Source organism: Eschrichtius robustus, chromosome 2 (assembly GCF_028021215.1).
Source record: "Eschrichtius robustus isolate mEscRob2 chromosome 2, mEscRob2.pri, whole genome shotgun sequence".
In the NCBI taxonomy this organism is placed as follows: Eukaryota; Metazoa; Chordata; class Mammalia; order Artiodactyla; family Eschrichtiidae; genus Eschrichtius; species Eschrichtius robustus.
In genome coordinates, this window is record NC_090825.1 from 161,769,952 (window position 1) to 161,914,130 (window position 144,179).

The 144,179-nt window shown below is 43.9% G+C and overlaps 2 protein-coding genes and 1 pseudogene across 6 annotated transcripts; 1 reads left to right on the forward strand and 2 right to left on the reverse strand.

Annotated features, from left to right (window-relative positions):
• Positions 1 to 14,559: 14,559 nt before the first annotated feature.
• JMJD4 (jumonji domain containing 4) lies at positions 14,560 to 19,911 on the reverse strand. 2 transcript variants are annotated; one of them, XM_068536549.1, is made up of 6 exons: positions 19,407 to 19,911; positions 18,983 to 19,148; positions 16,780 to 16,905; positions 16,153 to 16,420; positions 15,427 to 15,573; positions 14,560 to 14,978 (listed from the first exon to the last, which is right to left on the reverse strand). In XM_068536549.1, the coding sequence occupies exons 1-6, from the start codon at positions 19,669 to 19,671 to the stop codon at positions 14,676 to 14,678; spliced, it is 1,275 nt and encodes a 424-aa protein (XP_068392650.1). In that variant the 5' UTR covers positions 19,672 to 19,911; the 3' UTR covers positions 14,560 to 14,675. The 2 variants fall into 2 exon arrangements, with proteins under 2 accessions (XP_068392650.1, XP_068392649.1); XM_068536548.1 differs by having other exon boundaries at positions 16,153 to 16,384; positions 19,407 to 19,758.
• Positions 19,912 to 20,202: 291 nt separating this feature from the next.
• On the forward strand, positions 20,203 to 87,554 carry SNAP47 (synaptosome associated protein 47). 4 transcript variants are annotated; one of them, XM_068536544.1, is made up of 5 exons: positions 20,203 to 20,290; positions 30,576 to 31,119; positions 56,163 to 56,653; positions 63,874 to 63,998; positions 81,181 to 87,554. In XM_068536544.1, the coding sequence occupies exons 2-5, from the start codon at positions 30,620 to 30,622 to the stop codon at positions 81,325 to 81,327; spliced, it is 1,263 nt and encodes a 420-aa protein (XP_068392645.1). In that variant the 5' UTR covers positions 20,203 to 20,290; positions 30,576 to 30,619; the 3' UTR covers positions 81,328 to 87,554. The 4 variants fall into 4 exon arrangements, with proteins under 4 accessions (XP_068392645.1, XP_068392646.1, XP_068392647.1 ...); XM_068536545.1 differs by lacking the exon at positions 81,181 to 87,554 and adding an exon at positions 77,507 to 77,817; XM_068536547.1 differs by having other exon boundaries at positions 20,253 to 20,290; positions 30,817 to 31,119.
• Positions 87,555 to 136,503: 48,949 nt separating this feature from the next.
• LOC137758675 (RNA-binding motif, single-stranded-interacting protein 2 pseudogene) lies at positions 136,504 to 137,651 on the reverse strand (annotated as a pseudogene).
• Positions 137,652 to 144,179: the final 6,528 nt, after the last annotated feature.

A 144,179-nucleotide genomic window follows, 5' to 3' on the forward strand; every position in this document is an offset into this window, starting at 1 on the left:
CTAAATAGAAGCAGAAAACTTTTTGATAAAATTCAATATCCATTTATGGTAAAACCTATCAATGAAATGGGTATAGAGGGAACATAATAAGGGCCATTTGTGACAAACCCAGAGCCAACATTATACTCAGTAGTGAAAATCTGAAAAATATCCTGTAATGTCAGGAACAAGACAAGGATGTCCACTCTTGCCACTCCTATTTAATATAGTATTGGAAGACCTAACCACAGCAATTAGACAAGAAAAAGAAATAAAAGGCATCCACATAGGAAGGGAAGAAGTAAAACTGTCACTGTTTGCAGATGCATAGGAAAAGAATAAAATGCATAGGAATAAATTTAACCAAGGAGGTGAAAGTACTGTTCTCTGAAAAATATAAGACACTGAAGCAAATTGAAGATGATACAAATGAATGGAAAGATATCTGTGTTCATGGATTGTAAGAATTAACATAGTTAAAATGTCCATACTATCCAAAGCAATCTATAGATTTAATGCATTTTCTATCAAAATACCCATGACATTTTTCTCAGAACTAGAATGAACAATCCAAAAATTTGTACATAAATACAAAAGACCCCAGATAGCCAAAGCAATCTTGAAAAAAGAATGCTCACTGGCTTCAAACTATACTACAAAGCTAAGTAATCAAAACAGTATGGTACTGGCACACACACACACACACACACACACACACACACACAAAACACACACAGATCAGTGAAACAAAGTAGACAACCTAGAAATAAACCCATGCATATATGGTCAGTTAATCTATGACAAAGGAGGCAAAAATATACAGTGGGGAAAAGACAGCCTCTTCAATAAATGGTGTTGGGAAAACCAGACAGCTACATGCAAAAGAATCAAACTGGACTACTTTCTCACATCATACACAAAAATAAACTCAAAATGAATGGAAGACTTAAATGTATGACCTGAAACTCCAAGAAAAAACATGGGCAATAATCTCTTTGACACTGGTCTTAGCAACATTTTTTGGATATGTCTCCTCAGGCTAGGACAACAAAAGCAAAAAAACAGGTGGGACCAAATCTAACTAAAAAGGTTTTGCACAGTGAAGAAAACCATCAACCATTTGAAAAGTCAGCCTACTGAATGGGAGAAGATATTTGCAATGATATGTCAGATGAGGAATTAATATCCCCAAATATATAAAGAACTCATACAACTCAATATAAAAAAATCTGATTAAAAAATTGGGAAGATGACCTGAATAGGCATATTTTCAAAGAAGACATACAGATGGCCAACAGGCACATGAAAAGATGATCAACATTTTACTGAACTTAGATTGGGTCTGCTCACCAAATGCACAGCAAAGCCAGTCTACTGACACTGAGTTGTATTGAAGGAAGGTACAGCTTTTATTGTAAGGTGCCAAACAAGGAGTTCAGGTCTTTTGAGCATGAGCTGCCCATTCTCCTTGCTTGGTTCCCTGCAATAAATGCTTTACTTTCCTTAACCACAACCCAGTGTCGTAAGACTGAACTTTGCTGAGTGTCAGGTGAGTGGACCCAAGTCCAGGTTCAGTAGCAAATATCACTACTCATTAGGGAAATGCAAATCAAAACCATGGGATAGCACCTCATACCTGGTAGAATGTCTATTGTCAAAAAAACTACAAATAACAAGTGTTGAAGTGGATGTGGAGAAAAGGCACCCTAGTACACTGCGATGGGAATGTAAATTGGTACAGCCAATATGGAAAACTTTATGGCAGTTTCTCAAAAAATTAAAAATAAAACTACCATACAATCCAGCAATTACACTCCTGGGTATTTATTTGAAGAAAATGAAAACACTATTTCAAAAAGATATATGCACCTGAATGTTTACAGCAGTACAATACTCAAGATGTGGAAGCATCCTAAGTGTTCATCAACAGATAAATGGATAAAGAAAATGTGGTATGTATACACAATGAAATATTACTCAGCCTTAAAAAGAATGAAATCTTGCCATTTGTGACAACATGGATGAACCTGGAGGGTATAAGGCTTAGCGAAATAAAGACAAATACTGTATATTTTCACGTATATGTGGAATTTTAAAAAACCAAAGCAAATGAACAAATATAACAAGAGAGAAAATTACTCAGATACAGATAATAAACTACTGGTTGCCAGAGAGGAGGGTCGGGGGAAGAGGTAAAATAGGTGAAGGGAATTAAGAGGTACAAACTACAAATTATAAAATAAGTCAGTGGGATGTAATGTACAGCACAGGGACTATAGTCAATATTTTATAATAATTTTGTATGGTTCATAATCTATAAAAATATTGAATCACCGTGTTGTACACCTGAAACTAATATAATATTTTATGTGAACTACACTTCAATTTTAAAAAATTAAGTGAAATGGTAAGATACTTGTAATAAAAGGTGTTTCTAACAACCTGCTTGTCAGATGCATTCAGTAGAGTATTCTTTCAGTGAATGGAAATGATTCCTGTTCACTAAGGCATGTAGTGACATGGTTAGAATCTTGTAATAAAGGTATTTCTAACAAGCTACTTCGCATTATGCATTAAGTACAGAGTTCTTTCAGTGAAAGAAAGTGAAACCCACTATATAATGACTGTAAAGAATTGTTTCAAAAATTGAACTAAAGATTTTTCTATAGAGGTGTTCGCAGGTGTGTTAACCATGGTACTCTTTCAGTATATGCAAGTGAAATCCATTCTTTAATTCATGTAGTATAGTGTTACCAAGACTTGTCATAGTTTCTAACAAGTTAATTGCAAGATGTGTTTGATACAGTGTTCTTTCCGTGATTGGAAGTGATAGTCATTCTGTAACGCATATACTGAATTGTTTACAATACTTGAAGTAAAGATGGTTATAACAAGCCACTTGCAAGTTGCACCACAAGCACAATTTGTTTTTCAGTTCATGGAAGTGATACTCATTCTGTAATGCATGCCATGATTGTTTAAGAGACATAATAAAAATGTTCCTAAAAAGGTATTTGAAAGCGATATTCAGCACAGTATTCTTTCATTGAATAAATTGATATTCTTCCATAAGAGTGAAGAGTGAAGTGTTTAAGAAACTTGTAGTCAAGGAGTTTCTAACAAGCTGCTTGCAAAATGCATTTGCTACAGTGTTATTTCAGTGAATGAAACTGATTCCTGTTGTGTATTGCATTTGAGAACTGTTTAGAGGACTTACAATAAAACTGTTTCTGAAAACACTTGCAAGCTGTGTTCAGTGCAGTTTCTTTCATTGAATGGAAGTGATACTTATTCTGTAACGCATGTAGTGATGTGTTTATTTTTAAAAGTAATAAAGATGTTCCTTTCAGCCTACTAGCAAGCTTTGTTCAGCAGTTTCTTGCAGTGAATGGAAGTCATACCCATTCACTAAGGCATGCTGTGTGTGTTTTAAGTTCTTGTAAGAAAGGTGTTTCTAACAAGACACTTGCAAACCATGTTTATCACAAAGTTTATTCATTGGATGGGAGTGATATTTATTCTGTGATGCATTTAGTGAGGTGTTTAAGAGACTAGTAATGAAAGTTTTTCTAACAAACTATTTGCAAGCTGCTTTCAGCATGGTATTCTTTCAGGGATGGAAATAGATTCTGTAGTGCATATAGTGAAATATTTATGTGACTTGTAATAAAATTGTTTCTAACAAGGACTTGTAACAACAGTGTTTCTTAAAAGCCACTTGCAATTTGTGTTCTGCATAATGTTCTCTCAATGAATGGAAATGATGTCCTTTCTGTAATGCATGTACTAAAGTGTTTAAGAAACTGTAATAAATGTGTTTCTAGCAAGCTACTTGCAAGATGTGTTCAGTTTAGTTTTCTTTCAGTGAATGGAAATGAATCCCATTCTTTACTGCATATTGTAAAGTGTTTAAGAGACTAATAACAGTGTTTCTAATAAGCCACTTGTAAACTGCATTCAGCAAGTGTTCTCTCAGAGAAAGGAAGTGATGCTATTCTGTAATGCATGTAGCAAAGTGTTTAAGAAATTTGTGGTTTCTAACAAGCTTCATGCAAGCTATATTTAGCACATTATTCAGTGAATTGGTGTGATACCCATTCTGTAATGTATGTAATGAAATGTTTAAAGTTTTGTATAAAGGTATTTTTCTAACAGCAAGATGTTTTCAGTAGTGTTCTTCAGTGAATGAAAGTGATACCCCATGTGTAATGCATGTTGTAATATGTATAAGAGACTTGTAAGAAATTATTTTCTAAAACACCACTTACAAGCTGCATACTGCACATTGTTCTTTCAGTGAATGAGACTGATAACCATTCTGTAATAAATGTAGTAAAGTTTTAAAGAGATTTGCCTCAGGCATGGGCTGTTTGGTTAACCAGCTCTTTGCCCTAGGCATTTGGACTTGCCCTCAGCACTGGATTGGTAAGCCAGCTGTCCATCTGAAGCTTCCTGATCACCAAATTATTTGCCTTGAGTGCCAGGCTGCCTGGTTGACCAGCTGTTCTTCCAGGGCATCCCAAAGTTGACCATGGGCTCCAGGGTGCCAGATGACCAGCAGTTCTTCCCAAGCATCCCAGACTTAGAGTTGACCAGCTGTCTGTCCCTGGTGTCATGTACTTGGCCTCAGATGCTATGCTTTTGAGTTGACCAATTGTCCATCCCGGCCTTGGCCTTCAATGTAGGATCACCAATTCAACCAGATGTCAATCTTGGGCATCCCTGAGTTGGCCTCAGTTGCCAGGCTGCTGTGTTGACCAGCCTACCATTTGGGGTGTCCTGGATTTGGCCTCAGAGAGTGCTGCTGGATTGACCAAGTGTCCATCCCTAGCATCCTGGACTTGAGCTGTGGTACCACGCTGCCGAGTAGACCACTTGTCCATCTTGGACTTGACCTCCAGTGTTGGGCTGCCAGGTCAACAGGGTGTCCTAGACTTGGCCTCCAGATTCAGGCTAATGAGTTGACCAACTGTCTATCTGAGTCATCCTAAACCTGGCCTCAGAAGCCAGGAAGTCAGGCCAACCAGCTATCCATCTTAGGTGTCCTGGAATTGGCCTCCAGTGTCAGGCTGCAATGTCAAATAGCTATCTTTCCCAGGCTTCCCAGGCATCCAGCACTTGGCCTTGAGCTCTGGACTTTTGGATCAACCAGCTGTCCATCCTGGAATCCTGGACTTGGTCTTAGGTGCCTGTTTCCAGGTTGACCAGCTGTTATTCTGGTGCATCCTAGACTTGGCCTAATGCGCTAGGCTGCTGGATTGTCCATCTTGGATGTCCCAAACTTGGTTTCAGGTGTTGGGCTGCTAAGTCAACCAACTGTCTATCCCAAGTGTCCTGGTTTTGGCCATGTGAGCCAGGCTTCCAGGTCAACCAACCCTTTGTCTGATGCATTCTAATTTGGCCTTGTGCACTGGCTCTCTGGGTTAATGAGCTGTCCTTCCTCTCTGCCCCAGAATTGGCCTTCCTTAAGTGCCAAGCTACTGGGTTGACCAGCTATCCATCTTGTTTCCTGGTCTTGGCCTCAGGAACCATGCTTCTGGGTTAACGAGTTGTTTGTCCCAGCTGTCAAAATCCTGGCCTCAGGCATCATGCTTCCAAGTCAACCAGCTTTTTGTTCATCTCACATCTGGTCTCAATGTTGGGATGCTGGGTTGATCTGCTGTCAATCTCCGGTGTCCTGGGCATCCCAGACTTGGCCTCGGGTGCCAGGATACTGGGACAACTTTGGACACCAAGCTGCTGGGTAGTTCAGCTTTTTTTCAGGCATCCTGGACTTGGCCTCAGGCGCCAGGTCTGAGGTTGCCCAGCTTGGACATTCCATAGTTGACCTCACCACCAGGTTACCAGGTAAACCAACTGTCTGTCCCAGGCTTCCTGGCAGTCTTGGACTTGGTCTATAGTGCCAGGCAGCTAAGCTTTCCAGCTCTGTGTCTCAAACATCCCTGGCTTGGCCTTTGGTGACAAGCTTGGGTTCACCAGCAATTTGTCTCATGCATTTTGGAAATCCCAAACTTTGCCTCAAGCACCAGGCTGCCAGGCCAATGAGCTGTCCATTCTGGTGATCCTAGGCTTGGCCTCTGCCTTCAGGCTGCTGGGTTGGACAGCTGTCCATCCTGGGCATCCTGGACAACCCTGAGTGGGCCTTAGGTGCCAGAGTGCCAGCATGACCAGATATCTTTCCTGGGTCTCCCAGACTTGGCCTCTGGCACTGAGCTACTGGGTCAGCAAGCACACAATACGGGGTATCCTGAATGTCTGAGACTTGGCATCAGGTCAGGCTACTGGATTGACCAGCTGTCCTTTCAGGATGTCCTGGACTGTTTGAGAGTCCCAGACTTGGCCTTGAATGCTGAGCTGCCAGGTTGATCATCTGTGCATCCCATGGCATTCCAGACTTGGCTTCAGACCCTGGGCTGCCAAGTTGACCAGCTGTCCCTTAGAAGCATCACAGTCTTGGACTCCTGTATCGAGCTGCATTGACCAGTAGTCTGAGGTGCCCCGGACTGGGCCTCTGGTGCTGTTCTGTGGGGTTGACCAACTGTGAATTCTGTGGCATAGGGAACTTGGTCTCAGACACCCAGCTACCAGGTGAAACCAGTTGTTTGTCCCAAGCATCACACACGTGGTGCAGTGTTGGGCTGCTGGGTCAACCCGGTAGCTATCTGGGGTGTCTCAGATGTGGCCTCAGATGTTGTGAAGAGTTGACCAGCTGTCCATTTGAAGTATCCCAGACTTGGCCTCCAGTGTTAGGCTGCCAGGTCGACAAGCTGTCCTTCCTGAGCACCTTAGTGTCCTGGATTTGGTTGGCAGGTTCACCAGCTCTTTGACCTGGGCATCCCAAACTTGGCCTCAGGTGCTGGTCTGCCAGGTAACTAGCTGTCCTGTTTGGGCATACTGGATTTGGCTTTAAGTGTCAAGTTTCTGGATCAACCACATATCAATCCTGGGCATCCCATGTATCCCTGACTTGGCCTTGGGTGCTAGACTGTCAGGTAAACCAGCTGACAATCTTAGGAGTCCTAGACTTGGCATCAGGCACTGGGCTGCTGGGTTGACTTGGGTGTCCCATGTGTCTTGGAGGGTCCCAGACTTGGCCTTGGGCACTGAGCTGCCAGGTCGAGTTATCACTGGCATCTCAGGCTTCCTGAACTTGGCCTTGGATACTGTACTACTGGGTCAACCAGCCATCCATCCCAAGTGTCCTGGACTTGGCCTCTAGTGCCAGACTTTAGTTGACTACCTGTATGTCTTGGGCCTCCCAGACTTTATCTTGGGTGCTGGGATACTGAATCATCCAGCTCTGTCCCAGATGTCCTAGACTTGGCCTTGGGCACTGAGCTGCTCTGTCTACCAGCTGTTTTCCCTAGGCCTCCCAGACATGGACTTGGGTGTTGGTCTTCTGGGTTGAAGAGCAGTTCGTCCTGGGCATCCCAGACTTGGCCTTGGTCACCAGGTTGCTGGGTTGGCCAGCTGTCTTTCCAGGGTGTCCCAGACTTGGCCTTTTGTGCCAGGCTGCCATGTCAACCAGCTGTCTGTCCCAGGCATCCTGGACTTGACCTCTAGTGCCAATGTGCGAGGAGACCACTGTCCTTTCCGGGAATCCTGGAGTTGGCCTCAGGCATTAAGCTGTCGTGTTGACCTGTCTGACCCAATCATCCTAGATTTGGCCTCTAGCACCTGGCTGCCAGGTCAATCACCCGTCTTTCCAAGGTGTCCCAGCCTTGGCCTTGGCCCTGGGCTGCCTGCTCAACCAACTTTTTGTCCCAGACTTGCCCTCTGGAATTGGGCTGCTGTTTTGACCAGTAGTTTGTCCCGGCATCCCATATTTGGCATCAGGTGATGAGCATCCAGGTCAACCAGCTGCCAGGCACCCTGAACTTGCCTTAGGTAACAGGCTGCTGAATCAAACAGCTGTCTGTCCCAGGCATTCCGGATGTCTTGGACTTGGCCTCAGGCATGCGGCTGCCCAGTCAAACAGATACGTATCCTGGTCATCCAAAACGTTCCTTGGGTGCCTGTCTGCTGGGTAGACCACCTTTCTGGTCCCAGGAGTCACGAATTGGCCTCAGGCACTGAGATACCAGATGGACCAGCTATTCATTCTGATCTTGGACTTGGCCTCAGGCAGTGGGTTGGCCAGTTGCCTGTTCTGAGTGTCCCTGTCTTGGCACTGGCACCAGACTGGGGGGCCAACAGTCATCCTAGTCATCCTGGAATTGGCCTCACAAGACAGGTTGCTGGTTTAACCAGCTGCTCATCCTGGGCATCCTAAAATTGACCTCAGGTGCTGGACTGCCAGGTTGAATACCTGTCCATTTGGGCATCCTGGACTTGGCCTTGGGCACCAGGATACCGGCCTGTCTAACCATCAATCTTGGGCATCCCAAACTTAGCCTCTGGATTCAGGTTGCCATGTCAACTAGTAGTTTGCTTTAGATATTCCGTACTTGGCCTGGGGCTCTGGGTAACCAAGTCAACCAGCTGTCCATCCTGGGCCTTCTGAACTTTATGTCAGGTGCCAGGCTGCCAGGTCTACCAGCTGTTTGTTCTGGGTATCCTGGACTTGGCCAGAGTTTCCAGGCTGCTGAATAGACTGGGCTGTTCATTCTGAGCCTCCTGGGTGTCCCAGACTTGGCTTTAGACTTCAGAGTGCTGGGTCAGCCAGCTGTCCACCTAGAGGATCCCACCTAGGGTGCTGGGCTGCTGGGTCAATCAGTTGTTTGTACCAGTTTTCCCAGACTTGGTCTTGGGCACTAGGCTGCTGGGTTGGCGAGATATCCATCCTGAGCTCGGCCCTGGGTGCCAGGTTTCCAAGTGACCAGCAGTCTGACGTGGGCTCCTGAGCATCCAAGACTTGGCCTCAGGCACTGGGCTGCCAGCCCAATCAGCTGTTTGTCTTGGGTGTCTTGGGCATCCTGGACTTGGCCTTGGGCACTGGTCTGCTGGGTTGACTAGCTGTTTATCAGTCCAGTTGCAGTCCAGTTCTGATGAAGTCCATTTGTTTTATATTTTGTTGCTTGTGCCTTTGGTGCCATATTTAAGAAACCATTGCTATATCCAAGGACATAAAGATTGGCCTCTATGTTTGTTTGTTTGTTTTCTTTCCCCTAAGGGTTTTGGAATTTTAGCTGTTGGATCCATTTTGAGTTAATTTTTGCATATGGTGTGAGATAAGGTTCCAACTCCACTCGTTTGCATGTTGAAAACTGGATATCAAGTTTTCCCAACGCTATTTGTAGAAAGACTGTTTTTCCTTCATTGGATGGTCTTAATGCCTCTGTTGAAAAATCCACTGGCATGGGTTTAATTCTTAAGTCTCAATTTCTATTCCATTGATCCTGCAGATTGACTGAATTCGTTTGCTAGCTCTAACAGTTGTGTGTATGTGTGCGAATTTTTTAGGATTTTCTACATATAAACTTTTGTCATCTGTCAATAATTTTACCTCCTACTTTCCAATTTGGATGCTTTTTGCTTTGCTTGCCTAATTGCTCTGGCCAGAGCCTCCAATAAAATGAATGTTGAATAGAAGTGGTAAAGGTGGATGTCTTTGTCTTGTTTCTGATCTTAGGAAGAAAGCTTTCAGTCTTTCAAAACTGAACATGATGCTAGTTGTGGGGTTTTATAAATGCCCTCTATCATGTTGAGGATGTTCCCTTTTATTTCTACTTATTGAGTTCTCTTATTCTGAAAGGGTGTTGGCTTTTGTCAAATGCCTTTTCTTCATCAGTTGAGATGATCATGTGGATTTTTCCCCCCTTCATTCTACTAATGTGGTATAGATTGCATTTCATATATCGAGCAGTACTTTAACCCCTGGGATAAATCCCACTTGACCATGATGCATAATCCTTTAATATGCTGCTGGATTCTGTTTGCTAGTATTTATCAAGGATTTTTGCATCTATACTCATGGGGGATATTGGTCTCTAGTTTTTTCTTGTGAGATCTTTGTCTAGCTTTTGTATTAGTGTAATGTTGCTCTCACGGAAATCATAAGTGTTCCCTCCTCTTCTACTTATTGGAAGAGTTTAAGAATTGGTGTTAGTTTTTCTTTAAATGTTTGGTAGGATTTACCTGTTTTGTAATTTGTGTGCTTGTAAGAATTTTCCCATTTCATCTAGAGTATGCAATTTGTAGGTATATAATTGTTCACAGTCTCTTATAAACTCTTTTATTTCTGTGGGGTTGGTAGTGTTGTCCCAACTTTGTTTCTGACTTTATTACTTGAGTCTTCTCTGCTTTTTTCTTAATCAATCTAGCTAAAGGTTCATCAATTTTTTCATTCTTTCAGAGAAACAACTTTTAGTTTGTTGATTTTCTCTATTGCTGTGTTGTTCCCTATTCTATTCATCTTGGTTCTAATATTTATTTTTTAGATTTACTTTGCTCTTTTTCTGGTTCACAAAGGGCATCTTCTAACTGACTCTTGGCAATAGCCAGCCTCAGGATCACCCTCTCCAGGGTGAGCTAAAAACTTACAGACTAGAATGGCCCAGGCCAGACAGGCACCGTGCTCCCAACGTGACAGCCCAGGCCACCTCCAGGCTTGTTTCACCACTGAACCTCTTCTGGCTGGGTATGACACCTAACAGTTGACAGGCTGACCTGGACTCCCGTGGACCTTCTTACTGCCTTAGGTGCCTTCTGCTCTCTGGGAACCAGAAGGCTAGTTAACTTTAGCTGAGGAGCACTGCCAATGGGCACAGTGCCCTGCCTGCTGCCAGATATTGCCCTCTGTACACTTCTCTCATTCCTTCACAGTTGTCATCTGTGCCCACAGGCATCCCAGAGCACTCACCCACCCAATGGGTCTGACAACTTCAGTTCTATCTTCACGACTTACAGCACCTGCCTATTACCCTCCCAGGGGTCCTGGCCCTGCCTCCCACCGCGTTCTCAGGCTAGATTCCATCATCAAGGCCAACTGAGAGTGATGGACTTACCTACCCCCCTCCCCCAGTAGAGGAGAGACCCCACTTCACATAACTTGCTCTTCACCAGGTGAGGGACAGCTGGGTCCCATTGATGTTGTCTGGTGCCACTGCAAGTGCCAGGCACTAAGGACTTTATGAGACCACAGGAGATGGGGTCAGTGGGAAGGGAATAGTTCAGAGGAGGTGAGAGGGTGATTGATTTTTTGTATAAAAGGTAAAAAAAAGAAAACGTTTACTATTGTGGTAAATAGCAAAAGCTGCACTGGAATATTATATTAAAATCCCATTTCTACTATAGCCTGGGAGTTGTGGTTTTGTTCTTTCATTTCTTGTGTTTAAAAAGAAATAGACACTCTCACTCTTCATTCAATAAGTCTTGAGGGCCATCAGTTTATTGTATGTGGGAGAAGTAGGAAGGGCCAGCTACCCTTCTCTGAAGGACATGCCCAAGTCCATCTTTCACAGAGACGTTTGTTTCAGTATCATTAAACTGGGCAAGGAGATGAGAAAGCCCCTCAGAAGTTGGGGGACTTGGAGGTTGAAGGTACTTTCACAGGCATAGCAACAAGCACTGAAAACTGGGCATCTGTAAAAGTAACTCTTGCCAGGACCATTTCCTGCCCCAGGACAATGGCTGCTTTTCTACACTGGAGAGAGCTTTCTGCTTCTCTTGCTGAGGTATCTTTTGACTACCAACTGGGAAACTGTAGGTCAAACTCTGGAATTCTATAACCCCTAAGTGGGGAGAATGGTTAAAAAAAAAAAACAAAAAAACATGGAAAGGAAAAAGCCAGAGGAAGATTATTTGCAAACAGACTGAGGGCAGGCAGGATTTTTCATCACCCCTCCCCACCAAGGTCAGCACTTTACCTAAATTTGAATACTCCTCTGACTTCAGAATTCCTTTTCCTGCTTATTTCTTATCCAGGGGAAAGATTTGTGATGCAGAGTTTAGGCCTATAGCTGGGTGTCATGCTATAACCATCCCTGCAATGCCCTGTATAATTGTTTTAACCCAGAAATGCCCTAGATGGCCCCCAGTCCCCCATCAGGTACACTGATCAGGTACATCAGGTCACTCCTCTCTGGCTGGGGCGTGATGAATGTACTTTGGTTATGTCAAGGGGATGTCAACCTTTCATGTTGGAAGGGCTGAAAGATGCAGCCTGATTAGCAGGGGAGGAGGTGTACCACCAGGACCAACAATCCATGGGCAGCACAGACACAGCTCTACCAATTAAACACTAGAGTGCTTCCAATCTGGGTGGGAAACACACACTGCCCTACACTCACCTGAGTGCCCTCCTGGGGCTTCTCCCAGGACTGGAAGCTAAAGGGCTAATGCCAGGCACAGGGAGGGAGCCCCTGGGACCCTATACAGCCTTCAGCCTGCACCCTGTCACCTATTTTCAGTAACATCCCCTAAATATACAGCCTATAAAGGCAAGAGACAGATGAAATGCAGGGCAATTCTGAGTTACCCTTTCCTCCGTGACGGCTCTGTCACTCAGACACAGAGCAGGGCTTACCTCTCCCAGGCCCTAAGTGATTTGTGCAAGTGACTGTTGAATGCAAGTGGGAGTGCAAGAAGCGGACACAGAATAGAACAAAATGGAGCAAATGATTGTTGAACTACAGATAGTGATTGCAAAGGAGTTGATTATTGATGGCTTAGTGGAATTTGGATGGTGCAGAATGTGCAAGGAAAGATTGATAAGTTGACAGAAACGTGCAAAACAGTAGTTGTTTTGCAGTGAGTGTGCAAGCACTGACTGTTAAATGGCACACAGTGGCTGTATAGGAGGGGAAGCTGGAAGAATAGTGAAGAGTAGTTGATAACATGGCCCCAGGGAGTATTCAGTGACTCTTGCAGTGGGTGCAACAAGACTTTGTTGAATAGCACACAGTGGGTGTGTGAGAATAGAAAATTTGATGGTGAGCATGGGAGGAGCAATTGTTAAATGCTGCAAGAGTGTGCTGGAGTGAAAGTGGGATGCACACGCATAGATTGGCTGTTGAACTGCACATGACGAGTGTGTAAACAGTGAGTGAATGGCAAAAAGGTGTGCAAAGTGTGAAGTCAAGTGGAAATGACAGTCATTGGCTTTTGAATTGCACAGTGAGTGAGCAAGGAGACACTGGTCAATGTCATAAGAAGTGGGCACTGGATGAAGCAGAGTGACCAGTGAATATGCGGGGAGTGATTACAGTGGTCCATTTTATGTGCCAGTGTGGTCAGGTCATGGTGCACAGTTGTTTGGCTAAATGCCAGTGTCTGGATGTTGCTGTGAACTCAACAGACTTTACGCAGATTACCTTCCATAATGTGGGTGGGCCTCATTGAATCAGTTGAAGATCTTAAGAGCAAAGGACCTAGGTTTCCCAAAGAAGCACTTCTGCCTCTAGACTGCAACATAGAAACCCTGCCTGAGTTTCCAGCCTTCAGACTCAAGACCGCAAGGTCAACTCTTCCCTGGGTCTCCAGCCTATCCTGCAGATTTAACAATTAACAGCCCTTAACACCTCTCTTTCTACACATATTCTATTGGTTCCATTTCTCTGGAGAATCCTGAAACTCTGACTATTGAGTGTAATATAGGTGTGCAAGAAGTGGAAACTGGATGGTACATACAAGTGTAAAGAGTCTGCAATGACAAAAAATTCTGGACAGGGCAGAATGAGTGCACAAAGAGTGGTTGCTGAATCAAACACTGTTTGCAAAGTGACTTTAGATGGCGGATAGTGGGTGTTCAATGAGTTGAAGTAGTATGGTGCAGAACAGGTGTATGAAGTGTGGAAGAGGCCCAGGTTCCAGCTGGCCTTTTGGGCCCTACCTGGCCTGCAGGGAGACCTTGGGCAAGGCCCTCTCCCTCACTGGGTATGCAGCTGCTAGGGTGGGCTTAGAGTCTCTGAAGGGGAAAGGTGGTGCTGTAGCAAGCAGGAGGGGGATAAACTCACTGGTGCTTTGCCTTGCCCTACTGCCAGCAGGGCCCAGGTGGCACGTCAATGATGTACCTATGACACTTGGGGGCTTGCATGAAGGACAGCACATGAGGCCTAGAGCCCTGACCAACAGACATCTTTGGCTCAGTGCTGGGGAGGAGGGGGGCACAGGTGGTTCTAGTGTGGGATAGAGACACAGGCCTTTGGTCTTGGGGCTGCCTTGGGCCCCAGTGTCTCCACCCTACACTGAGGGTCTTGCTCCAGTGGGAGATGTGTGGACTCATGCAGGGATGTGGTGCTACTGCACAGGGGGCCCTGCCAGACGAGCCAGCTGCCCTGCACTGCTGAGGATGGGAGGCCCGTCAGCTTGGATGCTGGCCTTTGCTGAGGGAAGGCTCGGGGGGTGGGGGAGAAGAAAACCTAGCCACATGCCACCCCCACTCCTGAGTCCCCAGCACATTCCCAGCCTCCTTGCCGTGGGTCCAAATGGCCAACACCTCCCCATGCACCCCACCTCACCGGATCCAGTTCCCAGTCCTGGCTGGGACTCACGAGGACAAGGAGCCTGGACCCTCTGGACAGGCATCGGGGCCCCAGGGATGCCAACAGACAGCCAGGGCATGTCAGACCCCAAAGAGCAGGAATTGTGCCTGGGACGCCGAGGTGACAGTTCAACAGGGAAGTGACACATCCCAGGCCACACAGGAGGACAGAGCTTTATTTCCAGAAGGGACCCTAGCACAGGGTGACTGCCTTCCACACTGGTGCCTCCAGGGTCCCCCAAGGATGTGCTGCACCCGATCCTTGCAGCATGCACTAAAGGGATGTGGTGGCGGCCACAGCCTCCTCCAGCTGCTGTAGGAGCTCCTCTGGCCGTGGTGAGAATGCACTGGTGTCCACTCTCTGGAAGTCAGGGTGGGCCACCACGGACTCCAGCACCTCAGCTATGCGGCCAATGTCAAAAGCGGCCTGCTCGGGGCCCAGCCTGGTGCCCTTGCCGCCCTCCACCTTGCCAGGACCCATCCCCTTCGCCAGGAGGAGAAGCCTCCTTTCAGCAACGACCTTGAGGAAGTGATAAAATTCCTCGAAATTAATCCCGGAGCAGGACTTCATGATGACCTGGGCCAGAAAGGAACAACCAGTGAGCTGCTGCTCACTCACAGCTCTCGGCAAGTTCTGCTGACCCTGCATCGAGTCTAGGCTACAAAGGGCCCTGAGACACGGTCCAGTCCTCGAGGATGGAGACACCTGGGTGCCAGCCGGTGATCACATGGGTCTGAGTCCTGCAGCCTGGAAGCCCCAGAACCCTCACTCACATAGGTAGGCCTGGTTGCCACCAGGCCCCCAAGACTACAGATCTGACCTTAGAGACCACACCCTCCCTTAAGACTGCAGGCTGTCCTGGGGGCTTTTCCATACCCTCCCCCCACTGACGCCCTGGGCCAGGTGAGCACACTCTTGCCCTTGACTGTGGTCCTGGTTCAGGTGAGCCCCCTACCAATCCCCCCACTATAGCCCTGGTGAGCCTCATCCTGTGCCCCCCTCCTGCTCAGACCAGTTGTCCCACCTGGCAGTGGTGGTGCCAGTCGGGCATGCTGTCCCTCCAATCAATGATCTCCTGCTGCACGGCACAGAGCTCCTGCTGCAGGAAGTGCCACATGTTGGCCAGGTTACAGCCGTTGACCCAGTTGTGGTTGATGGAGATGGTGTCCTCCTGGAAGGGGTAGGGCACAGGCTGTCCCCGTGAGCCCACAGGGGGCACCGTCCCCTCCCCATCCTGAGGTCCTCTCAGCCTTCCTCAGCTGGGAGGAGCTGCTTCCATCTCCCAATGGGAGCCAGCAGAGAAGAGGGAGCTGGGATCATTTGAATCCACAATTAGCCCAGAATGGGGCTCCCTAAGGGCTGGGACAACCCCACAGTGTATGGACCCCTTGCCCATTGTTGCCCAGGAAAGCAACATGGGAGGGAGGGAAAGAGGCTGGGGGCCCTCAGCAGTGCTGCATGCACGGAACCAACACAGCCACATGCAGTACCATCCTTGCGCATGGCCTGCCCCATCCCATACCCAGGCTCTCCCAGAGGGACAGCCTACCCACTCTATGGGATCAGGGCGGGTGGGCTCGGCCCTCTCTCTGCAGGAACGCATTTAGGAAGGTGCCGAGGGCAAGGAGAGCTGCCGAGCAGGCCAAGGGGCACAGGTGAACAGGGGTAAGAGTCAGCCCAGTGAGCCCTGTGGCCTGTCTCCCTGACCCGTCTGGGCCACGGCACATGGGGTAGGGAGTGCCCAGCATACCAGGTTGTGGACTTGATGGTGCCACCCACTGGGCACAAACACCATCTCGCCTGCCTCCTGTGTGACCTCCAGTGGTGGGCTACAGTGATCTCGCATGGGGTGTAGGCGGCTATCCAGGAGTGTGGGGGAGGTCACATCGTAGGGCAGGCTACCGTGGCAATCCCGCAGGGCTTCTTCTTGCCCCGGTGGGAAGAAGAACCACTTTTTCCTCCCGCAGATGTTGACGGACCAGCTGAAGGAGCGGAAAATGTCAGCATGGAACGGCGACCTGTGCAAGAGCTTCTGTTGGTGCTGTGTGGCTTGGATGTGGGCTTTGCTTCTTCTGAATAGACTGGCCAGGCTCAGAGGCCTCAGTGGTCGCCAGCTCTCACACCTGGCCTGTGAGCCAGGTGGGAGGGCCAAACCTCCCCCACCCCAGAACATCACACAGGAGGTGCATGAGCTCTTTCCACAGAGGAAAGACGGTAAGTGGGCTTAGAAATGCCAGACCTGGCAGCCAACTCCATGACCTGGCTAACAGGAATCTCTGAGAGGCTCTGGGCAAGAGCTGACACACCAGTAGGAAGGTTCAGAAGAGTGACCAGGGACGGGGTGTAGGATGGTGGGTGGGAGCAGACAGGCGGTTACCAGGTGCCGGTGGGCCCCATGTAGATGAAGCGGTAGTCATCCACGTCCAGGGCATCCCAGTACTCGTTGAGCCAGTCAGATGAGAAGTATATGGGCAGGGTGAACACGCCCTCCGCCGAGGAGTCCCTTTAGAAAGTGGCATGAAGCTACAGCAGAAGTGGCTACAAGCCAACCTCCCGGCACCCACGTCCTGAGTGCATGAAATATCATGAGAGCTTTGAAATTATGTGAATGACCCTGACCTGCCTTCTGGAGTCAGCACCAACTGCCAGAAGTGGGGCCACCTCAGACCACTCAGCCATAGTCCAGCCACCAGATGACCACAGCCCCAAGTGGCCCTAGCTGATCCCTGCCCAAACGACTGAACCAGAGTTGTAAGCAGATGAAATGGCTTTTGGGGGTGCTGTGACACAGCCTAGACAACTTGTACAGGCAGTGACCTAGATGTTCCGGGCTGCTCCCACACCCATTCCAGGATTTCAGCTTCTGGCTGAGCTGGGGTTTAAATGCATCATCTGCATCATGCTGGTTTCCCGAATTTGGGGGCCTCCTCCACTTTTTTAACCACACCAGTGACCTTGATTCTGCCGAGCAGATTCAAAGCCACAGGCCCAGGCATGAGGACAGCCCAGGTACACGGAGGTCCTTTTCAACCCCTCACTCCCCTGGATCCATCCCTACAACCCAACCAATGGGCTCCCAAACAGAGGAGCATTCTAAACCAGCCCAAGGGAGAGTGCAGTTCTACCAACAACATGGTCACACAACACTCTCGGTCAGAGGCCTGACAGGGGAGAGCCTTAGTAGTACCAAACTACCAGTAGTTCCCCAAAACACCATGCAGGTCCCTCCGCTGCCATGCCTTTGTACAGTGACAGACTCCTGCTTATCGTTCAAAACCCTGCTCAGATATCACCTCCCCTGTGGCTACCCCTGCATGCCTGATCCAGGCCTTCCTTTGTTCTTTTTATTTTTGGGTTGCCAAGGAAAACGCAAGACACTTCCTCAAGACTGAATTTCAAATAAACAGTGAACAAGTTTCTAGGATAAGTATGCCCCTTGTAATACCTGGGACATACTTATACCCAAAAAACTACTCGTTGCTTATCTGAAGCACAAATTCACAGTGCACGAGTGTCTGAATCTAGGAGTCCCCATCTGTGCTGTTGGAATATGAGTCCGTGAAGTCTAGGACCAGAGTCTGGTTGCATCCTAGTGACTGTCTGCTGGGCCAGGTCTCTCTGACAAGTAAGAAGCTGTGTGGCAGATAGTACCAAGGGCAAGCTTTGAGCAGGATGCTGGTGCCCTTCATGTACTCTTGGATTTCTCTTGGGAATCACAAGGGCCTGAATTTTTTTTTTTTTTTTTTTGAGTCTTAGTTCCTGCATCAGCAAAACAAGAATTCGACTGTTCACTCATTCATTAAATGAGCACCTGATCTGTGCCAGGGCCCTGTGCTAGATGGCGGGGGTCTGACTAGGACCTACTCTCTGCTTGTGAAAAGCACACCCCTGGCAGGGGAAATGGCTACAAAACCTGAGGACCATCTCAGAGAGTGGGAAGGCCAGCAGAAGGGGTGGGGCTGACCACAAGAGCGAGGCGTTTCTCAGAGCACATCCTTTGAGCTCCCCAGGTGGAAGAAGCATGTGGTGAGTGGCAACAGATCTCGGAAGGCCTTGTTAAGGAGTTGGCATTGCTTGTTAGTGATAGAGATTTTTAAATGGGTGGGGCACAGTCCTGCTGGAAAGCTCACTTGGACTTTAGCAGCGGGGTGCAGGACTTGAGGCAGGGCAGCTAGTCTGGAGACTGGCAACAGCCAAGGTGGATGATAACAGGCCTGACTTGGAGAAGTAGGTCTGGACAGGGGAGGCTGGTCCCAGGGGCATCTGAGAGGACAGGCAAAGGCTGGATGCTGCCAGTTAGATGGAGGTGAAGCTGACAAGCATGGTTCTGGGCAAATGTGACAAAGAAGAGGTGGGTACCACAGCCCATCTGTGCCTCTGCCAGGCCCACATTCCTCAAAGCAACCAAGCCTGTGCAGGCATGGTGAGATGGCCATGATTGGAGAGAATGACACTTCCAACCACGCCGAGGAAAGTGGGTTAAATTCCGAACTGGGGAAAAGATGAGTTCCTCCGTGTGCAGCCAGGGCTCACTCAGAACTGAAAAGCAGTGCTGTGGCCAGTGCTCCAGGCTCCTTTACCTGCACAGATGCCAGTCTTTGAGATAGAGACAGCCCCGTGAAGAGGAGTAGTTTCCCTGAATGTACTCTTTCCAGTAGCTGATGTAGTCTCTGAGGGGCATGTGTTCTTTGGGGTTGGAGTTGTATTCCCGGACCCCACAATTTGCAACAGGTACAACCACGTCTCCTGAAAGGAAAGGGTCAGGGACAAGACTTTTCTGAGAGTCCTCCAGCCTGTCAATCCTCCCTGACCCTGTCCGCCCTCCAACTCATTGCTACACCGTCTCCAGGTGAATTCTTCTGGGGAGTGACTCATGCCTTGCCTCCCTCAAGCCCTCTGTGGCTGTCCTCATTTGCGCCCTCCCTCACAGTCCGACCTAAGAGTCTAGTCCTGTGTTTGCACTCCATGCTGTTCTTGCCCGGGGCACTCACGCTCAGTCCTTACCATAGTTCTGAAGCAGATAATCGAAGTTGGGCTTTCCGCTGGGTGTCACCCAGAGCCTCCTGCTGCCCCAGCCCTCGGTGAAGGCGCTGGAGAAAACACACGGTAAGTTAGGGAGCAGGTAACCCTTGAAGAAGTCGGCGTAGGAAAAGGAGTCCGGCTTCTCGATGAAGTCCACACGGTCAAGTTTCGGGCAGACCCTGCGGGGGAGACACCCCTCGAGGCCTCGGAAGTGGCTCTCGGCGAACACGCGCGCCTCCCTGTCCATCCCCGGCCAGGTTCGGCGTCCTGGCGTGCGGGGTGCGTGGGGTGGGAGTCTGCCGGGGGGACCCGGAGGGCTGCCGGGAACAGGGCGGGGCTCGGAGCGGGGGTCGGAGGAGCTGCCGGGCACAAGGAGGGCTGCGGGGCGGTCACAGGGGCTGCGCGGAGTCGGGAGGGGCTGCTGGGGACGGAGCGAGTGCTCGTGGAGGTCCAGAATGCGGCTTCCGGATTCCCACTTCTCTGCTCTTTAAACAGGGAGGTGAAAAAGGAAGTATTTGCTAAACCTACTTCCGGAGTACACGCTCTGAGCACCCGCGGCTCACAGCCCCCCGCCGGCCAGAGCGAAACCGGCGAGGTACAGAGACACTCATAGGCCGCAGTCGTACCGGAGCAGTCGAGCGGAACCAAGAGCCCGCGGTCTAAGTTCCTGCCGGAGCCTGAAACACAGCGAGCCAGTTCTTGGGCGCATGCTCGCTGCATGCTACCGCCCTCACCCGGCGCAGGTACGGGAGCGGCCCACAGCGCCGTCCTCCCAGCTCCGGGTCCCCCGCCCTCCGCGGCTTCAGAGATTGTTGAACGGTGTCGGCCTCGAGTCCTGTCGACTTCGCGCCTCCCCCGCGACTCAGGTAAGGTGTGTCTCCAGTCTGCAGCTGGGCCTGTGCCCTTCCGTCAGGGTCCCTCCTAACGCGACCGCCGAAGTGAGGACTCCTCCTCTTTCCAACGTTCCAAGGACTACGGAAGGTGGTGGGATGTGGGCTGGGCTAACAGAGAGGCACAAGGGCCAAAGGTGGGGTCTTGAGGGATGCTGGGGACCTGGAGGGGATGCTGGGGGACTAGGGCGATGGTGGAGGCCTAGGGGGATGATGGGGACTTGGAAGGAATGCTGTAACTTGCCGGTGATGGTGGGACCTGGTGGGGTTGCTGGGGGACTAGGGAGGTGCTGCGGGCCTAGGGCGATGCTGGGGACCCGGAGGAAATGCTGTGGACTAAGAGGATGGTGGGGTCTGAAGGGCATGGTGGGGACCTGGAGGCATGCTGGGGGACTAGGGCGACGGTGGGGACCCGGAGGGGATGCTGGGGGAATAGGGTGGGTCTGAAGTGAGGGTGTGGGGGATCAAGGGTGGGGATATGAGGCTGTGCACACCAGCAGACCTGAAATGGGGGACATCAAAGAGGGACTTGGGTGGGGGTGACACGTCAGGGTCTCAGCATATTGGAGAAATAGATGTCCTTCCTACCCATATCAATATGGAAAGGAAGAAAACAGTTTCATTACTGTATGAGCAGATTACGTGCATGTAAGGCATCTTCAAGAGAGTACAGAGCTGGGCAGAACGTCACACATTTTACACACAAGAAAGCAGAAGAATGAACTGTTAAGACCTCTCTCATTTCCTTGAGGGAAAAATAGATGCACCTGTGTAGTCTGCGGCTGATGAGAGACTCCTGCCTCAGTTCTGGAGGTCCGTGTTTACCGCTCTGAGTCAGCAGGTGGTGACTGCCCTGTAAAATCTGAACACTGAATTTGTTTCATTCCTGACGAAAGGAAACACTCAAAGGGCAGGGAAGGGGCAACTTCTTCCCCTTTATTAAACAATGAAGATGTAATCTTGTTTATTTACCCTTATAGATGGCATAAGTGAGATTCTGGGGATATGAGGGCTCTGAGCTTTGGAGCGGGGCTTGAGGGGGGACTCTTTCCAAGGGGTATGAAGCTTATGCAGAAAGTGAACAGCGAGGACCGGAAGTGGGGAAAGGCAGAGAAGGGGAGGACTAGGAAGAAAGTGAGTTAGGGAGAGTCTGAAGTCCAGGTAGAGGAGGGGTCTAAAGTGGGAGCTGAGAACATGGGCAAGATGGGACAGTGGAGAGTTCGTTGCAAGCAGAGCAGTGTGAGGGGTTGTGTGATTCTGCGTGCACTGTACTCCCTTCGCAGTCTGTCTCATTGTACCTCACATGGTCAAGCTGTGGAATTCTTCATTGGGCCAGTGTTGGGCAGAAAGTTAGAATGCACTGGGAAGTTAAAATGGAGAAAAAGAGTCACCCTTAATTCCATCCAGAGATGAGCATTTTTTTGTTTCTTGATATAGAGTTATCCTTCCAGGCATGCACTCATTCATTTTTTTTCTCTTTGTCCCTCCCTGCACACACACACACACACACACGTCTCTCTTTCTATTTTATATGTATGTAAGTTTATATATGTAAGCTTTTGCTGCTTTTAACTTTTTAAAAAAATTAACAGATGTCAATTTCTTGCCACATATTGACCAGATGTTCCTTAATTATTTGATTTTAGTTGTGGTGAGTGCAGATCATGGAAGGCAAATAGAAAAAGTGTGGGAAGCAGAATGTTCATAATTGTCTAGAGAACTGGGAAATATGGCTCAAAGTTTGCCTCACAGGGGAAATATGAAACTCAGATGGACATTGCCTGGGAAGAATCCCAGGATTCCAGCTTCTGAAGCTCTGTGGTTGAGACTAAGTTTCATAAGAAAGGGGACACTTTAGGCCAGCAGGTCCACATGCTCCCCAGGATTGTTGGGGCAACTGAACCAGTAACTCAGGGTAGGAGAGAAGGTCTCCTTTCTTGAGCATTTGCCCTGGGCCAGGCATTTTGTCCTGTATTTCCCCTAGTTCACATGATGGCTCGCTGGTGTTGACAGTATTATCACAGCTGTACGCATGAGGCTCTGACATAACTAGGGAGAACAGGGGACTGGAACACAGGTCTGTGTCCCTCCAAGGCCACTAGACGGCAGCCCTGGCATCACCTGGGAACTGGTGGGAAATGCAGATTCCTGGGCCCCACCCAGAACCTGACTCAGAATCTGGGAGCAGGGTACTGCTCTAAGCCTTGTCACATCTCAGTGACACACCCCACAGAGGGCCAGAAAGAAAAATGGCAGGAGGGGAGTTTAAAAGTTAGCATTTTGTGGGAAATGCAGTGGGAATAACATAAAATCCTAGTTCTCTGCTCTGAGAGGTTAGAAAGATAGCACGTACCATGTGAATAGGCTATGTTATTGCAATGAAACACCCCGAAACCTCCCTGGTTGAAAGTGGGAGCCTCTGAGGAGCAGGAGGTGAAGGTAATGGAAAAGACTGGCCACTGCTCCCACTGTTCTGACTCTAAGCCTTCTTGTGGTCAGGAGTTATTGGAAGGTGTATAAAATGTTGCTTGGTCTGTTACTTTGGAAATTAACTAAAAATAAGATGTTTACTTGATACTGAGTCTACTCCAGGGCACAGGTCTGATGGAAGTGCTAAAAGAGATCCGTTATACTAATTGCAGTGTGTTAATAAGTTCAGTCCCTGTGACCCTTCATTTCTTCTCCAGGAGCATCACTGTGTGAATGAGTCTCAGACACTCTTGAGGTTCCTTGCCATGACCTCCCCTCCCCAATTCAGCAGGCATGTTGTGTTTTCACTGGGAGATGTGGGTTCCCGTTTACAGCAGGTGAGGACCGAATAAGAACTCCGTGAACTTAGCATAGAGTGAAGACCTAGTTCAGCAGATAGAGGGAAGAAAACTGTCCACAGAGGACACAGTTAATGTTTTCACATCATATGATTTGTGGTTCACTCAACACATATTTAATGGGTTCCTATGATGCACCAGCATTATGCACAAGGCACCCTCCTTGTAATGTTTGCCTTCTCCATTGTTTTGACTGAGTTGGTCAACATGTAAGCACATTCCCAGGCTTTTTGGAATTATGGTGAGTACTGTGGTTGGTGAGTGCTGTGGTTTGTGAAGGGGCAAGGATGCCACTGGAGCAGAGACCTGGAGAGTGAGGTAAAGTTGGCTGTTCAGAGCCCTGGGAGCAGCAGGTGGGGAGCCTGAGACAGGAACAGAGCAGAGTAGAGAGAGGGTACGGGCTGGGCGGTGAGGCTGTAGTTAGTAAAGCCTACGTGACTTGGGTGGCGACTTTGGAGTTTACTCGAGGTACATAGGGAAAGGTTTCAGCAGAAGAATGATATTTTCTAATTTTGTTTTATGACTGTCACATTGGCTGCTGGCTAGAGAACGGGTAGTGGGGGGCAGAGTGAAACAAGGAGGTCAGGTGGGAAGTTGTCCAGGAGAGTAATGACAGTGTTGCATAGTCGTGTGGCTGTGGGGATGGGGGGCGGTCCAGAGGGCAGATGTGAGATACAGCTGCCAAAACTTGCTGACGGATTGAGAGGGATGAGGAAGAGGGGATCCAGGAGAACTCACCTGGCAGTGCCTTCACTGAAATGCAGGAGCAGATGGAGGGGCTTGCTAAATTGCAGATGCCTGTTAGATGGTCAGGTGGAGATGCCCAGGCAATACTCAAGTCTCAGAGAGTCTGGGCTGGAGAGGGAAGTTTGGCAGGGCAGGCAACAGCTGGAAGGTGATATTTAATGCCGTGAAACTGTGTTGACTGACTTAGAGAGTATTGATTAAGAGGACCAAGTTTGTGACCTGGTCATTCCAGCATTTAGCAGTGAGGTGGAAGAGGAAGAATCAGCCGAGGAGACTGAAAACAGGCCCCAGGGGGTGGGAGACCAGGGGAGCATGGTGTCCAGGAAACCAAGACATGATGTGTCTCAGGAGATGGGCAGGTGTGTTGAACAGAGGTTAGAACAGATGTGGGCATTGGATTTGGCCACCTGGAGGCCTGGACAGAGAAGTGTCAGTGAGTGGCGGGGACAGGAGCCTGGCTGGTGGCTGGGGGGCAAGCACCGGGAAGCATTTGGAGTCTCTTGGAGGAGCAGTAAGTGGAGAGGACTGAGGGGATGTGGGGAGGGTGTCTGTTTTAAGATGGTCTTAGAGCGTGAGTGTAAACTGATGAGATGATCTAGGACAGGTTGGTAAACTATGGCCCATGGGCCAAGTCTGGCTGCCACCTGTTTTATAAGTGAAGTTTTATTGGAACAGCCACACCCCTTTGTTTCTGTATTGTCGCTGGCTGCTTCTACTCTACAATGGCAGAATAGTTTAAGGGAGACCATGTGCTCACAAAGCCTAAAATATTTACTACCTGGCCCTTAGGAAGAAAACAGCATGCCCTTTCCTAGTGTTGAAGGGATGGAGACCAGACTAGAATCTGGTCTTTGAGGGAGGGAGCGGGGACACTGCTTCCCGCAAACTGTGCACGGAGACCAGAGGAAAGGCAGGACACCCAGGGACAGGTGTGGTATCAGAGTCCTCAGCTGAGGGAGAAGGGAGGGTGTGGGTGGGGTCATTCTAATGCACACGGGAATGTTGTTCTCACTTTGGCCCTTCCACTTAATCCTCATTTATTTTGGTCTGTTGGGAAAGCTGCCATGGAAATCTGTGGTAGGAAAAGTTGTGGCCACAGGTTTTTCCTTTTGCTTTTTCCTTGGTATTTGTCAAACCTGAGTACTATTCTCATATTTCTTGTATTAGTACAATCATGAGAAGTGTTTTCGTTCTTCTCTTAAATTTTCTTTCCTCTAACTTTTATCTCTTTTTGAATTTTAGAATAGTTTAGAGCTGATATTGTCCTTGGGTCTTTTAGTTATTTTCATGGTTAAACAGAGGCCCAGAAGATGAAATAGCTTTTCCGCAGTCATAAAGTTTGTGGCAGAGCTGGAGTTGGAACTACAGCATGGTTCCTTGGATGCTGCAATGCCAGACTCAATAATTCTTTGGGGAATTTGTGCATAATCTCACTCAGTGCTCAAGGAATACCTCTCAGAGTACACATTCAGGAATGACAGCTCGGGTCAGGCAATTGTTAATATAAATTCAATTTTCATGCTAAATCAAAGTCTCAAAGTATGGGGAATAGCGGTAAACAAGATATGGCCCCTCCTCGACTCTCTTGGGGGTGGTTTATGGCAGACAGGGGGTGGCCAAGTGGCAGGAGGCTCTTTTCAGCCAGGAGGACCAGAGTCTAGCTGGTTTCAGGGGCTGACCCGAGCTGTGAGCACGTTGCACTGACTGAGGCCAGAGGTACCTTGCCTCTGACATTTGTCTTGGACGTGGAAACACTGAAAACCATGGTTGATGGGGTTAGTAGTCCCTAATTCTGAGAGTAAAAACTTTTCTATTATTCACATCTGAATAACTGCCGAGTGGCCTCATGGCAGGACAGTGCTAGCAGGTTGTGCAGGTGGCTCGCTGGGGATCTCACAGCTCATGGGGGACTGTAGGTGTGTCAGTCATAAAAGCTGAAGGTCTACACGTCCTTGCTTCCCTGTCCTGTGAGAAGCCCTAGTCCAGCGACACTCTGTAGTCTGTTTTATGTCTGTTTCAGAGTGCTCAGGTGAGTGTCCTTTTCACTAGGGAGAAAGGTCTGATGAAGACACTTTGGCTTTACAGTTCCGTTTGTCCAGAGTGAACCATTGTTAAAGAGGAAAGGCACCCTCCCAGCTGATCTGCCCCACGCAGGGAGCTTCCACACAATCCCACTGTGTGCAGGGAGCTCACAGATAAAGTCCCTAAAGAAGACGACACCAGTCTTCTGTACAGGAGGTCAGGAGTTTTAAACACCTGAGATCTTCATTAGCTTTCCAGTGACATAAGAGCATGGGTTTCCTGGATCCTTTACAGAGCCCTGCTGAGTTGGGAGTATGAGATTGTTTGTTTGTAGTGTTGAGATTCCCCTTGGTCTGGCATTCATCATCATGTTGCCTTAAGAAAATGGATTCTTGGGTTTGTGTCTCCTTGGGGAAGTTTCTGACCCCATAAGCCTCAGGCTGCTCTGTGACTCAGAATGGTCATTCCTACTGACGCACAAGAAGGTGGCACCAGACCTGAGAGTGGAAAGTCTCTGCTTCTTCCTGCTGCAGCCCTGCTAACATTCTTCAAGTAGGAGGTTTGCCTTCCTTATAGTCTTAATCTGCAGTAGTCTCTTCTAGAATGTTCTTTACCACTTACTGTTTTTGCAATTCAGTGCAAGTATCTGCAGTCTTATTGTTGCTTATCTTTAACTGTATATGTTCTGTCTCCTTACCCCTGTACCCTCTGGTCCCTGCACTGTATTGTATGTCCTTAAATATGTAGGTCCTAAGGCTATTACTTTTTCAGAATTGACACTCAGAGAAAACACTTGAAGATGCTAATGCTCCTGAAAGAGTATTAGCCAAGCTATCAGTGGACTTTTAGAGCTTCTGCCATGATAGAATTGTGCTCATTCATTTGTTGAATGAAGTGAGTTGGAGATGATCTCTGTGGTCCCTCCAGCCCTGACATCATTTTGTTGTGATGACAAAATTCTCATGCTTAATATGGCAGCTTTCTTTTAGGTTTTTCCTAATTTCAGGTATTAGTAATTAGCAGAGCTGGTAAACTGGACTGATTTGTAGTACTGAGTAACGGGTTGATTGGCACATATGCATATCTGGGAAGTTTGGGTCAGTCCTTGCTACTGTGATTAAGAGAGTTCTAGAGTGTACTTGGGAAGTACTTCAATCTGATTAACATAGGAGTTAAATTTATTTCTCTTATAATGGAATCAAGTTGTTTGGCACTTTAGTTTTGTGTACACTAGGCATATTCTTCCTTCTTTTTTTCTCCTCTTTTTCACTGTCATGTTTGTTTTTGTGACCAGGTGCTGTCTATAGCCAACTCTGATCAGGTGGTGAAAACTAATGAGACCAAATGACAGATTCTGGGTATGGTGATGTTTTAGCAGTCGTTAAAGAAATGGAATCAAGAGTAGACTCTTCACATTCCTAATAGATGAGCTGAGTTAGTTCTGTAGATACTTTGTAGTATTCACAATGATTATAATAACACCTGTAGCATATATTAGGTGCCAAGTACTCTTCTAAGCACCTTTCACGTTATCAGTTCAGCTAAGCCTTACAGCTGCAGTGTGGGATAGGTACAATTATTATCCCATTGACAGATCAGGAAGTGGAGGTAGCGGGGCTGAGTAGCCAGGGGTCACACACAGATGAGTGGGAATACCTGCCATTGTCCGTATGAAAGGTTTGTGCTGTAGTCTTCCAGCTGTGCTGCTACCTAAGGCAGTGATTTCAGATGTTTTTGAAATTGTAATGCCCAGCTGAAATTTAGTTTTGGTATATCTTTCATATGTACATTTATTATTAATTTTTAATAAAATTTTATATTATTACTAAATATTTAGTAAATCCTTCATTGAAGTATTAATGAAGAAAAGTGAACAAATCATGAGAACAGAAAATGCACAAATCTTGAATTATCACAAAATTAATACACCCAGGGCAAGAAATAGAACATTACCAGCACCACAGAGTCAAGGCCTCCTTTCTCCCCAGTTATAACCACCATTCTGACTCCTGTTTCTGAACTTTTCATACTTATTTTTAAAATGAATTAAAGTTTGGGGAAAGTTTTAATTCCCATAAGTCAAATAGAAACATCCTAGGGTGTTATGAATTGATAGAGTTGATTTGTAGAGTTTGCTTCCTAAATATTTAGCTTAATAGAGATTCTCATATGAAGAACCCATACCCAAAGTAGAATGATCTTTGTGTTGCACATCACTGTTGGGGATTGTGAAGGGTCTGAGACTTTATTGTGGGTTGAAGAGTGAGCCTGTCATAGTTTTGTAGATGTGGCAGAAGAGAGGAGGCCCTCTGTCGGAGAGAAAGGGCCTGTTATGCGTGGCACAGCAGGATTCATGTGTGCATCTGTTCCCCTTGCCCCCTACATTCTGAGGGCCCAGGTGGATGCTGCATATACCATGGGTTTGTGTCACAGCTTATGAGGGGACTGCTAGCAAGTCTGCCCAACACTTGCCTCCAAGGGGACACTGACCTATTATCCTGGTCAGGAAACAGATCTTCTTTCAACCAGGAGGGAGACATTGTCCACAGTTATAAGGAAGATAGTCTGGGACAGTTTTTGGTACATAAAATTTTATGTTAGTTTTTGACATAAAATGTGGAGAAGCACCATGAAGAATTGCCTCCATAATGTCCATACCTTGTATGTACAGTATTTAATTAAGCAGTAGGATGAGACCAGCCTGAGCATTGACCTCAGCTATGCTGAGGGTCACAGACGGACAGATACCATAAACCACGAGTGTCTGTTCCATTCATTCAGTCACAAAGTATTTCCTGAGTTAGGATTATGAATAAAATATGGTCATTGCCCTTTGAGAGCTTGCAGTCAAATAACAAGTGGTCATCCTACCATTTAACAGGTACAGTAAGTGTGTGTAAGTTCCATACAGCCCCACAAGGGAGAGAGGGTGGGAGAGGCTGAGGGCTGGATGGGGCCTCTCTTACTCTGGAAAGAAGATTGCAGTGGCAGTGGGGGGGTATTTTGGAGTACCAAGGGCAGGAGACCAATTAGACTGCCACTATAGTCCACTTAAGACTTCCTTACATTCCTTATCATGCCTACAACCCTATGAGCTTTGGGGTTTTGTTAGCATTAACATACTTCATATTTAATGATACATTGCCTAATCTCAAACCACTTTGTTTCTTTATAATTAGGAATCTCAATTCAATGCAGGTTCTTCAGGTGCAGGTACTACCTTTTTGTTTTTTGCTCTCCAGGCTTGTGCTGCTTGATGTGGCATCTAGTACAGTAATTACATTGAAGAGTCTGAGTCTTTAGAATATAACTCAATGAGGAAGTTTATAGAATTCCAGTGGACTCTAAGCTCCATGAGCCAAGGACTGTGTCGTTGTTTCTTTTGTACTTGCAGCCCAGCATGGCATGGTGGGGGCTTAAAACTTGTTAACCAAATGCAGAGAATCCCTGTACCCATTCTGTGAAAGTCCACACATTTCAATATTTTTACAGATAATATGTCTTCTCCTATTTTTATAAGTGAAATCATGTCATAATTAAACTCATGTGTGTGTGTGTGTGTGTGTGTGTGTGTGTGTGCACGTGCGTGCGTGCATGCAAGAGAGAGAGAACGAAGAGGGAAAGAAGGAGGGAAGGAAGGAAAGAAAGAAGGAGAGAAGGAAGAGAAAGGAAAGAACAAATACCACATTACAGGTGGACCTCTAATTGGAAGAGCATTGGACTAGGCGTTACCCTGCCTAGTTCTAGCCATGTTAATATCATGAACTTGTGGTTTGACCTTGTACAAAGTCCTCATCTTTTCTTGGCCTTATATTGTTTATCTGTACAATGAGAAGATTGGACTAAGTGTTCTACAAGGGTTGTTTCAAATCTGTCATTCATGACTTTTTTAAATGCATCGATAGGGAATTCCCTGGCAGTCCAGTGGTTAGGACTCTGCGCTCTCACTGCCGAGGGCCTGGGTTCAGTCCCTGGTCGGGGAACTAAGATCACACAAGCCGTACAGCACGTCCAAAAAAAAAAAAAAAAAATGCATTGATAAGTGCAAATGGTAGATAAGAATAGTACACCTTTGTTATGTATAACTATATAAAACTATATATAAAATATATACATATAATTATATAATCATGTAGAACCCTGTAAAATTAGTTGGGATTACAAGAATGGAAAAGGTTGTCTGTAGGATTATTTTCTATATGAAACTAAGTAAATTTATAAAAATTTCAAAAGGAGAATGTTAGTTTGGAAACTTGTAGAGTGTGTAGTTGATAGGGGTCATCACAGCTGATGGTGTTCCTATGAAGAATCCTTGGGTGGTCGTTTCCAGTGATTTTCTTCTTTCGGTCACATCAGCTGTGGACCCTGGTCCCAGTGGGGGTGCTCTGGTGGGTGAAGAGCCCCTGGGGACCTTGATGCTTTGGATCAAGCACAAGTCTGGCCCCAGCCCTTACCTCTCTGCTGATTAGGGCAAGGTCTTTATCCTGCCTATCACAGGTGGTGTGAGAGTCCTTGCTAGGTGAGGACCTGGCCATGTGCTGGAGTCTCCAGTGTGCTTGGAATCCAGACCATACCGTTGCTGTCGGTGTCCTAGTGTCTCTAGTCCACGTGTGATGTCCTATTTTAGGCTCATCTATCCACTAATTTGTCCCCCTCTCCTTCAGAGGCAGAGTGACCTTGGCCGTGGTACAACTGACCTAGGAACCAGATGAGCAGAGACATCTGCGTCCACACCTGGCCATGTTCCTATTATTTAGAACTTGAGAAGCAATGGGTCCCTGGAAAACTTTCATTAACTTCTCTCTCACTAAAATTTATGACTGATAAAACTAGAGAAATTCTTGTCAACTTTCCCCTTTCTAGTATAATTGAGATCAAGAAAGAAGCTTCTCATTTTATCTTCAGTTCTATTACCATCCTGGAAAAGGACCACAACAAGCACTGGTTCGGTTCCTTGCAGCCTAGTCGAAATGTCGTTTTCAGCATCATCGAGCATTTCTGGAGAGAGTTGCTGTTGTCCCAGTCAGGAGCTGCTGTTGAGGAATCATCCTCCCCCATGACCAAGGGGAAGGAGTTGACTGGTCTGATGGCCTGTACCCAGAAGCGTCTGGAAGACACAGCCAGAGTCCTCCACCATCAGGGCGAGCAGCTTGACAGTATCTCGAGAGGCCTGGACAAGATGGAATCTGACCTGGATGTGGCTGACAGGTAAATAAACACTGTAATCCTAACCTGATCTTTGGATGGCTGTGGTATGGTATCTTTTCCATCATCCTGTATTTATTACACATTCAGCCTTCTGAAAACACAAGCTGTGCTCCTGTTGTGGACAGTTACACTGGGCTGACTGCTGTGGGTGTGCAAGTAATGAGGGCCAGCATTCGCTAAGTGTGCAGTATGTGCCAAGGACAGTTTTAAGTGTTGAAGGGGGATTACCTCACTGAATCAGCAGACAAGCCAAGAAGAGTGTGTTGTTCTTCATTTTACCCATGGGGAAACTGAGGCTGAGAGGCCGGGTAATTTGTTCAAGATCACACACACTAAGTTTGTTAGCGTAGTTTATCTTAATTTCTTTTCCATAGCTGTAGAGCAGCAAGGTTTGAGCCAAAGCATTTTGGCTTCAGAAGCTGCCATTTTAGCCACTGCATTAGCCACTCTCAAACCTTCAGTCTTGGGGACCACCCCACCCACCTTAAAAACTGAGGACCCAAAGAGCTTTTGTTGATGTGGGTTATATATACTGGTATGCATCATATTTTTTTAAAACTAAGAAATTAAATAATTATTTATTTAAAAAGTACAATGATAAATCCATGACCTAGTAACGTAAATAACATTTTTTTTAATGAAAAATAACTTTTATAAAGCAAAATGTGTAGTGAGAAGAGTGGCACTGTTTGAGATTTTTGTACCTCTCTTTAAAGTAAAGCTTAGCAGAAAACAGCTGGATTCTCATGCCTGCTTCTGCAGTCAGTCTGCTGTGATATCACAAGTCACATGGTATCTGGGAACTCCACTCTACACTCATGAGAGAATGAGAGTAAAAAGCCAAATAGCCAAATAGTGTTGTAGTATTGTATGAGGTGACTTTGACCTCCCAGACTCCTTTGGAGGGTCTCAAAGACCACACTTTGAGAAGCACTGCACTGACTATAAGACATATAAAGTAAGTCAGGGATCTTAGAGTCTAGTAGGAATAACCTCTCCCCCATGTCTGGAATGGTTGCTTGAGAGCTCAGGATGAGGTGGCAGCCTCTCAGTGATGGGCCCTGAGTGTGGGCCCCCCGTCTCTCAGACCAGGGCTGCATGGCTGCTGTTTGTGAGACCCCTTGCCTCTGAGTGACCCCACTCTGCAGTTGCCACCTGTTGCAATTTCTAAGCACTGTGTGGTAAAGGGCATCGTGCTAGAGCTACAGGGAACAGGGCCCTGCATCTTATTCTTAGAGGGGGTGCTTATGGTGGTTGAGACGTAAGATCACCGGACCTTTGTGAGTTTTCCTCATGGGAACGTGGCTAGACATTTTTCCACCCTCCCTTGCAGTTTGGGGTTTATATGACTGAGTTGTGGCAGAAGTGATGTAGGTCACTTGCAGGCCTAGTCTCTAAAAGCCCTCCTACCCAATCTCTAGTACTGTTTTCCCCTTTACCTGCTGGAATCCTCCAGGACTTGAAGGCCTTAGGACAGAAGCATTAGTTAGACAGAGTTTAGGACCTCAAATGGCTTCCCAGAGCAGAACCCTGACCCCAGCCCTCAATTGGACTACAGTGTGAACAAGAAATAATCCTCTGTTGGGGCTAGGCCCTTAAGATTTCAGGAGTTGTTTGTTATAGCAGTCAGCCCTTGCAGACTAACACAACATTCCTGTAGGAAATTGAGACACCTATTAAATATCTTCAATACATAACAGGACATAGAGACCAGAGATTTAGAAGAATGTTCATTTGCACTGGAAATCAAAGAAATGCACACTAAAATAATGGAAATCTTGGTTTCAATGATCAAATTAGTAACAATTAGAAATAAGAATACACAATACCAACTGAGGATAGTGAATAAGCATTTTCATACACTGCTTATTAGGAATGACAATTGGTATAATCCTTTTGGAGAACAATTGGGTGGTTTGTAAATCTTCTTTTGACAAACAACAAAGTGAAAGGATGAACCTGAGGCTGGGAGAAAGTATTTGTGATACCTACACATATCCCAACAAAGGATTAATACCCAGCTAGTTAAAGGCAAAATGAGAAAAAGGCAATTCAGCAGAAAAGTTAGTAAAGGCCGTTGACTGGAGTTTAGGCTAAGAAGCTACTATAACAGAGATCCAAAAATATTGTGATTGAAATAAGCTAGACCTCCATATAATGGTCCAAAGGAAGGTAGTTATCCCAGGCAGATAGAAAGCTCTGCTTTAGGCCTTCACCTCTAGCTGCATGTTGTCTAGAAGGTCTCCTGTCTTATCACATGGCACCATCACTACATCAAAAGTTGCTGGTATCACTCATTTGCAGCCAATGGGAAGGGGGAACAAAGAGGGAGGCCAGGGAACCTTGTCTTTAAGAAGGTGACCCCAAAGTTGCACATATTACTTCTGCTCATATCTTACTGGTAGGACTTAATCTCATAGTTACACCTAGGAACAAAGAAGCGGGGTAGTTGTGAGAGATTACTCAGGTATTCCATTATGGAAGGAAGAACAGGAAAATGGATACTAGGGATCATTAGTTGTCTCTGCGACAGTGTCTCACAAATGAGAAATCCCAAAAGACCAATGAAAAGGGAGTTCAGCATCCCTTGTAATTAGGGAAAGGTACATTAAACCAACACGTGTATTAGTTGGGTAACACCAGCTGTTGGTTAAGATGTGGGGTGATAAGCACTCTAATGTTTTTGTCAATAATATGAAATGGTTCAGCCACTTAGGAGAGCAGTTGTCAATACCTAGTGAAGCCAGAGGTGCACAGACCCCATGACTGTGACCTTGCTCTTTCAGATGTGTATCTTAGGGAAACATTGGCACTTGTGCACAGTGTGTGTGGACATGAACTTTCATTAAAGGATTGTGGACGGTAGCAAGCAATTGCAATCAGTTGCTTCTCAAGGGGGATAGGGTATCTAAGCTATATTTTAGTCACAAAATAGACTAATTCTTTCATGGTACCTGTTATATGTTAGATCTATACATATCAGCTTGAATAAATCCCAAAGCAGTATTAAAAAAACAGAGCAAATTGCAAAGAGATGTGTACAGCAGGATACCATTTATAAGGTGTTTTTTTAATATGCCAAATAATACTATAGGAAAAACATAGAGTTAAAATACGAAAACCTGAACAGGAAGGGTGCATGCAGGGCACCATACTGTGTAGTTCTGTGGTGAGTTATCCAGAGAGCAGCTGACTGGTGTTCCTGGAGTGGTCTTGTGGTTCATGATGCTCTTTGGTGTGGGTCCTTTGAAGTCGATTGTGGTAGGCCCTCAGTGAGCTCTCTAATTTGTCCATCAGAGCTGGGAAAATTTCCTGTATTATTTCTTTGATAATTTTTCCCCCTCAGTTTTTAAAATGTGTTCCTTTTGGAACTCCCCCTTTTTTTGTTATCTGACTTCCTGAACTGATCTTCTAATATTGTTCTCATTTTTCTTTCTCCTCAACCTTTTGTTCTGCTTTTATTTCTTGAATTTTATCTTCCTACCTTCTATTTCTGTTATCATGTTTTTAATTTCCAAGACTTATTTTTTGTTTTCCAATGTTCCTTTTGAATAGCAGCCTATTATTGTTTCATGGATGCCCTATTCTCTTATCTCTTGGGTTGTTATGGATAGCCTTGTCTTAGTATGTTATGTCTTGTATGGGAAGGCCTGGGTGGACTGTGAAATTTTTGGTTCTGCTGAAAAGGGCTGTGGTCACAGTGTTTGAGAGCAGTGCTCTGTGGTCTGAGAATATCTGGTCTCTTCCCATGACAGTCCTAGATTTATGCAGTTATAGTGTTTTCAGTAGTCTTCACAAAATGTGGTCTCTTCTCTCTCTCTCTGTCCCTCTGTCCCTCTGTCCCTCCTTCCCTCTCTGTCTCCCTTTCTATCTCCCTGTCCCCCTCCCTCTTTCTTTCTCTTTCTGTACTGAGAGTGAAGGGTGAGTTTTCTGAATTCTACGGTTTTTGGAATCTCTAATCTGATTAGATTTAAAGCGACTAATAACTCTTATTTCAAGTGGTATAGAAGGCACTGATGATGTGGCAATGGTGATATGTAAAATAATCGTCATGGGATGCTCGTAATCAAATATTTTAAAAAGGCTCTGAGTGACCATGTATTTGAAACCTAATAACATTTTTGTCAGACTAATGAGTAATGAGATTGGCTGGCTGCTCTAACTCTACTGGACAAAGTGTGGAAAGGAAAGGATGGGTTCGGAGTGCCCCATAATGACCTGAACATTTCTATATCTGCCTTGAAAGAAAACCTTAGCTCCCGTAGCTGCAGCACTGAGATCTCTGAAAATCAGATCTGGAGTGTGTCATCCTGTGAGTGACTAAATTACAATGTAAATTGAAATCCCAACTTTGCATGGTGTCTGCTGTTAAACTGAGGGTATTGATAGGGGAGAAATGGGATCCTGAAAATTGGAATGTAGACATATGGGAAGATCCTGATGAAACTGAGAAAACAGAACCCCTAAATTCTGATGAGTCTTCTTTGCCAGTAGAAGCAGCCCTTCCTCCCCTATCTGAGGCGATTAACCACAGTTTGCCTGAGGAAGCTGTAGTGGCCTCCCCCGAGATAATTGCTTTGCAAGACGGTGCAGATTTCCTTCAAGACCCAGCCCCCCCCCCCCTTTTCTTCCAGGTATATTGTTAGAGTTAAGTCTCAGCACATCCCAGAAGATGAGGCATAAAGTGTGGCCCATGAAGAGATGCACTGCACTCTGAAAGAACTGCATGATTTTTCCAATTTATACAGACAGAAATCCAGAGGGTATGTGTGAGAATGGATATCTTGTGTGTGGGGTGATGGTGAGAGGAATATGAAGTTGGATGGGGCTGACTTTACTGAAATGGACCCACTAAGCAGAGATCCTGGATTTGGTACCATGGCTCGAGGAGTTAGAAAGGCTCTAACAGTTTGGTTGGTTGGCTGAGATGTGGACTAAAAAGTGGCCTACACTAAATGGAGTTTGAAATGTCAGAACTGCCTTGGTATACTCCAGAGGAAGGATCCAAGACTGAGGAAGACTGGAATGGTAGAATAGATTTATTATGTGAGATCTCTTCACCCATCCTGGCAGGGTCCAAGAAGACACACTTTTTACCGTGACTGTGAGAAATAAATTTTTAAGGGGAGCCCCGGCATCCTTGAGCTGTGTGGTTGCTCTTCTCTGTAGGCCAGAAATTACAGTGAGAAGTGGCTGCCACTGAGCTGGGATCCTTAAATGCAGCAGGGATAATTGGATCCTGGGGTGGCAGGGCTAAGTGGTAGCACTTAATCACCAAAGACAATTGGGGTTGGTTACCATAATGGACAGCAGAGTCAAAGCAGCAATCAGAATAGTCTGACTTCCAGAGACCTATGGCATTGGCTAGTTGGTCATGTGCCCCTAGAAGAGAAATAGTTGGGCAGTCTGCTCAATTCTTACTTGATCTGTTAAGCAGAAGAGTTTTAGGTCATGTGAACAAGCATCTAACCTGAATTAAAAAAAAAAAAAGTCACGGTTCCTTAATTGATTTCTAGATTTGAACCGGTTTACACACCCAGAACCCCTTGAGTGACGGGGAAGGTGGGTCCCCTTGTGGAAGGACCCCAGTATGCTACCAAATTTTGTACTGTTAATCTTTCTCCCAGCCCCTCCCAGAGAGACATATGGCATTTTACCAGGGTGACCGTGCATTGGGGAAAAGGAAATCAGATTTTTCAGGGACTACTGGACACTGGCTCCAAACTGACACTGATTCTAGGAGACCCAAAACATCACTGTGGCTCACCTAGGGGCTTATGGAGGTCAAGTGATCAGTAGAGTTTTAGCTCAGGTTCATCTCACAGTGAGATGGCCCCTGAACCCATCCTATGGTAATTTTTTCTAGTTCTGGAGTATATAATTGGAATAGACATACTCAGTAACTGGCAGAATCCCCACACTGGTTCCCTGACCTCTGGAATGAGAGAGATTCTGGTGGGAAAGACCAAGTAAAAGTCACTAGAACTGCTTCTACTTAGAAAAATAGTATACCAAAAGCAATTTTGCATTCCTGGAGGGATTATAGAGATTAGTACCACCTTCAAGGACTTGAAGGATGCGTGGATAGTGAGTCCTGCCCCATCTCCATTCAGCTCACCTATTTGTGCAGAAAAAAGATGGATCTTTCAGGACAGTGGATTATCTTAAACTTAACCAGGTAGTGACTATAATTCCAGTTGCTACTCCATGTATAGTTTTACTGCTTGAGCAAATTAACACATCCTCTGGTACCTGGTATGCAGCACCTGATCTGGTAAATGCTTTTTTTCCATCCCTGTTAGTAAAGACCACCAGAAGCAGTTTCTGTCAGCTGACAAGGTCAGCAATATACCTTCACTGTCCTACTTCAAGGGTATACCAACTTTTCAGCCCTATGTCATAATTTAGTTCACAAAGATCTTGATGCCTTTCTCTTCCACAAGATAGCATGCTATTAATGCTGATTGGACTGAGTAAGAAGTAGCAACTACTCTAGACTCATAAGACATTTGCATATCAGAGGATGGGAAATCTGACAGAAATTCAAGGGCCTTCTACTTCAGTGAAATTTTTAGAAGTCCAGTGGTGTATGGCTCATTGAAGTATCTCTCTATGGTGAAGGTTAAGTTGTTGCATCTGGCTCTTCCTACAACCAGAAAGGAGGCACAATGCTTCTTCGTCTTTCGGAAGCAACATAGTCCTCATTTGGGTGCCTTATTCTGGCACATTTACCAAGTGACTCGAAAGCTGCCGGTTTTGAGTAGGGCCTAGAGCAAGAGAAGGCTCTGAAACAGGGGCAGATTGCCACAGAGCTGCTCTGCCACTTGGGCCATATGATCCAGTGGTGTATGATGGGTCAGTGGCAGATAGGGGTGCTCTTTGGAGCCTTTTGCAGACCTCTATAGGGAATCTCAGTGCTCACCCTTAGGATTTTGGAGCAAAACCCTGCTATCCTCTGCAGATAACTACTTTCCTTTTGAGAAACAGTTCTTGGCCTGCTACTAGGCCTTAGTAGAGACTGAACACTTAACCACAGGCCACCAAGCTGCTATATGAGCTCGGCCGCCCATCATGAAGTGGATGTTATCTGATCCACCAAGCCACAAAGTTGGGCATACTTAGCAACACCCCATCATCAAATGGAAGTGCGATACAAAAGATTGGGCTCAAGTAGGCCCTGAAGGCACAGGTTAAGGTGCCTGAGGAATTGGCCCGAATGCCATGGCCGCCCCCACTCCTGCTACACTGCCTTCTCTCTCCCACCCTGCATCTACGATGCATTCCTTACTTGGGGAGTGCCCTACAATCAGTTGACTGAGGAGGAAACACTGGGGCCTGGTTCACAGAGGAGTTTGAGAAATATGTAGGCACTACCCAGAAGTGGACAGTAGTGGCATGACAGCTCCTCTCTGGGACATCCTGAAGGACAGTGGTGAAGGGAGATCCTCCCAGTGGGCAGAACTGCAAGCAGTGCACCTGGTTGTTCATTTGTGTTGGGAAACGCAGTCGTGTGCATGCAGTCTTTTTTATCCCTACTTGGCCTCTTAAGAATGGGCCTTGGGGCTGGAATACTTTATTACCAAGAGATAAAGAGCCCACACAGCCTATGCCAGGCTTATTACCTTGTGGGGGAATAGCTTTCCCTTTTACAGTCTCCACCAGTGCTTCTTTTGTTCTGCTTAAGCCTGTACATCAGTGGCCCTCAAGCACACCCCCAGCTTTCAGTTTTTCAGACTCCATGGGGGTAGGGGAGGGGTCCTTCCGCTGTGGTCCTGAGGGGTGTGCATGGGCCAGTTGCCCTCCATTAACTGCTGGAGGGACCTGCTGGCCATGAGGGACCTATGCCCACTATTGGAGCTGACCTTGCTCTGTTTCTTCTCTATATGAGTAAAGCTCAGTAAGGCGTTACTCCATCCAGTGCTTAACTGTGCTGTGTTTTGTGGTGACTCCAATGCCAGGGCGCTGTGGGGAGACGTGTTTGGAGTCCTCCTCTGGGATTAGTGGCTGATGAGCAGTACTCTGGTCAACAATTGCTTGGAAGGAGGAATGGCCAGGGGCTGAATTGTGTACTGATTGGCTGTGGCCAAGTGGTTTGGCTGGAGGTTCAGGGACTGGAAGAAACATGATTGGAAACTTTATGACGAAGAGGTCTGGGGTAGAATTATATGGAGAGATCTCTCTGAGTGGGCAAAAAGGTGAAGATATGTCCCATGTGAATGCTCACCAGAGCACCTCCTCAGCAGAAGAGAATTATAAAAACCAAATGGATAGGAAGACCCATTCTCTAGATACCGGTCAGCCTGTTCCCCTAGTCCATCCTGTTATCGCCAATGGGCCCATGAACAAAGTGGACATGATGACAGGGATGGAGGTTATGCTTGGGCTCAGCAACATGAATTTCTACTCATTGAGGCCACCTTGGCTATTGCCACTGCTGTGTGTCCAGTCTGATAGCAGCAGAGATCCAACACTGAGTCTCCAATATGGCACCATTCTCTAGGGTGTTCAGCCAGCTACTTGGTGGCTGGTTGATTACAGTGGACTGCTTTTCTTGTGAATTCTTTGTATATGGCAAGTCACTCTTGCTGCTTTCAAAATTTTGTTTTTGTGTTTCAGCAGTTTGATTTTAATATGTCTCTTTTTTATCCTCCTTGGAGTTTGTTGAGCTTCTTGGATGTGTCCGTTCATGTCACTCATCAGATTTGGGAAGTTTTCAATCAGTGTTTCTTCAAATATATTTTCTGCCTCTTTTTCTTTTGTCCATCTGGAATACCTGTAATACATGTGTTGATCTGCTTGATGGTGTCCCATAAGTCCTTCAGGTTCTGTTCATTTTTCTTCCTTCTTTTTTTCTTTCTTCCCCTCAGACTGGATAATTTCAAATGTATAACCTTCAAATTTGCTGATCCTTCATTCTCCCTGCTCAGATCTGCTGTTGACTCCTTCTAGTGAGTTTTTCATTTCAGTATTGTACTTTTCAGCTCTAGAATTTGTTTGGTTTCTTTTCATAATTTCTATCTTTTTATTGAGATTCTTATTTTGTTCAGACATTATTCTTCTGATTTATTTCAGTTCTTTCTCCATAGTTTCCTTTAGCTCATTGAACATATTTAAGACGGTTGGTATAATATCTTTGACTAATAATTCAAATGTCAGGGCTTCCTCAAAGATGATTTCTGTCAAATTTTCTTTATTTTCTGTGAATAGCCATATTTTCCTCTTTCTTTGTATGTCTTGTAATTTTCTTTTTAGAACTACACATTCTGAAGATTATGTTTTGCTAACTCTGTTATGGACCGAATGTATGTGTCCCTGAAATTCGTGTAGTAAGTCCAGACTCCCAATGTGATGATGTTAGGAGGTGGGGCCTTTGGAAGGTAATTAAGTTTAGATGAGGTCATGAGGGTGGAGCCCCCATGATGGGATTAGTGTCCTTGTAGAAGAGGAAGAGACTGGAGAGAAAGTGACTGTCTGCAAGCCAGGGAGAGAGCGCTCACTAAAAACCAAATCTGTTGACACCGTGATCTTGGACTTTTCAGCTTCCAGAACTGGAAGAAATAAATATTTGTTGCTTAAGCTACCCAGTCTGTGGCAGCCCAAGCTGACTGATAATACTCTGGAAATCGAATTCTCCTATGCCTCAGGGGTTGCTGGGTTTTGCTTGCTGAGGGTTGGAACTGACTTTTTGTGACTTTTCCAAATTATTTTTGCAAAACGTGTATTCCTTGTTAAGTGTGGTCACTGAAGTTCCGAAGAAGGAAAAAGTAAATAGGTTTTGTTTCTCTCAATTCCCTCCTGGCTGGGAAGCCACTTCAGCTCATGGTGGTAGAAAACTCTCTGCCAGCCTCTCAGCAATCAAAAGCCCCAATCAGACTCACAATCCCAGTTTTTGGAGGAAAGGTCTTTATTGCCCACCCTGGCTCCAACAGGCCATACTAAGAATACTTGCGGCTGTCCCACAGCTGCCAGCTATGGATTTGTGGGATGGGGGTTGGTAGCTGCTACTGCTTGAAAGCAGAAGTTGATTGAAATTATAGTGGTCTCTCCATCAAACTCACTGCTGGATGCTGCAGATGTTCTCCTTGACCCAGAGTTCCAAAATAGTTGCTTCAGACAGTTCTGCCAGTTCCTTCATTTTGCTGGAGGGACAGATTCCTGCAGCTTCCTATTCCACCATCTTCCCTGCTGCCACTAACTATATGGCTTTTATGAATAGATGCTGCCCTTCATGTACCATTTCATTCTGGAGCAAATTTCATGGAGGTTTGCTGTTTTTCTGTATTTAGCAGTTTTCAAGGTAATGACTTTGTTCTTTATCATCCTCAAAAGATGTTCAATTATTATTTTTAATATCCTTTTGAATCCCTGGATTTACAAATATTTGAGTTTCAATCCGTTGCAGTTAGTATCTTATTGAACTTTAAACTGTTCCATCTTTGAGCATGTTGTGACATTTTTAATCCAATAATTTAGCAAGGAGTAATGTCTAGGATTGTAAACCTTAAATTATATAATATCATGGGTTCCTGGACAGCTCCTGTGACCATTTTTTACACTTTAAATATAACTCTGTTGGGTGAATGGTCTGCAGACAAATTCCAGGTAAAGTCCACATTACAGAGCAGAAGCAAGTGGTGGCGCAGAACGTCAGAGTGACTGGAGCAAGTCTTGTCAGTGAGGTTGGCGTCCAGAGGCTTTATTTGCAGCTGCCTTTTGGGAGGGAGTTAAGAGCCCTGGTTCCCTAATGCTCATTCAACAGCCATGCAATTCTTTAATCAGATCTTTACCACTTCCTCACATTCTGTGGTAAAATAAGGACTACATAGTGAATTTTTAGAAAACAAAGTTTATTTACATATATTAAAATTCTGGATTAGACACTTCCTACTTTTTGGTATTATGTATGTCAACCGAGAAAAGAGACACAGCTAAAATAAACAAAAGAATTTATTTGGTGTCTTAGAACCATTACCTCAGTTGTTTGTCAAGAATTGTGATTGGAAGATATAATTACAATTTACATTTCATTGGGTTTCTAAGCACTTTGCATAGGATACTAGGAAATCTGTTGTTGGAGTGTCCAGATTTTATCTTGGAAATGTGGCCACAGCAGTCATGTGGTCAGTCATCTGCCTTTGCCCAGTACAAGAGTAAAATTTGGTTCCTGCTATATGAGCATAAGGTGGAGTTCAAATCCAAAAGGCAGTCTGTTCTGTTCAGTTAAGCACACAGGTTCACACATGTCTCTTTAAATGAAACAAGGACATGTTAGTAACGCAGATTTGATCGCAGTTTGCTGGAATCTACTTGGTGAAATAATTGGTCTGATTCTGTTTTCACTGGGGTCTGTGAGTAAGTAGTATTGTCTCAGTCTTTATATGTTGGAAAATGCCTTTATTTTACTGACACTCTGAATGATAATTTGGCTCTTCACAATTGAGCCAAATTTAGCTCAACATTTTGAAAATGTTTTTCCATTGTCCTTTTTGCATATATTATTGCTAAAGAGAATTTACTGTTTCTTTCTGGCTAATGTTTTTTTTCCCCTATTTTAGATGTTCTGATGTTTTTTTACTCCAATGTGTCTGTGTAGATATTTTAGAACAGCTTTCTAATTTACATACCACAAAATTCACTCATTTTATATGAACAATGATTTTTAGTAAATTTACAGAGTTGGACAAACATCACTATAGTTCAATTTTAGGACATTTCCATCACCCCCAAAAGTTGCCTCAAGCCCATTTACTGTCACTCTCTGTTCTCAGTCTAGCCCAGGTCACCACTAATCTATCTATTCTCTTTCTGTATCGTATAGGGTATTATCTTATGGGACTCTGGACATTATCTTCTGTTTTAGCAGATCTTCCTTTGACACATTGCCCCGGGGAGTAAGAAGCTGATTCTTCTTACTGCCATGTGGGGATGAATGTCCAGATTCTCCTCTTGGCCCTAGTTTATGCCTTGGGATGGAAAAGGACACCTGTTGCTACTGACTGGGAGTGGAATTTCAGGTTTCCCCACAGGCCTCTGCTAATACCACCCTGATTGGGAGAATGACGGCTGTCTTGTTACCCCCTCCTGGCCTATGTTGACCTGTAAGGTTTCCCTCATTACTGCTGGCTCCTCACATGGCCTTCTCTGACACTACCCCAGTTAAGAAGAAGTACCCCTCAGTGCAGGTAGGAGAGGGTCCATGTCTAGGCTCCTCATGTGTTTGCTGATGAGGGTGGGAGTGGGCTGTACTTCTTTCTGGGGAGTTTGGCTGGAGTAGAGATGTTATTGACTAAAAGTTCTCTGTCTTGACAGCTTCCCCTTTTCTATAGGGTAGGGAGAGCAGGCTTTCTTTTATTTATTTATTTATTTATTGTCTGTTTATCCAGGTTTCTGGCTTCTTCAGGACTCAGTTCAGAATATAGTTAATAAAAAGAGAACTCGCTTCCTCAAAGTTTCTGAAGTCCTGAGACCTAGCCAGCCTGACTTTTTCTCTCCACTCTCCATAATCTTATGTGTGTTTCATATATAATATCCAGGGTTTTAAGCTGTATTTAGTGGGGAGAACAGGGAGAAGCGTATCTACTCTATCTAGTCCTCGAATTGGAAGGCCTTCAATTGATCTTGTCTTGTATCCAGCCAACTTTCTGAATTTGTTTATTAGTCCTAGTGGCTTCTGTGTGGATCTGTAGGATTTTCCACCTGCAGAATCATGTCTTCTGTGAATAAAGATTGTTTTACTTTTTTGCTTCTAATCTTGATGCCTTTTATTTCTATTTCTTACCTAATTGTACTATCTAGAAGTTGTAATACAGTGTTGGCTGGAAGTGGTGAGTGCAGACATCCTTTACTTGCTCCCAGTGTTAGGGGAGAAAGCATTCAGTCTTTCACTGTTAAGTTTGATGTTGCCTGTAGGTTTCTGATATCAGATTGAGGAAGTTCCCTTCTATATCTGGTTCATTTAGTGTTTTTATTAAGAATGAATATTGGGTTTTATCAAATGCATTTGCACCATCTATTGAGATGGTCATGTGGTTTTTGTCCTTGATTCTGTTAATACAGTGTAGTACATTAATTGATTTTCAGATACTAAACATTTCAGATATTTTTGTTCTTGTGATAAGTCCCACTTGGTCATGGTACATAGTCCTTTTGGGTTTGGTTTGGTAACTTTGTTGGGGATTTTGTGTCTGTAGTCATGAGGTTTATTGGTCTGTAGTTCTCTTTCTTGTGATGTGTTTATCTAACTTTGGTTTGGGTAATACTGTCCCTCATCTGTAGTTTCTGGAGAAATTTGTGAAGGATTGGTATTATTTCTTCTTTAAATCTTAATAGAATTTACCACTGATGCCAACTGGGCCTGAGTTTTTTTTGTGTGTGGAATATGATTACCAGTTCATTTCTTTACTTGAATAGGTATATTCAGATTTTCCTTTTCTTCTTGAGTCAGTTTAGTAGTTTGTGTTGTTCTAGGAATTTTTAAATGTTATCTAAATTGTCTAATGTAGCGTAAAGTTGCTTGTGGCTTCCTTTATAATCCTTTTCATTTATGTAAGGTCTGTATTAATGTTCTGCTTTCATTCCCAATTTTAGTAATTTTTTAAAAGATTATTATTTATTTATTTTGGCTGTGCTGGGTCTTAGTTGTGGCACGCAGGATCTTCATTGTGGCGTGCGGGATCTTTTAGTTGCCGCATGAGGGCTTCTTAGTTGCGGCATGTGAACTCTTAGTTGTGGCATGCATGTGGGATCTAGTTCCCCAGGGGTCGAACCTGGGGCCCCTGCACTGGGAGTGTGGAGTCTTACCTACTGGACCACCAGGGAAGTCCCGATTTTAGTAATTTTTGTGTTCTTTCTTCTTGGTTGGTCCAACTGAAAAGTTTGTCAATTTTGTTGATATTTTCTAATAATTAACTTTTGGTTTCAGTGATTTTTCTTTTATATTTCTCTTTTCCATTTCATTGATTTCCTCCCCTCTTTAACTTTCTCTTCTGTTTTCTTGTTTCTTAATGTGAAAGCTTATGTTTTTGATTTGAGATCTTCTTTTGTAATACAGGTTTTATGGTTATAAATTTCCCTCTACTGCTTTAGCTGCATCCCATAAATTTTGGTATGCAGTATTTTTATTTTTATGTAGCTCAGACCATTTTCTAATTGTCCTCAGGATTCTTTCTTTAACCTATTGGTTATTTGGAAGTGGGTTAATTTCCAAATATTTGTGGTCTTCTGAAATTCCGTTCTGTTGATTTCTATTTCATTCCATCATGGTCAGGGAACAAAGATACTTTGCATTATTTAAATATTTTTAAATTTATTGAGACCTGTTTTGTGACTTAGTAAGGAGCTGGCAAATGACAGCCTATGGACTAAATTCATCCCACCTCCTATTTTTACAAATGAAGTTTTATTGGGACACAGCCATGCCCATTCATTTGTGGTTGTTTTCCTGGTCTAATGGAAGAGTTGAATATTTGTAACAGAGGCAGTTGGTCCTCAAAGCCTAAAATATTTATTGTTTGGCCCTTTGTATAAAAAGTTTTCTGACCCATGGTCTAGCATAGCATCTATGTGGGAGAATGTTCCATTTATACTTGAGAAGAGTGTACATCCCTGTGTTGTTGGATGAAGCGTTATTTAGATACCAGTTAGATGGAATTGGTTGATAATGTTCAAGTGTTCTGTATCTTTGATGGTTTTTTCAGTCCATTTTGAGAGTAGAGCATTGACGTCTACAACTATTATTGTTGAATTGTCTATTTCTCCTTCAATTCTGTCAATTTTTTCATCATGTATTTTGTGATTCTATTGTTAGGTGTGTATATATTCATAATTGTTGTTTCTTCATAATGAATTGACCCCTTTATCATTATAAAATGACTCTCTTCATCTGTATTAATTTTAAAAAAATTTTTATTTTGTCTAATATCAATAGTATAACTCTACACCTCCTTTATGATCACTGTTTGTGTGGTGTATCTTTTCTCTTTTTACTTTCAATCTATATCTTTGAATTTAAAATGTGTCACTTATAAACAACATATAGTCTGATCTTTTTTTTTTAATCCAGAGTGACAAATTCTGCCTTTTGATTACAGTGTTATTCATTTACATTTATTCTAATTATTGGTATGGTTGGATTTACTTCTGTGACTTTGCTATGTGTTTTCTATATGTCTGTAGCTTGTTTTCTTCCTGTTTCTCCTTTACCACCTCTGTGTGTGCATTAGATTTTTTTCTAGTGTACTATTTAAATTCTTTCGTTAGTATTTTAAAAATTATTTTCTTAATTGTTATGTTAGATATTACAATATACATCTTATGATCTATTTCAGATTAATACCAATTTAATGTACTCCATTATAGCTTCATTCCCTCCCCCTACCTTTGTGCCATTGTCATATATAGTACATCTATATATATTTTAAACCCAATAAAACAGTACTATAATTATTACTTTGTACAGTCTTGTATATTTTAAAGAAATTAAGAGAAGAAAGAAAAATATAGAATATTTTATTCTAATCCAAATACTGCTTTCAGTACACATCATTTCTACCTGTGGACTTGAGTTACCATCTGTTGTCACACTCCTAACCCCCTTTTATGCCATTATTTGTCATATGTATTATATCTTTATATGTTATAAGCCTCAGTATAATTTAAAATTATTATTTTATGCAATTATCTTTTAAATCAGTTAGCAAAAGTAAATAAAATACTTACATTCTCTAATTACCTGCATGATCTCATTACCAGTGCTTTTTGTTTCTTTGTGTGGATTTGAGTTTCCTTCTGGGGGTGTCATTTCTCTTCAGCCCAAGGAACATCCTTTAGTCTTTTTTTCAGGAAACAGGCTTGCTAGCAGTGAAGTTTCTCAGCATTTATGTGTTTGGTAATGTATTTTCCCTGATAGTTTTGCTGGTGTAGAATTCTCTACTGACAGTTTTATTTCTCTCAGAACTTGGCTTTTGTCATCCCACTACCTTCTGGTGCTCATTGTTTATGATAGAGGTCAACCATTAATATTATTATGATTCCCTTATTCATGATAAATCATTTTTCTGTTGCTGCTTTCACAGTTTTCTCTCTGTCTTTGGCTTTCAGTGGTTTAACTAAGATGTATCTTACTATCGTTTTAATTTGAAAAATTCCATTTGGTTCTTTTTTATATAATTTCACTCTGATTTAATAGTCTCTGATGAACCATTGTCACCATACGTTTCTTTACTCTTTTTAACATGGTTTTCTTTAACTCTTGAACATTTATAATTACTTCTTTGACATCTTTACCTCTTAAGTCCAGTATATGAGTGCTCTCAGAAATGGATTCTGTTGACTTTTTTTCTACTCCTGTGTATGAGTCACATTTTTCTGTTTCCTTGCATATCTCATACTTCTTTGTAGAAAACTTGGCATTTTAAATAATACATTGTTGCAACTCTGGATTCTGATCTCCCTCCTTGCCACAGGATGGTGGTGTTGGTGGTTGTTTTTATTTGTTTACTCATTTTAGTAACTTGCCTGAACTAATTCTGTGGAGTGTGTTTCCACTGTCATGTGCAGCTTTTTTATTTTTGTTTTTTTTATGTTTTAATTTTTAAACATGGCTTGGTTCCTGGTGGTTGTCCCTGCATCAGCATAGCTTAGTGGTCAGCCATTGATTAGTCAGAGGTTATGTTTAAGTGCCTTGTGCTGACAAGGCTCTACCCTTTGCCATTGGATCTCTGTGTAGATTTGGGGAATACTTTCAAAATTCAGATACTTTAGAAGTCTGCCCATTTTTTTAACTTTGTTTCTGATCTTAGACAGAAGACATTGACTTTTTCAACATGAGGCATACTGTTACATGTACGTTTTTTATACATACATACATGTATGCTTTTATAGATGTCCTTTATCAGATTGAAGAAATTTCCTTCTAGCTTGCTGGGTTTTAACATGAATGAGTACTGAATTTCGTCAGAATCTTTTTTTGCATCTTTTGTGATGATCATACAGTTTTCCTTTTGTTTTTCTACCAATGAAATAAGTTGCATTGATTAATTTTCAAATGTTAAACCAACTTCAGTTTCCTAGGATTAATATCACTTAATCATGATGATATATTCTTTTTTATATATTATTAGATTTGACTTAATATTTTCACGGAACTCTATATCTACATTACTGAAGGATATTGTTATGTACGTATTTCCTTGTAATGTCCTCATCAGGTTTAGGTATAGGAGTTACATTGGTCTTGTGAACTAAATGGGCAAAACATTAACTCTTGTTCTATTCTTTGAAAGAGTTGGTATACAGTTATGATGATTTCCTCTCTTTATATTAGGCAGAATTCATCAGTGAAGCCACTTGGACCACAGTTTCCTCTATGGCAAGATTTTAAATTACAGATTCAGTTTCCTTGTGAGGCTATTCTTATTATTAAATTATTTCTTGCCTCAGTTTTGAAATTTTGGGTTTTTCAAGTGTTTTGTCTATTTCATGTAAGTTGTCCAATTTATTGGTATAGAGTTGAGTATAAAATTCCCCATAAACCTTTCAAAGGCTAAATGATCTGTGGTGATGCCCCTTTTTTTATTCCTGATATTGGTAATTTCCATTTTCTTTATTTTTTTCTTTATTATTTCTTGCTAGGGGTTTAATTTTAAAAATTACTTCAAAGAACCAACTTCTGGCTTTGTTAATATTTTGCATTTTTTCTGTTTTCCATTTCATTGATTTTTTAAAACATAAATTTATTTATTTATTTATTTATTTTTGGCTGCATTGGGTCTTTGTTGCTGCACGCAGGCTTTCTCTAGTTGCAGCAAACGGGAGATACTCTTCATTGCGGTGTGTGGGCTTCTCATTGTGGTGGCTTGTCTTGTTGTGGAGCACGGGCTCTAGGTGCATGGGCTTCAGTAATTGTGGCACATGGGCTCAATAGTTGTGGCTCATGGGCTCCAGAGCGCAGGCTCAGTAGTTGTGACGCACGTGGGCTTAGTTGCTCCGCAGCATGTGGGATCTTCCCAGGCCAGGGTTCAAACCCGTGTCCCCTGCCTTGGCAGGCAGATTCTTAACCACTGTGCCACCAGGGAAGCCCCCATTTCTTGATTCCTACTTTTCCTTTCTTCTACTTACTCTGGGTATAATCTGTAACTTTCTCAGGTAGAGACTTAGATCACTGATTTTAAACCTTCCTAAGAAGTTTTCAAATATATGCATTGAGAGATATGAATTTCCCTCTTATGAGTGCTCTATTTGCATCCCCGTTTTTTTGTGTATCACGTTTTTAGTTTCATTCACTTCAAATATTTTCTAATTTCCTTTATTTTAGAATTGTGTTTAGTTTCCAAATATTTGAGGATTTTCTAGTTAACTTTTTGTTATTGATTTCTAGTTTCATTTCTTTGAGGACAAAGGATATGTTCTATATAATTTCAATACTTGGAATTTATTGAGACTTGTTATACCCTTTTTTTTTCTTCCCGTTTTATTGAGATATAACTGCCCTACCATACTGTGTAAGATTGAGGTCCAGTATAATGATTTGACTTACATACATTATGAAATGATTACCACAGTAAGTTTAGTGAACATCCATTGTCTCCGATAGATACAAAATAGAACAGAAAAAATTTTTTTTCCTTGGGATAAGAACTTTCAGGATTTACTCTCTTATCAACTTTCATATATAACATACATCAGTGTTAATTAAATTAATCATGTTGTATACATTACATCCCTAGTACTTAATCTTATTATTGGAAGTCTGTACCTTTTGACTAGCTTCATCCAATTTCCCCGTCCCCCAGTCTCCACCTTCAGTAACCACAAAACTGAGCTCCTTTTTTATTAGTTTGTTTCTTTGTTTTTTGAAGTGTAATTTACCTACAGCACTATATTAGTTTTAGGTGCACAACATAAGTGTTGTGAAATTTCTGTACATTACAAAACAATCACCACAATAAGTCTAGTTACTATTTGTCACCATTCAAAGATATTACATTATTATTGACTATATTCCCCATGCTGAATTTCATCCCTTTGACTAATTTATTTTGTGCCTGGAACTTTGTACCTTTTAATCTTCCTCACCTGTTTTACTCATCCTCCTCTCCCTTCTGGCAACCACCTGATTGTTCTCTGTATCTTTGACTCTGTTTCTGATTTGTTATGTTTGTTCATTTGTTTTGTTTTAGATTCCACATATAAGAGAAATCATACAGTATTTGTCTTTCTCTGACTTATTTCACATTGCATAGTACCCTTCAAGTCCATCCATGTTGTTGCAAATGGCAAGATTTCAATCTTTTTTTATGGTTTCCATCATGTATATATACTACATATTCTTTATGCATTCATCTGTCAATGGGCACTTAGGTTGCTTCTGTAGTTTGGCTGTTGTGATTAATGCTTCATTGAAAATAGAGGTGCATATATCTTTTTGAATTAGTGTTTTTGTTTTCCTCAGAAAAATACCCAGGAGTGGAATTGCTGGAACGCATGGTAGTTCTAGTTTTAATTTTTTGAGGAATGTCCATAATGTTTTCCATAGTTTTCTGTAGCTGTACCAATTTACATTCCCACCAACAGTGCTCCAGAGTTCCCCTTTATCCATTTCTTTGCCAGCATTTCTTATTTGTTGTCTTTTTGATAACAGCCAACTGACAGATGTGAAGTGATATCTCATTGTAATTTTGATTTGCATTTCCCTGATAATTAGTGATATTGAGCACCTTTTCATGTGTATGTTGGCCATCTGTATGTCTTCTTTGGAAAAAATGCCTGTTCAGGTCCTCTGCCCATTTTTTTAATTGGTTTGTTTAGTTTTTTTTGATGTTGAGTTGTATGAGGTCTTTGTATATTTTAGATAGTAACCCTGTACATGTATATTGTTTGCAAGTGTCTTATTTTTGCTTATGTTTCTCTTGCCTGTGGAGACCTATCCAAAAAATATTGCTAAGACTGATGTCAAAGGGCATACTGCCTATGTTTTCTTATAGGAGTTTTATGGTTTCAGGTCTTAAATTTAACTCTTTAATCCATTTTGAGTCTATTTTTGTGTATGGTGTGAGAAAGTAGTCCAGTTTGATTCTTTTGCATGTAGCTGTCCAGTTTTCCCAACACTATTTATTGAAGAGGCTGTCTTTTCCGGATTGTATATTCTTGCCTTCTTTATTGTAGATTGATGGACCATATAAGTGTGACTTCATTTCTGGGCTGTCTGTTCTGTTCCATTGATCTTTGTGTCTGTTTTTGTGCCAGTACCTTACTTTTTTGATTACTGTAGCTTTGTAGTATAGTTTGAAATCAGAGCATGATACCTCACACTTTGTTCTTCTTTCTCAGGATTGCTTTGGCTATTCTGTGTCTTTTGTGTTTCCATACAAATTTTAGGATTTTTTTTCTAGTTTTGTGATAAATGCCATTGGTATTTTGATAAGAATTGCATTGAATCTGTAGATTGCCTTGGATAGTATGGTCATTTTAATAATATTAATTCTTCCAATCCATGAGCATGGTATCTTTCCATTTGTTTGTGTCACCTTTGATTTCTTTCATCAGTGTCTTATAGTTTTCCAAATATAGGTCTTTTACTTCCTTAGTTAGATTTATTCCTAGGTATTTCATTCTTTTGATGTAATTGTTATTAGGATTATTTTTTAATTTCTCTGATAGATTGTTATTAGTGTATAGAAATGCAACAGATTTCTGCATATTAATCTTGTATCCTGAAATCTTACTGAATTCATTGATGAGTTCTAGTAGTTTTTTGGTGGATCTTTTGGATTTTCTACATGTAGTATCGTGACATTTACAAACAGTGACAGTTTTAATTTTTCCTTTCCAATCTGGATTCCTTTTATTTCTTTTTCTTGTCTAATTGCTATGACTAGGACTTCCAATACTATCTTGCATAAAAGTGGCAAGAGTGGGCATTTTTGTCTTATTCCTGATCTTAAAGAAAATGCTTTCAGCTTTTCACTGTTGAGTATGATGTTGGCTGTAGGTTTGTCATATGTGGTGTTTATTATGTTGAGGTATGTTCCCTCTAGACCCAATGTTGAACATTTTTATCATAAATCAATGATGAATTTTATCAGAAGCTTTTTCTGCATCTTTTGAGATCATATAATTCTTATTCTTCAGTTTGTTAATGTGGTGTATCACATTGATTGCTATGCAGATACTGAACCATTCTTGCATCCCTGGGATAGATCCCACCTGATCATGGTGTGTGGTCCTTTTAATGTATTGTTGAATTTGCTTTGCAGATGTTTTGTGGAGGATTTTTGCTTCTATGTTCATCAGTGATACTTGCCTGTAATTTTCTTTTTTTGTAGTGTCTGTCTGGTTTGGTATCAAGGTGATGCTGGCCTTGTAGAATGAGTTGGGAAGCATTCTTTCCTGTTTAATTTTTTGGAATACTTTGAGAAAGATAGGCATTAGTTCCTCTTTAAATGTTCTGTGGAATTCACCTGTGAAGCCCACTGGTCCTGGACTTTTGTTTGTTGGGAGTTTTTAAATTAATAATTATAATTAGTCTGTTTGTATTTTGTATTTCTTCCTGACTCAATCTTGGAAGTTGTACATTTCTAGGAATTTATCCAATTCTTCTAGATTGTCCGCCTTATTGGCATGTAATTGTTTGTAGTAATCTCTTACAGTCCTCTGTATTTCCGAGGTCTCATTTGTAACTTCTTTTTCATTTCTGATTTTGTTTATTTGGGTCCTCTCTCTTTTTTTCCTTGATGAGTCTGGCTAAAGATTTATCTTTTCAAAGAACCAGCTCTAAGTTTCATTGATCTTTTCTATTGTTTTTTTAGTCTCTATTTCATTAATTTCCTCGCTGATCTTTATGACTTCTTTCCTTCTAACTTTGGGTTTTGTTTGTTTTTCATTTTCTACTTCCTTCAGGTGTAAGGTTAGGTTGTTTATTTGAGATTTTTCTTGTTTCCTGAGGTAGGCATATATCACTATAAATTTCTTTCTTAGCACTGCTTTTGCTGTGTCTTACAGATTTTGGATTGTATCTTTCCATTTTCTTTTGTCTCCAAGTATATTTTTATTTCCTCTTTGATTTCTTCCATGACCCCATTGGGTTTTCCTAGCATATTGTTTAGCCTCCATGTGTTTGTGTTTTTTGCGGTTTTTTTCTTATAGTTGATTTCTTGTCTCATAGCACTGTGGTATGAGACCAGAGTTATCTTAAACTGTCCTCATTTTTTAAAATTTCTCTTTCTTTTTTCTGTTCAACTTGGGTGATTTCAACTACTCTGTCTTCCAGATCACCTGTCTGTTCGTCTGTATCATCTAATCTGTTGATTCCGTCTAGTGTATTTTTTAGTTTCAGTTACTATTTGGTTCTTCTTTATATTTTCTGTCTCTTCTTAAGCTTCTCACTGTGGCCATTCATTCTTTCCCTGAGTTTGTTGAGCTTCTTTATGATCATTACCTTGAACTCTTTACTGGGTAGGTTGCTTATCTCCACTTCACTTAGTTCTTCTCCTGGGAGTTTATCTTTTCCTTCGTTTGGAACATGCTCCTTTGTCACCTCCTTTTGTTTGCCTAATTTTCTGTGTTTATTTCTATGAATTAGGTAGATTGGTTATGTTTTTGATCTTGGAGAAGTAGGCTTGTGTAGGAGACATCCTATGGTGCCCAGCAGCACCAGAGTTATATGATCTAGGGATGCCCCTGTGGGCATGTTGGTAGGCAGGGCTGTCCCTGTCCCAGTTGGCTGCCAGGCCTTGCCTCATACAGAGGCTGTTGGCCACTGGTGGGCAAGGCTAGGTCCAAGAGCGGCGAACTGAGTGGCCCTGGGGTTTCCTGAGGCTTATCTCAGCCTGCTGGTGGGTGGTGCCTGGTCCCGGTGCAGTTGACTTTGGGGCCTGGGGGGCCTTGGACTGCTGGCTGCAGGTGCTGGCAAGTCCCGATACTGGTACCAGCTTGCTAGTATGTGGAGCAAGGGCCTTGAAACTCCTGGGGCAGAGCTGGGTCCCAGTATGGTCAGCTTAGGGCCTGAGGTCCCGGGTCTGGTTCCAGTCCATTGGTGGGTGGTGCCAGGTGCTTGTGTGGCTGACTACAGGGCCGTGGGTCCAGGACTGGTCTCAGCCTGCTGGTAGTCAGGGTCATTTCCTCATGTAACTGGCTGCTCAGTGTGGGAGGTCCCAGGACTGTGGCCGACCTGCTGGTGGGTGGGACCGTATCCCGGTGCAGATAGTCTAGACACCAAAATGGCCCTTGCCAGCACCAGTGTCCTCATGGTAGAACCTAAATGGCTCCCATAAATGGCTGCCACCAGCATCTATGTCCCAAGGGGGAGTTCTGGTGGCCTCCTGCCTCTCTGGCAGGCTTCTCCAAGTTCAACAAGTGGGACTGACCTAGGCTCCTTTCAAATTACTCCCTCTGTGCTGGGTCTAAGAACATGTGAGATTTTGCTTCTGTTGTTTGAGAGCAGAGTTTCTGTTTCCTACAGCCCTCTAGCTCTCTCTTATGCAAGTCCCACTGGCCTTCAAAGTCAGATGTTATGGGGGCTTATCTTCTGGTGTAATACTGGGCTGGGGAGCCCAGTGTGGGGCTTGGACTCATCACTCCTTGGGGAGAACCTCTGCAATTGTGATTGTCCTCCCTTTTGTATGTCACCTACTTGGGGATGTGGGTCTTAACTATACTGTGTCTCCACCCCTCCTACCCATCTCATTGTAGTTCCTTCTTGATAACTTTAGTTGTGGAAAATTTTTTCTTCTAGTCTTCAGGTCCTTCTCATCGTTAGTTCCTCTGTAAGTAGTTGTAATTTTGGTGTACCTGTGGGAGGAGGTGAGCTCCAGGTGTTCCTTCTCTGCCATGTTGACCACTCTGTTATATATAATCTTTTTGTTGTTATTGTTTATATTCTGAATATACTTAACAGAGTGCATTCAGCATTTGGATGATGTTTCTGTAAATATCAGTCAGGCTTGAGATGGTTGAATAGTGTTGTTCAAAATTTCTATATTCTTATTAATTACTTTTGTCTTCTTGCCATATCAATTGTGGAGAGCAGTTTGTTAAAATCTACAACTACAGGTATGATTGTCTATTTCTTCTTTTAGTTTTTGCTTAATGAATTTTGAAGTTCTGTTATTAGATGCATGCATATTTACTATCATTAAGTTTCTCTTTTGGATTGATCCTCTTATTATTATGCATTGTCCCTCTTTTTCCCCAGTAACACTTCTTGTCTTAAAGTTTACTTTTGGCATGATATCATTTTACTTTACTTTTCCAATCCCTTTACTTTCAGTGTATCTGTATCTTTATATTTCACATTGCTTCTTGTCAACAAGATATAACTGTGTCTTGTTATAGACTGACCATCTGCCTTTAAAGGCTGACAATCTGCCTTTTAATTAGAGAATTTAGTCCACTTACATTTAGTATGATTACTAATATAGTTGTGATAATTCCACCATCTTGTTATTTGTTTTCTGTTTATTCCATTTGATCTTTGTTCCTTTGCTTTTCCTTTCCTGCTTCCACTGTTTTCCTCTCTTATTGGCTTTTTAGATATATCTCTTGATATTATTAGTGGTTAATTTAGAGTTGTCCAATGTAGTAGCCACTAGCCACATTAAAATTAAGTTTAAAATTCAATTCATCATTGCATTAGCTACATTTCAGGTGCCCAGTAGCCACATGTCCCCATTACTGGATTAGGCAATACAGATTACTGAAGAAAGTTCTATTAGACAGCTCTCTAGAGATTATGATCAGGATTTATTTTGGTCAAAATTACCCCAGGTCAAGTGTGAAAAGAGCAATATTCTAGTCAGAAGATGTGTGTTTTTGTTGTGTGTCTACTTCTGGTTAGTTTTGTTATCTGTAGGCAAATGTCCCACTGCTCTTAGCCTCAGTTTTCTTTTCTAAAATGTGGGGATAATAATTCCTGCTTTTTCTGCTTCATGGAGTACTTGTGGAAAAGAAAACTATAAAATGGTAACATTCTTTATAAAAGTCAAAGCAGTTTTCAAAAAAAAAAATTAACTGATTGACTACTTTCTGTGTTTTGTTTGCTTTTTTAGGTTGCTGACAGAACTGGAGTCTCCTTCTTGGTGGCCCTTTAGCTTCAAGCTTTGGAAGATGCCATCAGAAACAAAGCCCAAGTGGGACGCCTCAGTGGCTAGTTCCAAAGCTTTTGGAAAAGAAGGGATAGTGATCAAAATTCCTGCTGTTATTTCCCAAAAAACAGAATCTCATGTTAAACCAGGAAGGCTCACCGTCCTTGTTTCTGGGTTGGAAATCCACAACTCAGATTCTTTGCTCATGCACAGATTTGAAAGAGAAGAAGTAGATGACATCAAGGTTCATACACCTTATGAAATTAGCATCCGCCAACGGTTCATTGGGAAGCCAGATATAGCTTATCGTTTGATATCTGCCAAGATGCCAGAGGTTATCCCCATTTTGGAAATGCAATTCAGCAAGAAGATCGAGTTTTTAGAAGATGCCTTGATGCTCAGAAGCACTAGAACCTCTCCCCTAGCAGAGAAGGGCTACTCAGTCTGGCATGCAGGTGAGTGATCATCAAAACAGTCTGTGCGCAAGACCTCTAAAGTCACAGTCAGACTCAACACACCCATGGTGCGTTACCATGATGCATCACGTAGAGCAACTGCCGGTTTCAGCTCACTAGTGACTACCTATTTGTTTGTAAATAAAAATAATTTCAGGCCATTTTCCTTAGTACTTGCCATCTGAATCTCAAATCACTCAGGTTTATCATATACTTGAGAGCTGTGCCTTTTCAAATAGGTCAGAAATGGTTTTGGTGATGCTTTCAGAACAAAGGAAAGCTCTAAGTTAGATGTTTTCACCTCTTTTCTCTGTTTGATTTGAGAACCAACACTTTAGGGTCTTAACTAGCATCATCCCCACCTGCTCTGGTGTGTCTCCAGTCCCTTCCCCCGACCCAGCATCACACTCGGTTTTCTTGGCACTTAATTGAGGTATTCCCAACCCACCTTCCAGATGTGCATTTGGATATCAGAATTTTTGAAAACTACGCAGCATAGTTTTTGTGTGTTTTTTTTTTTAGCATCCCAAAAGTGTTGTGAAACCCTTGCTTTTCTTGGCATTGTGGCTGCAGTATCCTCTTTTAGGTCTCTGTGGGGCATGGAGGGTATAGCTGAGTTTGGACTGAGGTTCGAGTGTGGGTGGCAGGACATGTGGATATGTCCCCAGGTCCCAGCCTCCTCCCTAGCATAGAATAACTTAGTGGTATCTGACTTCTCAGTTTTGCCATTCTGACGGATGTCAAGTGGTATCTTAAAGGTATTTTTATTTTTTTGATTGATTGTGAGGTGGAGCATCTGAAGCCTTTTAGTTGTTTTTTGGTCCCACAGATTTTGCTCTGTGGGTTGCTTGTTCTGGTTTGTTTTTTGTTTTTTTTTTCCTACTGGGCTTTTTTTTTTTTTCCTCTCTGATTTGCAGGAGTTCATTATTCATTCTAGATATTCATCCCTTGTTGACTTTAGAAGCTACCAATACTTCTCCTAGACTGTCAGCTTCCATTACAGAAATCTTTAATTTTGCTGTGGTCAGATTTACCATTTTTCCCCTTAAGTTTATTTTTGAGCCCTGCTTAAGAAATCCCAAAGTCATAAAATATTCTAATACTAGCATTATAGGTGACATTACTTCTATGTTATAGTGATTTTTCTAACAAGTAATAGTCTTTTCTTATTAACTTCGATTGCTAGAGTTTGTTTAAAGTAAGAGATATGTTTGTTACTATTCCAGTTCCTTTTCTTTTTTCCTCTTAAGTGACTGATTTCAATTCCAATATGTAATCTGTTTCCCTAACATATGAATATTTTGATGTTATTCTAGATGACTTCAAGTTTCAAAAAGAAATTACTTGATAATAGATCTGGTCCCATAAGTATCAAAATGTTGGAAATGTTAATGTAAAAACTTAATTTAGAAACTTACTTTCTTAATTTAGAAACTTACATTTCCAGATTTTTCTTTGGCCCCTCATTCAAGGCAGGACTCAGAAGCTGGCCCATAAAAGAGCCAAGAAGGGTACACTGTACCAGCCAACATAAGATCCTGGCCAGAAGGGCCCTTCAGGAAAGGCCATTTGCAAGCTCAGCCAGGTAGCCTCTCTGATACCCCAAGCCTCTGAGTCCCTCTCACTGCTGTTTTCCTCTGGGAGGAGCCTCAGCAGTGAGAGGAGGGAGGAGGCCCTGGCTCTCCAGATGCAGAGCACCGTGGGCTGTTGGTTCTGACAGTGCTGTTGGAGAATCCCCCTGTGCCAGGCGTGGTGCCAGGTACCCACAGTCCTGAAAACAATCCTTCTTATGGAGCTCTACCACATTCGTGGGTTTTATGTTAGGCGTGGTGGTTTCAGAGAGAGAACATGGCATAGAATGTTACACATGAGATGGCAGATGCGAGCATGTCACGTGTGTCACAGAAAGTCACACTGTACAAGCGAGAAGAGTGCAAGCTTGCTGCGCCTTGCTGTCATGGAGGGTGCGTCCTGAGGAAGATGGGATGGTAAGCTCTGACTCCAAGCATACAGGTGGCAGATGGGGCTAGAGAGGAGGGAGTGAGTGCCAGGGCCTCTGCAGCCATAATCAGACTGCAGGAAGCTGAGTGAGTGCAAATTCTGCAGGGCCACCCATCAGGAAGGGGAAAATGGACCTCTTGTGCACAAGCTGAGGCTGCTGACCTGAGGCTGAACGTCTTTCTCCTCAGGGAAGCTACAGATCTACTTTTAACGTTTTTCAGCTGATTGAACCAGGCCCACCCGATTGTCTAGGACAGGCTCTCTTCACTAAAGTCAACTGACTGAGAGCCTTCACCACGTCTACAAATACTTTCCCAGTAACACCTAGATTAGGGTTGGATTGAATAACTGGGGACTATGGCCTCACCCATCACAGTAACGGATTGTATATGTATGGAATGAGCTGAGCCACATCCACAGTGACAGATGGGTTTTCATCTCAGTGCTAACTTTAGCCTGTGGGTAGGATCTCTACAATGTGTCTGAGTCTGGACTGAGCATGAAGTGCCATTCTCCCCTGGTGAAGCCTCCCTGCGTAGGGGAGGCAGGTGTACCTTACAGCTGTGGATTTGGAGAGGTACAGGTGACAAGGAGTTATGTTTGGAAGAAGCCGGCATGCTGAGTTCAATAAGCAAGATGGTATCTCATTTGCTTGGAACTTCACAGTAATCCTGCACAAGCCCAGCAATGAGAACTTACTTCTCATTGTTACCTCTCTTGTTGTTGTATCTGTCAGCACCTCTGTTTTTACTGTTCTACACTGGAAACTACAGAAACAGTGGAGGTAGAAACCATGACTTTGACATCTCAGAAACATATTTCTCTCCTCGATGAGCTATTTTGGTAAATTGTGTGGCCAGAAGGTGGCAGTCTAGTAACAGGGGACCAGTGTTAGGAACCAGTGTCCTAGAAGAACTTTCCAGAGACCTCTGTAGTAATGTATAGAGTAGACAGGTTGAGGGCCTGGGGTGGCCAGGCCAGGCCTGGGAGAGGAAGAGAGTCTCCTGGGCTTCAAGGCCTGGAAATGATACAGGTGGGCAGATCCCACCTTAAGGAAGAGCAGTTGCAAATTGCTGTTTTTCTGCATAGTATCTTTAAAATTATCTTTTAAATTTTAGAATAGTTTCAGACTTGAGAAAAAGTTGTGAGGATAGTACAGAGAGTTCCCATGTCTCCCACACCCAGTTTTCCCTATTCTTGTCATCTTACGTTAGTATCGTTCATTGTCACAACTAATGAACCTGTATTGATACACCTTTATTCACTAAAGTCCATATTTTATTCAGATTTCCTTATGTTTTACTGTTCCAGAATCCCATCCAGGATCCCACATGATATTTCGGCATTTCATCTCCTTGGACTCTTCTTGACTGTTACAGTTTCTCAGACTCTCTTTGCTTTGATGATCTTGATGGTCTTCAGGAGTAGTGGTCAGGTTTTTGTAGACTCTCCCCTAGTTGGACTTTGTGTCATGTTGTCTCATGATCCACTGCGGTGATGGGTTTTGGGAGGAAGCCCACAAAACTCTTATCATATAAGAGCAAGGTCCGTGCATAGCATTTTTAAAGAGTTTTTTGGTACTGATTTTTGTTTTCACTGTTTGCGAACTGTTGCCTTCTGAGAGGGGCCTTCTCTGACCACCTAATTTAAGAGGACTAGTTTCCTATTCACTGATCCTATAGAAATCTTGCCTAACACTTGCCCTCTGGTTTGCTGTTCAACTTCCCACACTGGGATGTGTCCTCCAGAATCAGACACAAGTCTGTCTTTTCTCACCCCATCTCCAGCACCCAGGACAGGCCCAGGTAACCAGAAGGCACACGCATCTCTGTGTAATGATAAATAAACTTCTGAGGCATTGAAGTCTCTGCATAGGGTCATTAATTTAAGATCATCTTTTGAAATAGTAAAGTTCTGACCCTGGGACACAGCACCACGCTGACCACCAACAGCCTCCATGTGGTCACTAGGACACAAGCACTGCACTGACCTCAGACAAGCCCCATGTTATTAGTTTATTAGGACACGGTGACCCCCTGACTATCGACAGACCCCCGGAGAGCTGCTTGGCCCTCAACCACTTGATCCCTTCCAAGGACTCATGGGTCAGTTGAGACTGCTGTCTCTCTCCATTTCAGCTTTCTCTCTGTTACACCTCCTGTTGTATTGAGGACATGGGGCGTTTTGTGTTTTTTTTCTGAAAGGGCTTCCCACCCCAGTTATATAAGCTGCTGGATCCATCCCTGGGTAGCGTAGGCATTTTCCTGTGTCATCAATGGGGCATTTGGGGCCCAGAGACAGGGAGAAAGATTTGCTCAAGGCTGGACAGGCTTGGAGCGGTTTTTCTGCTCCCAGGTCAGGCCCTGGTGGTCTTTGGTCTGAACTTGCAGTGAGGTCAGGAGTCTATGTCTGATGCACAAAGGAGACTGGCGTCCCAGTGCTGCCCCTGCCAGCGCAGTCCTTACTCAGGGTTTTCCTCGATGCCTCCTTGTTCTTGGAAAGTGGAATCATCTGTAAGGTAGCATGTAGCTTGAACAATTTGTGATTATTTTGTTTAACTGAGATAACTAATGACTTTTGAGACAAAAACCATATTATACTGAACTAAATTAATTTTTTCAGAAGATATTTCAAAGCATTGAAGTAACTGAGTCAGCAACCCAAGTCTCAACACAGAGTTTGCGGGGGTAGCCGAGTTTTGTATTAGGCAGGATCCTGCTGATCCCACAGCTCGTTGTGAAAAACATCTCTGATTAGTATATTCCAGGAAGAAAAATCCTCCGTTTTGGTTTTCTGGTTGTTTAAGTAATCCCATTTGTTAAACATTCAAAAATAGTATGTCTCTAACTGTAATATAGCTGTAGGTGTTGAAATGGAAACCAGAGTGACAGTGCAGGAGCACAGTGCTGGGCACAAGTGTGAATTAGACATGGGCCGTGCTCTCAGAGAAGCTAGTTGGGGAGATCCCAGTTTGAAAAGATGCTGAAAAAAGATAAATAGCAGTGCAGTACCAAGCAAGTTACTGTCAAAGGTGTGTAAACTGAATGGTACCAGGACAGATGAGGGAAGATTGCTGCTAATGGAAGGGCTGAGTGGAGAACATGTCTCCAGACTTGGGCTAGGGTACATCTGTCTGCATGACATGTGCAGAGCAGGGGCATGGTGGGCAGGAATAGCATGCTGGGGTCAGGGTGCCGGGGTGGCTGGAGCAGGAGTCTGCAGGATAAGGAGCAGACTGGGAAGGAGGAGGGTATAGGCTGGATGAGGAGTTTGCTTTCACCCATTAGGCCATAGAATCACTGTTAACATAGACAAGTGAAGTGCACTTTGCCATCATGTTATCACTGATAACGTTTTAATGTCAGGTATGTTAGTTGGCCTTTCCTTTAGGCTAATAATATCTAGTAGAACATGTCCTCTGTTGTCTAATTTAGCTCTGATGGTGTCCTATTGCTGTTTTAGAAAAGTGCTTTTCATTATGTAACATCTTAGTGACGTTTAGATCATGTAAGACCAGCCGACAGTGAGTTTTATGCTATGGAAAGTTCTGTGCTAATTAATAAGCCCTTAGGATGTTGGAGTAGTGGCACTTTGGAGATTCCAGGACACAGGTTGTAAAATCAATTTGGTTGGTTGCAACCAGCTTTTATATAAAGAATAGAATAGAAAAGCACATCTGAGTACATGGTGTGTACTAAGGTTTTTGTCTTGTGAAACTTTTTCAGACCTCCAAGGTGCTTGTACAGGTGTAGCAGTTCTGTGTAGGAAGCACTTCGCACAGTGGTGCACAGTTAAAGGGCACGAAGACTCTCACAAAGGGCCTCCTTCCCAGTGGAGATGGGCCTGGGGAGGGCTCAGGCCCACGGTGTGGAACCCTCGGGTCTTGCCTCCATGCAGGTTTTGCTTCGCATCAACTGGTTCCTGAACTCACTCCATCTGGCCAAGACCCTTTTCCTCTCTAGGATCCCAAGAAACATGCTTTCTTGTCATCATGTCTTCTTTGCTCAGCTAGGTAATCTCAGGGAGTGTTAATTTGTAAGAAATTTTTTGAGAAATAAGAATAAGGGGATGTTTGTGTACCTGTTGGAGGTGGCTGGTCTCTCCCCGGGGAGGAGGGGCTTGTGCAGTTGGTGTGTCCTGGATTCACCACCTGGGTTCCTGCTGTTCAGGTCCAGCAAGAGCTTTACCCCAAGATGGATTTCCTTTCCTAACAATGCATTTATCAGTTGCTCCAGGCTGCTCGGATGAAAGGCAGCTCTGCTGACTGCCACTAGGGTCCTAGGAAGGAAGTGGGGTGTCCTGCTTTTGCCCTCCCATTTTGCTGAAGCAGAGAAATCTGCTCAAAGGAGTTGGTGCTGGAATCCACACTGCTGGTTCTCATCCCAGTATGCTTTCAGCTTTCCAGCATCCTAATAAATAAACATGGCTATATTGACACATCTGAGGTGGTCTGTATTATGGAGAAAAGCAGGTGAGAGACTCTAATCTGTGCTCTTATCTGGGCCTTACAGTGCCAGGGTTGCAGATGGAGGCAGCGCTTTAAATAAAGGATTATCACTGTTCCTTGCCAAGCTGCTCTTCTGCTTCTTAGCGAGACTACCCAGGCATGGATGTGTGAGTGGAAACACCCCTGAGCAATGCCTTGCCACGTGCAGCAGTCTGGCTCACCCCTACCTCAGCACAGCTCCACATTCAACTTTGCTTGACCTGACTAGTTGACCATTTCATGTGCTCTCTAGAACCACAGTGTTTTGTGGGGTAATCAGATGGTAATGCAGTTCCTAGTAGTGTATTTCATGTACATTTCACCAGGGCTCAACAAGTATTATGTTTCATACTCCAATCTATTGTCCTCTCAAAAAAAAAAAATCACTCCTGTATAAAGCATCTTTCTTCTAAAAGCCAGGTATAGAACTAGATCCTGAGTATTTACAGTATTGCACACTCTGATCAGTGTGGGGTAAGGAAGCAGCCCTGGATTGGGGTAGAAGGCAAGGCTCAGGCAGGTCCCACATTCAGTCAGCTCAGCAGAGGTTCAGAGAGGTGGACTCACCGCTCCCGCAAACACAGAAGCTCTAAACCAGTAGATGCCTGGGAAAACACTTCGTCAACCCAAAGAGCTCTGACGGTCTTAAACACCACTTTTTGTGAAGTTCTGAATGCCCTTGCGTTGTTCACACCTTCTAGAAGATGCCACCCTGTTTGACTTTCCATTTCAGCATCTGGGCTGATGGACCATGCCATGCACTGTGAGCCCTCCTCAGGGAGCCAGGAAGGGAGGCCACTTCAGCTACAGACGAGCGAACCGTTAATTTCCGAGGGGGACAGCCAGGAACTGAGACAGGTAACATGCATTCGTAGTGTCGTGTCCTCCCCTGCAGGCAACTCACTTCTCTTTCTTGCCTAAAAACAACTCTCCACTGATTTATGCTTGCCTGTCACCTACACGGAAATGCTGGGACATCCACCTGATTTGCTCAGCTCCCTATAGCTTGAGAAAGGGCGTTGCCCATTCTGAGTCCTTGCGTTTTGTGGCATGCAGACACACATAGCATTCCTGTGCACACACAGTGGTCTTGGCAGCTGCCTGTGCCTGTTGTATGTGTGTATATATCTGTACATGTGGGCTCAGATGCACATGTAGGCTGTGTATGTGCACGATGTGTGTGTCCACGTGGGCTCTGTACACGTACATGTATGCATGTGTGGTGTGTGTACTGTGTGCACATGTGTGCAGCACCTGTATGTGTGTGCCATCTGTGTGTGCACTGCCTGGGCATGTACAGTTGAGGGCGCTTGCTCTCAAGTGCTCAACATAGGTTCTTGCGGAGGCTTGCCACTTTTTGTCCAGGAAGTTGAAAGTTAAACAATATTTGATAGAAATACTTGCAACTTATCTTCCTATGTTAATGCTGGACAACACAGTGGCCTTTCCTTTTTCCTTTTTTAATAATTATGTAACAAATACCTAGATGTTATATCATTTCATTCATAAATATTTCAGTATGTAGCTTTAAAAGATAAGAACCGTTTTAAAAAATCGGCACAATACCATACTCACCTTAAAAAAGTAAAAAGTAAATTCCTTGGTATCATCAGACATCAAGCCAGTGCTCAAATTTCCATAGTTACCTCATTTAGGAAAATGTGTTGTATGTTTATTCAGATCAGGATCCTCATGAGGCCGGCCTGTGTGTTGCATTTAGTGAAGTGCCTTTAATGCATAGCTTTCTTTCCTCTGTCATCTTGTCTTTTTCCTTTGCAGTTTATTTGATGAAAAAACTAAATTGTTCCTCTGTCAAGATTTTGCAGCTTGCATCTTCCTGACTTGGTTTCCCCAGCTCCCAGCAGGTGGTGAACTGCCTGCTCTCTGCCCTGGTACTCCTGTAGGTCGGTTTGTAGCTCTAGAGGCTCCATCAGATTCAGGCTCCATTTTGGAGAGACTGTTTCATTGGTGGCAACCCACACTTACATCAAGGCATACAAGAGACTGTATGTCTTTTAAACCTGTTTTTAAATAATTTTATTCTATGTGTCTACATAGGCATAGACTCCTTTAAGCTCAGCGTTTTCCATTTTGGGAAAAAGGTGTTCATCTTTTGCTATGGGATATTTTAAATATACATGATTTGTCACTTTTTCCTTCTGATCTAACTTTTAATCACTTTTGGTAATGACACGGAGACATGCCGCTTTCTAGCTGCAACTAGCAGATTCTGCAGGTTACTAATCACTTCTTTTGATAGGCTTAGTGACTCCAGAACACTGCAGATCTCGTGTGCCTTGGGGCTTGAGAAACCCTCATACTATAAAGGCAAACTTAACCTGTTCTCATGAAAGTGGGTAAGAGTGCATATAGGCCTCAGGCTGGTAGGATCTGAGACCCTCCTCTCCCACCCTCCAATGAAGGTGTCTGTGGCTGAGATGAGCTCTTCTATGTCCCACAGTTGTGTTGAGGCTGAAGCAAGAACATGGGTTTTTCATGGGAAATGTAGGAATTTTATCTGTTAATTCTAGTGGTGGCCATGTAGTTTGAGAGGGCCCTTGCAATTTCAAATAACCAATCTCTACTACCATGTATATACAGTGTGCCCTTCCCCTAAAAGCTGTGATAGAATGGGAGAGGTCAGGATGAGTGCACCAACAGCTGTGAGTAGAATAAGATTCCTCAGTGACCACTGAGGTCACCATTCTTTCCCATGAAAGTGTGTTTCTTATGTGGTTGGTCCTGACTGTCATCCACAAGTCTTAGTGAGCCCTGTGGCGTCCATGCTGGGAACAGCAGATGCCATGGTCATGAATCAGGATGCTGGCTTTGGGGCAGAGGACACGGTGATCCCTGAGCAGTTAGGCTGGGAAGACCCACCCACAGGAGGGGCAGGGCTTTGTGCTAGTTAGCTGCCTCATTCTCCTTCCCTGCAGGGAGAACCTAATTTCATAAGAGGTTGTCCTTTTGAGGTAAAACACATGTTTCATATTTAGAGAAGAATTCTGAACTGTGTAGTTGAAGCTCAAGCATAGGTAGGAATGAGTTAAATTTCTGGGGAAAATGAAAATGCAAGAAAATCTCCCTCCATTCATCTGTGGTTTCTGTTGCAGATGCTATTAAAGTCATTACGTGGAAATGGGTTTTGGTGACTTAAACTGCAGTTGGGGTGCTAGAGAGAAGATTTGCCGTGATTTCCTCAGGGAGCAGCCGTGCTTAGTGCAGTGTGCCAGCTCCCTCTGTGCTGGGCCCCTGGAGCGGGCATGTGGGCTGCGGTTAGGCCCCATCTGCTGCGTAGCTGTGGCCGTCCACCATCCGCTGTGGGAGGGCACGTGGTGGAGGAGGCTGGGAGAGGAATCAGAGTCCCTCAGATGGGTTTGGCAGAGTCCCTCAAATCATTTCCAATGTCTGATGTGCTAACCTTTCCTGCCTCAGAACTCCTGCTCTTTCGTTACTAAGTCTGTGGCTACCATATATTTGATACAACATTTGGAAGTGATAAAACAAAAAGTGGTGTGGCTCTGTCCTGAGGACATTGCAGTTTTACATAAAGTTTCTTCATAACTTCTTAATCTCCACTTCTCTGTCTTGTCCCGTGTTTGGTGTTTTTTCATCCTGCCTCCCTCTTTCACCAAGAAGGAATCAGAATGAAAAGCTGACCCAGGTCTGGTCTCATGGTTTATCAGGCTCTGCAACAGCCCTGGCACTGGGAACAGCAGTGAAGGAAGACTTGCACTGGATGTTCTCATCATTTCCAATAAAGAGGGATGCACAGAGTGTGGATTCATGGCAAGTTTTTAGGTCATAGTTTTGAACTTTCTGTTTGATTATATTCGGCATTTAGTCTGCCTACTGTATGTGGTATCTTTATAAACAATAAATGCAAAACACAAAAATTAAAAACTGAGGTGATTAATTCAGTTCAGTCAGAAAGTTCGTTTACTGGAAAACCTAGCTAGTCAGCTGGCGTGAGGAGAAGAGTTTATTGAAAGGGCAGCCCTGCGGATGCCTGTGCTGGGGAGATGAGTGAGGCCCAGGGCTTTTGTCTCTGTGTTGCTTAGCAGAGCCAAGTTCCACATGTATCTGCACAGGCAATTCACTGGATCTTTCCTGAAATAATTCTAGGCCGGAAAGGATGCTGTGGTTCTCTACTTGCTGTGAAACTATCTTAAGAAATTAATGTCCTCCTTTTCTTTTTTTTTTTTTTTTAACAAATATATATATTCATTTTCACGTTCTTTTCCATTATGGTTTATTATAAAATAATTTTATTTTCTTTTTTTAGAAATTATAGAATACATTTCATCTTCTGTAACTCCACCATTCTGGTCTTTTCCCCTGTACTTTGTTCCCAGTTATTTAAATTTGTCCCAATTCATCTGTCTCCTCTCCTACTAGTCAGGGAAAAAAAAAAAAAAAATCTGTCATTTCTTGCATAACCTAATCTATGTAAAAGAATTGTGTTTAACAAGTGTTCTTCAGCCTAAACTAAATGTCTGAATCAGTGAATTATTTAGCCGTGGCTTCAGTGAGTTATTTGGAGAAGACAGCAGATCTGGGTTTCCTTGGATAATTGTCAGGACAAAGTCATGAGACAATGAGCAAGGGGTGATATCCATGATGCTTCTCATCAGTTGTGGCAATGGACTAGACCACGCTTCAGGGATGCAGATTCCAGAACTGATACTTCTTAGGAAGGAGGGGATGGCTAAACTGGTGGGCCCTCAGAAGTAGAAAGGCAAGGGCAATGCACTCCAGCTATAGGACCACCGAACAGTGCTGGGACGGTGTGCAGACACCTTTGTTGGAGTGGGCTCTGTAGAGGGGTCTGGGAACAGAGAGCTGGACATGTCCACTCTCTTATCAGTACCTTCATTTAGTCTGGGTTTTGTCCTGTAAGCAGTTTGGAATCATTGAAGATTTTTAAGCAAGGAGTCATGAGATAATTTCAGATTTTTACCCGTTCTCCTCAGGTTCTCCTATTGTCCTCTGCTGCCTTCTGAATCTTTTTCAGACTGTATCATTTCATTCGTTAATTATGTGGCACAGTTAGATGGTTAGTGTTTTTATTTGTGGCTTTGATACCAGCCTGGATATTAGCAATGAACTAGGCCGTTTATTTAAATATGTGTTACTCTAATTGTGAATTATTAGTAAATGTTTCTGATATCATATTCTATGTCATTTCTAAACGTTAAACCATAAGAAGAGCCTTGGTAACCAGGAAAACATACCTAGTAACTTTTGAGGTCCACACACAGTGGACATTTCAATAAGAGGTCATATGTCCTAGGATGAGCCCTGGTCTAGGAACCTGGCATCCTGGCACTTGTCCCAGCCCTCGCTGTCAGCTCTGTAGTCCTGGGAAGGCTGGTTTGCTTCCCTGGCCTCAGTCTCCACCTTTGAAAAGGGCACTGACTCGTAGAGTATTCCAGTATCTACCGTCTAATGTAGAATCCACTGCAATGAAATGAAAGCTGAGTTACAGAAAAATGTCACGCCTTACTTTTAAATATTCGTTCATGGTTTTCCTGTCTGCTCTGTTGGTTAACTAGGTCACTGGTAACGATGAGCATTAGTTTGACAGACAGGAGACAGACACGCGGTGCCCCCACCGCTAGCCCAGCCCTGCCTGCTGTGGTTTCATGTGCCTCCCACTGCTGCCTTCTGTAATTGCCTGGGACAACCAGCTCTTCTCCACAGCAGCCTTCAGAGCTCCCATTATGTTGGATGTGGTCACCACTCTAGCAGAGGCCCATGTTGTCTGTGGTAGTGGTTGTTTGGAGTGGGAGGACCTGTCAAAGCGTGTGGCTGTGTGTCCTCTGCAGTTGACAGAGAAGGCTATGTGGGCACACCGGACCTCCCTCACATAGAGGCCATGGTGTAAACCTGAGCTGCGTGGAGGTGGCATCTGCCCTTTGGGTCCAAATACCCATGCAGATGAATCTTGGGGATGTATTCTGTCCCTTCCACTGCCCCTGGGAACTGTGGACGGGGAGGAAGCTGCCAGATAAGGAACTCTAAGATACTGTGCCAAGGACAGGATTCCAGAATGTACCAGCATCTCAGTGAACAAATTCTAGAGCAGCTGCTTGGCTGTGCAGAAGGTAGAATGCCAAGGAGCAAGAAACGGATGCTCAGGCATTTAGACTGGGAGGATGACTTGTTCCCCCTTTGGAACATTTTCCTGTGCTCTTGGTCAGCTTTTAAATGAACCTCAAGTCTTAAATCAAGTGTTTGATTATATTGTTATTGAGTGCCTGGCTATGGAAGGTTACATATATTATAACCATGTTTTTTATTGTGGTAAAATATATAGAATAAAATCTTGCCATTTTAACTATTTTAAGTGTATAATTTAATATCATTAATTACATTCAAAATATTGTGCAACCATCACCGCTATCTATTTTATTTCCAAAGCTCTTTTATCACCCCAACAGAAACTCTGTTACCATGAAGCAGTAACTCCACATTTCGCCTCCCCCCAGTCCCTGGTAACCTCTAATCTTCTCTCTGTCTCTATGAATTTGCCTATTCTGGGAACCTCCTATTAGTGTAATCCTTTTGCATCTGGCTTTTTTCACTTAGCATAATGTTTTCAAGGCTGATCCATCTTGTAGCATGAATTGGTACTTCTTTCCTTTTTATAGGTGAATAATATTCTGTTTTATGGTTAAAACATACTTGGTTTATCCATTCATCACTTATGGACACTTGGATTATTTCCACCTTTCAGTTCTTTTGGACATACACCTAACAGTAGAATTGCTTGGTTATAGGATAATTCTATGTTTAACTTTTTGATGAGCTGCCAAATTATCTCCTTAGCAGCTACACCATTTTACACTCTCACCAGCAATGTATGAGGATTCCAGTTTTTCCACATCCCTGCCAACACTTATTTTCTTTTTTGAAAATTTTAAAATTGTTCTAACTATCAAATAGAATAGATAAGGAGGTAAGGGTTGGAGGTAAGGGTCCAACTTCATTCTTTTGCAGGTGGCTGTCTAGTTGTCCCAGCACCACTTGTTGAACAGACTATCCTTTCTCCGTTGAGTAGACTTGGCACCCTTGTCAAAAATCTGTTGATCTGAGGAATCTTTATTCTATTCCATTAGTCTAATCTTATGCCAGTACCAAGCTGTTTTTATTACTATAACTTTGGGTAAGGTTGAAAATTGGGAAGTGTGAGTTTAATTTCATTCTTCTTTTTCAACTTGTTTTGACTATTCAGGGCCCCTTGCAATTCTGTATGAATTTGAGGATTAGCTTTTCCATTTCCGAGTAGGGGGGCTGTTGGAAATTTGATAGGGATTACAGTGAATCTGTATATCACTTTGAGGAGTATTGCCCTCTTGCCAATATTGTCTTCCAGTCCAGGAACACAAGATGTCTTTTATTTATTTAGATAGTCTTTATTTCAGCATGATTTTATAAGTTTTAGTCTTTCACCTGCATGTTTTTTTTTCCTAGGTATTTTATTCTTTTGGGTGCTATTATAAATGGGATTATTTTCTTAATTTCTTTTTCTGATTCTTCATTGCTGCTGTATAGAAGCACAACTGATTTTTGTGTGTCGCTCTTGTATCCCGTAACTTTGCTAAATTTGTTAATTAGTTCTTCTAGTTTTCTTGTGGATTCTTTGGGATATTCTATATATATAGGGTCATGTCATATGAAAATAGAGATAGTTTTACTTCTTCTTTTCCAGTTTGGATACCTTTTATTTCTTTTTCTTGCCTATTTGCTCTGTCTAGGACTTCCAGCGCATAGCAGTACTGTGTAGCAGTGGTGAAAGTAGGCATTCTTGTCTTTTCCTGATCTTAGGTGGGGAGGGCTTTCAGTCTTTCCGCACTGAGTATCCTATTAGCTGAATTTTTCATAAGTCCCTTTTTTTGTGTGTGTGTTTTAAGTTTTTATTTTATTACAGGCTTTTCTATTTCTAATCATTACAAATGTTTTCAACATTTCATTTATCTGCTCCGTTGTATTCCATTTACATTTCATTATGATTCCCATCTGTCTATCATATATTCAAGTCATGTCTACTATTTTCTTTTTTTTTTAATTTTTATTTTATATTTTAGCATAGTTGATTAACAATGTTGTGTTAGTCTCAGGTGTACAGCAAAGTGATTCAGTTATACATATACATGGATCTATTCTTTTTCAAATTCTTTTCCCATTTAGATTATTACAGAATATTGAGCAGAGTTCCCTGTGCTATATAGTAGGGGTTTGTTGGTTATCTATTTTAAATATAGTAGTGTGTACATGTCAATCCCAAACTCCCAATCTTTCCCTCCCTCCCACCCTTCCCCTCTGGTAACTATAAGTTCATTCTCTAAGTCTGTGAGTCTGTTTCTGTTTTGTAAATAAGTTCATTTTATCATTTTGGGGTGGGGGGGTTCTGCATATAAGCAATATCATATGATATTTGTCCTTCTCTGTCTGACTTACTTCACTTAGTATGATAATCTCCAGGTTCATCCATGTTGCTGCAAATGGCATTATTTCATTCTTTTCAATGGCTGAGTAATATTTCATTGTATTATTCCATAGTAATATTTCATTTCATTGTACCACATCTTCTTTATCCATTCCTCTGTCGATGGACATTTAGGTTGCTTCCACGTCCTGGCTGTTGTAAATAGTTCTGCAATGAATGGGGTGCGTGTGTCTTTTCAAATTATGGTTTTCTCCGGATATATATGCCCAGGAGTGAGATTGCTGGATCATATGGTAGCTCTATTTTTAGTTTTTTAAGGAACCTCCATACTGTTCTCCATAGTGGTTGTAGCAGTTTACGTTCCCATTAACAGTGTAGGAGGGTTCCCTTTTCTCCACACACTCTCCAGCATTTATTGTTTGTAGATTTTTTGATGATGGCCATTCTGACTGGTGTGAGGTGATACCTCACTGTAGTTTTGATTTACATTTCTATAATAATTAGCGATGTTGAGCATCTTTTCATGTGCCTCTTGGCCATCTGTATGTCTTCTTTGGGAAATGTCTATTTAGGTCTTCCGTCCATTTTTTGGATTGGGTTGTTTGTTTTTTTTTGATATTGAGCCACATGAACTGTTTGTAAATTTTGGAGACCAATTCCTTGTCAGTCACATTGTTTGCAAATATTTTCTCCCATTCTGTGGGTTTTTTCGTTTTGTCTATGGTTTCCTTTGTTGTGCAAAAACTTTTGAGTTTCATTAGGTCCCATTTGTTTATTTTTGTTTTTTTTCCCATTCTAGGAGATGGCTCAAAAAAGATATTGCTGCGATTTATGTCAAAGAGTGTTCTGCCTATGTTTTCTGAGTTTATTTTTGTGTATGGTGTTAAATAATCTTCTAATTTCACATGTAGCTGACCAGTTTTCCCAGCACCATTTACTGAAGAGACTCTCTTCTCTCCATTGTAGAGTCTTGCTTCCTTTGTCATAGATTAATTGACCATAGCTGCGTGGGTTTATTTCTGGGTTTTCTATCCTGTTCACACATTGGTCTATATTTCTCTTTTTGTGCCAGTACCATACTGTTTTGATGACTGTAGCTTTGTAGTATAGCCTGAAGTCAGGGAGCCTGATTCCTCCAGCTCCATTTTTCTTTCTCAGGATTGCTTTGGCTATTCGAGGTCTTTTGTGTTTCCATACAAATTGTAAAATATTTTGTTCTAGTTCTGTGAAAAATGCCGTTGGTAATTTGATAGGGATTGCATTGAATCTGCAGGTTGCCTGGGGTAGTATAGTCATTTTGACAATATTGATTCTTCCAATCCAAGAACATGGTATATATTTCTGTTTGTATCATCTTTGATTTCTTTCATCAGTGTCGTGTAGTTTTCAGAGTACAGGTCTTTTGTCTCCTTAGGTAGGTTTATTCCTAGGTATTTTATTCTTTTTGATGTGATGATAAATGGGATTGTTTCCTTAATTTCTCTTTCTGATCTTTCGTTGTTAGTGTATAGGAATGCAAGAGATTTCCGTGTATTAATTTTGTAACCTGAAACTTTACCAAATTCATTGATGAGCACTAGTAGTTTTCTGGTAGCTGTTTAGGATTTGTTATGTATAGTATTATCTCATATGCAAACAGTGACAGTTTTACTTCTTCTTTTCTAATTTGGATTCCTTCTATTTCTTTTTCTTCTTTGATTGCCGTGGCTAGGACTTCCAAAACGATGTTCAATAAGAGTGGCGAGAGTGGACATCTTTGTCTTTTTCCTGATCTTAGAGAAAATGCTTTCAGCTTTTCACTGTTGTGTATGATGTTAGCTGTAGGTTTGTCATATATAGCCTTTATTATGTTGAGGTTTGTTCCCTCTATGCCCACTTTCTGGAGAGTTTTATCATGAATGCGTGTTGAATTTTGTCAAAAACTTTTTCTGCATCTATTGAGATGATCATATGGTTTTTATTCTTCAATTTGTTGATGTGGTGTATCACACTGATTGATTTGAGGCAGTGAAAAATCCTTGCATCTCTGGGATAAATTCCACTTGATCATGGTGCATGATCCTTTTAATGTATTGTTGGGTTCAGTTTGCTAGTATTTTGTTGAGGATTTTTGCATCTATGTTCATTAGTGATATTGGTCTGTAATTTTCTTTTGTGGTATCTTTGTCTGGTTTTGGTATCAGGGTGATGGTGGCCTCATAGAATTAGTTTCGGAGTATTCCTTCCTCTGCAGTTTTTTGGAATAGTTTCAGAAAGATAGGTTCGGTGCCTTTTATCATGTTGAAGAAGTTCTCTTCTAGTCCTAGTTTCCTGAGTTTTTATCGTGAAAGGATGTTGGGTTTGTCTTTGCCATTTCTCCATCAATTGAGTTGATTATGTTTTTTTCTCTTTGTTCTAATAATGTGGTATATTGCATTAATTGATTTTCTAAGGGTGAACCACCCTTGTATTCTGAGATAAATCCTACTTGGATTCAGTTTGCTAGTATTTTAGTATGTTGTGGTTTTGTTTTCATTTGTCTCAAAGAATTTACTAATTTCCCTCTTTGACCCACTGGTTGTTTAAGAGTGTGTTGTTTGATTTCTACATACTTGTGACTTTTTTAGTTGTCCAGATTTCCAGTTTCATTTCACTGTGAAGGTACTTTCTATTACTTGAATCTTAAGTTTGAGGTTTATTTTGAGGCCTACCATGTGGTCTGTCCTGGAGGATGTTCTGTGTGCACTTGAGAAGAATGTGGGTTCTGCTGATTCGGATGGAGTATTTTCGTGTATGTCTGTTGGGTGCAGATGGTCTATAGTGTTGTTCAAGTCTTCTGTTTCCTTATTGATCTTCTATCTGGGTGTCTTATCCATTACCAACATCTTTTTATTAACTTTTAAAAATAGTTAACAAGTATTAGATGGTTTTTGGTTCAGGCTGGGAAGTTGGTTTTGTGCAGTTTTTAAATGTGAAATTGTACTGAATGCATGAACACAGTGTTGAGGAGGCTGCGTGGCCTTGGGCAGCATATGTCTGTCCATCCCATCTCTGGCATAGGGCTGGGGACTGATTGTTGGAAACATGGTTTCTGGTAGCCAATAAGTACCTTTGCCATGTTAGCCATGTGGCCTTCAGCAGGCTTCACATTTCCCTGAAAAAGTACTACTATCACTTTTTACACAACAGGGTCCTGCCTTGAGGCTTGCATGGGTTTGAAGTGAGGATGAGGCCTGTACCATATGGAGCAGAATTCTGGCACATATTGAGTTCTAAATAAATGTATCAGTGGGGCCCCAACTGTCTTTGACCCAGTCAACTCTGAAGAGCCCCAAACTTAATGCATTTTCTGTTTGTTTCATATTCTGAGAATGTCCCTGCTGAGGCATTTACTTCTGCATGTAAGATGAACCTTCAGTTTATTGAGCATTTCACTTGGTAGGGATTCCATTGCTCTCTTAAAAACGTGGTTCTCATCATGGGAAGCTCAATTTATGGTCTGATAGCAGCTTGGCTCCCAGGACCCCTCTCTAGTCCTGGGAGGTGCTTTCCCTGCCCAGACCTTGAGTTAGAGGGGCCATCTTTGCTGTGGGCTATTGGGGCCATTTGTAACTGGGGACCAGTCAGCAGACTTCAACTGAGGGCTAATAGATCCCTGAAGACTCAGCTCTCAGAGTCTTGCTGTACAGACGCAGCCATGGTGCCTAAGGCAGGTTTGTGCTCAACTCCTCCACCCTCTGCACTGAGAGGGGGTCGTGAGGAAGGGAGCACCGTGGTGGGGGAGCTCCTTAAGAGAGAACCCTGTGCTGCCCCTGTTCATCCACAGAGCATCCTCAGGTCCTCAAGGAATGCAGCAGAGAGGACAGAGTGGGATGCGGGGGTGGTCTGTGAGTGCTGAATGTGACAGATTGTAGCCTAGAATGTTCTTTACAGCCTCCAGAGATTTGGCTGAGAGGGAGCCAATTTCCCCTCTTTACCTTCTCTACAGCATGTTAATAGCCCCAACTGGTAGAATTGCAGACAGCTTGATTTATCCCAGCTCTATTCTTAAATGGTTGCTAGTTTCTCACTGCAAGAAAATTCAGTTTTTCAGTGGGTCAGTTTAATAACAAGATCAAGGCAAACAGTCTAGCTAATACTAACTCACGTTAGGTGCTTAATATTAATATACTAATACTCTAAATCCTGGAGTTCTATCATGAGGTAGAGCAAAACGTTTTTTTTCCAGACTATACGTTGAGGCAACAACTAGCATATTGTAGACATTTTAGAAATATTAAGGCCCGTACTTGTATGTACCATGTCCTTACACAGTGAAGGCACAAGCCTGGTTGTTTCAGGACCCCCTTGGAGGCACAGCTTACAGCAGAGCTTGGGGCCTCTGATTCCCAGACTTTCACACCTTGATAGCTGGCATGAGGCATACAGTTAAATACATCTGTTTTGGTAAGTGAACCTCCTCTACTGGATGAGCTATTTTTCCATCATTTATTTTCTGTTTTTATAAACAAAATGGGAATGGTTGGAAGGCTAAAATGTCTCCATATCAGCTTTTATATCAACCCAGACGGTGTCTGTGCCGCCTTTCTGAGGTCTGTGGTATTGCAGAGATGGAGGTCACTGTAGCATGTGACCAAAGCAGAAGGTCTTCCTCTTCCAGAGAGGACAGTAACTTCTGCTCTGTCCTGGGGACCATGTGCTGCCTCCCACTTCCTGCCTGAGTCATCTCGGCTATCCCCCTTGCCGGTTACTGACGCTAGTGAGTGAGCCCAGCATCCTGCCTGTGGGGAACCAAGCCTCCTGCTCTGGCTTTGTTGAGCGCCTGTGACCCCTGAGCTGAAGAGCACTGAGTGTTTCTGTGGGTTTTTTCCCAAGATGCTGCTCCCAGAGGTATTGGCATGTATGTTTTTATGTCTTAACTTGTGGTTATGTGCATTATATATTTCTTTGGAGTTAGTTTCTCCTAACACTCAATGTACTATTAATCAGGTAATTTCTGTGTAGGTACAAATGTGGCTGGAAAGATGGCTGGCTGCTGGGTTTATTTATTAGTGGAGCAGAAACTTGGGGAAAAGTCCATTTTGACCCTGGTCTTTGACTCAGAGCCCAGCGAAGGCTCATCTGAGAAGCCAGTTGATAGTCCAGAGGCTGGCAACATCATACATTGATGACTAGACAGCTTGTCATCCTGGGCCGCAGAAGTAACAACTGTGTTTAAGGTTTGGCCAGACTTCATATTCTCCATTCTTTCCATCCCATGTTATATGGAATGCACACGATGCCATTTAATTACTTCAGTCCCTTTCTTAAAGGAAAAAGACACTGGACCAATGTTCCAGAGGTACTAGTAGTTTGAAAGTTTACTCAGTAATTTTCTTTGCAGACTTAGTAGCTGTAAAGATCTTGCTTATATTTTTGCGGTATTAATTAATTTCAAGTGCAGTTTTGGCAGACCAACCAAGGGTCTCAACAGGCTGCATAGAATGGGTGCTATTTTTAAGGCCATCATCTCAGTGAAGCTTTTTCCAAATGAAATTCAACAGGAACCAGCCTTTATTTGGACTGTACACTCAGTAAAATGCTCAACTTTTGTAGGCATGTCAGCAGTTCTTACAAAATAAGTTGTATGTGCCTTTTACTACTGTGCTTATTAAGTGTAGACTCAGGAATGTAGGTGTTCTTGCTTTTGCCACTGTTTCATTTTGGAAAGAGGCAGTTGATTCATCCTCTAGAGAAAGATGGCCATGGAAACGTAGGACACATAAGGTCAGTCACACAAAGTGGCCCTTGGTGGAAGTGCTATCATGTGGTGATGTGGTCCTGTGCTACCTGGCACAGTAGCCACTGGCTACATGTGGCTACTGAGCACTTAAAAAGCAGTTGGTCTGTGACTTCCCTGGTGGCATAGTGGTTAAGAATCTGCCTGCTAATGCAGGGGACACAGGTTCGAGCCCTGGTCCGGGAGGATCCCACATGCCGCGGAGCAACTAAGCCCATGCACTACAACTACTGAGCCTGCACTCTAGAGCCTGCGAGCCACAACTACTGAGCCTGCCTGCCACAACCACTGAAGCCTGCACGCCTAGAACCTGTGCTCTGCAATGAGAGAAGCAACCACAGTGAGAAGCCCGCGCACCACAATGAAGAGTAGCCCCCACTTGCCATAACTAGAGAAAGCCCGTGCGCAGCAACAAAGACCCAACACAGCCAAAAATAAATAAATAAATAAATTTATTAAAAAAAGCAGTTGGTCCAAGTTCATACTAGCTTGCTAGGACTTCATATAAAAAAAGAATATAAAATATCTCATTAATAATTGTTTATATTGACTTCATGTTGAAATGATAATGTTTTGGGTTGATTGGTTTAAATAAAATATATTATTAAAATTAGTTATACTATTTACTCTTTATTAGAAAATTTGAAATTGCAGTTATGGCTCTCCCCCCTAACTGGACATCTTGCCACAGTTGCTCAGGGCTCTAAGAGCTGGCACAGGTTCTGGGGTGTGTGAATGGACTGCCTATCCCTGGTGGGAGCCCTTCTGCCATTTTTTAAGGGTCGTATGCGATTTCTTTCAGTGTCTCAGTGATGTGACCTCTGAGTCATGGCCATGACATCTATTGTCCATGCATCGGTCATGTCAGGGCCGCACTGGGAGCTGGACCCCAAGAGCTTGAGCAAGTCGCCCACCCTTCTCAACCTCATCTGTGAAACAGAGTTAGATCGAGGATTAACAGGGAATAGTTAGGGCACATTGCAGGGGTCTCATAACTCCTATCCTTATTTAGGATAACTGGGGGATGAGGAAACAGAAAACAAAACCGTGTATATATATATATATATATACTTTAATCCCCAGTTTTCCTTTTCTCTGAGAGTGTACGGATGTTGGGATGAGAAAGCAAGGTGAAAAGGCCACACAATATTATCAGCAGTGCTTATGTGATAGGCAGTAATTTGCATTTGGATTTTGGAGGAATTTTATTTTCTCCTCTAAGTTCTGTTTCCTGGTTTTCTATGTGCACTGTTACTATCGGAACAGAACAGGACAGTTGACTATCTGCATGCACTAAAGGGAATACGTGGCTGCCTTGCTGAAAGCCCATCTCCTGCCACCAGCGCACGTGCAAACAGTGATTGTTTACAGTTCAGAATCTGGTGGTCCTGAAAGACAGTTCAATTGAAAATAAACTTGACCACATTTTGATGTGATTGACAAGGATGTAGAGGTAGCAAAGAGAGCCGCAAGGTCTGTGCGGGCTGATCACTCAACGTAGGAGAGAGACCTCCTCAAGGGTGTCAAATCGGATGCAGGTGTGTGACAAAGGGGACATTTTGTGCAAGTTCCTGGTAGAACAGCCTTATTATCACACTAAAATGGAGGTAATGAGGAAGGAATAGTTGACCAGAGAGAACAGCATGGAAGACCTGCCTAACATAGTGATGAGTGGTGACTTTTTTATTATGCTCTCTGGGCCTCAGCCATATGAGATCATAGAAATGAGAGATGGAAAAGACCTCCTGTATTAGGTCATCCAGCCCATCCCCTCCAGAGCTGACTGACCCCACAGTGTACTTTCCAGAGCTCCGTCCAGTTTTTCAAGTGACTCAACTGATGGAGTTTCCACCAGCTCCCAGAAGGTGCAGAAAGGTGGTGTCTGAGACGGCTAACTTGGATCTGGATTTATTCCTCTTTCTCATGACGAAGATCCCAGCGATGATGCTTTGTTTGAAGAGAGATGTGGGGGTGAATCCCACCTCTGTCACTAACTTGCGGATGACTGCGGATGACCCCAGCTCGCCTCATCTCCACATCCCCCTCCAAAAGTTGGGGTGCTTTGCTGGGCTCCTTCAGTCTGAGCATTCTAAGACTTGGCGGCGGCACCTTCCATAGCACTTTATGGTTTTCACAGCTTGTTCACATTTGTGATCTCATTTGAGCCTCACCATTCTTAGGGCAGGAGTTGATCTTATTATCCTCCTGGCCATCTCCCTGCCTTTATTCTGTTTCTTGTTAATCAGATGAAGCAGTTCTCCCAGGCAGCGGGTGCTGGGCCAGGTGGTCAGGCATTCCTTTTGATTCTAAGCACAGAGCTGCTTCCATTTGACCTCATGGGTACTATTATGCCTTCTGAGACACCACACGGGTACAGTTTACTCTCCTTGAGGTGTGACCTCCTTTCCCGGCAGTAGCACTGCTCAGGATTGTCCCAGGCCACCTGTGGAACCTAGAGCTTTCTTGCCTGTGTCACCTGGTGGGACCTCTGGGGGTAGGGGGTGGGATTTCAGTGTGGAGTATGATATATTATCAATAGATTGCACTTGGGGTCCTCTGAGGTGGTCACCCAGGCTGTTCACTAGTGACATCCATCCCTGTGTGATAAAGGACTTTGAATGGATCTGTAGGCAGGTTAATCCACTGGGAGTTAGTAAGCAGGGCACCACAGGCTCATCTTAATAATTCAGATTCTGCAGTTCTTTTTCTTGGCCTAACCAATGATCTGAAACTTTCCCTAAAAGAGGAGAGGTATTAACATTTATTGCAAGTAGTTGGTCATTAAGATTTCTCTTAAAAATCATTTCTTTTTGTGTCGGCTTGGGGATATTAAATTTTTAAACCCAGGTTCGGTAAGTGTGTAATTAAAGTACATTTCACAATGCAACTAGTCCCAATAGAATTGTAATACAATGCTGCTCTTAACTAGTTTACGAAACTATATGAAGTATGACATGAGTCACAGAAATGGGGACGAGGGGCTGCCATCGAGCCTGGTCGGCTCCCTTGGTCTAGCCATGCTGGAGCAGGCCTCCACGCTGTGGGCGCCATCCTCCCCTGTGGCATCACTGTGTGTTTATGGTATTTCTGAGTGTCCTCCACGTGTCTGCGCCCACAGATATCTTTTTCGCCTCTCCACAGAACCCCGCCGTCTCCCAGTTTTTCTCAGTAGGCCCACGGGGTTATGTCGTGTAACCGCTTCATCACCTTGGGTTATTTGTGCTGTGTTTTGTTCTGCCTTTTGTATTTATATGTGAAATATTTCAAATATATAGACAAAAAAGTGTTTTGCCTTCTTAAATTTTGTTTTTCCAGCTTCAGTCTGCAGTTAGGCACTTGGATGCAGAAAGGTAATGAAAACGATGATTGGGTGAGAGCTGGAACTCAGATCTGAGTTGTAGGATCCAGATCCCTGGTTCTGCCCTGTGCCGCTACTGTTTGCAGGAATTCCACGTGGATGTGGTAACATTCCCAGCAAGGCTGTCAGGGTTGGTGAAACAGCAAACCGTGGGTTGGAAACAGCAGTGCCGCAGGGGTGCATCTCCTGGGGCTGTGTGGTCAGTCTCCTTGCTATGGCCTGGAGCAGGGCCAGAGAGCAAATACGTCATCTTCCAGCAGCTCTACCTCGCTGAAGGTCAGTGCCAGAAAGTGGCAGAGCTGAGACCCAAACCCAGGGTCAGAGCTGCAAGCTCTGGCTCTGTGCTCAGAGTGTTCATTCCCATTGACTTACAAATTTTCTTAAGTACTGTAAAAATAAGGGAAAGAAATATTGTCTGTTTTTGAGAGTATAAGAAAAGGCACCCCTCCTATCATTTGTGCTTCTCTTGCAGATCCTGAGGAAACTAAAAGATCTCGCGTTGGATGCCGAAACAGAGCTGGAGAGACAGGATGAGGCCTTGGATGGCATCACTGCAGCTGTGGACCGGACAACCTTAACCACTGACAAGCATAATCGACGAGTGAAAAAACTGACCTAGAAGGACAAGAAAGCATAGAGGTGACTGCTTTTGTTGAGAATCACTTCTCTGAGTACGTTGTTCTCAACTCCTGCATGCTTCCTTTGAGATGAAGACCCCAGGAAGTCATTCCAAGCGCCCTGCCCCAGGAGGTGCACAGCTGCCCCAGGTTGAAGGGCTGCTGTTGACGGCTGTGAGCAGCTTAGCTTGGGGTGATTGTGGCTGCCACCAAGGGATTCCCTTGCAGGGAGCTGAAAGTGCAGCTGGAGGAGGGGAGTTCTGCCTGCAAATACAGCGAGCCACTTCCTCCCAAGGCCCTCTCAGGCTGCCTGTGGAGTCAGGAGCACACACGCATTCAAACATGGGCTGAGCCCTATTGAGGTGGCCACGACAGCGAGGCGGCTCTTCATTCTGAGGGTGGGCTGCACCCAGCACTCAGGGACCACTTTGCTTGGCCACAATCCCAGGTCTCCAGTGGCACAACTAGCTGCATTTTCATCCTTTTTCCATTCTTGATAAGCATAGAAAGGATGGTTTAAGTCTCTGTGAAAGAAATCTACTTATTTCTAACCCTCTGCCTATCTGAACACTGCAGGCATATCCTATGTCAGCAAAATCTCTTCTCCAGGATCACATTCAGGTCTGAGCCTGCCTCTCCTACATGGGCTGCTCAGCACAGACCCCACTGCCTTCACTTTGTTCCAATTTTCTTTGGTGGACAGGTCAGTTTCTTTCTGGTTGTATTGTAATTTCTAACCAAAGCTGAGTCTAGTATACCTCGAGGTCATCCTATAAGCATCTGAAATATTCTTTCACTGCTCAGTTTTTAGTCAAACGTGAAAATAGTACATACTGCACCTATTTTAAGAAGTGTTAATTTTTGCTTTTTTGCCCCATTTCTACCCGGGAACAAAAGAGAAATGCTAGCTTTAGAATATTTTTTGAAGCTATGCGTTGATGCTGCTTTTTGCTTGGTTTTGGGTATCTTAGTGTGTCCCTGGGAGAGCCCCTCATGGGGAGACAAGAGGAAAGTAGAGAAGTGGGTGACCTCCTCCGATTCTCACAACAAGCCACCTCCAGACTGCTTTGAAATAACATCCCAAAGAACCTTGCACGGAGAGGCGGAGAGGCTCATTTAGACCTTGTAGAGATGTTACTTTGAAGCGCCTTTCCTACACCCCTCCTGGGATGGCGCCCGCAAGCCCTGTGCTGCCCTGCTGCACCACTCCACTTGCATACTAAGTCCTGGATCGTTTTAAGAATTAATTCACAGATGCAGTGTTAGTTTTCTGGGGCTGCCCCAACAAAGTACCACAAACAGGAGGCTTACAACAATAGGAATGCACTTCCGGAGGCCAGAAGTCCAGGATCGAGGTGTAGGCAGGCTGTGCTCCTTCTGGAGACTCTAGGAGAGGATCATTCCTGCCACTTCTAGTTGCTGGTACCTCCATGTATCCCTGAGCTTGTGGCCACATCACCCCAATCTCTGCCTCCATTGTCATGTGGCCATCTTCCTGTGTTTCTGTGTCTCAAATCTCCCTCTCCTCTCCTCTTATAAGGATCCATCCTAATCCAAGGTCATCTTATCTTGAGATCCTTACCTTGATGACATCTACAGAGACCCCATTTCCAGATAAGGTCACATTCTGAGATTCCCAGTGAGTATGAATTTTGGGTCACCTGGGGATGCCCAGCCTTGTCGTAGCTGACCCATTCCAAAAAGACATGGAAAGTAGCACTTTCAGAAGGTGATGTTCATAAGGGTCTTTCAATTCTCATCTGTTTTGCAATTTGGTAAATTATATTCCTAGTCTCTGTTTGTCTTACTTGGTTTGTACTTACTAACCTCCAAAATGAGAAGTGGACCTGTTCTTTCAAGGTTTCTCACACTAAGGCAGGCATGTGAGCAGTTGCTCTTGACCTTTCCTGGCACATCAAGTGGTGGAGCTCTTGGAGCTCATGCTCATTCCAGGGGCTCTGAGCCCCATGCAGCCCCTTCTAGTGCTTGATGACAGGGAGGTCGGGGAGGACACGGCAGATGTGAAGATGTGTCAACAAGGACAGTTATTGAGAGCTCATGCCTAGAGGCAGCGGCAGCTGGATCACGTCCCTAGGGAACTTGGAGGAATGCTGGAGGAAAGGCAGCTCGTGCCCTGGGCACAGGGCAAGTGCAGGTGTGCAGGCTGTGCCCAAATACTGTAGCTTCTCACAGCAGCCCATGAAGACTGAGTCCCCCTGAGGTAGAGTATGTGGTTCTCACCATGGCCACACCCTGGGCTCACGCCAGGGACTCAGAAGATACAAACACACACGCACACATGCGTGCACTGGCCCCAGGCCCCTCAGTCAGAATCTCTGAGGGTATATACATTACCCAAATGCTTCTAATGAGCAGAAGGGGAAGATCCACAGGCCAGGTGACTTACTGCCACCAGACCTGCTCTCTCTCTACAACTAGCTCTAGAGAGCCCTGAACAGCTGAAATGAAAACGAATCTGTCCCACTCATGATGCTGTTCTGAATCCAGGTGGGCACTGCTCAAGAGTTCCCAGCGCAGCCTCCAGCGGCCAGCCAGCCTCTGCTTGTCCTGAAAACATACCACCCAGCACTCATGTGGCATCAGGGCCGTACACACCTCGGCTGCTAACAGGCCTCTGGAAAGCAGGGGGCCAGGACTCTGTTGGTGATCCCTCGCCAGGAGCAAGCCCTGAGCTCTCTGGGCCTCACGCTGTCCTAATCCATCACCTGGGGATGCATAAAGCCCAGACACTCTGGGCATGAAGGTGTGTGGTACAAAAGACATTGTACTGTTAGAGGATTATTCTCCGGGCCTTTTCTCTCCCATGAATAGTTAAATTGATAGAGACTGTGGTCTGTTTATGTGGAGACTTAGAGTGTAAAAAAAAAAAAAAAAAAAAAAAAAGGCCATCAAGAGCCATTTTATGCTATTTTTTTTTTTAACCTTGGCCCCAGAGTTAACTATTTTAACCTTAACCCCTTCCAGTAGCAGAAAATCCATGTGCCAAACTGTTAGTCACCAAGGCTGAAACAAAATTGCCAGGAACCGTATAAAAACCAGGCACTGATTCCCACAGCACACTGATTCCCCACCCCAGGTGCACTAATTCCACCTCCCATTGCTCCCTCAACTTATGGTGCACTGACTCTGCCTCCACACTTTAGACATGGGAAGGACACGAGGGGGAACAGATGTTGTGATGCGCCTAGAAGCAGTACCAGGGGAAGGAGATGAGCAGGTAGGCTGGTGATCTCTCCTGCCATCCTCAGGCAGCCCAGGTGGTAAGTGCCGTGATGGCTAGAACCAAGTGGATCCCATCAGCTGAGTAGACCCTCTGGAGAGTGGCAGGAAGGGCACACTGAGCCTGTTGGCATCACCATTGCTGGTGTTTGGATCAGGGCCTATTGTGTCTCCTGTTTTGTTTTTTACTTTCCTGATGTGGAGTGTGTCCTCTGACACTGACATTGGGTTTGTGTGTGGGGTCAGGCTCACCCACATGAGTACCAAAATCTATTTGCCGCTGTTTAGCCTGTGACTGAGGGAATTATGAGGGGATTATGTTAGTTTGTTGTCACCCCGTAAGGTGTTTGTACTTCCTAAAACATATAACACTTTGAGCTCAGTTTTACCCTCTGTAAAGGTGGGCAGGATACAAGACCGACATCTAATGCAGCTGTGAGACCAATATTGAGCTGAAATGAAACTGCTTTGACATTCATCAAAAATGGCTGATCCTTTTGTTTGTTTAGGGCAGAAGTCAGCAGACTTTTTCTATAAAGGGCCAGGTAGAAAATACTTCATCTTTCAAGCCATATGGTGTCTGTTGTGAACAAATGGCCGTGCTATGTTCCAGTAAGACTACCTGTGAGATTAGAATTTCATATATGTCATGTGTCCTGAAATGTTATTCTTGTTTTGATTTTCTTCGTTCAACCATTTGAAAGTTCAGACATGTCCTTAGCTTGCAGGCCATAGGAGAACAGACGGCAGGGCTTTGTAGTCACCTGCCCAGGTAGGTGTGTTCCTTTTGAGGTTTCACATAAAGTTGTCCAGCATTGTCTGTCCTGGAGGGCAGCTTACTTCCCTCCTCAGCCCCAAACTCAAGCATGGCCTTAGCTCTTCACATGGCACTGCTGCTGGTGGCCAAAGCTGAGTCTAGGGTTGCGGCTGGGAGGGTTCTGGGTATCTTTGCCATAAAAGATAAAAAGGGCATAATGAAAAAGACAAAAATGACATAATGAAACATGAAAAATTAATGACAAAATCTTTAAAAGATTTTATTGTGGAAAAATGAAAATACTAAAAATATTTTAATACAATTAAAATGTGTGTAGATTCATGGTTATAGTTGTATTTGGGTATAACTTAGAGGAAGTGATGATACTTCCTTTCTCAAAGTCAGTCATTAAGGATTCAGGATCTAATGTCAGTTGTAAGTTCTTTACGATATAAAAAAAATCTTTTGTCTCTTCAGGTTTTTCTGGAAGTAAAATGAACAGATGAAGGATGCTATTTCTTATCAATGTATTTCTTTTGTGTAACTAACTGGTAGTACATATCTGGACTACATTTAAATGTTCCATCACATGTCCAGTTCTTACATTTAACCAAACCATCTAAGCAAGATCTGTGCCAAATGCCAAAATTCTGGTTACATCATGTACTCCGCTATCGAATAGCAAAAAAGTTTCACCATTTTCAAGAAACTTATGCTCATCAGGAATCACATAACCATTTATTTTTGTGGGGGATAGGAGGTCCTAGATTCTTCTTTTCCCTCCGACTTCTAATATTGCATAAGTTTGGTAAAGAAAGCGTTAGAGAACAAGCTGCCATATCTAAATTAGCTAAAGAATTGATCATTAATGCTCTCAAAGACTGTTGTGAATTAGTTACTTTATCTTTTATGGCAAAATTGCCATACAGCCAATTAGTTGTGTGACCAAACTGCTTGCAGCAAAGATGCTCACAGCAAACATACCGTTCATAGGCTGGGAGACCCCTACCACCTTGTTTCCTGACTGTGCTCAGCTGTTCAGAGCCTCAGAGCCTCAAAGCCTGCGCTGATGGCACAAAGTCAGTCCTGTTCCTTTTAAAGGCAGAAAACGGGGAACAGTAGAGAGAGGGGAGTGAGATGGGAAATGGCAGGTACTGGTTTCCACAAGTGATCTTCTCTGGAGGCCCAAAATCAGCACACACACAAATTTTAGGAGAGAGGAAAAAACAAAAGTCAATCCTTGAGACATTTTCAAATAACACAGGAAACTCAACTATATGCAGTCAGTTGGGGTGGGGGCTTTGGTTTTGGGTTTGATGAAATGGCCTCTCGGAGACAGTTGTATTGATTGGGGCATCAACCGTGGCATGAGACCACACGACAAGCAGGTGCCTCCAAGGACCCACTGGCCTCACCTGTGAGGAGCCCCCTCCCCTCTCACTGCTCCCAGTTTAATTATTAGCTATGGGTTTGAATAAAACTTGAAACACTTGAAAATTGTAATCAGTTTTCACATTTGCAACTGATTTCTACAGCCACGTAATATCTCAAGCTTTTGGCACCCATCTGGAAACTTAGAACAGCAGTGTGTTTGCCCAGGAGGTAATTTTCCCTGATTCATTTTGAAAGTGAAAAGTCACAGGGTTGGTCCTTCAGCTAGGGTGGTCCTGCTTCCCAGAAGGACTGCTCAGTCTCATCCCTCAGTTTCCTCAGTGAGAAGCAGACTGGCGTGGGCAGAGTGGGGAAGGCATAGATGCAGAGACAGCAGGAGCTGCTCGCCAGCCCAGGAGAGCCATTCAGGGGCCACATGCAGTGTCCAGGTGAGGAGACCCAGGCTGCAGGGGTGGGGAGCTATGAGCAGGACCATGGTCAAGGCTGTGTTCTGTGGGCCTGACTCATGTCCTGGGCTCTCGATGGTTAGGCAACCATGTCCAGGCCATCCCATCATGAGTGGCTACTGTCCTGGGGGACACTGGTGCCGCACTAACTGTCCAACATGTTCTCCCACCAGGTCTGAAGCAGCACTTGTTCCTCAGAGCCCTCTGGATTTTACTCTTATCACCTATCACAACCTCTGCCCCTTTGTCTCACCCTGGGGAGGCAAGTGTGAGCTAGGGAATGGGCAACTCACTTCCCCCATCTATCCCTTCTGGAGGTCGGAGGGTTAGGGAGGTCTAGGGCATGTTTCCTAGAATGAGTAAAGGGCAGGGTGCAGAAACCCAGCTGTACATGAAGGAGGGTCAGGGCCTCACAGGTGTCCCAGGATGCCTCTTCCTCCACACTCTTAGGCTGTTTCCACCCATCAGCAGTGGCTGTTCTGTTCCCACGCCTGGCCCATGGAGCTGGTGCTGAGAGATTAATGAGGCTGGCCCTTTTTTAGAGGCTCAGGGCAGATGCCTTGGAAAGGGGTGGGAGGTGGGGTGCAGCCATTGGGCTCCCACACCGTGGAAGGTGAGGACAAGCAGAGAATGCACAGCCTTGTGAAGTCCCTTGGGTGTAGTTGTTTTGACCTTGCGCTGCATTTTCCAATGGAAATGACGCTCTAGAGGGCAGTTTGTTTCCTAATGTGATGGCAGCATTGAGATGCACAGCATGGGAATGAAGATGATAGGGATGGGTCAGAGGGCAAGGCCAGGGATCCCATTCCCAAGTGCCCAGTGCGTGGGTCATCTGTGAATCAAACACTCAAGTCTGCTTATGTGTGCTGGCCTTGCTCTGAGTGCTTACAGAAGCTCCCCAGAGGGGAGCTCTGTTTACCTTTCTTATGGGCAAGGAAACAAACACCTAACTCCCACCCAGGGTCGGCACTCAATCCTCTGGGGGCTGCTGAGATCCTGACTGCCCAACAGGAACAAACCCACAGGAAGGACTGTGGGGAGAAGGGAAAGTGTCCCAGGTCGTGGGTGTGGTCTGGATGAGCCAGGGTTACTTACAGATCCAAACCCACCCATTTATGGCCCATCTCATAGAAAACTGGTTTCTTTTCGGAAGCAGTAGCTGCCTGCTAAACTTTCAGACCACCTTTCTTACCAATTGGCTTGTTCATGTAGGACATTGCCTTGGTGCAGGAGGGTCACAGAGGGGGGGTTGAAGCAATAGCTGGGGAGGCGGTGAGATGTCCTCTGGGACACTCACTGTCCTGATCCCTCCAGCTTAACCCCAGATCAGGAGGTGCCTGAACCTGGAGCCTCACTCGCTCTGTGTGCCTGCTGGAGTGTGCGGTCATGAGGAAAGACACCATTGCATCTTGTTCAAGCCCACTCTGATCTCTGGGTCCTATGAAGTAAGCACTCTGCCCTCTTGGCATCATAAGCGAGCCTGAGGCTGCTCACAGCTCCACCCACTCCTGCTTGCTCAGCTCTCCCTTGTCACACTGCCCAGCACAGGAACATCATCATGGGTGGGGTCTCCCTTACTCTGCCCTCAGGGTCCACAGACCTCAGCATGGGTGGGGTCTCCCCATCACCTGGCCTGGCTGCAAACTGTACAGAAGAGCAGATGGAGGTGTATGATCTTCCTGGGGCTGCTGTAACAAAATACCACAAACTGGGTGTCTTGAAACACCAGAATTTAAGCTCTCACAATTCTGGAGGTCAGAATTCTGAAATCAAGGTGTCGGCAGGGCCCTGCTCTCCTCAGAGGCTCTAGGGGAGAGTTCTTTCGCCTCTCCACCTTCTGAGGCTACGTCTCTCCATTTCCACTGCATCTTCGCATTGCCTCTTCCTCTTCTGTGTGTCTGTCTCAAAATTCCCACTGCCTCTTTCCTATAAGGACACTTGTCAGTGGATTTAGCATCCACCAGGTAATCCCACATGATCTGCTCATCTCAAGATTCTTAACTGCATATGTAGAGACACTTTTTCCAAGTAGGTCATGTTTACAGGTTCCTGGAATTAGGATTGGACATATCTTTTGAGGGCAACAATTCAGCCTATTATAGTCTGCCTGCTGTTCCTCCTAAATTCACATTCATCCCGCATACAAAATACATTCACTCCATCCCAACATCTCCAAAAGTCTCAACCCATTACATAACAGCTCTTCATCCAAAATCTCATCTAGACGTCATCAGCTCTGATCTCATCATCTGAATCATCTAAATCCAGTATTGGTGAGACTCTTGGTATGGTCCATCTGGGGCAAAATTCCTCTCCATCTCTGATCTGTGAAACCAGAAAACAAATTATCTGCTTCCAAAATACAGTGGTGGGACAAGCATGTGATACATGGTAGACTGTTCCTACTCCAAAAGGTTGGGGGAGGGGAGGGGGAATGGAAGTTAGGAAGGGTCACCAGAGTTCCTGTTTACTGTCTGGCATGTGAGGATCTGGGAAGTCGCTACTCCATCCTAACAACAATTTAAAAGCTGAACAAACTGAAAATCAACAACCCTTCTTGGATCCATTAAAGAAGTGAGTTCACAGGGCAAACTTCCTAACTCATTCTATGAGACCAGCATCTCCTTAATACAAAACCAGACAAAGGCATTACAAGAAAACTACAGACCAATATTTCTCATGACCATAGATGCAAAAATCCTCAACAAAATATTAGCAAACCAAATCAACAATGCATAAAATGATTACACACAATGACCAAGTGGGATTTATCCCATGTTTGTAAGGCTAGTTCAACATTCAAAAATCAATCAATATAATCCATCACATCAACAGAATAAAGAAGGAAAATCACATGATCATATCAATAGATGTAGAAAAAGCATATGATAAAATCCAATACTCATTCATGATAAAAACAGCAAACTAGGAACAGAGGGGAGCTTTCTCAACTTCATAAGGAACATCTACAAAAAAATCTACAGCAAATATAATGGTGAAAAACTAGAAGTTTTCCTGCTAGGATAAGGAACAAGACAAGGGTGTTCCTTCTCACCATTCCTTTTCAACATTGTACTGAAAGCTAACGCAATAAGATAAGAAAAAGAAAAGTATACTGATTGGGAAGGAAAAAATAGAACTGTTTATGCTTGCAGAGAATATGATTGTCTATGTAGAAAATCTGATAGAATTGACCAAAAAAACCCAAACAACCTGCTGGAACTGATAAACAATTATAGCAAATTTGCAGGCTACAATGTTAATATACAAAAGTCACTTTCCTATTTCCTATATAGTCACTTTCCGTTGATGAACATGTGTAATTTGAAATTAAGAACAATGTCATTTACATTAGCACCCCTCCAAATGAAATACTTAGGTAGAAATCTAACAAAATATGTACAAGATCTCTATGAGAAAAACTACAAAATACTAATGAAAGAAATCAAAGAAGAGCTAAATAGATATTCTATGTTCATGGATAGGAAGACTCAATATTGTCAAGATGTCAGTATTTCCCAACTAGATCTATAAATTCAATGCAATTCCAATCAAAATCCCAGTAAATCATTGTATGGATATCAACAAACTGATTCTAAAGTTTATCTGGAGAGGCAAAAGACTCAGAATAGGTGACTTGATATTGAATGAGAAAAACAGAGTCAGAGCATAACCTGACTTCAAGACTACTGTAATGCTATAGTAATCAAGACAGTGTGGTATGGGTGAAAAAATAGACAAATAAATAAGTGAAACAGAATAGAGAGCCCAGAAGTAGACTCACATGAATATAGTCAATGGATCTTTGACAAAAGCTCAAAGGCAATACAGTGGAGCAAATATAGTCTTTTCAACAAATGGTGCTGGAACAACTGGACATCCACATGCAAAAAATAAAAAATATGAATCTAGACACAGACCTTACATCCTTCACAAAAATTAACTCAAAATGGATCATAGGCCTAAATGTAAAACATGAAACTATACCTAGAAGATAACATAGGAGAAAACCTAGATGACCTTGGGTATAGTGTTGCCTTTTAGATACAACACAAAAGTCATGATCCATGGAAGAAATAACTGATAAGTTGAACTTCATTAAAATTTAAATTGTCTGCTCTGTGAAAGATACTGTCAAGAGAATGACAAGTCAAGCCACAGAATGGGAGAAAATATTTGCAAAAGACATACCTGATAAGGACTGTTATCCAAAGGACTGAATGAATAAACTGCGGAGCATCTAGACAATGGAATGTTACTCAGCACTAAAAAGAAATGAGCTATCAAGTCATGAAAAGACATGGAAGAACCTTAAATGTGTATTACTAAGTGAAAGAAAACAATATGAGAAGGCTACATACTATACGATTCCAACTATATGATGTTCTGGAAAAGGCAAGACCATGGAGACAGTAAGAAGACCAATGGTTTCCAGGGATTGCAGGGAGAAAGGGATGGATAGGCAGAGCACAGAGGGTTTTTAGGGCAGTGAAACTACTCTGTTGGATACAAATATAATAATGGTTATATTTGTCAAAACCCATAGAATATAACACCAAGAGTGAACCCTAATGTAAACTATGGACTTCGGGTGATAATGATGTGTCAGTGTAAGCTTATCGATAAGAACATGTACCCCTCTGTTGTGGGATTTTGGTAGTGGGAGACACTCTGTGTATGTAGGGACAGGGAGTACCTTCTCTATACCTTGCACTCAATTTTGCTGTGTAAAACTGCTCTAAGAAAGAAAGACTACTTTAAAAAAAAAAAAAAAGGAAAGGAGGGAAGGAGAGAGGGAGGTAAAGGAAGGAATGAAAACAGTCTCCAGTCCCAAGCAATACTAAAATCCAGCAAAGTCCCTTCAGTTTCAAGACCTGAGAATAATCCTCTGTGATTCAAGGCTTTGCCCTCTGGGCCCAGCTCCACTCTTGGAGTCATTCTTCCTTTTTCTTGAAGGATAGAACATGTCAACAGCTCAGTAGCTCTATCAGCCTGTTGCCTGCCTGTAGAATTTCAGAAGTCCAACAGCCCTTTTTCCGCTCCATCCCTTTCAGTTTAAGCTGTCAGTGTTTCTGCTGATTAACATTCTCAAAAAACTTGTGGGTCTCCTGTGTTTGTCATGGGGATCCACACCATAGACAAGAAGATCCTCCTTAGATCCTTCCTGGGTAACCCCATCTCTATTCCTGGCTTCTGCTGAGATGGTTGAGTGCATCCATGAGGTCACACCCTTAATCTCTTCAGCCACACTGTTGGCTTTCTCACCAGTGCACACTTTCCCAACCATGAATCTCCTAATTTTAGCCTCTTTTGCTATCTGAACAGGCTGAGAATTTCCCAGATCATCAGGTGCTCATCATTTCTGTTTAACAGTTCCTTCCTCAATTTGTCTCTTCCCTCTCAAACGTTACTGTAAACAGCCAGGAGGTACCAGGCTACACCTTCAAAACTTTGCTTAGAAATCTATCTCTTCGTGTTCATTTACAAGTTATGCTTTCCACCCAACAGTAGAATACAGTTCAGCTGAGTTCTCTGCCACTTTATAATAAATTTCCTCCAGTTTCCAATAACATGTTACTCATTTCCTTCTGAGCACTCACTGGCAGAGTTTTTAACATCCATATTTCTACTAATAGTCTATTCAAGGCAGTTTAGGCTTTTTCTATCACGTGTCTCAAAACTTTTCAAGGCATTACCTAATTCTAAAGCCACTTCCTTATTTTTAGGTATTTGTTGCAGTGGCACCCCACTCCTGGGTAATAGAATCTGTATTTGTTTCCCGGGACCATAACAAAGTACTACGAACTGGGTGGCTTGAAACAACAGAAAGTTATTCTCATAGTTTCGGAGGCCAGAATTCTGAAATCGGGGTGTTGGCCGGGCTGCGTCCTCATATGGGCTCATCTGGGGCTCCAAGCTCATCCAGGTTGTTGGCAGAATTCAGCTCCTTGCAGCAGTGAGACTGAGGTCCTCATTTCCTTTCTGGCTGTCAGCTGGGCTGCTCTGAGCCCCTGGAGGTCACCCATGTTCCTTGCCACATGGCCCCTCCATCTTCACACTAGCAGCAGAGGCCAAATCCTTCTCATGCTGTGAACCTAGGACTCTCCCTTTGCAACCAGTTGGAGAAAACTACTTTTAAAGGAAGTCATGTGATTAGGTCAGGCCCACCTGGATATCTTCCTATCTTAAGGTCCACTGATCTGGGACTTTGATTCTATATATCTGCAAAATCCCTTTGCAACAGCACCTTATTAGTGTTTGATCAAATAACTGGGAGAGGCTGTGTGTACACCAGGGCAGGAATTTTGAGGGTATCTTAGGATCTGCCCCTCTCTTTCCAGCATCCAGGAAAGCTGTGGCCCGGCCCTCACTCCTCACCCACAAGGAGTAGACGCGTCGACCCACAGTTCTGGCTCTCCTTGCTGTCTGTAGGACTTCAGTAAGTTACTTCCCACCTTTGAAGATTCATTTCTGCACCTATAACATGTGGATTCTGAAGATCCACTGTCACAACCAGGCAGAGCCCCTGGCCCAGGCTTACTTCCTCTCTGTTTATCTGTGAGACACCCCCACCCCTGATGGCTGTGAGATGTCCTCACACTGGCTTCAGGAGCTAGGAGAGGGTGAAGAAAGGGCTTTATGAAGCCACTCCTGTTCCAGGAGGCTGTTAGTGCTGAGGGCCTGGGAGAAGTCCCCTTCCTCTCCTTCACACGTTTGAGGAGATGGAAGGAGCACAATGAAGCCAATCATGAGGGCTGCAGCTGTGGGGAAGAAACCCCCTCACCCTCTTGGCCTGGCGAGCGAGGTGACCAGGTGCCTTTGTCATGTCAAAAGGAACCTCTTGCTATGGTTCCAGCAGGCTATTTTCAGGGTGACAGCCAGACCAGAACCTGCAGCGGGCCAGGGAGGTACAGCTGGGGACTTCCAATGAAAATGGCCAGCTGGACACCAGCCCCATCCACAGAAATGTTCCTATTTGTTCCACATGTTCGGCGTGTTTTTAGTTTAATGGTTTCTATTGTGGTGCAGTGTTTCCAGCAGTAAAGTCAGGGCAGACAGGAGGTAATTGTGGGCCCAGGATCCCCATATAGCGAGTAGGGCATTGCCCAGTTGCCAGTGATCAGGGGTGTGAGTAAGGGTCTGAGAGGGGACATCATGGTTTGCTGCTGTTTGTGGGTGCAGCTCACGCCAACAGAAGGGCAGTGCAAAGGGAGAGGACAGCAGGAAGAGATGCAGACCTGAGGGGTGAGGCCTCTTTGGAGCTCACTCTGCTCCATGTGGGGTCCCTCAGCGCTGTGCATGCTGTGGATGGATTGGCGAGACAGTGTTTCTGATGGGGAGCTGGCTCTGCCTGATTGGAGAGCAAGTCCAGAGCACCCTGCCCTCTGGGGCTTGAATCTTGTCTGTTTGAAAGCAGGATCCCCTTGAGTTTAGTTCCTTCCCACAGCATTTCAGTGCAGTAGACATCAAGCATTTCTGACAGTCATCGAGCACAGGTGGTGAGCTCCTATCACTGGAGGTGTTCCAGGAACCAGGGCACTCTCAAACAGTGACTGTGCTTTTTTTGGAGAAACTGCCATAGGGACCTGTCCATCATGTAACATCATGTAATGCTGTGGTTCAAAAACCCGCCTTCCTACCTGCTTGTTACAAGAGGGTCCCTAACTCAAACTGCTCGTGTTTGGGCCTGAGACAAGTCTGGCCCTCCCGGCCAGCACTGAGCTCATCACTTTGTTCAACAAACACCCCTCAGCTTCTGGGAGGGAAGAGAGGCAGTCCCTGCCTTGGAAGGGCTCAGCATCCATGGAGAGAGGGGCCGAGGCCCAAAGCGGGGCAGAGATCTTCTGATAGCACCCAGAGCACTAGGAGGCGCCCTCTGATTGAAACAGAACGGGGAGAACAAGCCAGGGCGTCTGAAGTTGTGGGTGAAGTTCTCAGTGCCGTTGACACATCTTGTGATGAATCAACTGACTGCATGGAGCAAAGCTCACCTGTCCAGTGCCTGGGAACCTTTCTGGAAATTGCCATGGAGTGAGTCTCTGGGAGACAGAGATGCAGATTCGCAAGGTGGCAGGCCCTCGGGACTACCGTCTTCTCTCTCCTCTTTGCACCAGGGCTGCAGGAACCCCGTGGGGAGGGGCCCACCTGTAGGAGGGTGCTTGGCAGAGGAAGCAGAGACAAGGCCCCAGTCTGTGTTCTCTGGTTTTGTCCCCCACTCCCCCTGGGGAGATAGGGCAGGTGGCTGCAGCATGCTGGTATTCAGGGTGAGCCCTAAGCAGGCCCAGAGGTGATACTGGAGCCCCCATTAGGGTCTAGGTGCATCAGCTATACCCACTTGCAGCTGGGTTCCTCCACCCTTCCAGTGGGGCCTGCCAGGGGTGAAGTGGGCACACTTATACCCATAAGGGCATGCCTGGCACACAGTTGGCACCAAACCCCATTTAGGGTCATGGCTACATGAAGTCCAGTTGGATGGCATAGGGGAGGGCTCCTGAGGGGGTATGCCACTGGGAAAAGCTATTTTTATTGCCCTAAACCTCAAGCCTCCAGCTTGGGTGTGTCTCTGAGCAGGGGAGTGGTGAGCATGGCGTGGTGGGAGTGAGGAAGCAGAAAGCAGAAGGCCTGGGCAGTGTCCTGGGGAGAGGGAGGGGTGGGCGTTCCTAAGGCCCCTTCCTGTAAAGAAGAAGGCCCCATTGCTTGGGACAAGCACAGTCCTGCAGGAGGGTGTCGGCAGTCCCTGTGGAAGGACTCCACACTTGGCACCCGCCTCTGACCAGTCTCTTATTTTAGAAAGAGGGCCGGACATTTTGTGCATTTGTACGACTGAAGTTGCTGTGTGCTTGGCATGACTAAATCGCAGACTCTCACCAAAAGCAGATGTTTATCTCCAGATGCCATCCCAGCAAGCACATGGCCTGAATAAATAAATAAATTACTCTGCAATTTCAGAAGTAAAGCATGCCTGTCAGTATTGGCTTTCAGTAATTTTCAAGGGAGAAAGTTCCAAAACAAAAGTCTGCTTGGATTTGGAAATGATACCTCCTTCAAAGCTTAATTCTTTCCTTATGTTCAGAGTCTGATAAAAATGAGATACAGATTGAGGTCTATTTTAATACAGTCCTGCTATCTGTATAGTGCTAAAGGATCAAGATAAAATTTTGTGCGGGAAGTATTTTGCTCATTCATTTGTTGAGCACACTCACCTCTGAGTGTGGGCTTGCCTGGACCCCCGCCTCCGGACCCCTGGGAAGATGTGAGAGTGAGCTTATAGCCACAGCGAGGCAGAAGTGGGCTGGGCAGTGGTCAGATGGCAGGGAATTTGGACATGGGCAGGGGGAGGGCATCCAAGTGGAGGGGACAGGCGACGGAGGGGGCAGGGTGCAGCTGGTGCAGAGCTCAGGTGGCATCTCCCAGCAGCTGGAATCTGGAGTGTGTGGAAGGTGGGAAGGGGTGGGCTGTGAGCTGCTTTTCTTTATGAGGGAGGTCTTTGGTAAGCATCAGGGTGGGGGAAGCAAAGGACCCACACCCTCCAGGCACCACGCCTAGACAGGCAGACAGGGTGAAACCCTGACAGGTGTTCTGAAAACAATAACTGAGGTGATACAGTGTTACCTGCACGGTGGTACACCGTGGAGCCTTCCGGACAAGTGTGTCTGCATGTAGGCCACCCTCAGCTTGGGCAGACATCAGCAGACCACGGGAGGCTCCCTGCTCCTTGATGAGGGTCCCACCTTCTTTTTTGTTTTTAAACTTTTTATTTTATATTGGAGTATAGCCGATTAACAGCGTTGTGATAGTTTCAGGTGCACAGCCAGGCAGGTCAGCCACACGTATACGTGTATCCATTCTCCCCCAAACTCCCCTCCCATCCAGGCTGCCACATAACATTGAGCAGAGTTCCCTGTGCTATACAATAGATCCTTAGGGTCCCACTTTCTGAGCAGACCCATGGCCTCCTCAAACCCTAACCTTCAGCTCCTCAGGCCTTGGTCACCAGGATTTGCACAGGATACTAACCAGGAGCCCTGCCCAGGGCCGGCCTCTCTCCCTCCCGATTCCAGAGCTGGGTTTGGTCAGGGGAGGCATGCCTGGGGTGTCCAAGGGTGCAGCAGGAACAGCCTTGTGGGGTGGAAGAGAGAGGGCTAGCCTGGCTCTAGGGCAGAGGAGCCAGTGGGAGAGAGTGTTCTGACCTGTAGCCCACCAGGCTCCCTTGGTGCCTGTTGCTGTGTGTTCCTGAGCCTGGGTGAAGACACATCACAGGACAATGGTGTGTGTACGTGAGTGTGTGTGTATGCATGTATGTATTGGGTGTGGGGTCAGGTGTGTGCGATGGAGGGTATGTGGGTGGATTTAGAGCTGTGTGTGCATGGGTATGTGTGTGGGTTTCAGTGTGCATTAGTGTGTATGTGCATGGGTGTGTGTATATGTGTGTGCATGGTGTGTGCAAGGGTTTGGGTGTGTGTGTCAGTGTGTGCACATGTGGTTTTAGGATTTGTGTGAGTGTGTGGATGAATGAATGTGTGCATGAGTATGTACATGGATTTGGGTGTGGGACCTATGTGCATATGAAAGGTTTGGGGTGTGAGTGTGTGTGCATGGGTGTGTGAGAGGGTCTGGGTGGGTTGGGAGCCTGGACCAGGGTGCCCTGTGGCAGGACAAGGAGTTCTGCCTCCTAATAACCGAGGTCAGCCATGCTCTGTTCTGTCGTCGGGCAGTGACTCCCAAAGAAGCTGTGCAGCCCTGGGCAATGGTGGATCTGAGGCTGTCTGCTCCAGACTTTCCCCTCTACCACCCACAGTACATTAGTTGCAACATCTGAATTAGGAAATGTGAGTATTCTCAGCCACGGCGGTTGAGGGAATGGTGCTCGTTTGGGTGGCGTGCCCAAGATACTCAGCAGCCACTACTGTCAGCTGCACATTGATGTCCCTTAGGGAGATGGAAACCTGTGTCTGGGGCAGAAGTGTTGTCGTCTCAGAGGGACTTGAGTTTGGTCTCCATGTGTGTGGTCAACTCTTGCTCCTTGCCCACTCCAGATCCAGCGTGTGATACACGTGCTCTGTGTGGGCTCTGGCTTCCCATCCAGGTGTGTGGTCCTTCCGTCTGATGTTGAAGCCTTCCTATTGGTGACAGCCGGGTTGTACTGGCGCTAGTAACCATCATTCTCTTTTTCATACTCTGTGCACTCCCCATGCAACAGTTGACTAGTACCACCTCAGCACAGAGCACAGCAGTCCTTGGACTACATCACTCCATCTGAGTGGCCCGCCAGTGTGAGTCACAGGTCACAGTGCCCAGTAACTACAGAAGACCAGCAATCTGTGCCCTATCCAGTGGACACCAAACAGTACTGCTTTCATCAAGTTTTGGGGCCACCATACGAACTTTTTACTCTTCTCCCAGTCTTCTGCTTCAGTCACAGACCCTGGACCTTTCACACCCCAGGGAGGAGTTTCCCAGGATGTGGGACTTTGGCATGAACACTAGGATGTCACTTCCCTGTCCTGGGACCTGAGGAACCCTAGTGAATGCAGGGTCCACATGGTCCCTCTGAAAAGGCACAGCGGTAAAGAAATTCATTAGCCAAAGTGGCTTCACAGCGCTAAAACCTCCCACGTGTGTTTCTCAAATAAGCAAGGCACACACATCCTTTGTGGGGGCATACTACGCTAGTTTCCTGTGCTCTCCCAGCTCCACCTCCACTGCTTCCTCCCTCCATGGGAGAGGGACCGCAGGCTCATCAGAGCACTCCAATGACTAGCTGGGAAGGGCACAGGATGTGCACAGCCACGGGGCTCCCTTCGGCCCATCTGCTGCTGGCTTTGAGCGGCCCAATGCCCCACCGGACACCAGGGGCCCTGTTCTTAATGCACCACCCAGGGGAACTTGGGTCGAGCTCTGGACTCTGGGAAGGCTGAGGAAGCTGTCTCAGACATAGAATTTCTCTTAGAAGGACAGGAGTTGTGGCACCCCAAGTTCTCTGCAGACCAGCAGAGAACGGTATCACCATCTTCCCCGCTATCAGCCCCCACTCCTGCCCCCCAGGGCGGGGTGCCACTCCTAGCTGGCCAGGCTTTGGCTCCTGGCCGGCTGAGAGCCAAGGATGGGAGAAGGAAATGTGCAGTGAGACAGCTACGCCAGCTCACCTAGGCCCAGGCTCCAGACAGGGATGGTGACTCCCGCGGGTGGGCCCACACCCAGCTCCTCACTCCAAGGGGCAGTAGGACCCTCACGGCCTCATCTCTTGGACCCCGTCCTCCCTGAGTGCTGTCAGTTCCTCCCCAATTGCTGTTGGTCCCACTCCCCACTGCAGTATACGCAGTGCCTTGTTACAGCCAAAGGAAGCCTTTGGGCCAAACTTTCCACCGAGGAAAGGGAGGCTGCTGTCCGTCCTCCCTTCCTAAGCCTGGCTCATCTTCTCCTTGAGTGATGGACGATACTGCACAGAGCTCAAGGAGAGGCAGCTGAGGAGGGTTTAGGAGGAAGAGAGGCTCCCGGTTTAATCCCCACCCCCTGACAAAGGGAAGGGAAGCTGAGGCTCTGCAGAAGGAGAGTGAACCATCCCCTAGGCCGCCCAGGGCCCCGCTGTGATGAGAGCCAAAAACAGTCTTACCCTGAGAAGGAGCATAGGGCAGACAACCTCTGAGTCCACCCTCTGGGCAGAACCATCCTGCCCAGGAGGTCAGGCGTTTCTCCCCAACTGTAGTCCTGTATTTTCAGGTCTTCACTGAAAGAGGCCAAATGAGTTTCAAAAGGTTTAAGGAAATCAAAATTAAAAAGTAGAAAAATTCACAAATACAGAATCTGCAAATAATGAGGGTCAACTAATTAATGATTTGTGTTTACTTTCTCTCAGGAAGGATCATGCTGGCTTAAAATAAAAACATGTATATGGAATGCTTAAAACTGGAAAAAAGCTTAGGAAACCCTGGCTTGTGGAGGAGGAAACAAACCAGGATACTGGGTGGAGTCACCTCGGGAGGCTAGGCCAAGGCCAAACGGGCATGTGAATACCTACTTTTGTCATATCTCTGGATGAATGTGGGCAAGCTGAAGAGTTCACGGCAGAAATAGGTTTTTCCCACACACCACCTTCCATGCAGAGCTGTCTGGGGTCCTTCTTTAAGGTACTAACTGCATGCTGCAGTTCTGGAACCCTCCTGGTTCTTCCGTGACCCACAAACATTGGAACTAAATGTCTGCATAGATTAGGGATGGCTCCAGGGTCCTTGCAAGTGTTGGGTGCTTCTTTACTGACTTTTCTAATTTATAATTAAAAATGCAAGCAGCTGTGTGGAGCTTTGCAACACAAGTTTTCCTTCCCTGGAGCTTCTGGATCAGTGTCTTGATATTGCAAGGCAAACTTAAAAACAAGACATTAAATTTCCTGTAAAACCAACAAAATAAATTGTAGCTGAGACTGACCATAAAACAGCCTCTTCCTTGACTACCATGGTAAAAGTCACAGTTTAAACACATAGTAGTAAGTATATCATTAGACTGATTTGAAATCAAGCTTTAAATCCCTGATCTCCTCTCTGGGATTGTTCTTCAATTGCAATTCTCATCGTATTTATGGATTGACCATTAAACATTAATTCCTATGATAATAACTGGTCCTGAAGAACTGTTTGCAGTAGTAACTGTGCAGACACATTCTCACCAGGTGCCCTGCAGGGTGGGAGCCTGTGCACGTCCCCTCCAGAACTGATGTTTGCCTTTTAGTACACCTTGTGGTGATATACTCAAAACTATTTTAGCAGATATTCTTTGTGAGAGGAAAGAAGAGGGGAAATTTATGCTGGAAAAATAGTTTTCTTCCCTAGTTACTTTTTAATCTACATAAGGAAAAGGAGGTTATTTTCAGGTAAAACTCTGACTTGCAGACACAGCTAGAGTGTTTGACTCTGGAAGCCCACGCTCCAAGGGCCATCAGAAGAACTTTCTGGCCACGCATGCCCTGAGGAGCAATGCCAACCATGAGCTGCTGTCAAGTTTCATGTCTTCCTATGATGTCAGGTACATTTGTAATGTTATGCAATGTTTCTATACATTCAGGATTTTGTCACACAAACTTCCTTCCCATGGAACTGGGCCCAGAAGGAGGAGGTTGTGTCTCCATCACCTTTGGTGGCCACTCCATGGAAGCAAGCCTTCCATCACATGGGCTCCTGGAGCATGTGATAATCCACTAAAACCAATGTGGGAGAGCTGTTCTGGGACTTCATCCCCCACCAACTCAGAGGTAATTATGCAGTTATTTATTCATATGTGCATGTGTGTGTGCACACAGAGGCATACACACACACAGACACATATGTGCAGACAGACTCAGGCACATGATGCTCATGGAGACACACAGATATGAGGAGACCTGCAGTCCCACACAGAAACATGCAGACACACAGACACATGGAAACGTGCAGGCACATGCAGACGGGCACACACACAGCATATACTCAATGTACCTTGTCCCAAAAGTTTTTAGAGCAGCTTCTAAAGGATGCATAAAATATCTCAGAAAATAGATTAGTTACAAAAAAGAAAATTTGGGAAAAGGATAGTGACTTCAGATGGAGGTAGGAATAAAAGCTAACAGAAAGCATAACGATGCTAATGCAGTGACAGCTAGCTCTCCTACATTACTCACCATGTGCCTGGGCTGAGGCATGTGTGATTATCCTGCATTTCCCAGGTGAGAAGCTGCATGTCCAGCCACCTCTTCGGGCATCTTTTGATGGTGTCATCATGTGAAGCACAGAACCCTCCATCAGGAACCCCTCTGAGCCACGTTTGTGACCAGCACCAAGCAATGCCTCGCACAGGTCGGTGCCTCTTGGTGACAGAACGGGATTCCCTCCTGAGGTCTCTGTGTGTGTGCTCTGCTCCCGCAGCCTGTGTCTGGCATCTCTCATGCCCCAGATGAATGCTGTGGCTTTGGCATTTACAAAGGCCATTGCTGGAGCATTGTGGGCTGTTCTCTTGGGCCCAAATACGGTTTGGAGTCAGAGAAGATATTTTAAGGAGGGGTGGGGGGTGGCTCATGTTTGGACACCCCCTGTGTCACCATCTCTGTCCTTTTTGTTCAGAGGAATGATTGGCAGCCAAGAGACCTGTCCCAGCTGTGCGGCCATGTGGTCCCAGGCATTTCCTTCCCTCTCCAGGCCTTTCCAGCTTGGCCACCTGGTCAGTAGGGGCCTGCTGCTTCTTGGGCCCTTTATTTATTTATTTTTTGAGGCAAGGAATACGACTTTATTCAAAAAGCTGGTAGATGGAGAAATGGCAGACTAATGTCTCTGAAAAACCATCTTCGGGCCCTTTAAATGAGCTTGTTTTTCTGGTCAGACTAGACTCCGCACTCACATGATGGGAATAGAAACCACAGGCGGGACCTCAGAACAGAACAGGTGCAAATCCTCAACTGATAGATGCCACCTGGCAGCCTGGAAAAGCTAGAGTGGAAGAGAAGCAAAAACTCAGGTAAAACCCCACCAAGTGAACAGGATCCTCATGGGGCAGGTGCATGATCAGGATCCTGCCAGAGTCTTTGCAGCACTCATGCAGCTGTCTGAAGCTCTCCTGTTTGCTTAAATCCTTATCCGTCCCCACCCAACAACTGCGGTGTAAGACCCGTAAGACCTGGGACTTTATCCAAAGTTATTGATGAGTGAGTTGGAGGTTCCATCTCAGGTGCCCATCGGGCCTCATTGGCAGCATGAGTGAGAGGGAGCAGCCTGGGTGAGGTGGAGCAGCCCAAATGAGAGGGAGCAGCCCAAATGAGAGGGAGCAGCATGAGTGAGAGGGAGCAGCCTGGGTGAGGTGGAGCAGCCCAAATGAGAGGGAGCAGCATGAGTGAGAGGGAGCAGCCTGGGTGAGGTGGAGCAGCCCAAATGAGAGGGAGCAGCCCAAATGAGAGGGAGCAGCATGAGTGAGAGGGAGCAGCCTGGGTGAGGTGGAGCAGCCCAAATGAGAGGGAGCAGCCTGGGTGAGGTGGAGCAGCCCAGGCGAAGTGGAGCAGGTAGTGAGACAGAGGCCTCAAGAGAGGAGAAGGTCCAAGGCCTGCACATGTGTACTTCACTCTCTGAGCAACAGCATGCTGAAGTTGAGTCACAGCTATAGCCCCCCAAGGGACAGTTTGAAGGGTGCTCAGATGTCATACTTGGTTGTTTCTGTCCAAGCCTCATCAACCATGCGGTTTCCTTTAATGAGGACAGGAGCACATCGTGTAAATCTTTCCCATCCTCCCCAGTGGCCCCCGGTGGCTTTAATCTAGCTGATTATGGTCTTTGTTACAGCTAGGTACTTAACTCTGCCATTGTAGAGTAGAAGCAGCCAGCGACAATACAGAATCAAAGGGGTGTGGCTGTTCCAATAAAACTTCACTTATAAAACAGGTGGCAGCCAGACTTGGCCCACGGGCCATAGTTTACCAACCCGTCCTAGATCATCTCATCAGTTTACACTCACGCTCTAAGACCATCTTAAAACAGACACCCTCCCCACATCCCCGCAGTCCTCTCCACTTACTGCTCCTCCAAGAGACTCCAAATGCTTCCCTGTGCTTGCCCCCCAGCCACCCGCCAGGAATCTCCCCCTCTAGACAGGCTCCTGTCCCCGCCACTCACTGACACTTAACATCTACCTGTGCGGTGCTTGGAGGGTACCACCTATGAATTCTATCTGTGATGTCCTGGGAGGCGACTGAACAACGGGATACAGGATGGGCCCACCACTGTAGAGAGGCCCACAGTGAGTGGGAGCTCCGTGTACACTCACAGTCAGGTTTTTTGCAGTGGGGAAGGGGACACCTGGGGTCTCCTGACCAGAGTGGGACTCTGGGTGCTGACCAAGGGGTGCTCTGATTCACAAATCGTGCAGCCCTGGGTGCCCATGGAGTGTTGACAAACTGCTGGGATGTAACGGGGTTTGCAGGGGGTGGCAGAGGGGCCTTGGCTCAGGAGGACATGCTGGAACTTCCCTAGTCAGAGACAGCAGGGGAGGCCAGGCCCAGGGTCCAGGAAGCCGCTCTGAATCCCAGTTCCTCTTGGCAGAATCTAGACTCAGGTCCCCAGACGCTGGAGAGGCACTCGGTGGGCTCTGTGGGGGCAGAACAGTAGGGGTGGGATGTCTGGGCTGCAGTCTGGAGGAGAGAGGGAAGGGACCAGCTCCTGGCCTGTCCCTCAAGGCTGCCTCTGACCCATGTGATGGACCGGAAACGTAATTTAGAAAATCCTCATGGCATCCCCGGAACTAGACTGGCCTGCTGCTTCCAGGAAGGGTGGAACCGCCCTCTTGTCCCCTGGGGTAGGCCAGGACCAGTGGGGCCACCAAGATGACTCACAGGAGGGCCAAAGTCCCACAGCCAATCCCAGCCTTGAGTTTCTGGTGTCTTAGGCCCACAGGTATATGCTCTCTCCTGGGCAATCAGGTCTGGGCTCTGCAGTCAGGGTTTTCCTTGTGCTTAGGCAACCCCTGGGTTGGCTGGGACTGACATACACGTCACCTCCTTTAACCTGCCCCCTATTGCCCTTGGAGGGGTCCCTATACCCCAGGCTGGCTGCACTCTCTGAGTAGGGATGGACCTCCTGAATGAATGAGAGGGTGATGCATGAAAGAGAGCTGTACAGGCAGGAGAGAGGCCTGAACTTGCCCTGGGCGGCTAGGAGCTGGGATCTCCCAGGTACCCCCAGCAGCTGGTCCTCAGGCCAAGTGGGTCTTGCAGCCCCAGCTTGGCCACCATGTCCCATCTAGACCCTGCCCCCCCACTCTTGCCTGAACTCCCCACACCAAGGATGCTAAGCTCATCAGTCCCCTCCTGGCCCTGCCCCAACTCCCCAGAGACCCCTCCCTCCCAGGCAGGGGCCTTACCTCTCTCTGCCAGCGGTTCCCGGCACCCTGCTCCTGCCCTCTCCTGCTGCACAAGCTTGGCCAAGACCCCCAAGGAACCGGGATAGTTCCTTCTCTCAGAGCTCAGCACAGGCTGTTCCTCCACATAGCCTCCTGGCCCACTGGACCCCAGGGCTTCATCCCTCAGAAGGGCTAAAAGAGGTGGGCTGCTGCCCAGGGTCTCACCCAGTGCTGCTGCCTCTGGCCCCGCATTGTCTCTTGAAAGTTTTTGGAAAGTCCTGAATGGTGAGGTACTCAGAGTATCTGATTTCACACATCCTCGACAGACTTCAAAAACAGGAGTGGCTGGGATCTCTGCTTCCTTCTCTGGAGTTAGCCTGTCTTAGCATCCAGAGTGTGGGCTTCTTGAGGGCCGTGTTGGTTTTCTGGGTGTCCTCCCCTCAAAGAGCCAGTTGAAGGAGGAGCCTCAGCTGTAGCACCCAGCACATCAGTGGAGTTGCTGGGTCACCGAGGGGAGGGGCTTCAGGGATGCAGGTGAGGCAGGGGAAGGGATGACACCCTCCAGCACCTGAGGCTCACTCCTTCAGGGTCTGTACGGCTCTGACCCCTCCCTGCCTCACCTGGGTTTCAAGGTACAAATACAGATTCCTGGGCCCCACAACAGACCAGGACCAGAACCCTAGGGAGCCCAGAGATCTGCATTTGCAGCCTAATGACTCTGAAGCCTGTGGCGTGCGAACCCCTTTCTCCAGAAGCGATAGTACCCAGTTACTAAGACCCCTCCCCCTGAAAAATGTCCGACGGAAGTACTCCTTGTTCCACATGACCCACACAACCAGGGAGTGGTCACCCATCATGGCAGTGTGCCCTGGCCGTGGGCTCCATGACTGGGGTTAGGGTAGAGTAGGCTAGAGGACTCACCTGTGGTAGGGTCTGGAGGGTGTGGCCCAGGGCCTGTGGGTGCAGTAGAGGGGCCAAGGGAGACTGCTGAGAAGGCCGCAGGGTGGCCAGGGCCCTGGTAGTGGAGGGAGCCTCAGTGTGGACACCTCTGAGCTTTCCCTGAGGAGTGGTCCAGAGGCACTAAGACAGGTATCACTGAACTTGTATGGACCAGCTGGCCTGCCTGGGGTGGGAGATGGCTCCCTGCAAGCCCAGGGTGGGCTATGATGCTGGGTACATGGGCCAGGGGCTTCCAAGTCCTGGGTGCCACCCTCAGGCAGCAATCTGGTGTCCACTGGGGGAAGCCAACACTACAGGCAGGTTTGCTGACCCCCCATGGCCATCTACCCTAGGCAGGTGTGGCTTGGCCCTGTCTGACTCTCCTCCTGCTCCTCGCCTGTCTTGAGTCAGCACGGGGGCCTGGGGTGCAGAGGTGTTGTTGAGGCTCAGGTGCTATGGGGGAGGTCCCACCCTTCCTGGGACTCCCCAGTCCACACTGAGCGGGCTGTCAACCGTCTCTGAGAAGACACCACTGGTGGTCCCCTCATCCCTACAGGACAGAGTCTCTGCTCCTATCCTACTGCACTCTCTCTCTGTGCACCCTGTCCTGGTCACCCAACTACCCCACCTGCCCTTATACTTTTTATTGAGGTGAAATTTGCATAACATGCAAGTAACCATTTTTAAGTAACCATTTTAAGTTCAGTGGTGTTTGGTGCGTTCACAATGTTGTGAAGCCACCATCTTTATCTAGTTCCAGAACATTTTGTTACCCCCAAATAAAATGCCAATAAACAGTTTCTCCCCATTCCTTTCCCCCTGGCCCCTATCAACCGCCAACTTGCTTTCTGTCTCTGTGAATTTGCCTACTCTGGACATTTCATATAAATGGAATCAAATAAAATGTGGCCTTTTGTGCCTGGCTTCTTTAACTTAGCACAATATTCTTGAGATTCATCCATGTTGTGGCATGTGTCAGTACTTCATTCCTTTTATGGCTGAATGATCCATTGGTGGATATTGGGCTGTTTTCATTTTTTGGTTATTGTGAATAATGCTGCTGTGAACATGGGTGTACATGTATTTGCTTGAGTCCCTGTTTTCAGTCCTAGGGACTCCATCACCTAGGAGTGAAGTTGCTGGGTCATATGGTAATTCTATATTTAACTTTTTGAGAAACCATCATTCTGTTTTCCACAGTGGATGTACCACTTTACATTCTCACCAGCAGTGTACACAGATTCCAATTTCTACATGTCCTTGCTGACAGTTGTTATTCCCCCCACACACACCCTTTTTCTTGTATCTCAGCATGTGTAAAGTAGTATTTTGTTGTGGTTTTAATTTGCACGACCCTAATGACTGATAATAATGAACATCTTATCATGTGCTTGCTGACCATTTGTATATCGTCTTTAAAATGTCTATTAGTCCTTTGCCCGTTTTAACTGGGTTGTTTGTCCTTTTGTTGGTGAGTTGAAAGAATTCCTTATATATTCTGTACACTAAACTCTTTTCAGATATATGATTTGCAAAATTTTTCTTCTGTACATTGTCTTTCACTTTATTAATAATGTCCTCTGATACACAAAAGTTTTTAATTTTGATGAAGTCTATTTTTCTTTTATTGCTTGTAGTGTCATATCTAAGAATTCATTGCCAAATCCCAGATCATGATTTGTCCCTGTGTTTTCTTCTATGAGTTTTATAGTTTTACATCTAGAACCCATTTTGATTAATTGAGGTGGGGGGTTAATTTGAGGTAGGGGTCCAACTCCATCTTTTGTGTGTGGCTATCCAGTTGTCCCAGCATCGTTTGTTGATGAGATTCTTCTTTCCCCAAATGGTCTTTGTACTCCTGGTGAAATCCACTGGCCATAGATGCTTGATGTGTCCCTGTACTCCCAGCTCCATCCCATTGGTCCTATGTCTACCCCTATGCAACAACCTGCCTTGCATTTGAACCACCACTGTTCCCTCAGCTTCACCAGGACTCACATTCTTCCTGGGTACCTGGGTCCTGAGCCTCTTCCCAGCTTTACCTCTGATTTACTGTCCCTGCCTGAAGGGGGGTTAGACATGCTTCACACTAAGTCTACTCCAGCTGTGGCCTGTGGGTATCTGTGCTGGCCCTGCTCCACCACTGTTACCTGTGTCCATCCTGGGTAGTGCCCCACTAATGAGGAGGGCAGTGGGTCCTTCTCACCCACTTCTCACCCTCCTCCCCTCCTTCCACCTCCATGCAGTTGGCCCTTTCCTGAGCGGGGCTGGGCCTGGGTCCCTGCTCCATGTTCAAGTCTCAGAGCAGAGGTCCAGCACCCCTCATCCATGAGCCATCCTGGTCGGGAGTGTAGCCCCATCAAAACCCTAAGGCTATGGGGAAGCCCCAGATCTGGGAACTCAGGACTTGTTGGTGAGCCTGTGTATGTACATGTAAAGGCCCAGTTCTGACACCCACGCCCATGGGCTTAGCTCCCAGCTTGACCATGTCCATGGTCTGACCCTGGACTGGCTGCCCACCCTGTAGTAGACAGTGACCTAGTGCCGTGAGGGGCTGAGCCCATCTTTTCTACCCCTGCTTGGGCCTGAGCCTTCAGAGCCCCTGGGAAGACTGCAGCCAGGGTGAGTCACTGCTGATTAAACTAGGCAGGAATTTCCTGGGTGGGGTTATGTTCCTGGAAGAGTCCTGCCCTCAAGAGGCATGTGGGGACAGATAACCACTGCTCAGGTATAGGGTTATAGATAACCACCTGAGAGGCTTGGCATTGCAGAGTGGAAGCCTGTAGGAACTGGACCCTGAGGGCAGACCACAAGCTGACCCGATAGAGGGGACAGGGAGGGTGTGGGGGGCAACTGAAACTCAAAGTCCAGAGAAAAGGATGGCTTGTATGTGTGAAGGTGGGCACAGCTGGTGTGACCAGAGCACATGTGAACCTGAATTCTTATGAGTTCTTATGAGTGTCATCACATGTGTGCAAGTGTACCTGTGCATGTGCAAATGTGTGCATATACATACAAGTGTGCATACATGCAAGTGTTTGTGTGTGTGACTTCATGGGTGTGGGTGTAATGTATACATGTAATTGCATGTGTGCAAGCATGCCAGAGTGTGTGCAATGTGTTCAAGTACGTGAATGCATGTCTGAAAATGCTCGTGTGTACGTGTATATTGTGTGAACATGACTGCATGTATGCCAGTGTGCTCGTGCATGCAAGTGTACTAGTGTGAGTGCATGCATGTGTGAATACAAGTGTGTGAGTGTGTTGTGCAAGTGCACCTACAAGTGCATGTGTATGCATATGCAAGTGTTCATTTGTATGTTTGCCTGTGTGTGAGTACAAGTGTGTGTGTGTGTGTGTGTGCACAGTGCATATGTACGAGTATGTGTGTGCATGTGTGCATTCCAGAGTACCTGCTTGTGTGTCCAGTATGGACCAATGCCCTAGATGGTTGATAAAGGGCAGGGGCTCCAGCAACACCCTCCAGGTGGACATCCTGCAGCATCAGTGAGGCCTCCTAGGGTGTGGAGCAGAATTGCTATAGATTGGTGCAGACAGGCTCCTAGAACCCAGGTGGTGAGGACCAGGGTCAGATGGAGGCTGAGAGCTATGGTCCAAACAGTAAGAGGGATAAGCCCAGAGCACAAGTGAAGTGGACAGATAGGTGGGTACCCAAGGGAAGTGGTGACCCTCAGTTGAGAGTCAAGAGGTCTCAGGACTTGGGAGCAAGAGACCCTGTCCTGCCAGATTCCAGGTAATCTGGAATCACAGAACCCCATGGCCGGGTTGGACATGGGCCTGAAGTGTCCCTCTCAAGGACGGGTCCTGGCTGGCTCCCAGACTGTGCAGCAGGGTCAGCCCCACCTCCTGAGTCCCTGTTGGTCTCAGCTAAGGTTTGGACCATCCTCCAGCACAGCCTGGCTGGCACTTGTCCCCAGGGTCCTGAGCCCCATGACCAGGATCTCCCAGGGCCACCAGCCACCCAACCTGTGCTGCCTCAGGGCCTCCCCTACAGCTGTAAGAGCCCTGGTACCTGAAGGCAAAGGGTCCCAGGACCTAGAACAGTCTCTAGCTTTCTCCTCAGTGAGACCCAGTGCAACCCCAGGAGGCCCCTGGGGTCAAGAAGCCCTAGGGGAACGTGCCCCAGGGCAGGTGGGGAATAAGGAGAAGTGGACGCTGGGCATGAGGCCCAGCCTAGAACAGGAGCTCAGTGCCCCCTGCCCCACCTGCCCTTCTCCCAGCAGGCCCCACCAAGAGGCCACAGGGTCAGGAATAAGACCAGGTCTGAGAAGAGGGGCAGCATGTTTGGCCAGGGGCAAGCTTCATTTCCTGTTCTAGAGAATGAAGACTCATGGCAGCTTCCCTCGTGGGCCTCAGGGACAGTGGCTGAGGCCTCTGCTCTCTGGAGGGACATGCCAGTGTGAATCTCCCCTGTCACCAGGGCCAGGCTGGGAGCTAAGAAACAGGGGCACCAATGGCCCCTTCATGGTGCCCCCAAGAAAAGTGCACAGGACACAACCCCTGTACCCACACATGGCACCCACACACAGCTCCACACATGTGCACAGCAAGGCCACAATCCCTGCTGTGCATGCACGGCATGTCCTGAGGACCAGCTCCCCTGGGGTCAGTCTTTCCCCATCCCTTTAACCTTCGTCTGTACAATGCCAAGGAGCCCCCGCAGTGGTGTGGGGAGGACGTAGCAACCTCCAGGCAGGTGGTGCAGGGAGCTCTGCAGCAAGCAAGGACACTGGACCCTGGTCACTCCAGCTTGGGTCTCCTGGACAAGGGACAATGCCCCATGGCTTGGCCTGGCTGGGGGCAGACACAGGCCAGGCAGACAGAATGGGGAAAGAAGACAGGCTGGGGCAGGTGGAGATGCGGGGCCACAGCACAACGTGTGCAGTGCTCAGAGTTATGACTCCACAGGCACAAGCAGGGTGGGCTTCTGGGGGTCCTGGGGCAGCTTCTTTCCTTCCTTCTCACTGGGTAGGCCCTCGCAGGGTAAGGGGATCTCTCTCACATCAGAGGACAGGGTGGTGTTTGGTCCTGGAAGTGGGGCAAGCAGCCCAGCCTCTCTCAGGGCTGTAAAAAAGAAAATTAATGAACAGAAACCCCGGTTAAATGGAGACAGGAGACCAGAAGGGGGAGCTCCCACACCCTGCAACTCCTCTTCTTTCCTGGCAAGGACTCAGCCAATGAAAGGTCATAGACTCTTTGTTTACTGTAGCCCCCCCCCCAACTTCCTTTTCCCCTCTATAAAAGTGTTCTCCTACCCTAGCCACACAGGGACTTGCCTGTGGCTCACCATGGTTGCAGACCCCAAAATGCAATTCTCTGCTGGAGTAATAACTGGCAGTCTCCAGTTATTTCACATTTTTTGCTGGAGAAATAACTGGCAGTCTGTTTCAGGTCAACATTTTGGTGGCCCATATGGGGGTCAGAGAAGGCTCCAGAGCTAGTAAGCAAACAGGTGTGGGACCCCACTGTCGCTCACTGCTTTTCTTGCTGACCCTGGGGTTTGAAGGTACATCTTTCCCCTGGATCTGAGCTCATGTTCTCTTTGCATTTTGAAGCTCTCCAGGTTTTACTTGGGATCAATTTAAAGTTTCATCCTTTCTGGTTAAGGCCTTGTTCTGTATGTGAGTACTCATATGGCATTCTGTGTTAGCCTTCAGCAAATTCCCTTTGGAACAGGGGCTTTTTCTCCTGGAAGTGGCTAGTCTTCAACCCATTCCTTTGGGAATGGGGTAGGGGGGTGAGGGGGAGGCTGGTTTATTGGAGCTGTGCCAGTTCAGCCTTTGGCCCATTCCTTCGAAATAGGGGTTGTTCTATGGGAACTGGGCTGAGCCTTCGGCCTGGCTCCTCCAGGACCAAGCTGTTTCCTTAGAACTGGCTGCTGTTAGGCCTGCAGGCTGTTTGAGTTGCAGGCCTCCAGAGCTATCTGAGCTCTTTAAACTGTTTAAACTGTAAACTGTTTGAGCTGTAAGCTGTTTAGGCCATTCGAAAATTATTCTTCCACTCTAGAGAAGAAACCCTGATAAATGGGATCCTAGTTACCTAAATATTTTGAGGTTACCCCCCGACACAGGGACTTTGGCTGATTTTATGTTTAAAAACCACAGTCCTTCCTCATGCACAATTCTAACTAAATGGACCAACTTAACCAAAGGCAATTTAGAACATTAATTACCATTATGGGAAAACTTGAAATCCCCCAACTTAATTTTCTTAAAACCAAATTAGACTACCATAGCTCTAAAATTTCCCAAACTGAATGGAATGCCTATTTTGATTGGTATTTTGAGGCTATACTCTCAATTCCCCTATCTTATTTCTGTCACCAAATTTCCCTTTTTTCTGAAACTCTCTCCACTCCCCTTTCCTCTGAATTTGTTAGAATCTGTTCCTTTAAAATTAAGTCTTCTAAGGATCCAGAGGCTATATCCTTAATTTCTTATATGCCCTACACTAAAGCTGAACTGAGTCATAGTCAAGGAATTTCCCAAAATAACCAAAGATCCTCAGATATCTTCTGAGGAATTTAATACAGTTATTCAAACTTATCAACCTGGTTTCTCTGACTTACATCAGCTAGTTCATATGCTTGTCACTGAAGGCCAGGCCCAGCATTGGATGAAAACCGATAACTGGGAAAACCTTGAGAGGTCTCTAGTATTACAACCAGGAGATCAGCCTGCTAACTTATTATATGATTAGGTTCAGGCAATCACTACACAACTTCATTGGACAATTCCTAGGGCTTTTCCAAAGCTTGTTGATTGGGACAAAAGTCAGACTTGCACACAAAAATCTGAAGAACACGTTCATGACTATTATAATTGACTTCAGATTATTTTTAAAGAAAATTCTGGTCTTCCTTCAGATGTTGATTCCACCAAGGTAGCTTTTAACTCTATGCTTATTAATGGACTGAATCAGGGCCTTACCTTTCTAGTAAAAAGGACCAGGATGGAATGAGAAACTGTGTCTACTCCACATTTAGTTAATCTGGCAAACAAACTTTCTAAATGAGTCACCTAAAAGGAAGACTGCTAAGATGCTTAATCTTCAACTCCAGCAAATGAAGGCCCCTAAGGGAAACCAAAACTCTTCTTGTTTCTGCTGTTATTGCAAAGCAATGATATTGGAAAAGAGACTGTTACAAATTTAAGTGCTTTAGGCACCTGCAGCCCTTTGACCAACTTTTCCAATGTCCGTCCAGTTCTCAATGACGAGGCTCAAAGGAACAACAGAGGCTCTTCCCAATATTCCCTCTTAATCAGCTTGGAGAAACACTTCTCCAGATTAGGGATGGGTCTCTTCCAGTACTAACTGACAAGAGAGCCACACTCTAGTACCAAAACGTTTAAATAGTGGGGATCTCTAATGAACCTCAACAGGTTCCTGTTTCTGAACCTATTCCCTTTTTCTTAGGCCCTCTGAGAGATCCACGCCCTTTTCTCTTTAGTTCCTCTGCCCCTATCCATTTATTAGGCCAAGATTTCTTAAAGAAGTATTATGCTGGAATTTTCTCCAAAAAAGAGGAAATAATTCTAGAATTTGACAGTAGTCATCAAAGTAACCAATCAGGTGAATTAAATGACCTTTTGACACCTTTTATTTGCTCTGTCTCTGATAGCAGAGCTGATTCTGGAAACACTGATAATTTGTCCATATTGAATTAGCTACCATCCTCCTTTGGGCAAAATCTCCAACTGATTTTGGCAAAATTCACATGTACCTCTCATCAAGATTCAAATATATCCTTCAAAGCCTCTTCCCAGAATGTATATATATAGTAATATAAGTAAAGAAGCCCTTTAAGGCACAAAGCCCATAATAGAAGATTACAAAGTTCAAGATCTTATTATCCCTTGGACTAGCCCCTGTAGCACTCCCATTTTATCAGTGATAAAACCTAAGGGCCTAGGGTGGAGGTTTGTCCAGGACCCCCAAGCAATAAACAACATTGTACACCCTGTTGTTCCTAACCCTTGTACTAACATCCATTCCCACCGGAATTGATTTGTGCAGTGCATTCTTCATACTCCAGTTGATAGAGCTAGCCGATACCTTTTGCCCTCACTTGGGAAGAAAAACAATTCACCTGGACAGTATTGCCTCGGGGTTTTACTGGGAGTCTCACAAATCCTGAAGGCTGATATGGATGACATTAGGTTCCCTAGAGGGTCTACTCTGTTGCAGTATGTGGATAATTTGCTTCTTTGCTCTCCTTCTCAAACCTCCTCACAGGAAGGCACCTTCTACTTGCTAAAACTTTTAGCCTTAAAGGGATATAAGGTCACTAAAGAAAAACTGCAGTTTGACCAAACCCAGGTTTGATATTTAGGGCATCTGATATCAGAACAAGGGCTATATCTAGATCCAGATATGCTTCATTGTGACCCAAGTTTCCCAAAACCCAAGAATAAGTGCCAACTGCAAGGTTTTCTTGGGTTAGTCAGTTATTGGTGAAATTGGATTCCAAATTTATCTCTTATGGCCAAATCTCTGTATTTTTTTTTACTAAAGAATAACAACCCCAATGCAATTTTATGGGAAGAACCAAATAATATAACTTTTAAGGCCTTAAAGGAGAGTGCGATGAACACACCTGCCCTTGGGCAACATAATTATCAGATTCCATTTTTGTTTTTTGTATGTGAAAAGAAAGGGAATGCCCTTGGGGTACTCACCCAAAAACAAGGGAACCACCATCAATGCACAGAGTATTATAACCAGAAGCTGGGCCCTGTGGCATGTGGATAACCCACTTTGCCTTAGGGCCATTAGTGCCACTGTCTTTTTGGTGAAGGTCACCGAGAAAATCACGGGATCTTCTTTAACTATTTTTGTACCTCATACAGTAGAAGCTCTCCTGAACTTTCATCCCACCCAATATTTCTCAGCCAGCTGCCTCACCTCCTGTGAAGTCCTTTTGTTAACTGTTCCTCACGTAATGCTTTTGCATTGTGGTAACTTTAACCCTGTTACTCTTCTTCAACTGCTTAATGCTGATGGACCACCTCCTGACTCCTTGTGATGAAGCTCCTCTGCATAATGCTGAGTCTCATGGTTCACTGATGGTTCTTATTTAAAAGGTAACAATGGTCACCACAGAGCATTGAGTAGAGTTCCCTGTGCTATAGAGTAGGTTCTCATTAGTTATCTATTTTATACATAGTAGTGTATATATGCCAATCCCAATCTCCCAATTCATCCCACCCCCCCCCCCCACCCCCCGGTATACATACGTTTGTTCTCTACATCTGTGTCTCTATTTCTGCTTTGCAAATAAGTTCACCTGTACCATTTTTCTAGATTCCACATATTAGCAATATTATACGATATTTGTTTTTCTCTTTCTGATTTACTTCACTCTGTATGACAGTCTCTAGGTCCATCCACATCTCTGCAAATGGCACAATTTCTTTCCTTTTTATGGCTGAGTAATATTCCATTGTATATATGTACTGCATCTTCTTTATCCATTCCTCTGATGATGGACATTTAGGGGTTGCTTCCATGTCCTGGCTATTGTAAAATAGTGCTGCAGTGAACATTGGGGTGCATGTATCTTTTTGAATTACGGTTTTCTCCTGGTATATGTCCAGGAGTGAGATTGAAGGAAATTCAGAAAAGAGGGGATATATGTTTACATATACCTGATTCACTTTGCTGTACAGCAGAAACTAACACAACATTGTAAAGCAACTATACACCAATAAAAATTAATTTAAAAAATTTAAAAAATGAGGTTTAATATCATCTTAGAAGTAATATCACCATATTATAATCCAGATAGTCATCATGTTTATGTATTTTTCTTTTACCTTTCTAGGGATAATCACATAATTCAGGATTAAAATGTAGCAGCCTTTTATAAGAAAATAAATAAAAGGTAACAATGGTAAATATTGTGCTGGGAATGCTATTGCAACCCCTTTTGATGTTGTTGAGGCAGCATCTTTACCAGTGGCTACCTCAGCCTGATACATTCTTACATAGGCTTACCCTTTAGCCACGGACAAAACCACCAATATTTATGTTGATAGTAAATATGCTTTCAGATAGCCCACGATCTGGGGATATGGTGGAAGCAATATGTCTTCCTTACTTACAGCAGAAATAAAATTTAAAATGGCCCCTATGTTCAGGAATTATTGGATACGATATTTTACCTGATGCTTTAGCTGTTATTAAGATTCTGGGACATCCTATACTTGACTTTCTGGAAGCTAAGGGAAATCACCTTGCTGACATTTCTGCAAGGAATGCTGCCTTTAAAGGAACCAACAGCAGCCAAACCTCTGTCGTGGTCCAAAGGAATATTTCCCCCAAAGGATAACTTAGAAAAACTGGCTAGAGAAGCCCAACAACTGGCCTCAGAAAAGGAAAAATAAAATCGGAAATCCAAGAATTGTCGGTTCCATAAAAAGAGAAGGCTCTGGTTCAGACCAAATAATTTGGTTCAGACCAAATAACAGCCCAGTCCTACTGGAGACTCTAAAATTCCCACTCCTCACCACTGTACATGCCTTAATCCAGTGGTCTACTGAAAAAAGATAGCCTTCATGAATCAATATTGATGGGGAAACATTAACAAGGCTACAAAAAGTTCCTGCCTCACTTGCCCTGCTGGTCCAAATCACAACCCAAGGAGGCCTACTTGTACTGCTCCTGGACATTTTAAACTGCCTAATGGACCATTTGAGTTCTGGCAAATGGATTTCATACAACTTTCTCTGTCTAGTGGATATAGATATGTTTTAGTCATGGTATGCATGTTTTCACACTGGACTGAAGCTTTCTCTTGCAGGCAGGCTACAGCCTCTTTTGCGGCTAAAGCCCTTTTGGAAAAAATTATCCCTATCTGCGGAATTCCTCTTGAATTCATAGTGATCAAGGAACCCATTTTATTGGTCAGGTACTTCAACATGTCTCTACAGGTTGGCTGGTTTTACGACTCTTCTACTGCACTTACCGCCCTCAATACTCTGGTTAGTCGAATGCACTAATGGCACTATTAACACTCAACTGGCAAAATTCATAGAGACTCTCCAAATATCTTGACCAAAAGCATTTCAGAACTCATAAACTCTCACCCACTGAGATAGTCAGAGGATGCCCAATGTACTTACCTCCTGTCTCTTTTTACCCACTACTGATAAAAGGAGAGATAATCCAATATTGCAAAGACCTAATTGCTTCTATTTAAAATTACCATGTTTTGGTAGAACAATCTTTTCACAGTGCACTCTCAAGAGATGAAGACCTTAAGCATCATACCTTGAAACCTGGATACTTTGTATATTGGAAAAGATACCTACAGAAAGACTCTCTTCAACCTCACTAAAAAGTGTCCATCAAATACTTCTAACCAACTGTTGTGCCACCAATCTCCAGGGAATAAACCTTTGGATTCACATGACACACCTAAAGAAAGCACCAAACTCTGACTGGACCTGCACATCATCTGGTGACCTGAAAGTAAAGATTTCCTAGAATTAAAGCAGATGACATCTGATGAGACAACTTTCCTAAGATATCCAGACCAAGCCTTGATATGATCTTGATAACATATGGACTTTAGATAAAAAGTGCCTGAGAGTTCTCCCTCCTACCCCTCCTTTTTACTCAAATGTAACCTCAATAGGTTTCCAATCTGTGTACTTACCCTCCGACATAGGACGCTACACCCAGGAAAGGTCCTTCTTGGCTCTGAGAGAAAAAAAGCTGCTGAAACCGGAAAACCTGACTCTTGATCTGCAACGCTTTCAGAGATCAAAAAGGGAGAAGTGTAAAAAACTAATAAACAGAAACCTCAATTAAATAGAGTTGGGACACTAGAAAGGGGAGCTCTCACTCCCTGTGTCAATAACACAACCCAATGGGAAGAAGAAGGACTCCTCTTTTTTCCTGGCAAGGACTCAGCCAATGAAAAGCCATAGACTCCTTGTTTACTGTAGCCCTCCCAACTTTCTTTTCCCCTCTATAAAAGAGTTCTCCTTTCCTTGCTGTGCAAGAGCTTTGCACGTGGCTCGCCATGGTGGCTGACCCTGAATTTCAATTCTCTGCTGATCCCGAATAAACCCATATTCGCTGGAGAAATAGCCGGCAGTCTATTTGTTTTAGGTCAACAGGACTCAAGCCAAAAGCCAGTGGCCCCAGAAGCTAGGCCACGAGAAGGGGGCTCTCCAAATAGCTCTCTTGTTGGAATGGGCCACATCCAGGGCTCCTCTTCCTGGGAGTCCCTGCCTGCCCTCTGTAGCCGGTTGAGAATAAAGGTCCAGGAGGGCAGGGTTGAGGAGACAGGAGCATGCTGCTCCGCCTGCTCCCACGGCTGGAATGTGGAATGAGAGAAGGATCAGGTTTCCTCATTTGCTTGACAAGTTCACTTAACCAGTGGGATCTGAGCCCTGTTCTAATGGGAACCAGCTGTGGGAGGGGGAAGCTGTGTCTGGAAGGAGCACAGGCCACGTACACCCTGCTCAAGTCATCTCCCAGGGAAGACTTGGTGTAACCCTTCTTTTGCAGCTGGGGAAACTGAGGCCCAGGGAGGTGGGCCACAATAGACCCATGTCCAGGGCTCCTCCACACAGACTGCAGCTGGGGATCCTTGATCCAGGCCTCCAGATGGCTTCTCCTTGAGGTCACTGCCCAGGGGGACTGTCCTCAGGCCCAGGCAAAGCTTCCCAACAGGGTTGGCCCGGCTCCTGGTCTGTGTGCCTCTCACCCAGCCCTCCTTGACCAGAACCTGCCTGTCTGGTTTCCATGCTCCCCAGGGTGAAACTTGGATGTTCTGGCTTGCTCTTGTTTGCTTTCCTTCTCTTTAGTACCCTCACAGCTTCCCCTCAGGTTAGGGCACTCAGGAGTGAGGAGCGTTTCTTCCCACACCAGGTCTTGGGAGCACACAGGCTGTGTACATTGGGAATAATTCACAGGTCCGTCAGCTTAGGGTTGTTTCTGGGAAGGGTGATAGCCATGGTGTGGGGAGTGTAACCCCAGCAGCCTGCCACTGGCAGTAGGAGAATCCAGGCTTATCCCAGCTGCCTGATCTTACCCCACCACATGATCTTCAGCCCTAGACATCCTCAAATTCAGCTCCTACTACCTCTTACTAACTATGTATCAGTTCGATTTTGTTGCATAACAGACCATTCCCAAACCTGATGGCTTAGGACAACAAATATGTCTCATTTCTCATGATTCTATGGGCTTCCCAGGTGGCTGGCTGGAGCTGAGTGTTATGATGTCTTCACACAGGTGTCTGGAGGACCACAGGGGTCAGAGGCTGGATGGCACTGGAGTTACAGCTCATTGGGTCTTCCAGTTTGGCTGAGCCCTCCTGGAAAGGGCTAGGGACAGGGGTGGGGAACTGCAGTGGGGTGAGAGGTAGAGTGAGGATGCCCCTGGCCTGGTTTAGGCCTGGCAGAGGCTCCCAGGCAGGAGGCAGGTGGGAGCTACTTGGCCCAGCCCCTGGGTCTAGGCTCTGAGCACAGGGACATGGATCAGACCTATGTCAGGCCTGAGGATAAATGATGACCACACCACACCTGGGGCTGATGCCTGGACCCAGGACGTCATGCCGCTCGCAGTCACTCAGGACCTATTGCAGGGCCAGGCCTCTCCTTCCTGGTCTCCTAGGTATGTCCTGGGTCTGTCTGGCATGGAGTTCATGGGGGCGAAGAGTGGATAGAGAACACTGAGGGCATGAAGCAAGGTGTGGGTGGGCTGGTCCCCGGGCAGGAGCCCAGTATTGTTCCTGGTATTTTCCTGCTATGCTGGCCTCAGATAGCGACTCCAGGGGATCAGAGGCAGCCTGGTCTGAGCCCATCTTGCAGCTCATCCACCCCACTGACTCTGACTAAGGCCCATGAGGCCCAGCATGTGGGGCAGGGAATCCTCAGAACTGATCCTGGGAGAGGTCGCCCAGCAGAAAGCCCCCACAAGGGCAGGTTCCCAGGGGTGGCCTGAGTTCTCCCACCCAGGGGTATCATCCATGCCAGCTGGAGGCCAGCGTGGCTCTGCAGAAACAGGCCCATGAAGTGGAAAGCACAGTCAGGAGGATCTGTGGGGCCACAGCAGACTCCTGGGTCAAGATGAACAGAGGAAGAGCCATAACGCAGGGGTGGGAAGTACTAGTAGCGGACAGCCTGGGGCGGAAGGAGCAGGTCTATGGGGGACAAGTGGGTGGGGCAGGAGGGAACATGGAAGATGGAAGGAGTAGGCCTGTGGGGGACAGTTGGAGGTATAGAGGGGGACATGAGGGTAGAAGGAGCAAGTCTGTGGGAGGACAGCCCCAGGAGGACAGAAGGAGACATGAAGGATGCAGGAGGGGGACTTGGGGTGGTGGGGAGGAATAGGCCTGTGGGGAACAGTTAGTGGGAGGGAAAGAGAAGACATGAGGGTTGGAAAAGCAAGCCTGTGGGAAGGACAGTCAGGAGCTGGAGTAGGGGACATGGGGGATGGCAGGAGCAGCCTTTACATGGGGACCCACACTCACAAACAACAGTGAATTCCCATGGTTTTCATGAGCTGTGTCAGGGGTCAGCAAACTTTTTCTCTGAAGGGCCAGAGGCCTGGGCCCTACAGTCACATCCCTTACCTCTGTGGCTGTCTCAGAAAAGCAGCCAGGATGACCCACAAATGATTGCGCATGACTAGGTTTCAATAAGACCTTATTCATGCACACTGAAATTTGAATTTCGCGTAATTTTCACGCCATGATGTACTTTACTGTTTTCTTTCATTCATTCAAAAACATAAAATCATTCTTAGATGGCAGGCAGTCCCAAAGCAGGTGTAAACCAGAGTGTTAACTTGAGCTAGAACGGCAAAGCTTTTAAGAATAATAACATGAAAATACAATAATATGCAATACTCAGCTGGCCGTGGAGATGGGCAACTGTGTGCACCGCTGGCAAATGCTGCCAAGCAGCCCAGATTCTCCTAGGAAACTCCTTGGCAGTGTATTGGTGGGAGTTTAAGCTAGTACAGTCTTCTCAGGGGAATTTGACAGTGCCCACCAACTTTTAAATATGCTGACCTTCCAACCAGCAATTGCATTTAAAAGAAAATCCATTCATCTGTCGATGGACATTTAGGTTGCTTCCATGGGAAGCAGCCGCATAGCACAGGGAGATCAGCTCGGTGCTTTTTGACCACCTAGAGGGGTGGGATGGGGAGGGTGGGAGGGAGGGAGATGCAAGAGGGAAGAGAAATGGGAACATATTGTATATGTATAACTGATTCACTTTGTTATAAAGCAGAAGCTAACACACCATTGTAAGGCAATTATACTTCAATAAAGATGTTTAAAAAAAAAAAAAAAAAAAAAAAAAAAATAAAAGAAAATCCATCCCACAGGAATACATGTTGAGAGTGCAAGAATGTGGCATTATCTGTAAGACTGGAAAACTGTGATTTTTACTAGGGGGTTATTGAGATAGTTAACATCTGTGAAAGGATGTGTTGGTTACATGGATGTTAAGTGGGTTCACTTCCATTTCCACCTGTGTCTACATATTATCCCCTAGTGATGGGCGTGAGGATTGGGGCCTCTCCCTGGTCGCGGAGGAGCTGGGACAGCCTTCGTTGGGAGGCGGTGGAGCTGGAGCAGCAGAGGGGAGGGGGCCTCACCCGTGGCCGCCCTAGCTGGGGCGGGAGGCGGATTAGAGAACATTCCGCGGATGCCGCTGCCGGGCCTTCCTCGCCTGCCTGGCGGCAGCCTTTTGAGGCCTCTGGCTGACCCGGCTCCTGGCTCCTCCTCGGAAGGGAGCCCGAAGTTCCTGTCAATGTGCACCTGGCCAGGCCCCTCCTCATGATGCGATGCTCATCTCTGAACGCCTTAGGGGAGGAACCCTGCCAGGTGAGGGAACCCTGCCAGGTGAGGAGTCGGAGGAGGGAGGGGGAGGAACCTCTTCGTGTCACGGGCGGCTGGATAGCATATATCTGTGCGGCCCCTAGGGACAGTGGTCACTGACAGCTCCCTGAACAGCTGTCGGGTGTCCTGGGTGAGGGCACAGGCCAGCACAGCACGCAGAACCCAAACTTAAGGCCCTAGCAAGTGCAACAGCCTCTCGGGTCCCTCTGCCAGCCCCCAAAGTAGGAGATGCCCTTGCAATCACACTGTGGTCATGGGTTTTTTTCATCACTGCAGCTCAGGTCCCGACCCCCAGGACTCATGGAATCTCCGAACACTGGTGGTGAAAGTGCCAGGAAGAGGTCAGCGTGGCCAGCCACCAGCCCTCACTATCCCACCATCAGACGCTTTTCTGACCATAGGAATCTGCCTCCCGTTTTCCCAAGTTCAAAGGCAGATGGCTGATCTGGGTGTGTCTGTCCCTGCTGCTCCCGGCTCCCAGGTCTTGTCTCATTAGCCGGGGAGGCAGGGGCTCTGCTCTGTGCTGTCCATTGCTCTGCTCTGACTGAAGGCCCCTGACCCACGGAAGTGCTGCAGGAGCCCTCTGACTGGGGCCCCAGCAGCAGACTTGATTTAGGTGCTGGGCTGGTTGGAGCAGCTCTGGCTCAGCTGGTCGCCAGTACATGGTGCTCTGTACTGACTCAGCTCCTGGCTGACCCACATTTAGGGCCTCTGAGCTCTCAGAGCTTCTCAGCAGATTCTCCCATAACCTCTGTGATAACCTAAAATTCAGAGTTCAGGCCTCCACAGTCCTGCTCACACATGGTCCCCTCACCAATAAAAGGATATTTACGAGGTGTCCCCACATGGCAGGTACAAGGAGGACCTACCAGGCTGTGAGCTTGGGTGGCCTGCGCTTCTCCCACCTCTTACCTTAGCTCTGAGTTTGAGCTTAATACAAGCCCTTGCTGCCTCCCAGGCAAGTTCAGAGCTCCCTGCCACCCCCAGGCCTGTGCTAGGACTCCCTGCCTCTCCCAGGCTATCCTAGAACTCTCGGCCTCAATCAGGCCAAAAGGTGGAAACAACCTAAGTGCTCATCAGTGGATGAATGGATAAACAAAATGTGGTATATCCATACAATGGAATATTATTCAGCCTTAAATAGAGATAAAATTCTGATACATGCTACAGCGTGGAAAGTCCTTGAAAACATTATGCTAAATGAAATGAGCCAGACACAAAAGGACAAATATTGTATTATCCCACTTACATGAAGTTTCTAGAAGAAGCAAATTCATAGACATGAAAGTAGAAGAGAGGTTACCAGGGATTGGGAGGAGGAGAGTAACAGGAAATAATTTAATGGGTACACAGTTTCTATTTGGTGTGATGAAAAAGTTTTGGAAATAAATGGTGGTGATAGTTGCACAGCATTGTGAATGTGCAACTTAATGCCACTTAATCGTATACTTATAAATTGTTAAAATGATAAATATTATGTTATGTATATTTTACTATAATAAGAAGACATATGATAAGAAAATTCACTAAAACGTTATTTGTAGTAGCGAAATATTAAACTAAATATCAGTCAATAAACTATGGAAAAACATGCAGTGGGACATTGAACATTAAAGAGGAAGGAAAGCTAAAAACATTTGCCATCTCTGATGACATTTATGGCTCAACATTCTTTATACCCCAACATGTCATGATTTCTGTTATTATTGGCAATTCAGTCCTAATAATAATTTTTTCCAATTTTATAGATTAATTTAGTTCTTGAAATTAAGCACAAGTTTTTACATACTTCAGGTTAATCTTTTCCCCCTATATGTTTATGAACCAAAAACAGTCAAAACTGCTCATTTTATGTATTGTTTGCACACATGTAGGTAACATGCAGGTTTGAGTAATGGCATGACAGATTATTTTTTACCCTGAAGTCCAACCAAATCCTATTATAATCCCATGAATAGTATGAGCTTTAACTTACGCCACTTTATGAGCTTTAAATATTTTGGAAATTTTAAAATTACCCTTTTTACTTACTATTTTACTTTCTTGCTTTCTGATAATATAGGCATTTTAAAAGTGCTTCTTTGGGAAAGATATTTGTTTCTTTCCTTAACTTTTTATTGTGAAATGATTATAGATTTATAGGAAGCTGCAGTTATAGTACAAAGTGACCCAGGTAACTTTCATCCAAGATTGACACCTTTTACAAGTGTAGCATAATGTCAAAACCAGAAAATTGACATTGATACAATACAGGGAACTAGACTACAGACCTTAGTCAATTTTCACCTTTTTAAAAACCTACGTTCACGTGTGCGTGCATGCGTCTAGTTCCTTGCAATTGGATCTCATTAATAGCCACCATCAAGGTACAGAACTGCTCCGTCACCATAGAGGAGCTCTAATACTGCCCCTTTAGACTTATACCGCCCCGAAAACCCACTTCTCCATAAAGCAACATCAAAAGTTGTCAAAACCAACTTTCTGAGTACTCTGGAAACTAATCAAAAGTTTGCCACAACCCAAGGAGCATTTAATAAAGAAAAATATATGAAAAAGATTATATACCATGATGAGGTGTGATTTATATCGCATTTAAGAAAACATTGGCTAACCCAAAGTCATGAAGATTTACTCTTATGTTTTCATCTAAAAGTTTTAGCGCTTACATTTAGGTTTTTATGATCATTTTGAGCTAATTTTTATGTGTGATATCCTTATGCCAACACCACACTGTCTTTGTGTCATTTTGTAGCTTTAAAATCAGGAAGTATGAGTCTTCCAACTTTGGGTTTTGGGTTTTTTTTTTTTTTCAAAATTGTTTTGGCAATTCTGAATCCTTGAATTTTCATATAAATTTTAGGATCAGTTTGTTGAATTATGAAAATAATAGGCAGCTGGAATTTTGATAGGAATTTTATTGACTGTAAATCAATCTGGGGTATATTGCCATCTTAACAATATTAAGTCTTCTGATCCATGAACATTGAATGTCTTTCTGTTTATTTAGATATTCTTTAAACTCTTTCTAGAAGGCTTTATGGTTTTCAGTGTACATAGCTTCCACTTCTTCTATTTAAGTATTTTTTTCTTTTTGATGCTATTGTAAATGGAATTGTTTTATTAATTTCATTTCAATTGTTCAGTACTTCTTATTTTCCAGACTGGATACTTTTTATTTCTTTTCTTGTCTAATTTCCTTGGCTCCCGCAAAATGTTGAATAGAAGTGGTGAGAACAGACATCTTTGTCTTGTTCCTCATCTTATGGAGAAAGCATACAGTCATTCACCATTAAGTATGATGTTAGCTGTGGAGGTTTTGCAGACACTCTTGATCACATTAAGGAAGTCCTTTATATTCCCAGTTTGTTGAGTGTTTTATTGTGAAAGGGTGTTGAATTTTTTCAAATGCTTTTTCTGCATCTATTGAGATTATCAATAGATAATGTAGATATGTAGACTTTGTTCTTAATCTATTAATGTGGTTTATTACATTAATTGATTTTGGGGTGTTAATCCAACCTTGCATTTCTGGCATAAATCCCACTTAGTCATGGTGTATAATTCCTTTCATTTGTTGCTAGATTCGGTTTGATGGTATTTTACTGAGAATATTTATGTCTATATTATATGAGATAATAGTCTGTAGTTTTCTTGTGATGGTGTTGTTTGTCTTTGGTAACAGGGAAACACTGGCCTCAGAGAATGAGTTGAGAAGTGTTCCCTCCTCTTCTATTTTTGGAGGAGTTTGTGAATGAATGATATTAATTCTTTAAATTATTGGTAGAATTCACCATTGAAGTCATCTAGTCCAAGGCTTTTCTTTGTGGAAAGTCTTAAAAATTACTAATCCAATCTTTGTAATAGCTCTATTCAGATTTTCTCTTTCTACTTGAGTCTAGGTTGTTTGTGCCTTTTTAGGAACCTCTCCATTTCATCTAAATTATCTCATTTGCTGGCATACAGTTGTTCATAGTATTCCCTCATAAAACTTTTTTTTTTTTTTTGGTAAATCATTCCTGATTATAGTAATTTGAGTCCTTTTTTTCATTGTCAGTCTAATTAAGACGTTGATCAATTTTGTTGATCTTTACAAAGAACAATTTTTTGGTTTTGTTGATTTTCTCTATTTTGTATTCTATTTTTTTATTTCATTGATTCACTCTAATCTTTATCAACTCCTTCCTTTTGTTTGCTTTGGGTTTAGTTTCTGCTCCTTCTTACTACTTAAGGTCGTTATTGATTTGAGAACTTTCTTTTCTTCATGTAGGCATTTGAAGCTATAAAGTTACTCTTAAGACTTGCTTTAGCTACATCTGATATTCTGATGTGTTATGATGCTGTGCTTTATTTTCATTTATCTAAAAGTATTTTCTAACTTACCTTGTCATATTTTCTTTGACCCATTGGTTATTTAGAGGTGTGTTATTTACTTCCCATATATTCATTAATTTCTCAGATTTTATTCTATTATTCATTTCAGACAATTCCATTTTGGCTAAAGGACATAAGTGGTATGATTTTAATCCTTTAAATTTATTGAGGTTATTTTTTTTTTGACCTCGCATGCAGTCTATTCTAGAGAACATCCCATGTGTTCTAGAGAAGAATTCGTATCTTGCTGTTGTTGGGTGAAGCATTCTATAGATCTTAGGTGTAGTTGGTTTATGGTATTGTTCCAGTATTGTTCATCATTGTTTATCTTCAACTTTTGTTTTATCTATTATTGAAATGGGTTATTAAAGTATTCATCTTGCCATTGTTTAATTGTCTATTTCAATTCTGTCAATTCTTGCTGCATGAATTTTGGACTCTGTTTTAGATGCATATATGTTTATAATTATGGTATCTTCATGATGAATTGACCCTTTTATAATTTTTTATATCTTTATTGGAGTATAATTGCTTTACAATGTTGTGTTAGTTTCTGCTGTACAACAAAGTGGATCAGCTATATGTACACATATATCCTCATATGCCCTCGCTCTTGAGTCTCCCTCCCACCCTCCCTATCCCACCCCTCTAGGTCGTCACAAAGCATCGAGCTGATCTCTAGCAGCTTCCCACTAGCCAACCATTTTACATTTGGTAGTGTATATATGTCAGTGCTACTCTCTCACTTCGTCCCAGCTTCCCCTTCCCCCACTGTGTCCTCAAGTCCGTTCTCTATATCTGAGACTTTATTCCTGCCCTGCCACTAGGTTCATCAGTACCGTTTTTTTAGATTCCATATATGTGCATTAGCACCCGGTATTTGTTTTTCTCTTTCTGACTTACTTCACTCTGTATGACAGGCTATGGGTCCATCCACCTCATTACAAATAACTCAATTTCGTTCCTTTTTATGGCTGAGTTATATTCCATTGTATATATGTGCCACATCTTCTTTATCCATTCATCTGTTGATGGACACTTAGGTTGCCTCCATGTCCTGGCTATTGTAAGTAGTGCTGCAATGAACATTGTGGTACATGTATTTTTTTTTTAACATCTTTATTGTAGTATAATTGTTTTACAATGGTGTGTTAGCTTCTGCTTTATAACAAAGTGACTCAGCTATACATATACATATATCCCCATATCTCTTCCCTCTTGTGTCTCCCTCACATCCTCCCTATCCCACCCCTTTAGGTGGTCACAAAGCACTGAGCTGATCTCCCTGTGCTATGCAGCTGCTTCCCACTAGCTATCTATTTTACATTTGGTAGTGTATATATGTCCATGCCACTCCCTGACTTCGTCCTAGCTTACCCTTCCCCCTCCCCATGTCCTCAAGTCCATTCTCTACATCTGCATCTTTATTCCTGTCCTGCCCCTAGGCGCTTCAGACATTTTCTCTTTTTTTTAGATTCTATATATATGTGTTAGCATATGGTATTTGTTTTTCTCTTTCTGACTTACTTCACTCTGTATGACAGACTCTAGGTCCATCCACCTAACTACAAATAACTCAATTTCATTTCTTTTTATGGCTGAGTAATATTCCATTGTATATATGTGCCACATCTTCTTTATCCATTCATCTGTCGATGGACACTTAGGTTGCTTCTATGTCCTGGCTATTGTAAATAGAGCTGCAATGAACATTTTGGTACATGACTCTTTTTGAATTATGGTTTTCTCAGGGTATATGCTCAGTAGTGGGATTGCTGAGTCGTCTGGTAGTTCTATTTTTAGTTTTTTAAGGAACCTCCATACTGTTCTCCATAGTGGCTGTATCAATTTACATTCCCACCAACAGTGCAAGAGGGTTCCCTTTTCTCCACACCCTCTCCAGTATTTATTGTTTCTAGATTTTTTGATGATGGCCATTCTGACTGGTGTGAGGTACTACCTCATTGTAGTTTTGATTTGCATTTCTCTGATGATTAGTGATGTTGAGCAACTTTTCATGTGTTTGTCAACAATCTGTATGTCTACTTTGGAGAAATGTCTATTTAGGTCTTCCACCCATTCTTGGAATGGGCTGTTTGTTTTTTTGATATTGAGCTGCATGAGCTGCTTGTATATTTTGGAGATTAATCCTTTGTCAGTTGCTTCATTGGCAAATATTTTCTCGCATTCTGAGGGCTGTCTTTTTGTGTTGTTTACGGTTTCCTTTGCTGTGCAACAGCTTTTAAGTTTCATAAGGTCCCATTTGTTTATTTTTTATTTTATTTCCATTATTCTAGGAGGTGGGTGAAAAAGGATCTTGCTGTGATCTATGTCATAGAGTGTTCTGCCTATATTTTCCTGTAATAGTTTTATAGTGTCTGGCCTTACATTTAGGTCTTTGATCCACTTGGAGTTTATTTTTGTGTATGGTGTTAGGAAGTATTCTAATTTCATTCTTTTACATGTAGCTGTCCAGTTTTCCCAGCATCACTTATTGAAGAGGCTATCTTTTCTCCATTGTACATTCTTGCCTCCTTTGTCAAAAATAAGGTGACCATATGTGTGTGGGTTTATCTCTGGGCTTTCTATCCTGTTCCACTGATCTATATTTCTATTTTTGTGCCAGTACCATACTGTCTTGATTACTGTATCTTTGTAGTATAGTCTGAAGTCAGGGAGCCTGATTCCTCCAGCTCCCTTTTTCTTTCTCAAGATTGCTTTGGCTATTCGAGGTCTTTTGTGTTTCCATACAAATTTTAAAATTGTTTGTTCTAGTTCTGTGAAAAATGCCATTAGTAATTTGATAAGGATTGAACTGAATCTGTAGATCACTTTGGGTAGTATAGTCGTTTTCACAATGCTGATTCTTCCAATCCAAGAACATGGTATATCTTTCCAACTGTTTGTACTTTTATAATTTTTAAATGTCCTTTATCTCTAGTAATATTTTTGTTTTAACACCCATTTTGTCTGGTATTGGTATAGCTTCTCCAGTTCTTCTGTGGTTTTCATGGTATATTTTTTAACATCCTTTTTCTTTTGGCCTATTTATATCTTTGTGTCATTTGTGGACAATAAATAGTAGGATCTTTGTTTTATTTTGTTTTATCCAGTCTCATATTTTCTACATTTTGATTGGATATTTTAATCCATTCATACTTAATGTTATTGTTGCTATTGTTGCATACATGTCTACCTTTTACTTTTTGTTTTCTATATGTCTCATACCTATTTTGTTCTTCTGTTTCCCCTTACTGCCTTCTTTTGCATTATTTTAACATTTTCTGGTGTAACATTTTAATTAATTTAATAATATTTAACTGTATTTTTTGTGTGATTTTCTTAGTGATTGCTAAGGCTTACAATACAGCCATACCTTGAAGATATTGCAGATTTGGTTCCACACCATTGCAACAAAACAAATATTGCAGTAAAGCAAGTCATATAAATTCTTTTTGTTTCCTAGTGTGTATGAAAGGTATGTTTACACTATACTGTAGTCTCTTAAGTGTGCAATAGCATTATGTCTAAAAATACAATGTACAGACCTTAATTTAAAAATATTTTATTGCTAAAACATGCTAAGCATCATCTGAGCCTTCAGCAAGTCATAATCTTTTTGCTGGTGAAGTGGTTGAAATAGTGCAAAAATTACCATGACACAGAGACGTGAAATGAGCAAATGCTGCTGGAAAAATGGCACCAATAGATTTGCTTGATACAGGGTTGCCGCAAACCTTCAATTTGTAAAAGTGCAGTATCTGCAAAACATAATAAAGTGAAGCAGAGTAAAATGAGATATGCCTGTATAAATCTTAACTTATCAAAATTGACTCCAGATTTATATTAACTTAAATCAAGGATATGTAGGAACTTTACTCCTTTATAGTTCTATTTTTTCTCCCCTTTTGTTGTATTACTATACATATTTTACATATATGTGTGTGTGTTACAAACCCAATAATACATTGCTATAATTATTAATTTACCTAATTTTATGTCTCTTTAAAGAATCCGAGGGAAGAAAGAAGAGCAAGCATATAGTTATAGAGTTTATGTTAACTTTCTCATTTGCCATCTCTGTCTATCTTCATGTCTTCCTGTGAATTTGTGTTGCCATCTAATGTGATTTCCTTACCCACCCACCACCTTTGTGTTCTTATTATCATTATCAAATGTATTACATTTCTATGTTAATGACCCCAAAATACAATTATATGCATATAGCTTTATGAACTTGCTCTTAAAATAAGTTAAAGGAAGAAAAGAGAGGGTGTATACATTATACTGTCTTTTGTAATTACCTATATAATTACCTTTACCAGAGCTCTTCAGTTTTTCATGTGGATTCAAATTGCCATCTGTGGTCACTTGCTTCCAACCCAAAGAATTTCTTTAATAAATCTTGTGAAGCAAGTCTGCAAGCAGCTAATTCTCTTATCTGGGAGTGTTTTTACTATGCCTTCATTTTTTAAAGATAGTTTTACTATATAAGATTCTTAGTTGATGGTTTTTGCTTTCAGCACTTTGAATATGTTATCCACTGCCATCTGGTTACCATTGTTTCTGATGAGAAGTCTGCTGTGAATATTTCAGAGTTCCCTTTTGATGATTCATTTTTCTTTTTCTGGTTTCAAGATTTTTCTCTTTGTCTTTTTCTTTCAATATTTCGACTATGATGTGTCTGGGTGTGTATCTCTTTGCATTTCTTCTACTTGAAGTTCTTGAGGTTCTTGGATGTTTTGTTAGCTTCCTATTGCTGCTGTAACAAATTACCACAGATTTAGGGCTTAAAACAACACAGATTTATTCTCTTATTGTTCTGGATGTCAGAAGTCTGAAATGAGTCTTACAGGGCTAAAATCAAGATACTGTCAGGGCTAGTTCCTTCTGGAGGCTCCTGGGAAGAATCTGTTCCCTGTCTCCTCTAACTTCTGGAGGCTGCTGATATTCCCTGGTTTATGGCCACAGTAATCCAATCTCTTGCTACTGTCATATCTCCTACTACTCACTCTGACCCTCCTGCCTCCCTCTTATAAAGACCCTTGTGATTACATTGGGCCCACCCAAATAATCCAGGATAAATCTCCCTTTCTCAAGATCTTTAATTTAATCATTTCTGCAAAGTCTCTTTGCCATACAAGATAGTGTTCTCTGAGAATTAGGGTGAGGACATATTTGGGGAGGCCATTCTTCAGCTTACAAGAGATGTGTCAATTACTATTTTTCACCTAATGTGGAAAATGTTCAACAATGATTTCTTCTAACATTTGTACATTTGTTCTGTTCCTTCTTCCTTACCTTCTGGTATTCATGTTATGCATATGTTGCCCTTAATGGTGTCTAACATTTCTTGGAGGCTCTGTCAGTTTTTCTTCACTCTTTTTTCTTTATTCCTTCAGATTGCACATCTCTCTTCAAGACTGATGATTATTCTTCTACTTCAAATCTACTGTTGACTTCTCTAGTAAATTTTTCTTTTTGGTTATTGTTCCTTTTAGCTCCATAACTTTATTTGATTCTTTTTCATGATTTTTATCTCTATTGACATTATCTGTTTGGCCAGACATTGTCATCAGTTCTTTGAACATATTATAATAGCTACTTTGACATCTTTGTTTACCGGAATGTTAGTGGCTTAAATATACAGGCCCTTTCACAGGCAGTTTCTATCACCTGTTTTTTTTTCTTGTGTATCAGTCACACTTTACTGTTTATTTATATAGATTTTGTTTAAACAGGACATTTCAGATAATATATTGCAGTAACTTTGGATACTGCCCCGTCCCCCAGAAATGGGGCTTGTTGTACTGTTTGCTTGTTCATTTGTTTAGAGACCTGGCTGGTCTAGTTCAGTGAAATCCATTTCCCCTGCAATGTAGCCTCTGGTGTTGCTCCACGGAGTTAACAGTCTTGGGAATGTGTGCAGTCTCCCTGTCCACCAGGATGACTGTGGTTTTAGCTGGCTCTCTGTGTCTCTGTCTCCAATCTCCCCATTAAGTTTTTGGCTGGTCTGCCTCTACTGGTATCACACCCAACTGTTAGCCTTCACTAACTGCTAGCTGACTCCTCCAACGTTTATAACAACCCTGTGACATAAATTGCCCCACAGTCTGATCCAGTTAAAGTCAAGCTCCTTGGTAGGGGCAAGGGTGTTGCCAGTCTTTGAGTCTTGCTCCACCCATCCCCTAGGAAGAACTTTTGTGCTATGGAATAGGAGTTGTGTGTAGGGGCAGTGCACAGGAACAGGTATTGCTTTCCAGTTCCTGACACTGCCCACTATGGAGCTTCCATAGCTCAGAGCCAGGAAGGAGGGGCTCTGCATATGTTCACTGGCTGTTGAATCTACCTAGAATAGTTCTTCTGCCCCAAGAAGCTGGTGGAGATGGGAGTTTCAACTCTGCTGCTAAGACCACCAAAGTAGCTTCTCCAGTACACAAAGCTGTTTTGGAAAGAGTTTCTGCACTCTTCACCAGGCACCCACCCTGATCCTCCCTACATGGTGGAAGGTGAGGGTGGGAAGATGGATGTTGCCTGGCTGCCGCCACCCACTCAAGGTAGGTCTTCTGTAGCATTGAGCTATGGAAGATAACATATGCTGATGTTCACTGGCTGCCAGACCCATCCTGAATAGCTCTTCTATGCCATGGAACTTGAAGAGATGGGAAATGCAACTTGGCTGCCTACCGAACTGAAACAGCAAGACAGAGATGTGAGGGACTGGATGCAGTCCCTAGCTCGAATGCCACAGTCTCCCATTTACTGAGTTTCCGTAGATTTTTTAAAATAAATATTTCTCAATTTGTTGTAAGCCCTTTGATCAATATCTAGTCTTTAAATGTTTATATCTGCAAATTTTGGCCAGGCTAATAGATGTCTTTCCAGGGGAGAGATTTCCTTAAGCTCCTCACCCCACCATTCTGGAAATCTTACCACATTCTTTTTATTGCTGAGTAGTATTCTTTTGTATGGATGTACTAGAATTTGTACAATCATTCACCCATTGAAGGACATTTAGATTATTTCCAGTTTTTTGCTATTATGAGTAAAGCTGCTATAGACATTCACATATAGATTTTTGTGTGAACAAAAATGCTCATTTCTCTGAAACACATGTGCAAGAGTGCAATTGCTGGCTTGTATGGTAAGTGCTTGTTTAATTTGGGAAGAAACTGCCAAATTATTTGCCAGAGAGCCTGTGCTATTTTACATTCTCACCAGCAATCTTTGAGAGGTCTAGATTCTCAACGTACTCACCAACATTTGGTATTGTCACTATTTTTTTTATTTTACCTGTTATATTAAGTGTGTAGTGATATCTTATTCCCCTAATAGCTAATGATGTTGAACATCTTTTCATTTGCTATTTACCATCAATTTTACCATCCCTTTGATAAAATGTCTATTTATGTCTTCTGCCCATTTATAATCAGATTGTTTACTCTTGAGTTTTGAGAGTTCTTCATATAGTCTAGGTGTGAGTCTTGTGTCAGATATATAATTTGTAAATGTTTTCTCCAAGTCTTTATCTTGTCTCTTTATCCTCTTGGCATGGTATATCATAGAGCAAAAGCTTTTAAATTTGATTATGTATAATTTATTAATTTTTCCTTTTATGGATCATACTTTTGGTGTCTCATCTAAGAACTGTTCACCTAGCTTTAGGCCCTGGAGATTTTTCTTCTAAAATTTTTTTAGCTTTTAAAATTTATTCATAAACCCATGGTCAATTTTGAAATAATTTTTTATGAAGTATAGAGTTTGGTTTACATTTTTTTACCTTATGAATGTCTAATTGCTCCAGCATCATTTGTTGAAAGACTATACTTACCCATATTTAAATGCTTTTCTGCCTTTGTCAGAAATTAGTTGGGCTTATTTCATTGGTATATTTCTGTTTGTCTATTTTATTCTAGTGATCTATGTGTCTTCCCTCCACTAACATCACACTGTCTTGATTATTGCAGATATTGTAGTAAGCCTTACCATTGGATAGAGTAATTCCTCTCACTTTATTCTTCTTTAAAAATTTTTTTAAGTATGCAAAAGAGCCATTGCCTTTCCATATAAATTTTAGAAGAAGCTTATTTAGGTCTACAAAAATTTTTTTCTGGTATTTTGATAGGAATGGTGTTAAATCTATAAATCATGTCCAAAATAATCCTTGGGGCTTAGGTTTTATGGATTTTACTCCCATGATTATTTATGTTATATGGCACAGTTGACCTTAAGATAGGAAGATTATCCTGATGAGTCTGACCTAATCACATGAACCCTTGAAAAGCAGAGAGCTTTTCCCAGCTAATAGCAGAAGGAAAAGTCAGAGAGATGCAAAACACAAGAAGGATTTGATACACTGCAGCTGACTTGAAGATGGAGGAGCCATATGATGAGCAAAGTCAGTGACCTCTAGGAGATGGAAGTAGCCCCTGGTTGACAGCCAGCAGATAAACAAGGACCTCAGTTATACAGATTCAAGAAATTGAATACTGCTAACAAGAATAAGCTTGAAAGTGAATTTTTGCCCAGAGCCTCCACATGAGAACTCAGTCTGGCTGACAAGTTGATTTTGGCTTTGTGCAGAGAATTCAGCCACAGCATTCTGCACTTCTGACCTTATGAAACTGAGATAATGTATATATGCTTTAATTTAAGCTGATAGGTTTGTGATAATTTGTTATGCACCAATAGAAAACCAATACAGATTTTGGTACCAAGCATGAGCTGGTGCCTTAATAAGTACCTAAATGTGGGGTGGGTTTGAAATCTGGCAGTGAGTGGTGGCTGGAAATATTTTATAGAGTATAATGGGAAAAGACTAGATTGTATAGAAGAAAATGATAGTAGCAAAGTGGATGTTGAGAATGCTGCAGGTGACTGGAAGAAGGAGGATCCTTGTTATGTAGTGGAAGAATGCTTAGCAAAAATTGTTTCCAAACTTCAAGAGGAGGCCTGGTTTCTACTTATTGCTACAGGAAAAATGTAAAAGGAGAGATAAATTGAGGGAAGATCTGTTAAACAAAAAGACACCAGGGCTTGATGATTTGGAAAATTCTCATCCATGCTCTTGCTTTTATCAGTAGTTTTCCCTTTACATTGCACAGTAGTATTCTGTCATATCAGTGTACCACAGTTTGTTCATGCATCTGTCAGTTATAGGACATTTGGATTGTTTACTCTTTTGCAAATTATGAATAAAGCTATAAACATTTATGTACAGGTCTTGAACAAACACAAGCTTCCATTTCCTTTGCATAGATAACTAGATGTGGGGTTGCTGGGTCATACGGCAAATGCACATCTAACTTTACAGAAGACTATCAACTTGCAATACCATTTTGCATTCCCACCAGCAATGGTTCAGAGTTCCAGTTGCTCCACATCCTTGCCAGCACTTGGTAATATCAATGGTGTTGCATGTATAGCAGTATCACATTGTTGTTTTAATATGCATTTTCCTAATAACTAATGATGTTGAGTATCTTTTCACATGCTTAATTGCCATACATATATTTGATGAAGTGTCTTGAAATATTTTGCCAATATTTTTGTTATTTTCTTATATTAAGTTTTGAGATTTTTATATATTCTGGATATGTCACCTATCAGACATGTGTTTTGCAATTACCCCTACCCTCATGGGTCGTCTTTTCATCATTTTGCCGATTTCTACAAAAAAAAAAAAAAGCTTGCTGGGATTTTTATGAAGATTGTGTTGAATCTATAGGTCAATTTAGGGGAAACAGCTATTCTTAAGCAATATTGAATCTTCTAGTCCATGAATGTGGTATATCTCTACATTTATTTAGGTCTTCTTTGACTTCCTTTATTATACACATCGGTCAGCATTTAGATATTACACACTTTTCTATATTTATACCTATGTACCTTATGATTTTTAGTTACTGTTACAAGTAGTATTTTTAAAACTTTCACTTTCCAATTGGTCATTGCTAGTATGCAGAAATACAGCTGATACTTGTGTACTGACCTTGTATCCTGCAACCTTGCAAACTCATTATTTCAAGTGGCTTTTTTTTTTCTTAAAAGTTTTTTTGATCTCCTTGACTGTAGCACACACAAAAAGTGACAGTTCCCCCAGGCTCCACCAGGAGTAGAGGAAGAGCAGAGGACAAGAGTGCAGAGATTTCTTTTTCCAGGCCTAGGCTTGTGAAAACCGATGGCCAAGTGTTAGTCCTCAGCAGGGCCCACAGAGGGGCTGTATACCTAGTCAGCCCTCTTGAGTCTGGAGGATCAGCATCTTCAAGAATTCATTTATATTCAAAAAATACGGGGAGGGAAATCCACTGTTACTTGTTGAACTGGAAAGAATAGACTCCATGGTCTGAGGGAGCATCCACGGTCACTTGATTTTGCTGGCCGTTGTTCTCCTCAACCGAAAAAGAGGAAGGCACAGGGGTGTACTGGGAGATGTAAGCTCCTTGCATAGCTGCAGCTGTTGGCATATATGTGCACTTGCTGCTCAGGGAGAGGTGGGCCAGTTGCTGGGTAAGAGATCCCATCATGGAGGCAGGCTGGAGAGAAATGGGATGATCGATTCCTGGTGTCAGAACTGAACCTGAAGGCTGCATGAGATATGACTGGTGGTGCATCCAAGATGGGTTAGGTACTTGTAAGAGGAGATTTCTGAGTTACTCTCTGATATGAAGACACAGGAGATGGAAGATACGGGGACAGTGCAGACTGAGCAAGCATCCTGTTGGGGGTGATGTTATAAGGAGCTGAGTAAAACCCATTCTGAAGAGCTGTGGTGGGGTCATAGGTCAAGGCCATACCACACATGTCTGCATTCCTTGGCCAGGCTGTCCATTTTGCATAAAATTTCCTTGGTTCTGTCGTTTCCTTGGACCCCCATCAGCAAATTTGCAAAGCAAGGGATCAGATGGGGCTGGTACTCCAAGAGGTGTCTTAATATATTTTCCATTAAAGTGGGTGATGATAGCTTTATACTTCTGTGTGGGGACTCCATCCTTGCAAAGCCAACCCCTCTGCTGGCCCCACTGGTATCTCGAAGGATTCGAGTGGAGATAACCTGACCAAAGGACTTCAGCATTCCCTTCAGTTCTTGCTCATCCATTGACAATGGCAGGTTTGAGATGTATAAATTTGTGGGTTTCTGCTCCTATTGCTTTGCCATCTGTGCTTGTACACCACAGGCTGTCAGTGTTTTTACAGCTTTCTGTGTTGCTGAAGGGCTGTCAAAGTCCACAAAGCCATAGCCTTTGCATTTGTTTGTGGTCTTGCCCAGTATGGCCTTAGTGGAGACAAACTTGCCGTTATGACTGACACAACCTAACTAGGTCCTGGTCAGTAGTGCTTGGCTGCAATGCCCGGATGTAGAAGTTGATTTCACTCAGCTGGTCATTTACAGGTACTCCCACTGCTGCTGTTAGGGGTACCGTTGACTGGACTTGGTGGTGCCATTTGCTAAGACAATGGCACATATGACCAACCTGAAATTTATGCCTAAGCTGAAGTTCACAGAATTGGGATGTTTGTTCAGATTGTCTCTGAGCAAAACCGCATGCTGGAGTCTAGGTGTTCGTTCGACCTCCACGCCGCACTGTGAGGTGGGGTACTGAGGGCCGCATCTGGCCTTCGAATGTCGAAGCTCACTAAGAGACCTCTTGAACAGAGCTCACTCTTATCCGAGTGTAGAGAGGTACTGGTCTCCCCTCTCCCGGAGAATTCCATCATTCTGACGCTGCCGCGTCCTCGGCCTTTGCAACTGTCCCACCTCAGCGTTCCCGCCCACAGCCTCTAGTAGCTTTTTGATAAATTATTTGGAATTTTCTACATGGGCAACCATGTGAATAGAAATGGATTCACTCTTTACTTTCTCTTTTTAGAAAACTCTTTTTATTTCTTTTTCTTCTTTTGTTACACTGGCCAGGAACTCCAGGACAATGTTGAATAGGAGTGGTAAGAGTGGACATCCCTGTCTTCTTTCTGATCTTAAGAGGAAAACCTTAACTGTGATGTGAGTGGTAGGTGGCTTTCTCTTTCACCCAAGAATCCTCTAGAAGTTGTGGGGTTTTTCTTCTAGGTTTAGAGATGTTTTGGAAAAGCCCCACATGTTATTACTGATTTTGAGCTTTAAGCCATTGTAGTCAGTGGACGTGACCTGTATTATATAAAAATTTGAGACTTGTTGAGATATTGCTTGTAGTCTATTATAGGCTTTTATTTTAAAGACATTCTACCTATATTTTAAAAGAATGTGTATTCTCTCCCCAGAGTTCACAGTTACAAATCTTAATCCAACATTACAATAAGAATAGTATTTTTCTTCATCTATCTGTAAATGAACATTCCACTTTGCAAGCCCAAACTGCTTGTTATGTAAAACTAGGTCTCACTTAGCTCAGGAGTTATCCCCATCCTGGGAAGGATGATGACTTTGGTTATGCCAAGGCATTGACATGGAGATATCTCATCTTTGGTCATCATTCATCTTGCAGATGTGCATGGACTTTAATGGGACTCTGGTCATTGGCTCCTGTCCCTTCCTGGATTGACCTTCTGATCCAAAACACATGGCTCCCACATTCACTGGTCTCTGGGCTCCATTCAGCCTCTCAGAGATATATCTCCCTGGGAAATTTGAGCTGCCCTCAAGCCCACCACTGATATGCTCGACGCCAATACGCTCCCTATACCCATAGGGAAACTCTGGTTTTGATACTTTATGCCTACTTATTCAGGAAAAGGGAGTGTATTTCCACTACAGCTCTCATGTCCAACACTTTTGTGGGGGTCTGGCTTCCCAGAACAACAAGGCACAGGGCCCTTTTGAGAGCTGTTTTGAGATGTATCTCTCTTGCTTCCCCTCTGTCACCTGCCCCTCAAGTTCAGACAATCTTTCCCTACTCTGAGGGTAGAAGGGAAGAAAATTATTTTAATTTTGAAAGAAAATAGATTTTTATATTAGACATATAAACATTTGGTGAAAATATAGTTTTATTCCCTTCATAAAGATTAGATTAAATTTTTTATTGTGATGAAATAGACATAGTATAAAATCTCTTTTAAAACATTTAAAGTGTACAGTTCAGTGGCATTAAGTACACTCATAGCATTGTGCAGCCATCACCAGAACTTTCTATTTTCCCAAACTGAAACTCCGTCCACATTAAACTAACTCCCCATTTCCCACCTCCCCCTGCCCTTGGTTACCACCACTCTACTTACTGTCCCTATGAATTTGCCTGTTCTGGGGATCTCATATAAGTGGAATCATACAGCATTTGTTCTTTTGTGTCTTGCTTATTTCACTCAGCATAATGTTTTCAAGGCTCATCAATAGTTTAGAATGTATCAAAATTTCATTCATTTTTAAGACTGGGTCTAAACTGTTGTTAAAGACATTCAATGAATTCTGAATTTTGATTTTTGTGTTTTTCATTTTTGGTTCTTTTTTGAATCTTCTATGTCAAATTTATAGTTTCCAGTTGTTACAGAAATTTACAAGCTTGGTTTTATCCCCTTGGACATAATAAGGACATTTGTTTTATAGTTTACATTTGTCTTACTGATAATCCAAGTATTTGGATTTCTTCAGGTCTGTTTTTCTTTTTTAAAAAATATTTAGTGTTTAAAATCCTTTGGAGGGAATAATAGCTTTCAGTTGCTATTCTATCTGGAATTCTATACCTTTCTCTGGTATAACTTTTTATATTTTGAAGGTATTTTGAAAGTCTGGAATGAGATTCAGAATTAGTTTATCTATACCAGATGAGTTCTTTTTAGAAGGACTGACAGACTAAATTAAAACAAAGAAAAAGAGAAAAAGAAAGGAAGGAAGAAAGAAAGGAAGGAAGGAAGGAGGATGGAAGGGAGGGAGCAAGGGAGGGAGGGAAGGAAAAAAGGAGAAGAAACCCTTAGAATGGAATATTCAATAATTTTTCTTTTGTTTGTTTGTTTCAAATATACTTTTCATGTTTTGGAGTTTTCTGCATGAAACTTATGCTGTTTTATCAGCATTGTTTTACAATCCAAACATTGAGAAGGGAAATAATGTTTATATATAGTGAAAATAACATTTATTATCTTCTATTCCAAAGCATCTCCACCCTTTGAGGGCATTAATATCTTCTTCATTACCTACTAAAGAATACTGTATATTCTATTCCTATGTTATTCTCCTTCATCTGTCTAAATAGTTCATATCTAGTAGAGTGCAACCTATTTATAAACTTTGAAAACTTACAATTCAAAAAAAATTTGCCTAATTATTCCCATTTGATTGCTTTAGAACAGAGGAAAATATTTTGACAGTATGACCTGTGGGTCTTATCTAGCCCTTCACCTTATACTTATAAATAAAGTTTTATTGAAACACAGCTGTACTCATTTCTTTATATATTACCTAAGACTGTTGCCCTATAATAGCAGAACTGAGCAGTTGTGACAGAGACAGTGTGACACACAAATTGTAAAATATTTTTTTAACTGGCCCTTCACAGAAAAAGTTTGGAGACCCCTGCTTCAAAGGATTGCTGTCCACTAAATCTTACTAATTGTGGAGGTCTGATTACTTCCTTTCCCAGATTTTTCTTTTTATTATAGAAGTATAGATGAATTACAATATTATATTAGTTTCTGGTGTACAACATAGTAATTCAATATTTTTATAGCTTACACTCCATTTAAGGTTATTACAGATTAATGACTAAATTTCCTGGGCTTTACAATATGTCCTTGTTGCTTATTTATTCTATACATTGTAGTTTGTGTCGCTTAATCTTATACAACTATCTCACCTCTCCCCCCTTCCCTCTCCCTACTAGTAACCACCATTTTGTTCTCTATATCTGTGAGTCTGTTTTGTTATATTCATTACTTTTATTTTTTTTGATTCCATATACAAGTGATAACATGGAGTATTTGTCTTTCTCTGCTGTCTGACTTATTTCACTAAGCATAATATACTCTAGGTCCATCCATGTTGTTGCAAGTGGCAGAATTTCATTCTTTTTTATGGCTGAGCAATAGTCCACATCTTCTTTATCCATTCATCTGTTGATGGATACTTAGTGTGCTTACATATCTAGGGTATTGTAAATAATGCTGCTGTGACCATTGGTGTGCATGTGTCTTTTCAAATTAGTGTTTTTATTTTCTTTGAATATACAGTCAGCAGTGAAATTACTGGATCATATGGTAGTTCTATATTTAGTTTTTTGAGAAACCTCCATACTGTTTTCCATAGTGGATGCACCAATTTACAATTCCACCAAGTGTACTAAAGTTCCCTTTTCTCCACAGCCTTGACAATATTTATTATTTGTAGACTTTTGATGATAGCCATTTTGACAGGTGTGAGGTGATATCTCATGGAGGTTTTGCTTTGCATTTCTCCGATCATTAGTAATGTTGAGCATTTTTTTTCATGTACCTGCTGTCCATCTGTATATCTTCCTTGGAAAATTTCCATTCAGTCTTCTGCCAGTTTTTAAATTAGATTATTTGTTTTCTTGATATTGAGTTGTATGAGTTCTTTATATATTTTGGATATTAACCCTCATTGGTCATATCATTTGCAAATATTTTCTCCCATTCAGTATGTTGTCTTTTTGTTTTGCTGATGGTTTCCTTTGCTGTGCAAAAGATTTTAAGTTTAATTAGGTCCCATTTGTTTATTTTTGCTTTTCTTTCTTTTGCCTTAGGAGACAGATTTCAAAAAATATTGCTACTATTTATGTCGAAGGATGTTCTGCCTTTGTTCTCTTCTAGGAGTGTTATGGTTTCAGGTCTTACATTTAGGTCTTTAATCCACTTGGAATTTATTTTTGTACACGAGATGAGGAAATGTTCTAATCTCATTCTTTTACATGTAGCTGTCCAGTTTTCACAGCACCACGTGTTGAAGAGACAGTCTTTTCTCCATTATATATTCTTGCCCCCTTTTTTATCAATTAATTGACCATAAGTGTGGGTTTATTTCTGGGCTCTCTATTCAGTTCCATTTATCTATGTGTCTATTTCTGTGCCATGCTGTTTTGATTACTGTTGCTTTGTAGTATAGTCTTAAGCCAGGGAGTGTGATACTTCGAACTGTGTTCTTTTTTCTCAAGAATGCTTTGGCAATTCAGTCTTTCTGTGGTTCAATATAAATTTTAAGATTATTTGTTCTAGTTCTGTAAAACTGTCATGGATATTTTGATAGGGATTGCATTACATATGTAGATTGCTTTGGTAGTATGGATATTTTAACAATATTAATTCTTCCAACCCAAGAACATGGGATATCTTTCCATTTCTTTGAATCATTTTTAATTTCCTTCATCAATATTTTATAGTTTTCAAAGTATAGGTTTTCCAGCTTCTTGGTTAACTTTACCCTAGGTATTTTTTTTTCATGCAATTTTAAACGGGATTGGTTTTTTACTTTCTCTTTCTGATAGTCATTATGTTGAAAAGCAACAGATTTTTGTATATTAATCTTGTATCTTGCAATTTTATTGAATTCACTTACTAGTTCTAATCATTTTTTGGTGGAGACTTTTTCTTTTACTTGTCTGATTGCTGGGGCTAGGACTTCCAATACTATGTTAAATTGAAGTGGCAAGAGTGGGCATCTTTGTCTTGTTTCTGAATTTAGAGGAAAGACTTTCAGTTTTTCACAGTTGAGAATGATGTTAGGTAAGATGTTGTCATAAATGCCCTTTATTATATTCAGATATGTTTCCTCTATACCAACTTTGATGAGAGTTTTTATCATGAATTGATGTTGCATTTTGTCAAATGTATTTTCTGCATCTATTGAGATGATCATGTGATTTTTATCCTTCTGTTTGTTAATGTGGTGTATCACATTGATTGAATTCACTTTGTGAATATTTTTTTTAATAACTAGGATTATGACTTATAACATTGTACCAGAACATATAAGATTTTTAGAAATTTCATGTAATGTCTGAAACATTTATATTAACATATTTCTATACAAATAACCCAATGAAAGTTTAGTATTAGTTGTTTTGTTTGTTTTTTTATACTGCAGGTTCTTATTAGGCATCAATTTTATACACATTAGTGTATACATGTCAATCCCAATCGCCCAATTCAGCACACCACCATTCCCACCTCACCGCAGTTTTCCCCCCTTGGTGTCCATATGTCCATTCTCTACATCTGTGTCTCAACTTCTGCCCTGCAAACTGGCTCATCTGTACCATTTTTCTAGGTTCCACATGCATGCATTAATATACGATATTTGTTTTTCTCTTTCTGACTTACTTCACTCTGTATGACAGTCTCTAGATCCATCCACGTCTCAACAAATGACTTAATTTCGTTCCTTTTTATGGCTGAGTAATATTCCATTGTATATATGTACCACATCTTCTTTATCCATTCGCCTGTTGATGGGCATTTAGGTTGCTTCCATGACCTGGCTATTGTAAATAGTGCTGCAATGAACATTCGGGTGCATGTGTCTTTTTGAATTACGGTTTTCTCTGGGTATATGCCCAGTAGTGGGATTGCTGGGTCATATGGTAATTCTATTTTTAGTTTTTTAAGGAACCTCCATATTGTTCTCCATAGTGGCTGTATCAATTTACATTCCCACCAACAGTGCAAGAGGGTTCCCTTTTCTCCACACCCTCTCCAGCATTTGTTGTTTGTAGATTTTCTGATGATGCCCATTCTAACAGGAGTGAGGAGATACCTCATTGTAGTTTTGATTTGCATTTCTCTAATAATTAGTGATGTTGAGCAGGTTTTCATGTGCTTCGTGGCCGTCTGTATGTCTTCTTTGGAGAAATGTCTATTTAGGTCTTCTGCCCATTTTTGGATTGGGGTGTTTGTTTCTTTGATATTGAGCTGAATGAGCTGTTTATATATTTTGGAGATTAATCCTTTGTCCGTTGATTCATTTGCAAATATTTTCTCCCATTCTGAGGCTTGTCTTTTCGTCTTGTTTATGGTTTCCTTTGCTGTGCAAAA

Coding starts and splice junctions, on each gene's coding strand:
- JMJD4 (XM_068536549.1), bottom strand. CDS start 19,671: ATGGACAGGGAGGCGCGCGTGTTCGCCGAGAGCCACTTCCGAGGCCTC. Junction 19,149..19,406: donor TTATCTGCTTCAGAACTATG/GTAAGGACTGAG, acceptor CTTTCCTTTCAG/GAGACGTGGTTGTACCTGTT. Junction 15,574..16,152: donor ACCATCAAGTCCACAACCTG/GTATGCTGGGCA, acceptor TACCCCTTCCAG/GAGGACACCATCTCCATCAA.
- SNAP47 (XM_068536544.1), top strand. CDS start 30,620: ATGAGCAGAGACATCTGCGTCCACACCTGGCCATGTTCCTATTATTTA. Junction 56,654..63,873: donor CTACTCAGTCTGGCATGCAG/GTGAGTGATCAT, acceptor TTTCCATTTCAG/CATCTGGGCTGATGGACCAT. Junction 63,999..81,180: donor ACAGCCAGGAACTGAGACAG/GTAACATGCATT, acceptor CTTCTCTTGCAG/ATCCTGAGGAAACTAAAAGA.